The 144,179-nt window shown below is 40.6% G+C and overlaps 1 protein-coding gene across 1 annotated transcript; it reads left to right on the top strand.

Annotated features, from left to right (window-relative positions):
* The first annotated feature begins 45,636 nt into the window (after nucleotides 1–45,636).
* Nucleotides 45,637–137,700, top strand: LOC127582420 (short transient receptor potential channel 3-like). The gene is made up of 13 exons (XM_052037645.1): nucleotides 45,637–45,906; nucleotides 70,434–71,211; nucleotides 81,466–81,519; nucleotides 84,488–84,676; nucleotides 86,704–86,868; nucleotides 96,177–96,393; nucleotides 96,490–96,723; nucleotides 112,324–112,588; nucleotides 118,047–118,242; nucleotides 120,998–121,219; nucleotides 125,450–125,533; nucleotides 126,750–126,825; nucleotides 136,851–137,700. Exons 1-13 carry the CDS (start codon nucleotides 45,749–45,751, stop codon nucleotides 136,997–136,999), a joined length of 2,787 nt encoding a protein of 928 aa, XP_051893605.1. The 5' UTR covers nucleotides 45,637–45,748; the 3' UTR covers nucleotides 137,000–137,700.
* The last annotated feature ends 6,479 nt before the right edge of the window (nucleotides 137,701–144,179 follow it).

Genomic DNA, 144,179 nt, shown 5'->3' with positions numbered 1-144,179 from the left:
GGCTCTGGGCCTGTACTCACTGGAGTTTAGAAGGCTGAGGGGGAATCTCATTGAAACCTATCGAATAGTGAAAGGCCTGGATAGAGTGGATGTGGAGAGGATGTTTCCAGTAGTGGGAGAATCTTGGACTAGATGGCACAGCCTCAGAACAGAATGACATCCCTTTAGAACAGAGGTGAGAAGGAATTTCTTTAGTCAGACGGTGGTGAATCTGTGGAATTCATTGCCACAGACGGCTGTGGTGGCCAAGTCATTGGGTATATTTAAAGTGGAGGTTGATAGGTTCTTGATTAGTAAGGGTGTCAAAGGTTACGGGGAGAAGGCAGGAGAATGTGGTTGAGAGGGAGAAATAAATCAGCCTTGAGTGAATGGCAGAGCAGATTCGATGAGCCAAATGACCTAACTCCGCTCCTATGTCTTATGGTCTTGTGTTCATGTCATTGATCGTTTTATGGCAGTTGCTTTAAGTGGCTGCAAGTCTTATGGTTACCCCAACCCCATCACCCAGTTTCATTCCCCTCTCCCAGCTGGTTCCTTCTGCCCATTATCCCTCCCTTATCTGGTTCCACTTATCAATTTCCTTTCCACTTATCACCTTGCAGTATGTCTCTACCTCCACCCTCCCCTCTCCCCACCTGGCTCCATCTGCCCCTTTATTTTCCTCTTTCTTTATCTGTTTCTACCTATCACAGCAACTATCTCCTGATTCCAATCATTCCCCTCCCCACCTGGCTCCATCTACCCATCATCTCCCTCCTCACCTGGTTCCACCTAATCCCTGCCAGCCTCTGAATCACTCCTCCCTCTCTATACTGGCTATCTCCCCTATACACTCTTAGTCTTGATGCAGGGTCTCAACCTGAAACATCTGTTATTCCTTTGCCTGCATAGATGTTGCTTGACCCCCTGAGTTCCTCCAGCAGTTTGTTTTTTGCTCCAGGTTTCAGCATCTGCAACTCCTTGTGTCTGCTAGTTTTATGAAGTTGCTTGCTTGTCTACATGTTTGCTGCATTCCACAAAGGGAATGGGGATGTTTTCCCAGGTTGCAATGGCATAGATCTGAATTCCATATGCTTCTCAGCATTTGCTCTGATGCTATTTTTCATGGCTTTGTCTGGCTTGTATAGATGTTTATCATCTATCTGGTGAGGTTTCTCTGGCAATCAATGTGAGCAGGTGGCTTGGTGCTTGGATTGTTACACAGACTAACTAATGACTTATTGTCAATCACAATTTCAAAGCTGTTATTATACAGAAACAGATAGAGATATAAAATGCCCTAAGCAAGAGTGCTACCTGTTCTACCTCTAACACTGTTCCGTGGGAATTTGGGATCTACTTGGCATTATGACAACTGACATTTGACTGGTCTTTGCAAGAATAGCACAAAGTTGAACTGGGTTTATGTATACAATGGGCTGAGAAGCTTTCTCTGGGTCATAGTGAATACTTGCTTGGGTAGCATTCAACAGCTGTTTAATCAAGTAAACTGCAGATTTCTGAGTTTGTCTATTCCCATTTTGATTATTCTTTGGTTACATGCCACAGGGATGGTGACAACAATACTATATAAGGAAAGCAAGCTTCCTCCACACTGGTCGGATCAGCCACACCACACATGCAAACATGTTGGTAATAGCTTGAACTTTCTTCATATTTGAACAAAGATCATCTGTGATAGTTCTGAGTGCTGGCCCTCGATTCGGCCCCATTGATGGTGCCTTGTTGTGCAGCACATGGATTCCATGCACTACTAATCGCATTAATGACACACACCTGAGCCCAATCAGGAGACCAGCATAAGAACCCTGGTTTCACTAGCACTAGTTGTCAGAGTATTGGTCCACCTCAGGGTATCCTTTGTCTCCTGACTGCTTGGAGCTTTCAACTCTAGAGCAGTCCTGGTTTCGCTGTGTCTCCTTGAAAATCTTGTTTCTGTGTCGGGACTCAGTCTCAGAGCCCTGAGGCAAGATTCCTTCTGGTTGCTGCCTGCATTCAGTTCCAAGGAAGCATCCCAACTCCAGTCTCGTACTGGGGTTCCGCATTTGGGTTCTGTGCGATCTCATGTGACATTGTGATAGAATACTCTGGCCACTATGAACCCAGCGGACATGAATCCCCTGCATGAAGCCCTCACTAGCCAGGGCTCACTTCTGGGCTGGCATGACCAGCAGTTCTGGGAGGTTAGGGCAGTCTGCTGTACCCTAGCAGTGAATGTTGGGCAGGTCAGTGAACAGATCAGCTGAGTCTCCGCTCTTCTTACCTCCTCCACTCCGAGAACTCCATCTGACCAGCCCGGACAATCCATAGGAGCATCACCCTGTGGTTCGACGACCTGACCGCCCAAGGAACTGCACGTACCTGACCCAGAACCCTTCACTGGGGATCTGGGAAAGTGCCGGTCCTTCCTGCTACAATGCTCATTAGCGTTTGAGCAGGATCCCTCTGTGTACACCACCGATAGATCCAAGATAGCATTTATCGTGGGGCTGTTCCAAGGAAGTGCACTAGAATGGGCCACCGCCATCTAGGACAATCAGCCAGAGACCTCTTCATTTCACACCTTCGTCGCAGAAATGAGGAGGGTCTTCAACCATCCTGTCAGGGGTAAAGGGGCAGCCAAGTGACTACTCACGTTCCAGTGTCGCTAAGTACTCCATGGAGTTCCGGATGTTAGCGGCCGACTCGGGGTGGAATGATGAGGCTCTCCAGGGAGTTTTTTTGGCAAGGCTTCGGCAACAGGATAAAGGACGAGTTGGCGGCAAGGGATGAGGCAACCAGCCTGGATGCGTTGATCTCCCTAGCCACCAGGCTGGACAACCGACTTCGGAAACGGCAGAGAGAGAGGATGGTTCGTCCAACACCTCCGTTTACCCCACGGGTCACTTTCCCAGCCTCTCCTAGCCCGAGCCTCTCTGCTCCTTCAGCTCCTAGAGGCGCTCCCGAACCGGCCGATTGTACCACCCCAGGGGAGCAACCAATGCAACTGGGACAGAACCGCCTTTCTCCGAACGACGTTGGAGATCAAGAGCTGGGAATTGCCTCTATTGCGGCCAGCCTGGCCATTTTCTTGCCACGTGTTCACTTCAGCCAAAGGGAGAGGGCTCACCGGTAGAAAGGGGGGTCCTAGTGAGCCAGGCAACTTTCCCTTCTGTCCCCCAGAACCAGATGCTGATCCCAGCTACCATAAGACACCTCCAACAGTCCCTGTCCCTTTCTGCCTTGGTGGACTCCGGCGCTGAGGGAAATCTGTTGGACAAAGACATAGCTTCCCGGGCCAGGATCCCTTGGGAGCCACTGAGTACCCCTCTAGAAGTTCAGGCACTAGATGGCAGACTGTTGACCCGAGTCATGCACCATACACCTCCATTGTCATTGCCGATCTCTGGAAACCATCAGGAACAGGTCCAATTTCACTTGATAGCCTCCCCACAGACTCTGATGGTTCTTGGGTACCCCTGGTTGAGCCACCACAATGCCCACCTCGATTGGGCCATGGGCAGGATAGTCATTTGGAGTCTGTTCTGCCACTCCACTTGTCTCCAGTTGGCTCTTTCTCCAGTACAGGCTACCACTAGTTCGTCGGCCGCTGAAACCCCAGACGTCCAGGGTCCCAGTGGAGTATCACAACCTGGGGCAAGTATTTAGTAAACAACAGTCTCTTTTCCTGCCCCCACACCGGCCATACGATTGCGCAATCAACATTCTCCGTGGAGATCCGCTACCTACCAGTTGGCTATGTAACTTGTCCCGACCAAAGAGGGAAGCAATGGAGGAGTATATCAATGAATCTCTCTCGGTAGGCATTATTTGCCCCTCATCCTCCCTGGTAGGCGCAGGGTTCTTCTTTGTGGGGAAGAAGGACGGTTCACTGCGTCCGTGCATTGACTACCGGGGCCTAAATAACATAACTGTCAAAAACAAATACCCACTGCCTCTAATCAATTCGGCTTTTGAACTACTTTACGGGGCCACCGTATTCTCTAAACTGGATCTACGAAGCGCTTACCACCTAGTCAGGATAAGGGAGGGAGACGAGTGGAAAACAGCATTTAACACCCTTCTCAGCCACTTCGAATACCTAGTAATGCCATTCAGCCTGACCGTTGCTCCCACTGTTTTCCAAGCTCTGATCAATGATGTCCTATGAGACTTCATTAATCGCTTTGTGTTTGTCTATCTGGATGACATCCTGATCTTCTGCAGGAGCACACCCAGCATGTCCGTCAGGTCCTCCAGAGGCTTTGGGAAAACAAGCTCTTTGTCAAGGCTGAGAAATGTGAATTCCATGGCCCCTCCATCAGCTTCTTGGGATACATCATTGAGAGCGGACGAGTAAGGGCGGATCCCGAGAAGATCCGGGCGGTGACGGAGTGGCCTCGACCCACGACACGCAAACGACTCCAATGGTTTCTGGGGTTTGCGAATTTCTATCGCTGTTTCATTAGGGATTATAGTCGGATGGCGGCGCCCCTTACTCAACTCACTTCACCTGCAATCCCTTTTCATTGGAACCCCGAAGCTGATTCAGTGTTCTCGGACCTGAAGAAATGCTTCACGTCCTCCCCCATCCTGGTCCAACCAGATCCCTCCAGCCAATTCATTGTGGAGGTCGACGCCTCCGACTCCGGGGTGGGAGCAGTCCTCTCACAACGCTCAGGTTCAGATCAGAAACTGCACCCGTGCTTTTTTTTTCTCGCCGGTTGTTCCCCGCCGAATGTAATTATGATGTGGGGAACCGGAAGTTACTGGCAGTTAAGCTTGTGTTAGAGGAGTGGAGGCACTGGCTAGAAGGAGCGGAGTATCCGTTTATCGTTTGGATAGACCACAAGAACCTGGAATATGTCCAAACCACTAAAAGCCTAAATCCCCACCAAGCCCAGTGGGCATTATTCTTTGGCAGGTTCAGGTTTACGTTAACCTATCATCCTGGGTCCAAGAACGAGAAGCCCAATGCTCTCTCCCGGCAATATACTACCGAGGAGGACCATCCTAACCCCGAGACCATTCTTCCCCGGTCCTGTGTGGTGGCGACCCTCACCTGGGAGATTGAGGCCGTAGTCAAGAAAGCCCAACAGACCCAACCTGACCCAGGTAATGGACCACCCAACCACGTTTTTGTACCAGAGTCTGTGCAGTCTCAGGTTCTGCAGTGGGGACGCTCTTCTCGTTCCACTTGCCATCTGGGGATTGATAGGACTCTTTTCCTCTTGAAGAAACACTTCTGGTGGCCCTCCATGGATGCCGATACCCATTCCTTCGTTTCTGTCTGTGCCCATGGAAAATCCTCCCACCGACCACCTGCTGGACTGCTTCATCCCTTACCTGTACCTAGCTGTTCGTGGTCCCACTATCACCCTGGATTTTGTCACGGGACTGCCCCCTTCTCACAGGAACACTGCTGTCCTCACCATAGTGGACCGATTTTCCAAAGCAGTGCATTTTGTGGCCATTCCCAAACTCCCTACTGCTCGGGAGACAGCCGACCTGGTCGTCCAACACGTCTTCCGCCTCCATGGAATCTCTGCAGACATTGTCTCCGACCAGGGTCCCCAATTTGTTTCTGCAGTATGGAGGTCCTTTTGTCAGGCCCTCGGAATGTCCGTAAGCCTATCATCCAGGTTTCATCCACAGACGAACGGTGAAATGGAACAGGCAAATCAAGGTTTGGAAACAGCACTATGCTGCATAACGGCAAATGACCCGTCAACATGGAGCACCCACCTTGCTTGGGTTGAGTACGCCCACAACTCTCTGGTCTGTACTGCCACCGGAAGATCCCCCTTCGAATGCTCACTCGGTTACCAACCTCCTCTGTTCTCCATCCATGAAGGGGACATCGCTATGCCCTCAGTTCAGGACCATCTCCGCCATTGCCACAAGGTCTGGGGGGGACACGCGGCCCTGCTCCGTACCGCCGACTGCGACCAGAGAATTGCTGACCATCGGTGAGTTCCTGCACTGATGTACCAGCCTGGGCAGAAGGTTTGGCTCTTGGCTAAGGACATTCCCCTCAAAGACGAGCCCAAGAAACTCGCCCCTCGCTTCTTGGGACCTTTTGAGATTGAGCGGATTGTCAATCCCACGACGGTCTGGCTCAAATTGCCTACGGCTCTGAGGATACTTCCCACGTGTCCCAGGTGAAGCCAGTGGCTAGCAGCTCATTGTGTCCTCCGGCCAAGCCCCCCCCCCCCGTCCCAGATCGTTGACGACTACCCAGCGTGCACCTTCCGGTGTTTACTAGATGTGCATCGCCGGGGTAGGGGTCTGCAATACTTGGTCGACTGGGAGGGATACAGTCCGGAGGAACGTTCCTGGGTTCCTCGTTCCTTCATTTTGGACCCCTCCCTCATTCATGAATTCCGTCGGAACCACCTGGACAAGCCCGGTGGGTCGCCTGGAGGCTCCCATTGGGGGGGGGGGGGGGGGGGGGGGGGGAGGGGGGCAGGGAATACTGTCATAGTTCCGAGTGCTGGCCCTCGATTCGGCCCCATTGATGGTGCCTTGTTGTGCAGCACATGGATTCCATGCACTACTAATTGCATTATGACACACACCTGAGTCCCATCAGGAGACTAGCATAAGAACCCTGGTTTCACTAGCACTAGTTGTTAGAGTATTGGCCCACCTCAGGGTATCCTTTGTCTCCCAACTGCTTGGAGCTTTCAACTCTAGAGCAGTCCTGGTTTCGCTGTGTCTCCTTGAAAATCCTGTTTCCGTGTAGGGACTCTGTCTCAGAGCCCCAAGGCAAGATTCCTTCTGGTCTCTGCCTGCGTTCAGTTCCAAGGAAGCATCCCGACTCCAGGCTTATACCGGGGTTCCGCATTTGGGTTCTCCGCGATCTTGTGTGACAGTGTGATATCATCATCATTGAGACATGATCAGAGAATGTGAAGCTATGCTCATTGAGCAAACATTCCTTCTGTTCAGTGTGAGGTTGCAATCTCAAGATCAATACAAACATGCCTTTAAGTTGCATTTGAAGCTAATTTTCTATACAGCCATATAGGAGTACTTTATTGACAATATTCAGTATGCCTTCAGCTTCTTAGTGAACTGACTGTGGGGTTCTAAAACAATTCAGCTGCTGAGCTCAATCCAGTTGAGCCTCTTGTATTGGAAGCAATCCTATGTGTGCAGAGTGAGTTATTGGATATTGAGATTCTTACGTAAGATTGATCGAATCCTATCTAGTATTAAGGCCTAGATTTGAAGAAGGCTTAGAAGCATTAGTTTTCACAATAAGTTCATCAGTGGTTGGCATTACATGATGCTCATGTTTGAATGCTTGCACGTATTTCCACACAGATGCAAATCTGCTTTCTAATTTTAGGTTTATAAGTTGCATTAAAGAAATTCATGGAATTAGCTCAGCTCCTACTCTTTCAAAGATGTCTGAAGCAACCAGGCATTCAAGTAGTTTCTAACATGAAAAGGAATCCTCCAATATAGCTATAAGAACATAATAAATAGAAGCAGGTGTAGGCTATTAGGTCCCTTGTGCCTGCTCCATCATTCAGTTAAATAATGACTGAGCTCTTACCTTAGCACCACTTTCCTGCACTAAATCTATGTACCATGATTCATGTATCTAAAAATCTAACCAAGTTCATTTTGAATAAACTCAATGACTGAACTTCCACAGTCTTCTTGGACATAAGAATTCCAAAAATTTATTACCTTTTGGGTCAAGATATTCTTCTCATCTCAGTCCTGAATGGCTGATGCTTTATTTTGGGACAATGGCCCCTTATTCTGAACATCACCTCCAGGAAACTCATAATCAAGGCCCATATGAATGTTATATCTTTCAATAAAATTACCTAACATTCTTCTAAATTCAAGAGAATATAGGACCAATCTGCTTAATCTCTCCTCATTGTACCACACCCGCCATTATCATCCCAGGAATCTATCTAGTAGAGCTTCATTGCATTCTGTCTATTAGTCCAGGTGTGATCTCACCAGGGCACAACATAATTTTTTTTGCAGTTAGCTGTATTATGTAAATATGCTACTTGTACTTAACATATCTCAGCTTTCCAATGCCAGGAAAACAAATTGGTATAGATGTCAATGAATGTTGGCACTTCATAAGTGATCTCTATAATATGAAGAGAATGTTGACATTCTTCAATTTGATATAATTTCTGATGAGAACATTCCCAGAGTTTTTAAAATTTTCTTTATTTTTATTTATTTGTTCGTGGCATGTGGACAACACTAACATACAAGCATCTAGTCATAGATTTATACATCATAGAAACAGGCCCTTTTCCCAACTCATCCATGCCGACCAAGATACCTTCCTGAGCTAGTCCCATTGGCCTGCATTGGGCCTATATCCCTCTATAACTTTTTCCTATCCATGAACCTGTCAAAATGTCTTTAAACATTGTAATTGTACCCGCCTCTACCACTTCCACTGGCAGCTCATTCCATGTACCCACCACTCTCTGTGGAAAAACCTGCCCCTTAGGTCCATTTTAAATCTTTCCCCTCTCAGCTTAAACCTGTGCTCCCTAGCTTTAGACTCCCTACCCTGGGAAAAAGACTGTGTCCATCCAACTTATCTATGTCCCTCATGATTTTATAAACAATAAGGTCACTCCTCAGCCTCCTTCACTCCAGGCAAAACAGTCCCAGCCTGTCCAATCTCTCCTTATGACTCAAGCCATCCAGTACCGGCAACATCCTTGTGAATCTTTTAAAAATTTATTTTCTATCCCTGATTACCAAGGCCTGAGGAGGCAGTTAAGAGTCAACCAGCCCTGATGGACCCTGATGGGTACTCAGGTGGCTGCAAGCTAGCTTGACTTTTCGTCGGATACATGTAATGGTCTTTGTTTCAGTCCTATTCAGGCCACTTCCTCAATTCTTCTTCTGATAAATCAACAACTGCATTGGTGCTGCCATCTGCACTTGTACAGAGCTCAAAAACTTCATCACTTTTGCTGTCAATTTTCACACTGCTCTGACCTTCACACGGTACATCTCTGACTGTTCACTTTCTGGATTTCTCCATATTTTTCTGAGGAGATAGACAAGCCACAACACCCATTACAATTCCATAGCCTCCCACAGCTATATTGACTATACTTCCTCCCGCCCTGCCTCCTGCAAGGACTCCATTCCAATCTCCAAGTTTCTCTGTCATCATCACGTGTTACGGCTATGAGACTTTCTGCACAGGTGCCTCTGAAATGTCTTTCTTTAACATGATCCCTGGCTTCCCCTCTGCCTCACTAGACAGAGCCTTTGACTCCATCCCATCCATTTCCTGCACGTCTGTTTTCACTCCTTCCCCTCCTGGATATTGCAAGGACAGAGGTCCCCTTGTCCTCACCTTCCACTTCACTAGCCTTTGAATTCAATGGGTGGTCCTTCACAATTTTCTCCATCTCCAACAAGATTCCACCACCAGAGACATATTGCCCTTTTTAAAGCATCTCAAAGAGATCATTCCTTTCGCAACTCCCTGGTGCTTTCTTCCAAACCCACCAACCATTTTCCATCTTATGGTATTTTCCCATGCAACCACAGAAGGTGCAATGTCTGTCCTTTCAGTTCTTCCCTTTCCACCATCTATAGACCCAAACAGTCCAGGTGAAGCAGCCAATCTAGTGCACTGCATTCAGTGTTTACATGGATTGAGTGATTGCTTACTGGGCACCTTCATTCAGTTCACAGCTATGAGGCGCAACACAAGTATTAGAAACAACCCCTCATTTTCAGTCTGAGCATGTTGCAGCCTTCAGGACTCAGTATCAAATTCTCCAACTCTAGGTAGCCCACTCTTTCTTTCTTTCTTTCTTTCTGGTTGTTTCACAACTGGCTGCTTTTGCCAGTTGGTGATTTTGGCTTAGTTTTTCTCTCTCCATTAGTCTGGTCTGTTGTATGTTCCACAGCCCTGTTTTATTGCAACATATAATACACAGACAAAGAAGCATTTGTGCTTCTAACGGCCAGATTAACTCATTTGACCTCACCCTATTGGAGATATTCCCATTGTTCTACCCATTCCTCCTTCACCCACTACTGAAAAATGGCATATTTTCTCTCTTTCCTAGTTTTGGAAAGGGTCCCAAGCCTGAAATATTAACTCTTTTTCACTTTCCGTAGATGCTGCCTGACCTGCTGAGTGTTTCCAGCATTTTCTGTTTTTATCTCAGATGTCCAGCATCTGCATTATTTTGTGATTTTCAACCATCTGGAGTCGTAGATAGGTCAAACTGGTTAAAGGAAACAGACTGCTTTCCCTAAAGTACATGAGCGAACCATATGGGTTAAAAATCAAATTGTGGAACTGAGATCAGCTTTTTTTAATTGCTTTAGTTTAAATTTGCCCGCTGCCTTGGAAGGATTCACACTTGTGTCTGAATCTGCTGGTCCAATAACTATTGTAAGGAAACATCTTGATACTTCCTTGTTAGTTTAGAATTGGAAAACAGCAAAGATTTGTTCTCTCATGAAGTTAACAGGTGCAGCTCTCTCAACCAGTACATCGTTTTGTGAGTTGCAAATACTCATTTTGACCCATGGCTGAGTGCTCTGATGAGTGTGACTAATAATAAACCATCAGAATCGTCGTTGATCTTTACATGAGTTTTCATACTCACCACACATTTTGATAGAGTTCTGAGACTGAGCTTGCTGAACAACAAACTTCCATGAAATTGTAGAGTTTTTCACATAACTGTACTGCTTTCATTTAGTCGGGCATTTTGCTTGTGAAGGCAGTTGCCACCTCTATACTAGCCCTATTTTGACTTCTAATTATCTCACTGATGCTGGCTATTTTTCTCTGTTGATGGCTTTGAGCTAAATTTTCTGCCCTGGTGTTCATTTTCCCTCTGATTCTATTCATCATATCTTGTGGTCTTTGCACTTCAACTGCTCTAAACTCTGAATGTGACAATGATCTTGTAATTCAAGCTGGTCAGACAGTTTGATGTCCTTATCAAAGGCTTTCCATTGAATTTGCTTTGATATGCGCCCTTCACTGATCTGTGTTTTCAGCTCTTACTCGAGATCAGAAAATCGCCTTTTGCTGCAAGTTGTCCCAGACAGTACAGTAATGATCTTTTTTGCTTTGAGAGACAGAACACAATTGCCTCATATACTACATACTGCTTTGAAGTGAAATATGCAATTGGTGCCATTTTTGCTCCTTTGTAGTCATCAGTTTTAAATCATCAAGTTTCATAAACGTCTGTTATTCTTCATCAGCATAATACAACAGGCATGCTTTATTTCTGATGTGATCTGTATTTGCCAATCCTATAATTAACCCTTTAAATGTGCAGAGTCACTTTTCCCATTGGTTAAGGACTGACGATAGCTCAAAATGCACTTCGAATGGCATAAGGTTAGGCATGGATATTGCCATCTTTTCAGTGTGTGAATGCAGTGTTGTTAGTAATGAGCTTACTTAAACATGTATTTTAATATTAGTTAGCATGCACAGCTTCAGTTTAATTAGATTGGGTGTGAGAAGTTATTGTCTACATGAAAGCTGTAGGGTTAAATGATGGGCTGTCTCAGATTTGAAACATGAGAGCTGTAATGATGCTGAAGGAAATCCCACGTAATGAGTAAAAATGATAACATAAGCTAATTTTACTGATAAATTCACAAAATGCTCAAACTGACAGCACCTTTGTTTCCAATTGTTTATCCTCATTGTTAGTATAAACACAGACTGTTTTAATCTTTATACTTGCAGTTAGTTACACAAATATATTAAGGAGTGTGAGGTAAACATGGCTGCGTTTCTTTCTCCCTATACATAAGACACTGGGTATGCTCAGAATTGTACATAATGCCTTTAAAGAGGAAATAGACACACTATTCTTCAAAGGGAAATAAAATATAGTAGAACGACAATAATGTAACAACAAAATAACAACACTACATTGAGGATCTCGGGAAGATTTCAAGATAAATCATTCATCATTCTTACTTCACACATATACTAGGCTTTGTCATTGTTCTGGACGGCGATGATCATGGATCCTGTTCCTGTTTGTTATTCACTTGTCAACAGTAATGAATGACAAGGCAAGGCAGGACTAGAGGACCATAATCTGATTGTTTGGTTACAGAATTGCTTGGCTCTAAATATAGCCTGCCATTCCTTCTTCTTAGCATGTTGGTAAAGCATGCAGCTTTACCAGGTTGGCACATCATTTTTTAGGTACACATTGTACTGTTTCTGATGTGCAGTTCTGTGATTCTCTTTGAACCAGAGTTAATCCCCTGACCAATGAATGCTAACAGAAGGGTGAGGAATATACTGAGCTGTAAATTTTGAAAGCTCAAAATGATGTTGCTTAGGAGGCAACTATTCAGCACATTGAGCCTGGACAGCTCCATGGTATAACTATTCAATTGAACACATTCTCCTGCTCTTTCACCAAAGACCTGGACATTATTTTCTCTTTCTTAATTCAGTGAATTCAAATACAGTGCCACTTATTTGGCAGTGCTTGCAAATATGTTTGGAGGTAGAATTGTAAAATCCAAGAAGTATATATAATTTTTCCACTGGAGAGATATACACAGCTAAAATGTAAAACAGAACTTACTTCTTGTTCAATTCAGCTATCTTTAAAAAGATAAGCAGGTGCCAGCCAACATAAAAGTAATTATCGACCAATGCAACATATTTGGATATGTGGAGATTACAGATTCCTAATTCTTGGGAACTAATGGGTTAAAGAATCAAAACAGATATGTGCCAGATGGCAGAAAAACATATGCAGCCTCTCCTTTAAAATCACTGACATGTGTCCTATTTTTAGGCTGAGATTTTTAAAAGAAACATCTGGAATTTCTCCTTCATGTCTGCATGGCATGTCAATTTGAAAATTAAATGGTACTTGAAGCCCAAAGAGTCAAGAGCATATGAATTGAACTTACATGAGTTAACAGTTCAGGGAGTGTGAAGGAAATCAATTAAATACAGAAGGTTGAAAATGAGAGATGACCAAATGCAGGGGAAAGGACTGGGGATCAGAAAGGGGTGGTCTGGAAGATGGGCAACTGACAGAGATGTGGAGTGGTAGGGAGTGGGGCATTGCTTGGGATTTATGACCTGGATTGGGTGAGGCTGATCTGTGCTTTGGAATATTATGTCAGCTTGGAATAGAACTCAGTACTACGGCAAGATGCAGACCAAAGGGAAGCTTAAAGGAGACCTACCTGAGTCAGATTTTCAGGGCCTTGCTGGGACCGGCTTCTGAAAGGCCCACTTGAATGGTGCAGAAGCAGGCTAATCAGAAACTTACTTCAGCAGGAATTACCCATGGACATGGAGTGTGTGTAGTACAAGTTGTTTGATGCCAGTGCACCCATCCAGGGACCTCCATGTGTTACACAGTAGAACCTGGAATGTAAGTTATAGGGCCTTCACAATTCATGCTTTAAGTCTTAAACTTTCATTTATATTTTATGTTTCACTTAATTGAAATCTATATATCACAAAACAATGTGGCATCTAGCTATTTAAATTCTTAGCAATCTTTTCTCTGGTGACATTGGGAGTAAAAGTGATAAATAAACTGAAGAACATATCTGCTTTGTCCTGCATCCTCAATATTATTTTGTTGGGATTCCTTTTGGTTCATTGAATATTACTAAGAAGCTTCTTCTCACACCATCTCCACCACCACACTGGCAAAACAGCAATGGCAATGGAACAAGTGGGAGAAGCAGTAATATGAAAATCTACAGACCTTCAGCAGAATCATTACCTTCTCCTATTGATTGAAGCAATTCCTCTGAAGAATATATGTCATTCAGGAACTCATGTAGTTCAGTTAAGGTTTAATGGAGTGACCATTGCCATTGTTCATGGCAAAACCTCTGTGCTTACAAATTTCATACTCGCGGTATCAGTTTGCCCTAATTCCCAATTATTATTGGATTGTACATGCAAATGGAAAAATACTCCATATGAAGGTCTATCAGAACTAGAATCAGTGACATTCACAGCTATTGCATGCTGCACAAAACTTGGGGAACCGCCAGTTCTCTCCTCCTGACTGTTCAATTCATCGCTATTGAATCTCCATCTATCTATTGAAATGCAGAAATCAGAAACAAGCTTAAGGTGAGATGTTGCAATGTAGTTGTTCAAGTATGACTATGTCAGACTGCAATTTTATCAGTGCGGCAGCTCTCCCAGCTTTAGTGCAAGGAGTCCACAGATATTAGTGAGAAAATCTTTTTGTCAAAGTTGGTGCAGAAGCCAATGCTAAGTAGTCTGCTTTTATTCTTATTTTACTTCATGGTCATGGTTTTGTATAACTGAGAGGCTCTAATGGCAACTAAGAGTCAACCACAATGATGTAGGTCTGGAGTCACACATTGGTCAAACCACGTAAGGGAAGTTGATTTATTTTTTTAAAGACACGAGGAAATCAGATGATTATTATTTCCAATAATCAGGTAATTTTACATCACCATTTTATATATTATCGCCGGCTTTCAATTCCAAATTTATGTCTCTCTTATTTAGAAACCACATGAATTTCATCTGACATTTTTTTAAATTATATGAACTTCCTATCTGCAGCCACTGCAAAAAAGAACAATAATGCGTAGCTATTTATTATCAGGTCAATATATCGGACAATGGAGTGAGGAAAGCAAAAACTAAATTAAGCTGATGTATCTGTCTCTTTCCAACAGTTTCATTATCTTATACAGATGCAGTGGCACAAGAAGTTCAATGACTTCTTAGCATAATCAAGGTAAGTGAATGCATGTTAAAATGCCTTTTATTGTCAACTGCACTGCAAGCCTGAGACAGTGCTCTATGTACTAACCTCCCGTCACTCACCTACGATTTAATCGGCATTCATAATTAATATTCATACAGTACACCTCACAGTGACACATTTAGCACTGGTGCAAGCCTTGCACCTACGTATATCACAGTTTGCACACAAGCTATTCAACCAAGACAACCACATCACCCAAAGATATTACAAAACACCCACTGACATACTTCACTCTCTTCTACAGGACAAGCATACAACTAGAGATAGCAGGACCTGATGAAAGGGAACAGGCACTCCTGCTCATCCTTAGCCCCCTGGGCGAGGTAATGTTAGCCTTTATTAGGATAGCTAATGGCCTTGATTAGACTGAAACAATTAGAGTTGGTGGTATTGTCATCCTTAATGTCTCTTTCCATCACATTTTCCATTAAACAACACTTTCTTTTGATTTACCAGCTACAGATAGTGAAATCATGGACCTCTTTCTTTATCCTTGCCCTAGTCCCCTTTCTCTACCTTCCCTGCATTGTCTTGTTAACTTGATTTTATGCTCACCCAGACTACTGATGGCCATGGCCATATGGTGCAGAGATAGGGGTCCTGGAGCCCTCAACTGCTTGAGATTGTCCTCAAAGATCAATAATCTTCTCCTCTACTGAATATTAGGAGCCTTACACCAATTATGCTGCAGCCATATGTATTGCTGCTGTGCTGTGTATTGTGCTAAGGCACTTGGAAGATCAATTTTACATTTAATGCAATATGTCATAATTTTATTTATATTTTGTATGTTTTTGTGTTGGGTTCTAGTTTTGCATTCTATGTTGGTTAATGATAGAAAGGAGATATGAGAATATTGGTAAATTAGGGTTGTAATTACTGCTTTGTACAAATTCTGGTCCTGGCAGGAAAAACTGACTAAGCTGAATCATTCTTTCCACCTCCCACTCTTACGACTCCTCCTCCTCATATTCATGATTCTGAGCTCCTCTCAATATACCTTGCAGCTAGAGCTGTCCCCTCATGTTGGTGAGGTTATAACTGGTCACTACAAGTTTTGACACCTGCCTCACTGAGTACTGTATTATCCTCTAGTGTGGGGCAGACAGTGAAAGCATTGCTTTGGGACATCAATGGTCAGCTCTGTCAGATTTTATGGGGCAGCCTGGCTTTCATTGTATAAATGCTACACGTGTTTGTGTGGGTTATAAGTCATGTCATCAGGATATAGGGAAGAGGATTTAGTTAATATACGGTACCCAAAAAGCAATATGCATGCAGTCAATGGTACAATATACAGTGGGGAAGCCTTGGTAAACTTGGTAAATACATATGCTGTTTTTGCCCTAAAAAATAAAACAAAACTGTAGATGCCGTAAATCTGAAATAAACTCAGAAAATGCTGGAAAGACTGAGCATGTCAGGCAGCATTTGTGGAGAGAGAAAAACAGCTAATAATTTAGGTTAATGATCCTTTGTCAAAGGTCTGATTAAAGAGTTTTGGAAAACAAACAATGCTCTTATGTTTTTGTCTGAATGGCCTCTAGTGATACCTTTGGAGTTTAATGGTAAAATTTCATTAAAAGTAGTTAGCAGATCCTTTCTCTTCTTTCATTGATTTAAAATCATACAATGTCCATGTTATAAAGGGGACACCTCGGCCCATTGAGCCTGTGCTGCTCCAGGGATTTTCTGTTAGACACCGAGATTTGTGATTCTGTCCCACAATAAGCCCCGTCTGCATTTAACCTCACTGAAATATACTGTAGTGTTGAAAATGCTAGGGGAAGATGGAAGCTTTGCTTTATTAAATCTCTCTCTCTCTTCACAGATACTGCCTAACTTGCTCAGTATTTTCAATCTTAATTCCTCATTCAGCAACATATTCGGATTTCCAATTTTCATAGACTTCCTGCCACATAAAAAGGGCTGCAAGGCACTGCTTGTTGTTAAATTGCCATTGGAGAACAATATTTGGGGTTTTTATACATCAAAGAAGTACCCTGCCCAGAACACAGTTGGTATTATATGGTTTGAGTCAATGTCATAGAAATGGGATTGTATTCATCAGTACTATTCTTCAGGAAATGACACACATACTGAGGAAGATTTAGACCTGCAGTTTGTTGGGAAGGGAATTGGGACAGCAAAGCAGACCCTACACTTACCACTGTAAGCAGGATACATTTATTTGGTGGTGTGGCAGTGAGCTAGGTGGATCACAGTGGTGTACTAAATTATGCTCAGTTTGTCCAGGGAGTCTGCAAGTTATAACCCAAGCAGGGGTTGAAAAAGGTGCAACAGAGAAAGATATACAGAAAACTTTTACCACTGATTCCTTCCAAAGCGATGAGCCTGCAGGTTTTACAAGCAAAAACAAACTGCTAGAAGAACTCAACGGGTCGGGCAGTATCTGTGAAGGCAAAGGGATGGTCAATGTTTCAGGTCGAGACCCTGCATCAGGACTGAGTGTGTGGAGGGAAGATAGCCAGTCACAGAGTCATAGAGCAATATAGCACTGATACAGGCCCTTCAGTCCAACAAGTCCATGCCAACCACGGTGCCCACCCATCTAGTCCTAATTTCCTGAGTTCAGCTCACATCCCTCTAAGCCCCGCCCCTCCATGTACCTATCCAAGTGCTGCTTAAATGATACTATTGTACCTTCCTCAATCACTTCCTCTGGCAACTCCTTCCATATACTCACCACTCTCTGTGTGGAAAAAGTTGCCCCTCAAGTCCCTTTTAAATCTTTCCCCTCTCACCATGATTGAAGTTGGAATTGGTTTATTATTGTCAAGTACCAAGGTACGATGAAAAACTTGTCTTGCGTACTGTTCATACTGATCAATTCATTACACAGTGCATTGAGGTAATATAGGGTAAAACAATATAGAATGCAAAATAAAGTGTCACAGCTACAGAGAAAATACAGTGCAGATAGACAATAAGTTGCAAGCCCATAACAAGGTAGATTGTGAGGTCAAGAGTCCATCTTATCGTACTCAGGAACCATTCAATAGTCTTATAACAGTGGGATATAAGCTGTACTTGAGCCTGATGGTACATGCTTTTAGGCTTTTGTATCTTCTGCCTGATGGGAGTGTCCAGGGTGGGTGGGGGTCTTTGATTATTCTGGCTGCTTCACTGAGGCAACGAGAAGTATAGACAGAGTCCATGGAGGGGAGGCTGGTTTCCATGATGTATTGGGCTGTGTCCACAACTTTCTGCAGTTTCTTGCGTTGCCAGGCAGAGCAGTTGCCTTACGAAGCCATGATGCGTCCAGATAGGATACTTTCTAGGGTGCATTGATAAAAGTTAGCAAGTATCAAAGGGGACATACCAAATTTCTTTAGCCTCCTGAGGAAGTAGAGGCGCTGGTGAGCTTTCTTGGCCGTGGCATCTACGTGGCTAGACCAGGACAGGCTATTAGTGGTATTCACTCCTGGGAACTTGAAGCTCTCAACCCTCTCAACCTCAGCACTGTTGATGTAGACAGGAGCATGTACACCGCCCCGCCTTTCTGAAGTCAATGACCTGCTCTTTTGTTTTGCTGACATTGAGCGAAAAGTTGTTGTCATGACACCATGTCACTAAGCTCTCTATCTCGTTCCTGTACTCCGACTCATCATTACTTGAGATAGGGCCCACTATGGTGTTATCATCTGCAAACTTGTAGATGGAGTTAGAGCAGAATCTGGCCACATAGTCATGAGTGTATAGGGAGTAGAACAAAGGGCCGAGGATGCAGCCTTGTGGGGCACCACAAATAACTCTATGCCCCCTAGTTTTGGACTCCCCTACCCTCAGGAAAAGACTGCTACTATCCATCTTATGTATGCCCCTCATGATTTTATAAACCTCTAAGATCACCCCTCATTCTTCTACGCTCCAAGGAATGAAGACCTAGCCTGGCCAACCTCTCCCTTTAATTCAGACCTTCTAGTCCTGGCAACATCCTCATAAATCTTTTCTGTGCTCTTTCCAGTTTAACCACGTCTTTCCCATAAGAGGGTGTTCAAAACTGTACACAGTACTCCAAGTGCAGCCTCACCAATGACTTATCCGACTGCAACATAATGTCCCAACTCCTATACTTAATGCCCTTACTGATGAAGGCCAGCATGCTAAACGCTCTTTACACCACCCTGTCTACCTGTGACGCTGCTTTCAATGAACTATGCACTCGTACTCCTAGGTCCCTCTGTTCCATTATACTCCCTAGACCCCTGCCATTCATAGTATAAGTTCTACTGGTTTGACTTTCCAAAATGCATCACGAAGAATGACTAACAAGGGTCCCAACACCAACCCCTGCAGCACACCACTAGTCACCGGCCTCCATTCCAAGAAACAACCTTCAACCACCACCTTCTGCTTCCTACCCACGAGTCAACTTTAAATCCAATATATGAAAAAATAGAGAAGAATTGGTATATCTGGAAGTGAGAGGGAGGGGTGAGACAGAGGCTGGCAGATGATAGGTGGAACCAGATGTTGGGGGGGTGGATGAGCAGATGGAACCAGGTAGGGAGGGAATAGGAAGGGTGAACCAAGGGAGAAGAAACCTAGTAGATAGGTATGTGAGTGATAGGCAGATGGAACCAGGTAGGGGAGGGTGATGAGTCTTGGTAATGTCAGGGGTGGGATGGGAAAGGTGAACAAAGGGAGAGCAAACCTGGGTGGACGGTTGGGAGTGGGAAAGGAACACAGGGGGAGTGGGATACCTGAAATTGGAAAATTCGGTGTTCATACTGAGAAAAATAGAGGGCTATAGGTAAGCCTAGTAATTTCTAAGGTAGGGACATGTTCGGCACAGCTTTGTGGGCCGAAGGGCCTGAATTGTTCTGTAGGTTTTCTATGTTTCTATACCATTGGGCTCTGGGCTACCCAAGTGGAATATGAGGTGCTGTTCTTCCAGTTTGGGTTTGGTTTCCCCATCTTAGTGGAGAAGGCCAAGGACAGAGAGGTCATTGTGGGAATGGGAAGAGGAATTGAAATGACATTCAACAGAAAGCTCAAGATGGGCGTTGCAGACAGAGTGCAGGTGCTCTGCACAATGGTCACCTGGTCTACGTTTGGTCTCGCCAATGTAGAAGAGGTCACATTGCGAGCACCAAATGCACTAGACCAGGTTGGAGGAGGTGCATGTGAACTTCTGCCTCACCTGAAAGAGCTAATTAGATCCCTGGATGGTGGTGAGAGATGAAGTGAAGGGACGTCTTTCACCTTATATTGTTGCAGGGGAAGATTTTGGGGGGATGAGGGGAGTTGAGGGGGAAGGGGTGAGCAAACTAGGGAGTCATGGAGAGAGTGGTCCCTGAGGAAAGCAGAAAGGAGGGGAGAGGGAAAGATGTATCTGGTGGAAGGATCCTGTTGGAGCTGGTGGAAGTGGTAAAGGATGATATGCTAGATATGGAGGCTAGTGGGGTAAAAGGTGAGGACCAGAGGAACTACCTCTTTTCTGTCTGGGGAGAGTGGTCTGAGAACGGACGCATGGTAAATGGAGGACTCGTAAGTGTGTGAGGGCTCCATCAACTACGGCTGAAGGGAAGCTATGTTTCTTGAAGAAGGAGTGGAAAGCATCTTGAAAACAGATGTGGTGGAGACAGAGAAACAAAGAGAAAGGCATGACACACTTCCAGGAGAGAGGAGACATAGTCACGGTAGCTGTGGGAATCCGTAGGTTTATAGTAGATAACAGTGGATAGTTTGCCTCCTGAGATGGAGATGAGGTTTTGCAAACAGTTTTCCATGCAATCTGTGGGCTTTTGAACTCTGTGGGATTCACAGTCATGATAGTGAAGGTATTGAGGAATACATGATTATTAGATGTGAGCAGTCTGCCTAACATGTCTGGGACCTGTGTAGGGAAGGGTATGTGTGTGCCTAGATATTGAATTACATTCAAGTTATTGCAGCATAATGTACACACACATATTGAGGAGAGTTACTAGCAATCAACAAGTCTTCTTAGCTTATCAGACCTTCAGTGCTCTAACACCAATACCTTGCAATGGAATCACATGGAATACCATTGTTTAGCTTTATTGCATAATCATGCACAACAGTATATCATGCAACACAAATGAAGCCCCACAAGGTTAGGATAGGCAGTCTAATTTATAGGTGTGATTGAAAATGTTAAGCCCAGGAAAATTATCAATGGCAGACCTGAATCTATAACAGCTGCAGATGCTGCATGTTGTTTTTGCATTACTGCTTATTCACCACAACCTCTGTTCCAAGAATGCTGTTCTTAAGAAGGGTCATCAGTCTGAAACTTTAACTCCATTTTTCTCTCCACAGACGCTATCTAACCTGCTGAGTATCTCTGGCATTTTCTGCTGTGATTTCTAAATTTGTAACAACTTATTTGTTTTGTTGAGATTTTTTGATCACTATTTACTGCAGGGTATTTATCACTATAACATCTGCTATTTGTCAAATCTATTCCATCAGTTATTTAATGTTTACCACCAGAGTTATTTGGTATTCCAGCCACCTATTCACTTGAACAAAAATTGCAACTATGGTCATGAGATATGGAGTCAGGAACACCTGAATTACAACAATGGATTCACATTTGGGTAGTTACTTGCAATTTAACGGTCTAATCCTGTTATTTTTTTATCTTCATTTTAACTCATATGAAATATTCATCCTGTGTTAGATCTCTGTTTAAAATGTCAAATATATAAGAAGTGCTTATTTTTTGTATCTAGATATGAGATAAGATATTGTTATTAGTCACATGTACATCAAAGTGCACAGTGAAATGCACCTTTTTTGGGTAGAATGTTCTGAGGGCAGCTCAAACTCCTTACAGACAACGGCCGGAATTGAACCCCGGTCACTGGCGCTGTAATAGGGTTGCACCAACTATAACACTACCGTGCCTGCCCTATATATAAAAACACATTAAAACTGTCAAATCAACCATGAAGGATCGTAACTTTAAAGATAAGATATCTTTATTAGTCACGTGTACATCGAAACACACAGTGAAATGCATCTTTTGCACAGAGTGTTCTGGGGGCAGCTCACAAGTGTCACAATGCTTCCAGCGCCAACATAGCATGCCCACAACTTCCTAACCCGTATGTCTTTGGAATGTGGGAAGAAACCGGAGCACCCAGAAGAAACCCATGCAAACACAGGGAGAACGTACAAACTCCTTGCAGACAGCGGCTGGAATTGAACCTGGGTCACTTGCGCTGTAATAGCATTACGCTAACCGCTACACTACCGTGCCTGCCCGTTAGATATGTCTACATGACTGTAAAATTACCACATAATCTCTCAATAGCACTGATTCAACCAATAAATCAAGTCTTGGAATTTGCCAGATTTTGCTCATAGATGAGAAGAACATTTGTTTGGTAAACTAGAAATACCTCAGCTGGTGAGAACATTTCAATGTTTGATTTTCTGGTCAGTCTTTGAAATGTGTACTGCAACTTATTTTTATGGTGTTTGGTATATTTAAGGCAGTGATTATATCTAAATTTTGTTTTGACACATTAATAGGAAATCTGATTAGTTCATGATTGATTCAGCAGCACGAGAAGAACATTCGTTAACATTGGCCGTGGTAACTGTTGAATTCAAGGGATGTTCAATCATTGAGTTAAAAAAAACATATTTCATTGTTACAAATGATCTTCATTGCTTTATTTATTACCTGCTCGGATGATAACCTTGCTCTGGATTTCTAACCCAATGTATCACTTCCTGTCAATGCTCAAACCTGATTAATTTCAGGTGACTGTAGGAAAAACTACTGTGATTACAGGTTTATTGAGAAATACAGTACCCACCATTAAACAGTGAGTAATATGTCAAAATTGGTAAAAGGAGGGAAGGATGGAATAAAGCCTTCACGGGTATCATCCATTCATTTCACATCATTTTTTAAGTTGCTCTCAAGACTCTAGCAAAATGGACAAGATGATGCAATTGCCCTATCTAATTGCTTTGAGGAGGCAGTGGTTGACTTTCTGAAATAAAAACATAAAATGCCAGAAACACTCAACAGGTCAGACACCATATGTGAAGTAAGAAACAGAATTAACATTAACTTCAAAAATTAACTTTGTTTCTCTCTGCTTAGATGCTACCTGATCTTCTGAGTATTTCCAGCATTTTCTGATTTTATTTCAGTTCCCCATTATAAACTAAAAACTTTTTATAGCATATGTGGGCTTGCTCCTTAAACTACTGCGGTCTTTGTGGTGCTGGTGTTACCACAGTTGGGTTTGCTTGGAATGTTCAGTTGTCAGATGTGCTTAACATCACCATTTTATTTGTTACCCTGAGAAGAGTCTCTGCATTCTGATAGAGATTGTCTTTTAGAACTTCACAGAATTTGGAAGTCAGAGGCATGGCTGAAGTTTCACCACCAAGGTTAACCATCAATTCACAGCATTATACTTCTTAATTTCTTTTAAATGGAGAATTCTCTGGACCCTAATCTTAATCCTAAGACTTCCCTTGGTTAGCTTCCTGTTCAATCCATGTCAAAGAACAAGATGTTACCTGAAACATTGAATCATAGCAAGCTAAATCCATTGAATTCAGATGTACAATAATTTATTTCTTCCAGATTTCCAGGGTTTCAGAAATGGCCCCTGTGTGTAGTTTAGCTTTAAATCTTTGTCTGAGTTCCACAAAATTACTTTCATCTGAAACTAAAGTAATAATATCAAATGAGTGTAACATCAGCCAGAGAGTGTTATTTGTCCTGGTGCTGAAAGTCTTCTCCATAAAATTCAAATGCAAATTAACTGTTGCTAAAAACTATAATATTTAACAGTAAAAATGAGGTGGATTTGTTCTTAATTATTAAAACAGAATACTGTAATTTTTCTGACAAATTTTTTAAATGTTGTACGCCTATTTCTGTTTATTAACAAGAATGTGTTGGTTTGAAATAGACAGTGGCCTCTATTTTAACTGGATACATCCAGTGGAATTTGGTGAATGGGTGCTTAGAATTATGCAAATCAGTTCAGTAGGCTGTTCTTGCTGTGAATCCATCATTTTAACTGTGGCAGTGGAATATGCAAAGCAGCCGTTGGAAGTATGTGTAAATCGTGCTCCCTTGATGGCACTGAAACTTTGAAATATTTTAACAGTGTGAGACCATATTGGAATGGTCTCAGAACTTCATAGCAAATACTGTCACAAGAATTTGGAGCAATCTTATCAAATGGCAGAGAAGTATAGAGATTGTTGTGCTGCCAAGATTACTGCATTTTCAAGGGCTTAGTAAATCTGTGACATTAATTTTTTGGATCAGGCCTGCAGGAAGTGTACAGTGCTATGCTTCCAACTGGCAGCATGTCAGAATCCATGAGGAAGGACATTATCACCCTTATCTACAAGCAAAGAAGGGAGAGAAAAGAGATATTGGCAACCTGTCTTACTGCTTAATTAAGATGAGTCCAAAGTCATCTCCAATTGACACAAGTCTGCTCTGGGACTGGTGATTCACCCAGATCACGTCTGCACGGTACCCATCAGGAAGACCTCTGAAAGCCTTCCTCTACTCAGGAATACAATTTTACACAGACAGAACAGGGAATGGAACCCTGCTTAGTCAGCTTGGACCAGGAGAAGGCCTTAACAGAACAGTGCACAAACACATGATGGATGTGCTAACCCAAATGGAGTTTAGGAAGGAAATCCATAACTGGATATGATTGCCCTGCACAGACATCAATAGTTCAAGCTTAATCAATGGATGGGAAAGGGAAACTTGTGAATAAGGCCAGGCTGCCTACTCTTACTACATTATTTTTGTGTTGCATCAAGTCCTTTGCCAAGTTCACTCGGCATAAGAAGGGTGATGATCCCAGGATCAAAGATCTGTGATCACACAGATCAAAGTCTACCTGTATGTGCACGATATCATTGCCTTCTGATTGAACAACTGTCAGTCTGCACAATTATGTGCATTTGCAACCACTCTGGACTCACAGCAAATGCAAATCCATATTGGTCACAGGTCCAACTGATCCTTTGTCCGCTAACAACCAGTGCTGGGAACATGGTTCAGAAGAGCTGGAGCATACACTAAAACTGCAGAAACACAATATACAAATCACCAGAGCAAGGGGAAGAGAAGTGTAGTCAGCATGGCCTTCATCTTGATGTGTACCTTTGTGCGTGGCTGCGTAAACTGTGGGCTTATGAACACCAATGTCACTTTGTGCCAAGGTGCTACTTGTCTGGGCCTTGTCATATTGCTGCAAACATATTTATTCAGCCTTCCTTCCTGTCCCTCTATCACAGGACACAGGACTCCACTCAACCAGCTATCTGCAGGGACACACACTGAGACAAGCATAAGCTGCTGCTAGAAGATTCTCAACTTAATACAAATTCCCTTCTGGTCTGCCCAACAGTGCAAGGGGACCGAATGCTGCAAACAAATACACCCTCAGCTTTTTGACATCATTAACCGTAACTAAGCACCTTCCACTTGTTTTGGTTGTCATGTTTTCTGGTTGGAGGGACATCTTAAGGAAGAACAGCTTTAGCCATCAAAACAAACACTAGGTAGGCCTGGTATGCATCTGGTAAATGAGAGCTTGGTGCCAAATTAGTTCCAGCATAAGAGTTATCTTTGGGCTCCTGGAGTGCACTGTGGAGTAGAGCATAATTCATTTAGACCAAGAACATGTTTATTGGGGCAGTCAGTACTGAACTGAACCTGAAGCAAGATGCAATGCTGAAAGCTAACAAAGGTTTCTGAAGCTACTAGTGATCCTGCCAACCTTAACACAACTCTTGCACTTCACATTAATATGCTACAGAATGCCTTAAGGAAAAATTGTTAGAACACTTCATGACTTTATATTTCCTGATTACATTGTAAAAGGCCCCATAAAAAAGGATAGATAAACATGGCAACAAAACTGTGTCCCGAATGACTGGGAGGTCATTTGAACACCTACATATATTAAGTTTGCAAAAGCATATTATTGATGAGCTACTGCTCTGCTCTAAAACATAACTTAAAACTGGACTGAATTCAGAATGAAAAGGAATGCAGCTCCATTTTGACTGCTCCAATGTCATCCTTTATTTCCTGCCATGGTGCCTTGCCTGGAATCTTTATAACTGCTTGCTAGCTGTAAGGCTTATGCCCATGTTGGGGACAGCTTATGAAACAGACAACTGATGTGAACAACCATGAGCATAAAATTGCATTACAGTGTTTATTCCAAGGTAAATATTTGGACTCGGAAATTCTGCAGTGGGGGTGCACATGAAGGTAAACGGGTAGCTTACAGGTCCAGTTCAAGGGTTGTGGCTGTGCTACAGAGAAATCTGAGGGAGAGATTCAGCCTATCAGGACCTTGCAGATTGGATTGAGCCAGGAAGGAGGGTATGAGTGTGACTGTCGCTGGAGAGATGTGGGATTGTTGGAATCTTGATCAAGGTTAGGGGATGGGGTTTGCCTTGATTTCATGTCCTGGAACCTTCTCATGCAAGTCTACTTTCAATTACGGTGATGCAAACTTCCCATGTGGCATTTGTCAGCCACATATACATGCATGCTTAGATACTGCCACTGATGTCTGAGTGCCTCCATGCATTAGACACTTGAAGGTTATGGAAGGAAAATCATGCACTTAAGTTTTCTTGTGTGGCATTCAGAAACAAATCAAAAAAAATGTTTTAAAATCCATTTGTCTCAAAATTTTTCTGTACCCAAATGTGTGTGTGATACTGGTTTTGCAAATGGGTGCCAGTGATTGTTTTTGGCATAATGGAACTGTTGCATGCTTTGGAAATGTGCCACTTTAAGAATTAGAACTGAGACCAGGTTGGAGGGAAAGGTTGATGTTGGGGGAGGGGGAATGTTGGAAGAGGGTCAGCAGCCAGTGGGCCAATCATGTTTGGGGACAACATCAGTGGGATAGTAATGATGGTGAGGGAATAGTGGTTTGTGCATAGAACATAAGGACATAAGAAAAAGGAGCACGAGTAGACGACGTGGCTCCTCTGCCACTCAATAAGATCATGGATGATCTTTTATCTCAGTGCCACTTTTTCACGTTAACCCCATTTCCCTTTATTCATTTAATATGTCAAAATCTATTAATCTCTAGAATATATTCAGTGACTGAGCATCCATAGCCTTGTTGAGTAGAGAAGTACAGAGATTTATTACCCACTGGGTGAAAAAAAATTTTCTCATCCTGTGCTGAATGGCCAGCCCTAATTTTGAGACTGTAACCCTTGGTTTTAGACACCTCAGTCAAGGGAAACATCATTCCTGCATCTACCTTGTCAGGCCCTGTAAGAATTTTGCATCTTTCAATGAGATCACCTCTCATTCTTCTAAGCTCAAGAGAGTTTGCACCCAGTCTGCTTAATCTCCCCTCATAGGCATACCATCCTAGGAATCAATCAAGTAAAACTTCAAAGCATTTCCACTATCACAAGCATTAGTGAGACCAGAATTACACACACAATATTCCAGATGTAATCTCACCAGGTTGCATATAATTGGAGCTAGGAGATTCTAATCTAGTACCCAAATCCTCTTGCGATAAATGCCAGCATATGGTTTGCCTTCTTAATTGCTTACTGAATCTGTGTAACATATTCCAGTGATTTGTGCATTGGCTCTCTTTTGCACCCTGATCCCTCTGAATGCCAGTCTCTTTCAATCCCTCACCATTTAAAAGATACAGTATTCTGCATTTTGATCTAACAAGGTGAATGACTTCATGTGTTATATTATATCCCTTGTCCATTCATTTAATCTGTCTACATGCCCTGAAGAGTCTCTTCATTCTCCTCATAGTCTATATTGTCAGCCAGCTCTGTATAATCAACAAGTTTTTTGCACATGATCATTTCATTCAAGTCATTGGTATTGCTGGAGCCCTGCCACCAGTCCCTGTGGCGTCCCATTGGTCACAGCTTCTCAACCTGGAAATGACCCAGTAATTCCAAAAATTCTTTTCTGTCCGTTAATCATTCCACGTCCCAGAATACCACGCATTCCAATTCTGTTAAATAATCTCTTGTGTAGCACTTACCGAAAGCCTTCTGAAAATCCAAACCCCATGTCATCTGGTTTTACCTACTCAACCCTGCTTGTTATAAGCTCAAAAAACTCTAATGGATTTGGCAAACATGATTTGCCTTTCACAAATCAATGCTGATTCTGCCTAATCTTATTATATTTTCAGAGTCCCGTTACCACTTCCGTGACAATGGATATGGCAATTTCCAATTACTGATGTCAAGCAAACTGGTCTCTAATTCCCTGTTTTCTCCCTCCCTTTCTTAAATAGCAGGGTTACATTTGCTACATTCAAATCTTATAGAAACCATGCTGAAATCTATGGAATTCTGGAAAATGACAACCAGTGCATCCGTGATCTCCACAGCCACTTTCTTTAAACCTCTTGGATGCAGGTCATCAGCTTCTGGAGATTTATTAGCTTTCAGCCCCATTAATTTCTATCAACTAATTTTTTGCTCATGTTAATTTCTTGAGCTCCTCATTCTCTCCAAACACAGTCCTCTACCATTTCCAGGAAATGTTTGTGTCTTCTGTGAAAACAGGCATAAAATATTTGTTTAATTTCTCTGCTGTAGCCTTATTCCCAAAAATGATTTCTCCTGTCTCAGTCTGTAAGGCATTCTATTAACTTCTGCTATTTGTTTTCTTTTTTACATATTTATTGAACATTCTACAGTTTGTTTCTATGCTTCTTGCTGGGCTACTCTTGTATTCTACTTTCCCTTATCAATGCCTTAGCCCTCCTTTGCTGTGCAGTGTCGTAGGTTTCTGGAAAGCTGAAAATAGAGTAAGGGACTTCCAATCTGGCACCATGGAGTGCAGATTCAGTTTTCCCAGCATCATCAATGATGTTTACTCTTGGGACACATTGGGCACTGCACAGGGAATGACATCATCCTGTATGTCACTGCCATGAAAATCATGTTAAGCACACAAGGGTGACTCAGGCCAATAAGTACCTGGCTAAATTAATGGAGTGACACAAAATAGTTATTATCATGTTTTACTTTAGAAAATTAGCTATTTTCAATTGCAAAAAGCTAAAAGAAACAATATTGTTAAATTACATTTTAAGCAATTGTGTTTTCAAATAATTATCTTCTGTTATTACAATTTAAATTTACATAAAATTAGTTTATTAATATCAGAATTTTCAAACCAGTATTTATGACTTTCTACATCATTAAAATTTATTTACATCTCATGCCTTTCCTATGGACACCTGTATACTAAAGTCCAACAGAAAACTCATCACCTAAAGAACAGATGGTGTGTGGAAAAAGCACAGGAGGCCCAACAACTCACTGATAACCATGACACTTCAGATTCTTCAGTGAGGTTATGATCATCTACACCTCAAACACCCAAGATCTCACTCTGTTGAGAGCCAAGAACGGGGGATAGCGAGGTAGACCTGCTGAAAGGAGCACATTAAAGAACTCTGCATCTGTGAGTCTGCCTTTGATCCATGTGCATCACTCCAATCCATGGCAAATGCCCTTTCAGGCCTCACCACCACCCCAGACTGGCAAGAAGTTGAAAACACCACCTGCTAACTGAAAGACAACAACTTAAAGATGAAGTATGAAAAGGAGAACTTTGGACACAAATTCTCAGCCTCATCTCCCAGGACCTGGGAAGAGGAGGACCAGTGAACCTCAGCATCCCCATAAATTCAAGATAGGAGACGTAAATTATGGTAACTACAAGTGGTTTTCCTGCAATCTCCTACCGGAAAGGTCATTACAAACATCCTTCTTAACCACCTCCACCCAGTGGCCAAAGAATGGCTCCCCAAATTTCAGTGTGGACTTTGTCCATCTGTATTCACAATAGGCATGATCTTCTTAATATGTTGACTCCAGAAGAAATGTATGGATCAGTATTAAGCATTATATGTGGCCTTTTCTCACACAAAGCCTTTATTTTGTTAATCAAGTGGGGCATCCTTCTCAAATTTGCCTGTCCTCAGAAGTTCATTTCCATTGTAATTTTATTACAGAATCACATACCAGCTGTGATTTTAACCAATGGGACCACAGTTTACCTAAAATCCATGCTGACTGCTGTTAAGCAAGGAATCTTCATTGCCCCAGCACTTTTCTCAATCTTTCTTGGCTAATTACTGCACTCCCTTCAACAAGCTTCCTGCTGGAATGAAGGTAATCTACAGGACAAATTGAAACTATTCAACCTACCACACCTCCACTCCAGAATTAAGATCATTCCAGCCTCAGTCATTTACTTATGTGCACGTACAGAAGCCAGCTTCCAAGTCACCGTGAACTTGTTCAGTGAAGAGTACAACAGAATGGACTTCATTCTAAGCATCTGCAACCAAAGGCCCCCTACATTTTTCTGTTATGTTTTTGTACTTTAAAAGGTTTCTTTTTTGCAAATCATATTTTTTAAGTACTAGCCAATGCCTGTCCATTGTCATATATTTTAATGCAGCTTTCTAATCAACCACAATCCACTTGCCCCTCTTAACTTTATAGTTTTCTCTGATTAGATTCAATGCCTTAATTTTGGATTGATCTATATCACTTCCAAATGCAATGTAAAATTCTGTCATGTTAAAGTCACTCTTCCCTAAATGCCCTTTAACAACAAGATTAACACTAATTCATTGCACAATACAAGATCTAAAATAGTTTTCTCCCCAGTAGGTTCCTCAACATATTGATCTAAAAACCATCCTGTATATATTCCAAGAACTCATCATCCACCTTATTACTGCTAATTTGATTTATCCAGTCTATATGTTTGATGACAATGTTCTTTCATCACAATTGCAAAATCTGTGACATTATTGTAATCTATAATCACTTTGCAGTATATGAATTTTATACAATTCATTGACTTTGTAACCAACATTAACTCTTCACATGATCAGGCTCAGTTATAATAAGCACTTGAATGTTACAACTTGCTTGTATCAGCTATTGATCATTTGTCCTTTGAGTCTGAAGATGGCAATAACTCACTGGTTTGGTTTCTGTGAGCATGTGTGCGGTGTATTGGTAGTTATGTCATGTGGCCAGAGGACAAATAGTGATGTCTTCTATTGTATGTAAACACTACTTGTAATGGGTTTCTTACTGTTTGAGTAGAATAAGATAAACACCGTTGCTTGAAGCTCCTGTAAACTGCAACTGCTTTTGTAAATAGAACTCCCCAGCACTCCAGTAATATTAAAGGTAAATCCTAACATACATTACCATTAATGCCAAGAATTTGATAAAACAAAACAAATAGAAATAAATCAGACTGTGCCTTTTGGAGAGACATTCATACCTTGAACACTCTGTGAAAACTCAGTAGCTACACGCAAAACAGCAAAATGCAGTAGAAAATAGGCCCTGAATGTTCAATCAGCCAGCTGCAGGCTCAGTAAGTGTACATTGATGAGTCTTGTGAATCAGATCAAAGACAAGCAGGGAGAGCTCCAGACAGTTGCTTTTGACTGTGGAGAAATCATTCTTAAAGCCACACCAACTGATTGTTAGAGAAAATTTAAAGCAAAGAGAATGTAAGCCTGCAAATAGTGAAATAAGCTGGGAGTAATAGTGCCAAACACAGACTTCAGTAGTCTAAAACTTTTTTGGCAGAAGGAAGAAAATTGTGGTTCATGATCAGCTTGAAGGTACAGCCAGTCTGCAATTACAGATTAGAATTACCAGTTAAGAATGTTTACAATGGGCACATTGAGTAGTCATTTCAGATATTTTCAGGAAAAGGACTGTAGATGAACTATATGCTTCACACGCTGGAATTGTCAATATGAAGGTTATTGCTAAGAGTTGTTATATTGGATGGACATAGCTGGAGTTGTGGGAAGTTCTGTTCTGTGTAGCTTGCCAACAATGCAGATCAATTGCAACCATGGAAATGGCCAGCTTGACCATTCCATTGAGTTCATGCTGATTGTTTATGATTATTTCCTGGTACTCAACATTGCTAACTCAAAATAGTTTGAAGTTATACATGTAGATATTGGTATGACAGTAGAAAATAGAATTCAAGATTTGAGATAGATCTTTGCTACACACACAATACTAGCAGAATTAGTATCTGCCAATGGACCGCAGTTCATTTCATGTTGTGATGCATCAAACACCTATTGATTCCTTGATAGACTATTGAATGGACCTCACAATCTACCTTGTCATGGCCCTGCTCCTTATCATCTGCCTGCACTGCACTGCACTTTCTCTGTAACTGCAACACTATATTCTACATTATGTTATTGCTTTTCCCTTGTACTACCCCGATGTACTGATGTGATGAAATGATATTCATCAATGGCATGCAAAACAAAGTTTTTCACTGTACCTTGGTACATGTAACAATAATAAAGCAATGACCAATTACCAATTAATATTATCCTTCTTTCAATGGGGTAGCATGGAGTTTGGTAGACTAGCTAAGAAATCTTTGAAGAAGCAAGTATCCCAAGGCTGCTTCAGCTTTATGAAGGATTGTCAATTAGCTGGCAGAACTGTTAATGCATCATTGTCTTTGCACTTGATTGAGCTTGGGTACAGCCTAGCTTATTGAGGAGAGCAGAGAGGTTGAAGTGTGAGAATTAAGTGAAGAAGTTGGAGTCATCAGACCAGTGAGCTCAGCAATAGGACCTGAGTGAAGTTGTCCAAATCTACATTGCTGGCTTTTTTGTTCACACATGTACTTAGTTTTGTGTATATAATCGTGTCAAAAATGCACACAATCACAGCAAGAGTCATGCTTGTAGACACTGAAGTAGTCTGTTTCTCTCTCTATAGTTGTGGCCTAATCTGATGAGCATTTCTAACATTCTCTGCCTTTTTCTTAGACTTCCAGAATCTGTAGTTTTTTTGTTGCTTTTCAATCCTGGTGACAAAGCCTGTCCATCTCATCTGTGACCTCATCAGCAGAGTATGGATTCAATGTCAATGTCAGCAATGAGTTCAATGTCAGCATGTTTGGGGTTCTCATATAAATAGCAGATTAAGGTGGCAAATAATTTTTTTGGTTCATGGGAAGAACCTAGGCCCTTGTCTTTTTTTATCTAATATTCTTTAATTCACACACGTTTATTCTGTATTAATTTATTATATTCTGGTTTTCCCTAGAACTATATAAATCACTGCTCAAACAGTATATTTTATCACTGAATTATCTAAATTTCTTTCAATTAATTCACTGATTAGCAACTAGGATGGAACTGGAATATGTAAACCTGCAGCTATTGACTTGTGGAACTGATAATTTGCAGGAGTAGTGAAAGTACATTAATATTCACGAAGCATTCAACACCCATGTGAGTCAGAGACCTTAACAAGAAATGACCAATAATCTGTAAGACCAGGGTAATGGATAGTGTCCATTTTAAGTTGGTTTTCCCTGTCTATTTTTGATGATCTGTTGTGTGGCAAATTAGTAAAAGTGCAAGCTTGCATCAGCTTATTAAGGGAAACTGGGCATCTGGAACATAAATGTACCAGACAAGAAAATATCCCCTTAATCAGTCAGACTGAAGGATTCAGAAATGGACATTGTGAGTTTAGTATATGAAAATTAGAGTGGCTACATTTAAATGCTAAATCAAGAAGGAGATTATATTTGGACACATAAAAACTGATTATGGGTATTGTAAAAGAGGTGAAAGAAAAATGAAAAATAAATCTTATTAATTTTTTGATTAACAGTTTTAACATATCTAGCATTTAAATGAGGCTCTTTATTCGTGCTAAGAATATTTTAGTACCAGAGAGGTCAATTGCTAGTAATGAACACTAAGCACATTGTTCAAGATTAATTATGTCTGTGCAGAATTTAAATATCTTCAAAACAGACTCCTTAGTGTTAACTCAGCCCCAGTGCTAACCTTTCTTGGCAATTTTTGTGTTATAGAGTCATAGCGCAGAAACAGGCCCATCAGCCCACAATGTAAAAGCCCACCTTCAAATACCTACCTATACTAATCTCATTTACCGGTACTTACTTAGTCTGTAGTTTTCTATATGTTGGCAATTCGAATACTTGTCTGGATACTTATAATATGTTGTGTGAGTATCTGCTTCCAGCATCCACTCAGGCAGTCTGTTCCAGATTCCAACCATCTTCTGGGTTTAAAAGTTTCTTTTCAGATCCCCTCCAAAGCTACTATCTACCCTATCTTGACCCATCATAATTTTATGTATCTCTATATCAGTGCACCCTTTAGTTTCCTCCTCTCCAAAGAAAACAAACACAGCTTATCCAGTCTCACCTTATAACATAGTACTCCATCCCAGGCAACACCCTGGTGAATCTCTTCTGCATCCTTTCCAGTGTAATTACATTTTACCTATGCTCTGGCTACTAGAACTGCACACAATATTACATCTGTGGCCCAACTTCCCTGCTCTTCTATTCCATGTCCCAGCTAACGAAGGTAAGAATTTCACCACCTCACCTACATGTGCTGCCACCAGAGGAATCCTTGGCCTTGAGCACTGAGGCCCCTCTGTTCCTCAGTACTCCCTAAGGCCCTATCATTCATTGCATGCGTCCTACCTTTATGAGTTTTCCCAAAATGCATCACCTTGCACTTATCAGGATTAAATTCCTTCTGCCATTGCTCTATTTATCTTACCAACTGGATCAATACATCTTGTAGTCTATGACTATCCTCGTCACTAACAACAACTCTACCGACTTTCATTTTATCTGCAAACTTGCTAATCATACCTCCTACATTCATATTCTAAATTGTCAAGATATGTAACAAATATTGGGTGCCAGCACTGATCCTGGCTTCCAATCACAAAAACAACCCCGCAGCATTACCCTCTGCCTCCTACTGCCAAGTCAATTTTGGATCCAATTTGTCACCTTGTCCTGGATCCCATGGCTCTAACCTTTTGAACCAGCCTCCCATGTGGGACCTTGTCAAAGGCCTTACTGAAATTCATGTAGACTACATCAACTGCCCTGCCCTCAACAATGCATTTTGTAACTTAGTTCATATTTTGCTCATATTCACCACAGAAATTCAGCAATTTCACTCAATGCATTTGAATGGTGAGCCAATCAGTGGGGTGTTATCTTCATGAAGCTCACAGCAGAATGGTGCATCCCCGTGAGCAACTTCTGGATTTCCATGTTTAATTGCACATCTGTCCTTATATACATTTGCTTTGGCATTTGAGCATTAAAAAAGAGTACTGGCTTATTCTTGCCATTACTTTGACAGCAAATTATAAATTATTATGACAATCATTAAAATATTGTTATTGTACCTGCCTACAGCTGCGAACTTTAATTCCTCCCAAGATACTGGTAAAATGCCCTGGGCAAGGGAAATGGCACCTCATTTAAATACACAAAAAATATTAAATCACTTTCTGCATTTATGATGGACCAAACTGCAGGGAATATTAGGTTAGAAAATATCTTTTTATATCCTTGCTGTGCCATATGATGTACTACAGCTCTGAGGCTACAGACACCAAATAAAATGGTTATCCATTGATCATAGTTAACATTATATGAAAAAAATAAAACCACTTTCACTTACATTTTGAACAAAGTAATATACAACATTTAACATTCAACTGTAATATATGTTATAAAATGGCTTAAAGGCAGCTATACATTTGTATGCATAATATAGTTAAATCACATATTCCCTCTCACCTATCACTTCTAATGAAAGACTTTTTTAAGAAATCTCACTTACTTCCATTCATTGTTCTTAAGTTTGATCTCCTCACTTTTTCATAAGTAATTCACTCTTATGCTTCACTTGTGACTGTTCTCAGCCCCTCCACTTCAACCACTTTCCTTGTCCTCACCATCTCATTTTCACCATGAACGTTCAAATCCTCTATATCTCAGCCTCCACCAGAACAGACTGAATGCTCTACACTTTTTATTTGAAAGGAGGCCCAACCAGTCTCCATCCACCATTAACCAACTCTGCCTCATCCTTACAATGAACAACCTTTTTCAGTCCACTCACTTATTAAAAAAAAAGACATTGCTGAATAGTCCGTAATCACCCAAGTCCTCTCCCTCACCTCTTTATATGTTTCATTGAAAACTATATTGGTGCCTTTCCTGCTCTTGCCCCAAACTGGACCAGGAAATGTGATCAACTTTTGCAATCTTCCATCCTTCACCTGACACATTCCCACCTCTTTACTATCTTCCATTCTAGGGAATAGGCTTTTGACCAATATCCTCTATAATTGTACTGAGTTCCACAGCTGTCTTGGCTTCACTTACTCTCACTTTGCTTTTTGGCTTTTGAAGGGAATCAATACATTCTCCAAGTTTCTCCAAGCTCATTGTATCTGTTCTGATGTGTCCTCAGCCCCCTGCTCTACTCTCTATACACTCGTGACTGCATGGCCAGATTCTGCTCTAACTCTATCTACAAGTTTGCAGATGATACCACCATAGTGGGCCACATCTCAAATAACGATGACTCAGAGTACAGGAAGGAGATAGAGAGCCTAGTGACATGGTGTTATGACAACAACCTTTCCCTTAATGTCAGTAAAATAAAAGAGCTGGTCATTGACTTCAGGAGGGAGGGCAGTGTACATGCTCCTGTTTATATCGATGGTGCTGAGGTCAAGAGAGTTGAGAGCTTCAAATTGCTAGGAGTGAATATCACCAATAGCCTGTCCTGGTTCCAGGCACATATTGCTTTAAACCTGGGGCCCCATTTTATCCAAAGCATTGAAAGAGACAGGAAGGGTTAACAAAGCAGTCTTGTGTTCCTTTTATGATTCCTGATCGCATGAATGGCCCCAATGTATTTAAATTGTCTAACATGAAATCATTTTATAAGCATTACATTCCAATGAGATACATATCCATTGTAAGAAACATTAAGGCACATATTTTCATTAATAAATACTATGTTGGTAGGAGCTCATTGCACAATGTGCCCTAATATAAATAATGATGTAATGGGAGAAAGCATTGTGAGACACTAAGTCCCAAACCACATATTTGTCAGTGCATTCGTAAGTACCCATCTTTCCCTGTGCAAGATGATATTGATGTGAACCCTGTTGTGAAAGACGTTAGGTGCTTCATCAAAGGCAAAGAGAGAAAATTAGAAGAAATCCATCTGGTCCGTTTCAGTATAACACAGAATGGAGATATCAATAAAATTACTCTGGGTACTGTACACTTCCTAAAATTAAAATACACCTTACCAGCAAAAAAAACAATCAGGGATCATGACTATGAGTAGTCATCTAGATCTGTCATCATTAACAGATATTTCAAGGACCTGAAGACACAAGACTAAAAATAAGGGCTAAAGACACGAAAGAAATGAGGAAAAACCTTATTTATGCAGAGAGTGAATCTGTTATGCAGAGAGTGAATCTGGAACTCATTGCTTGTAGGGGAAGTTGAAATATAGTCAATGATGTGTTTCAAAAGGAAATTGGATTGGCATGAGGGAAAATAATTTACTGGACTCTTTGGGAAGGGTGGAGCTGGGGTGGGACTAAGTATATTGTTCTACAGGGGACTAACATGATGTTGATAAGCTTCTTCTGTGATGTAACAATGCTATGATTCTATAATTTCTATGATTCAATGAAAATATGATATATCAAAAACCATTATTGTAGTTCTTTCTTGAAAATGATTTTTTCGAAGATGTGGATTGATAAACAACGCATGTACTTCTAGAGTACTTTCAATACAATATATAATGTTCTTTAAAGAGTCTTATCAAAAAGCCATGTGAGGAGATAAGAGGAAGGATGATAAGCTTAGTCAAAGAGAAAAGTTTTAAGGAGATAAAAGATGAAGACATAGAGAAGCAGAGAGATTTGAGGGTGGGATTTGGGGGACTTGTAGCAGTTAGCAAACAGAATAGCAAAGGGTGAATTTTATAAAGTGCATCATCCTATGTTATGATAATGTTATATTCTAAGTAATAAAAGTCCTTTTAAGGACATAAGGTATAATGTTCTCCTCTTGCATGTTTCCACTCTCCCTTCCTTGTGTATTTCCTCTCAAATTTTTGTTTATTAACATGCAGTGGTTCCATGTCAAATCTTGAAGTGCTAAGTAGATGACTAAGACTTCAAATTGGCATTTAGCAAGTATGGTGCATGTCCTTTTGGTGAAGGCAACAAATATGCTTCAAGAACACTCACCTGAGAAAGGCATTAAGCCTGTGAAACCCAGATTCTTGTTGGTTTCCAAAGGTGAGGTGTTTAGTCTCCCCATTGTTTAATTTCAGCCATTTACAGTTCATTCAAGCCAAAGGAATGCTCAATCAATTTGACAACAGAAAGGGACAAGCAAGGTTGTGAAGAAGTAGACAAGAGTCACCATCAAACAGAAAGCTATCCAAACCCATCATAAAGCTCTACACAGGCAAAGGGTGGTTAACATGGTCAGTTCCAGAATGAAGCACTCAAGATCTGGATACACTGTCATAAAAAAGTTTAATGACCTTACACATGGACAAAATCACTGGAGACAAAGAGAAATGCTTTTTCCAGCAACACCACCAGTAGATTCACACATTATTCCATAATATACTTACCCATCACTTCGCTAACTGCAATATTTATCAATCATGACACATGTAATTTTTATATGACCTATCAAACCATTGCATTCTAACTAGTAATCAATTTCTTACAAAGTTGTATGTTTTCCCAGCTATTCAACCACAGTAGACATATCACCCAAAGAAACTGCAACACACTCATTTACGCAATTTCCTTTTCTCTCAACACAAGGTCACCACCAGCAACATCAGTGTTGGAAAACAATTGCATGTCCATTGGACAGGCTTGGACAGAAGAGAGTGGTGACTGTAATTGGAGTGGCCACCCCACGCCCAAGGCTAGTGGATCAACAGCATGGTGATACCTAATCCACCTTTTTCGCAGTCACTGCCCCTTGTCCCACAGTCTCTTCTGACTTTCAAGGCGCAGATGATTTAAGTCTGAATCGCTTAGTGCTTTCCTGGTAGCAAAGGCTGATGGACTTAGGTAGGATACCTTGTCAGTAGCTGTATATGGTAACTGATGAAGGGAAAGCTAGGCTATCCAGGCCTACAGATGCGTGAAGTCACCATCCACAACCATCTCTAACTATCTTCACCAGAAGAAAGCAGTCACAGTATTGAATAGAACATAGAACAGTACAGCACAGGAACAGGTCCTTCAGCTCATGCTGTTGTGCCAAACTAATTAAAATTCTACTACTGGAATGTACTGGACTTGATTTAAACATATAAGGTTCTGAGGGGCCTTGACAGGGTGGATGTGGAGAGTATGTTTTCTCTTGTGGGAGAATCTACAGCGAGGGGTCACTGTTTAAATATATTGGGTCACCCATTTAAGGTGAAGATGAAGTGAATATCTTTTCTCTGTGAGGATCAACAAGCTTTGGAACTCTTCCTCAGAAGGCAGTGGAAGGAGTGTCTGAATATTCTTAAGGCAAGGGTAGAACAATTCTTCATAAGCAATGGGGTGAAAGGTTACTATGGACTGATAGAAATGCAGAGATGAGGTACAGATCAGATCAGATCAGCCTTGATCTTATTAAATTGTAGACCAGACCAAAGGTGCTGCATGACCTATTCCTGCTCTTAATTCACAAGTTTGTATTTTCTTTTTGTCTATCCTTCCTAAATGTTGAATGTTCTGGAATATTTAGTTCATAGTGTTGGTCAATCTGCAGCCACATATCTGTAATAGCAATTAGATCATATGGATATATATCATACCCATTTATTAGTATTGTTGCCTTTTATTCATTCACCTTGTTGTGGATGCCATGTGAATTTATATATATATTCTGACTTTAAGCTTAGCATTTTAACATTTTCCACACTGACCCTGGGGGATTTGAGTACAAGAATCATGATATTTTATTACAATTATATAGGCCTTCACCTTTATTGAAAGCCCCTTTGGTCCTCTCTGAGGACTGTGCGCTCAAAGGAACACAAGGCTCAAACCAAGGCTTTGTACAAAAGCAAAAGAACTCAGATGCTGGAACTTGACATAAAAACAGAAAATGCTGTAAGTACTCAGTGGATCAAACAACATTCATGGAGAGAAAGACAAGGTTAGCATTTCAGGATGAGATCTTTTCATCACATGGGGAAAGTGACAAGGGCCCTGTGGTGCATGTCAACTTTCCTCTCTCGGGGTGGTGGCATTTGTGATTCACAGCTGTTACTCTGCTAATTTATTTTTATATTTATTGGATGTGGATATTGCTGAAAATGCTGTCATTCATTGCTCCTCCATAAATCCCCTGAACTAAGGAGGAAATTAAGGGTCAACAGCGCATTTAAGAACCAAGCACAAAGGGGTGCTCTAGACACTACTGAGAAAATGGGGACAATAAAGAGTTCACATTAAGTGGCACATATCCACTTAAGACTGTTATTGAGCTGAAAACGGAGATGAGTATACACACTGTTGCAGAACATTTACTCATGGGAAGAAACACTTAACAGTTAAAAGTTTAGCGGGATGCCATTTATTGACAGCAATATAGTGTCCTGCACATACTCAGGTAAGATATTGAAGACATTGGAACAAATAACGTGCACTACTTTGCATAATTAGCAAGACACTGAATTGCTGATCATGTATACTGACTTGCACGTGTATATTGATTTTGCTGAGCAGAGGATGGATAACAGTAAGAAACCCTGACTGGAACCAAATATTAACTTTTCATGTGGTTCCCCTCCAGCCAATTCCTCGGAACCAAGGATTCCACTCCAGTTCCATGGGTTCTGAAGTTGGTGAGGCCAAAGTGGGATCCACAGAATCAAAAACTGGTGGGTCAGGAGGTGCTTCACTGTGCAAGACAGTAGAAATTGTGAGATTTATTGCACATCTTCCACCATTCACACAGGGTTTCTGTGTGCTCCCAACCAAGGGACTCAGGGTTTTCCTGCCAAACCTGAATGTTCCTGCTCCACTTTGACCCTTTTTGGGCCAAGGATTCCCACATGTCAGTGGGATTATTACATTTTTCAGGGACGTTTTTAAAACATCTTTGAATCATTTCCTCTGTCCCCCTGGTAATCTCTTACTGCACAGAGGGACCTAGGAGTAAAAGTACAGGGTTCCCTGAAAGTGGTGTCACAGGTTGAGAGGGTGGTGAAGAAGATGTTTGGCACACTGGCTTTCATTAGTCAGAGCACTGAGACAGGAGTTGGGACGTTATGTTGCAGTTGTACAAGACATTGGTGAGGCTGCTCCTGGAGTATTGTGTTTAGTTTTGGTTGCCCTGTTATAGGAAAGACATCACTAAGCTGGAAAGAGTACAAGGAAGATTTACGAGAATGTTGTTAGGACTCAAGGGCCTGAGTTATAGGGAGAGGTTGAGCAGGCTAGGACTTTATTCCTTGGAGTGCAGTAGACTGAGTGGTGATCTTATAGAGGTGTATAAGATCATGAGGGGCATGGACAAGGTGAACTCATGTCATCTTTTTTCCAAGGGAAGAGGAGCTAAAATAGGTTTGAGATGAGAGGTGAAAGATTTAAAAGGGACCTAAGGGGCAACTTCTTCATGCAGAGGGTGGTGCATTTATGGAATGAGCTACCAGACAAAGTGGTTAAGACAGGTACAATAAGAACATTCAAACATTTGGATAAGTACATGGATAGGAGGGCTGTAGAGAGATATGAGCCAAATGTGGGCAAATGGGACTAGCTTGGTGGGCATCATGGCCGGCATGGACAGTTGGGACAAAGGGCCTGTTTCCATGCTGTATTACTCTATGACTCCATGACCCAAGTTCATGAAGTAACAAGGTGGTTGCAGCACCTGAAGATCTTAGGGCAGAAGGATAGCAGCATCAGTAAGGACACAGCTCCACCTGCTTGCATCATCTTTCAAGAAAATGATTATGCCATGGATGAGGTGGATGATGATGCCTTTGGTTGTCTTTTGAACATTCGATGCCATTTAAGTGTTTGACAGCAAACCTGAAGTTCATGCTAAACTTGAACAAAGGCTATTATTACATTAAAAGACAGAAAAATAGGGAAATGGAAGGACCAGTCAAGAAGAAACTTTAGAGGAAGGGGCAATAGAGACCCCGAGAGAAATTCTACTGAATCCAAAGAGAACAGTCAGATGACATCCAAAGAGAATGGGAGAATTTAGTCACATCACAGGTCCAAGAGCATGAAGAACAGTGATTATATAATGTCCCTTATTTTTAAAAAATGGGGAGCAATGTGGTAGAGTTATTAAAGGTTGTGAAAAGGTGACTGTTGCTTTAAGGCTGCTACCTCATTAAATAAATATTATGTGACCCACTGCTTTCTTGGTTGTAATAATCGTCTGTGAAGATTTGCTTAACCTGGAGACCTTCTTGGAATAAACAGTAGCTTGGTTGAGCTACTGGTTTGTGAGTTCCTCACCCACAGATTACACAAGGAACCCAGACATCACAGACTGCCATTCAAACGACTGTCTAAAATTCAAGATGCTAATCTATCATTGCAATATACTACAGTAAATAGCTAGCAAAAAAAAGCACCTGGAAATTACACATTTTGAAACTATTACCACCATGATTCCAATATAGATGGTGAGCTTCAGAGTGTCAATATTGTTATAGATATATAAGAAAAATAAAATTCAGAATGAAAAGATAATTTAAAAGAAGTAGGATAATATTTCTTTTTGGTCATGGTTTAAGAATGCATGAACCAATCTTACATTTGGATATTTTAAAATATGAATGGTCAAAACTACAAAACCAGTTAATGTTAACTTATTAATGTGATATATTTTTTCCATAAATTCTAATTATTTATTATTGCTTAGAAGCTATCAGTAAAAAGTATAAACAGGTTCTAATTGAGGAATCTCCTAATTCTGCAACCTTGTTCTATCTCACAGCTGCAAGTATTATCACGATTGTGATTTATGATCACAGTGATTTGGATTGCGTTTGATCCCTGACATGAACTATTTGTTGACCTGGTAATTATTCTTCTCAATATTGCATGCAGGAATGTGCACTCTGCTGCATGTATATCCCCCTACGATGAAGACACAAACACATATAAAATAATGATTGGTCCCTTGATACCTAGGTAAGTCTTCTAACTGTTTCTCTGCATCAACTAAAGATATATTAATATTTTATGCCTTTCTCCTTCAAAAGCACAGTGATCATAGAATAAAGGAACATTTAGTGGTCTGTAGTGGTTTATTTCTATGCATCCTCTTCATGCACTCTACCTAAACTGATCCATCTACAAATTTTTAATTGCAGTTTCACTGTCACAAAAAAAATTACACAGGTATTATCCACTTCTGGTGCTTAATCAAACTTCTCATAACCTTTTCCTGTGATTGATTGCCCACTGATGGCTATTGTCTGTTTTTATGTCCTTTCCCATGAATTGAGACATTTTTCCACACATCATGTTTGCTTTCCTGTTTCTCTGAGGTTTCTCTCTTTCTGCTATAATGAGTAGTTTCCATAATCCATAGTTTACAGTTCTTTAATGACAATGATTTTGCTTCTGTGAAAAGCCTGCTCAAGACTGCTGTATTCCTGACCTACAGGGCTAAATTTTAATTCTCTGTTGCACTGGAGCCAGGAAAGACTGTCAGTGGGCATGAAATCCAAAATTTTTGGCAGTGATTCTGTTAGGGAAGCCTGAACTCAGGCATGGCATTAACATACTGAGGTATCTGAACAATGCTGCACACTTTGAAAGCACCGAATTCAGCAGATTCTGGAGCAGAGGAGGAGGTGAAGGCAGTCTCAGTATTCAGTGAATCATTGCTTAATGTCATACTAGGAGCTGTAAGGAGCTGAAGGGCAACTGCTTTCCCATCCAACCGGAAGCCAGCATGACTTGCCATAGGAGTCAGTGGTAGGAATGTGCTCCCCTACTCCTGAATTCAGTGCCATAGGCAGTTTAATAACCTCATCAAATCAGGGCAGGTGAGTACAGTAACTCATACACCCATGTTTGATATGTATATTCATCCTATTGCCCCTTGCCCATAGCTATAACCTCGAGTTACAAGATAAGGGGACAGTCATTTAAAACTGAAATGCAAAGAAACCTCTTCTCACAGAGGGTGGTGAACCTCTGGAATTCTCTTCCCCAGAGGATTGTAGAAGCTGGATCATTGGAGGTACTTAAAGTGGAGGTGGATAATTTTTGGAAAGATTGAGGATTTGAGGGCTATGGGGAACTAGCAGAGAAGAGGAGGTGAAGCCTGGGTAGGTCAAGGTCAGCATTGATCATATTGAATGGTGAGGGGCTGAGAGGGCTACTTCTGCCCCTATTTTCTTATGTTCTTCTTCATTACACTCTCTATACTCCAGCTCATCACTATTTAGTTATTTCACAGCCATCCTCCTGTCCATACACTTTCTCACATCCCCATCTGTTCAGCCAGCACAGATGTTTAACCACATCTTTGCGCAATGTTATTCCTCCTACTCATAGGCATGATCAACAGCTATCTAGTCAAAACGGCTTCTGCTCCCATATATGTTTCTTCTTGCATATCACCAGTGGAGAATCATTTGAGATTAATGAATATTCCTGGGTGACTTGGAATGCCTGGAGAACAGAACATATCCTGAACCTGTGCAATGTCGGCTGGAACAACAACCCCAGGCAATGCTTATTTTGACTGGCTTCGTCAATGGCAATACTGCTGGAACTGCCAGCACTTGAAAAGAAGGCAGCTGCCACATGCCTGATGCACTTATGAGCAGCTGATTGCAGTAATGTCTCCAGCAGAGCCCTGCTGGGATCTCAGGGAGGAGGGTTGAGGGCCGTAGTCATTTTCACAGCCACCGGTAGAGCATGTTAATGAAGTCCAGCAGGGAGTAAGTCTTCCAAGAGGCTGCAAAGATCTGCCACTGAATAGCCTTGATACCCCGAGCCTCTTTAGACACTAGTCATGTGCAATATCAGAAAACTAATGCTCTACCTGTAAACCCAATGTGCAGTATGATCATCTGGGACGGGTACGTTTCTCATTATCCCTTCCCTTGTCCACTTCTGAGGAGCAGCCTGCCACTGTTCCCGAGGCCCTTGTAATCATGCAGCGAGCTTCTCCCCGGGCCTGTACAATGATTTCACGAGCAGCACCTATGGGAGAGCTGCAAATTGCATTGTGAATTGATCCGAAGTGTTGGAACATTCGCCAAGTTAGCACAATTTCTTCGAAAACGTTGACTAAATTTCTCCGAGTGCTACTGCAGAAAGCAGCCGTGAGGCTGGAATGTTTATCTACTTGTCAACTCCAGACCAACAGGTCTTCCCCCATCCCACTCCACTGGGGCCCTGCCCTGTCCCCGGTTTCACTGGTGAGCTCGAAGAAACTTGGGAATCTCGCCTGTTCCAATTTCAGAACTCTGTTAATAATTGATGAACATATTTGTATTAATAACCTGGACTTTTTGCGAGGAAATTACCCAGCCGAGCACGCTCGGGATAAATCGAAGGGTCGGCGGGCTTGCGCTGAGATTTCAATGCGTTATCGATTTTCGTGGCTTTTGACCCGACCCACTTCCAGTCCCAGCTGCTCGGGTGCTTTAACTTTTCACCTGAGAGAAGCGAGTTCCTGTGTCGACTGACTGCGTTTGGGTGACACGATGTTAAACCGGTGACCATATGGTTCTGCTGCATCACTGTCTCCCACACGAAGCTCCTGGTGTCAGAGGAGTTGGGGGGAGGGGGTGGGGGTTGATAAGAACTGTGGGAGGTTGGCCAGTGTCACTCTTCCCTGGTGAATCTGCGCCAGTCCCACCGGCAGCTCATCCAGCTCTAGGAGAAATCCCACTGCAGCGGGGTACAATGAGCTGCGGCGGCCCACTGAAACGTGATTAATTCTACTTTCTATATATACCGGTGTGAACTACTATTCCGCCTGAATGTCAGAAGAAGATAGAAGGTGCCAGGTTCAGACAACGGTGTCCTTCCATGAAGAAGAAAACAGACGGGACTGGAAAGAGGAGAACGGAGACCTGGGTTCGCATCATTACAACCCAAAAGCACGGGACAAGAGTCTATATGGATACCAGAAAACCATGTAAGTACTTTTCATTCTCTTCACTCACTTAGTCGAATCATTATTTTTTTTAACTGAAAGTCGAATTCATCAAATTCTAGTGAAGACGGTAAAAACTATAGGAAATCTTGAGCTATTTTCAATGAATTCTCCCGTGGTGGCCTCTCTCTTTAATTTAAAAGCAATACAACTTTTGCAGACCGTTTGAAATGAATAAAATGGAGAATGCTAACAGTTCATGTAGCCTGAGCACCTACCATAAGCTCAAAGGTATTGTCTCAACTTTAACTCCATTCAGGGAAAGATGACATTGTAACCATAACATCGAATGGAACTAGACTGATACATTTGATTATTTACCTCGACCCTTATTTAACTGTTAAGCTCTCAGTTATTATGTACACGGAGGGCTTTGCAAACACGCATCAAAATCCTAATCACTTTGTTTAAATTATTATTTATAAGTATCTCTGAAGTGGGTGACTGCTTAATTCTTGAGGTTCCAGTCTGAACGTACCGCTTAAACTGAAGGTTATCTCAACATCTCAATCATATCTATTCAGAAAATAGGGTTTCATGAGTTAAAATTAGGATTTAGGTGTTTTCCCTAACTGGAAAATTAGCGCCACCAAGCGAGCTAGCAGGTAAGTCATTGAGTTCCGACCATTATCTGTGTATTTGTCTCAACAGCATCGCGACAATAACAAATATAAACGCAGGTAGACAGATGGGCAATGGCAAGATTCACTGTTGCTTAGTTCAAGAGCTGATCGAGATTCCTTGCAACCGGTACCAGAGCGGCACCCAGCTATGAAATTCTGAATCCACTGGACAGGTGAGTTAGCAGATGAGGAGTGAACAGATGAGTTCGGGGTTAACACATTACTATTCCCGTTGTCTTCGCTCTCTGCATACGCCAACTGACCAACTGAGTTTATCTGAAGCATTTAACAAATTTCGTTTATATTTACTAAAGGCATTATAGTCATGTGTCTACCAGCTAATATGAACTATTAAGACCAAACCACCTTCCAGCTCTTGGTCAGTAACCCTCTGAGTTACTGCACTTCAAGTGCTCATCCAAGTACCTTATAAATGTGTTGAGAATTTCTACTTCCACCACCTTTCCAGCCAGTGAATTCCAGACCCACACCACTCTCTGGACGTTTTAATAGTCCTTAGCTCCCCTCTGTTTTGTCTATCTTTTACTTTAAATCTATGACCCCTAGTTATTGGATTCCCTGCTGAAGGAGTAAATCCTTCCCATTCTCCTATCTTTACCCCTCATCATTTTGTGCACATCAATTAACTCTCCCCTCAGCCTTTCTATTTCAAAGAAAACAACCCCAGCCCAGCTACTCTTTCCTCTGCTGAACATCTCCAGTCTTGGTAACACCATGGTAAATCTCCTCTGTACACTCTCTAGTGCGATCACCCTTCCTTCAAAGTAATAACCACAACTATACACATTAATCTAGGTATAGTCAAACTAGTGTTTTATTCAGTTCAGGCATGACTGCCTGTACCCTTATTCTGTGGCTTGTCCAATAGAGCATAGTAGTGCATATATCTTCTTAACCCTTTTAACTGCTCTACTAACTTCAGGGATCTGTTGATAAAAGCAGCTGTGTTACTCAACACTTTTCACTATCCTACTATTCTTATTCAGAATCAGATTTACTATCACTGACATTTTATTATTGAATGTTGCATTACTTTGTTTGCATCTCTTCAAAGTGAGCACCTCACTGTACTTCAGAATGAATTCAATATATTGCTTTCCTGCCCATCTGAACAGCCCATTGATAATCTCCTGAACTCTACAAACTTGTTTCTTGCTTTTGACCATACAGCCAATTTTTTACCTCATCTGTAAACTTCTTAATCATGTCCCCTACATTTATTTCAGAATCATTTGATATATACCTTGAAAATCAGGAGACCTGTCATGAGCGTTCATGTTTCTGATCAGTCAGGGGCATTGGGCATTAGGAACTGTCTTGTTACATCCAAAGCACCATTCTCAATGACCCTCCAAACTACTAACTCAAAAAATTCAGTGTGATATGACCTCTCTTTAACTGCTTTTGATTAATCTGAGCATTTCCAAACAATGATTTATACTGTCCCTCAGAATTCTTTCCAGAATTTGGCTGAATGACCTGTGATTACTCAGTCCAACCTTTTCTTTATTATTAAACAAAGGAATTATGTCATCAAATTCCAGTCCTCAGGCATCACACCCTTTCCTCCCTTGCTTTTCTCAACAGCTCAGATATATTTTATCTAGCTTGTTAATTTATTCATTTTTAAAGATTCTTAACCCCATGATATTTTCTAGCTCTCTATTTATATCAGGTTTATTAGTTTGCACCATTCCTCCATCACTATAACATCTGCATCATCTCCCTCTTCTGGGAAGACACGTACAAAATGTATCCATTTATAGCTATCCCCATTCAAGTCACCACATTTTTGGAAGGATGTGAAGGTCCTAGAGAGGACAGTGAAACAATTTACAAGAATAGTTCTGTGGATGATGCACTTCAGCAATGAGGATAGACTAGAGTATCTGGGACAGTTCTCCTGGGGTCAGAGAAGGTTGAGAGGAGAACTGTTAAAGACATGCAAGATCATGATGGGCTTAGAGAGGGTAGGTAGGGAGAAATGACCCATAAATAGAAATGGATTTAAAGCAACTGGCAAAAGATCCAGGGAAAATATGAGGAAAAAATAATTTTATGTAGTGAGTGGTTATGATTTGAAAGTATGGTGGGTCCAGATTCAATTGTTTTTTGCAAAAATGAATTGGATAGGTAATAGAAGATGAGCAAAGTGCAGAGCTGGTGAGGAAAGAGCGGGTGCCTGGGTTGCTTTTTTAAGAACTGACACAGACTTGATGAGCCAAATTGCATCCTGCTGCATTGTAACAATTCCATGCTTTTATGTCTCTTTGTCTGATTTTATGTTTTTTGCCTCCACAAAGGATACCTTTTGCTATATAAGAAACCCTGCTATTCTTTCATTTAGTGGGAACAGAAAGTACTGGAAATTCTCAGCAGATCATTCAGCCTCTGTAGACAGAGAAACAGCTAATCTTCCAGGCTGATGGCCTTCCATCAGTTGCTGTTTATACATTGATTCTTCTTGTCTTCCTAATTTACTCTTTTCGTTTCAATCCTGCGCTCTCTACACTCCAGTATATTTTTATATGTTGTAATATCCAGCTCTTTGTATTTCACATTGGCTTTGCTTTCGCATTACCCTACTTGTATGCTCCCAGGTATCCAGGAAGTGAGGGCTGAGGGGAATGCTTCATTTGAAAGTCCCACACTTTCCTTAGGGGAATATGTGTGATATGAGTCATCACTATCCCTTCTACTCACTTCTGTGGTGAGAACTTCTATCAACATTTGCTCTCGTTAGGCTTCATTTGATACAATACCAGAAGTTGTGTTGTCAAAGCTGACTTATCAGCTAATCATATTAGAAAATTATTACAGATGGTAAACTAGGAAGAAGAAAGCCAGATCTTTAATTTTTTTTCAATGATGTATTTAGTGCTAAATGAAGACATGCTTTTTTTCTTCCACGGTTTACAAAGTGTGGATATCATTCACAAAGTTAGCATTTATGGCCCATCACTAATCACTCTTGAGAAGCTGTTGGTACAATCCCTTTTTAAATGACTGTTGTCCTTCTGGGTAATTCTGCAATCACCAAGTCAGAACTGTGTGAATTGGGAGGAAACTTGTGGGTGGTTTGATCCCATCCATCCATAGCCCTTGTTCTTCCTGGGTGGAAGAAGTTCTGGGTTTGTGAGGTGATGTCAGAGTAACCTTGGCAAGTAATTGCACTACATTTTTTAGACAGTACACGCTGCAGTCATGGTGCACAGATGGCAGCAGGAATGAATGTTTAGGAGCTGGATGGGACACCAGTAATGTGGGCTGCTTTTCCCTGCATAGTTGAGACTGATGGAGTTTCATATTTCTAGAAATGTGCAGAGTGTTCCTAACTTCTGACTTTAGATGGTGGAAAGGCTTTGGAAAGGCAGGAGGTAAGTTACTGACTCTGGAATATCCAGTTTCTGACCTCTTACTGCCACAGTATTTATAATTTGGGCCAGGTAAGATTATGTTTAGTGGTGGACTGCCCCATCCCGCCCAACTCCAACGAGATATTATCATAGAATCATAGACTTGTAGAGTACAGAAATGGGCCCTTTTCAGCCCACATGATCCATGCTGACCATGATGGCTACCTAAGCTAATCCTATTTGCCTATATTGGGTCCATTTACCTCTATGCATTTCCCATCTAAGTACCTGTCCAAATACCTTTTAAATGCTGTAATTGTATTTACCTCCACCACCTCCTCTGGCAGCTCATTCCAGATAACCACCACCCTCTATGTCACGAACTTACCCCTCAGGTATCCCTTTAAATTCCTCCCCTCTCACCTTAAACCCGTGCCTTGTGGTTCTGGACTCACCTGCCCTGGGAAAAAGACTCTGACAGTCTACCCTATCTATGCCTCTCATAATTTTATAAACCTCCATAAGGTCACCCCTCAGCCTCCTATGTTCCAGGGAGAATAAACCCAGCCTATCCAATCTTCCCTATTAACTACAGCTCTCCATTCCAGGCAATATCCTGGTGAATCTCCTCTGTACTCTCTCCAGTGCAATCACATCCTTCCTATTACTGTGGTGTCCAGAACTGTACACAATACTCCAGATGAAGTCTAACCAAAGCTTTGTACAGCTGGAACACAACGTCCCAACTCTTATACTCAATACCTGTCCTATGAAGGCAAGCATACCAAATGCCTTCTTCATTACCCTATTCACCTGTGTCTCCACTGTCAGTGAGCTATGGACTTGAACCTCAAGGTCCCTCTGTACATCAACACTCCAAAGATCCCTGCCATTTACTCTACATGTCCCACCAGAATTTGACTTCCCAAAGTGCATTACCTCACAATTGTCTGGATTAAATTCCATCTGCCACTTCTCTGCCCAACTTTCAAGCTGATCCATGTCCTGCTGTATCCTTAGACAACCTCCTTCACTAATTATGACTCTACCAATTTTCATGTCACCTATAAGCTTACTAATCAGACCACCTACATTCTCATTAGATGCAACAAAAGTCCCAGCACTGATCCCTGCAGTATACCTGCGTTTTATAGAGACCAGTCCAGAAAAATGTCCATTCACCACTTTCCTCTGCCACCAGTCACCAAGGCAATTTTGAATCCAGTTTGCCTAAGATCCCTTGTGCCTTAACCTTCTGGATCAGTGTAGCATGCAGGATTCAGTAGTAGTTTTACTATTGAACATCAAGAGGAAGTGATTGAACTCATTTTTTGAGGTATGATCATTGTCTGGGAATTATAAGGCAAATATTACTTGCCACTTATTATTCAATGTCTGCATGATGTCTGGATCTTTCTGCATGGAAGCATGAATATTAATATTCTAAATACTTGCAAATAGAATGAAATGGTGCAATCTTCAGTAACATCTGCATTTCTGGCCTTATCATAGAGCAGCTGAAGATGACTGGGCCAAGATGATTGCCTTTGGGAACCATTGTACCAATGTCCTGGGGCTAAGATAATGAACCCCTAAAGATCACGATCCTCTTTACTAGCTATGACCCAAACAGTGGAAAGATTTTTGTTTGCTTGACACCAAGTTACTTCACTTGTACTGGGACTCCTTGATGCTGCTTTTGGTCACATGCTGCCTTGAAGTCAAGGGCAGTCACGCTCACCCCACTTTTGGAACCCATCTCTTGTATCCATGATTAGTCCAAGGCTGGAATGAGGCCAAGAGCCAAATGAAGACACAAGAGATGCAAATGCTGGAATCTGGAGCCAAAAAACAAGCTCAGCAGGTCAGGCAGCATCTGTGGAGGGAAATACACAGTCGACCTTTGAGGTTGAGACTCTTCATCTGGACTGAAGGAATCAAAGGAAGATAGCCAGTATAGAAAGTTGAGGCGGGGGGGGGGGGGGCAGAGGGGGGGTGCAAGAGCTGGTAAATAATAGGTGGATCCAGGTGAGGAGGGGTTGAATGGCAGATGGAGTCAGGTGGTGGAGGGAGAGGTGGAGATAGCGACAGAGACTAGGAGGCGATAGATGGTGGTAACAAAGGGCTGCAGATTATGGAATCTGATTAGAAAGGAAGGTGAAAAGGAACCAAATAAGCGAGGTATAGTGGGCAGATGGAAACAGTGGGGGGAGGAAACCAGTGAGATGAGCCAAGTGGTCCTGGCGAAAGCCCACTAGGTATTGTTGAGCACGTTGTTGGTGATTAAGTTAACATTATTGAACATAATTAGATAACATTATTGAAGACACTGTCCATCTCTTTGCTGATGACTGAGAATAATCTGATGGGGCAGTAATTGTTGGGATTGGATTTAACCTGCTCTTAAGTGGGAGGACATACTTGGCAATTTTCCACATTCTCAGATAGATGCCAGTGTTGTAGCTGTACTGGAAAAATATAGATAAAACAGTATCTACAGGAGGCACTGCCTCAAGAAAGCAACATCTATCATCCATGCCACCAGGTTCAAGAACAGCTACTTCCCTTCACCCATTCGGTTCTTGAACCAACTGGCAAAACCTTAGTCACTACAATTTAGCAACACTATGGCCACCTTCACCACTTTGCACTAAAATGGACTTTGCATTTTCTTCTAATTGTGTTTTCTTGTAAAAATTATGTATCATTTATGTTTAATTTATGTTTTTCTTGTGAATGCTGCATATATGATGCTATGTGCCTGTGATGCTGCTGTAAGTAAGATTTTCATTGCACCTGTACATACACGTAGTTGTGTATATGATAATAAGCTCGACTTTGAGTAATTTGGACTGCACATCTTCAGAGCCATAACCAGGATGTTGTCTGGCCTCATAGCCTGTGTCCAACAGCTTATAAAGTGAATCAAATTGGCTGATGGCTGGACTCTGTGATGGTAGTAATGCTTGGAGGAGACTGGTCACAGATCATACAGTCTATACCTCTGGCTGAATATGGCAGCAAATGCTTCACCCTCATTGAGGATTGGAATGTCTTTGGAGCCTCATCCTCCTGGTAATTGTTTAATTGTCAACCACCAGTTATGACAGGTTGTGGCAGGGCCATATGGCTTTGAACTGATTTATTTGCTATGGAATTACGTAGTTCTGTCTTTTGCTGTTTAGCCCATGTAATCCTATGCTGCAGGTTCAAAAGGACAGCACCTCCGGTGCTACTCCTGGTATGCCTGTGTACACTTCTCATTGAAGCTGGATTGACCTCCTGGCTTGATAGTAATGGCAGAAGGAGTGACATGATGGGTCAAGGGGTTATAGATAGCGAAGGAATTAAATGCTGTTACTGCGTGTTGGTTCTGAAGATGATTTTCAGTTTAGGGTTCCTAAATCTTACCTAAATCATTCCTACTGAACAAAATGGTAATGCCACATAACATAGTGGAGAGTGTCCTCAGTGTGAAAACAGACTGTACATTGGTTGTCCCTACCAATCTTCTCATGGACAGATGGATCTGCAACAGATTTGGTGAGGATGTGGCTAGTAGATTCATCCCTGATGTTACTTCACCCACCACCTGCCAGAGACCCTGTCTGGCAGCCAGCTATTCCATCTTCTGTTCTATTAGAAACATTGTCATGTCTAAATCTGAAGCCTCAGCAGATGTCAAGTAGTTTGTCTGGTTTTATTCTTATATTGTGGCTTTGATACAATTTAATGGCTTGATAGGCCATTTAATTAAGAGCAATGGCTGAGGGTCAGAGTCACAGAGTAAAAAAACAATATATTTCCTTCCCTGAAGGACGTTGTACAACCAGATATGTTTTTATGAAAATCCAGTAGTTTCACAGTTGTTAGTACCACTTCAAAGAGGAGCGGGGGGAAATTTCCAAGCACCTTGGCCACTTTTTAACCCTTAGTGAACAAATTATCTGGTTACTATTGAGGTGGGTCCTTCTTGTGCATAAATCAGCTGCTGAGTTTCTTGCGTTGCCTTGCTGACTTCAGAACTAGTTCATGAGCAGTTAGGAGATATCCTGAGTTGTAAAAGTACAATAGAAATTCAATAAAAATGGAAACTGCTTGAAACATCAGCAGGTCAAGGAGTATCTGTTGAAAGAGAAACAGAATTAACATTTCAGGTTGAGGACCTTTTGATAGAACTGGGAAAGAGAGAAAACAAGTTAATTTTAAGTTGCAGAGAGGGTAGAGGTTGTAGAGGGTATAGGACAAAGGGGATATCTCCAACCAGCTGAGGCCAAGGTTGATGTTGGAGTAAGTTGTAAATTAAGTCATATGCTTGATAGGTTAAAGGGAGCAGCTAAAGAAAGAGAATACAGACAATGCAACATAAGAGCTGTCAAATGAGGGCAGTTAGAGAGAGGACACAAACAAAGGAACATAAAAGCAGCAAAATACAGAGCTGCCACAAAGCCTGGAAGTTTAAGCCATGTTAGTTGAGAGGGGAAAATTGAGCCTGTGTTACAGGTGAATTGCAGCAGAATTCTCCAGGAAATACAAATTTACCTGTTCTGTGGTTTTCTGATTTTCATCTTTTCTGATTCTACTTTTTGGTAATCATATGAATGGCATCTTTGTGCACCATTTATTCATTATTTAATCTAAATTCAACTACTTTTGGAAATGTAAGGGGAACTAAAAGAATGGGGGGGGGTTTATCAGAATAAAGACAGATTTTTATCATCTCCTATCTTCTCTTTAACTCACCATGAACGTCCCTTAGCAACAACAAAGCATGCATGAACTAGAAACTTGGAAGATACTGGTTTGCATGTGGCTGCACATACACAAATCATTTTACCATTCTACAACATCATTTAATGGTATTGGGGTAATATTAAAATATTCCTTGAAGATGCACCACATAAAACAATGTGCATTCACATTGTACAATTTGTACAGCACTCATAGTATGCTCATTTCAGCTGAGAATAGTTTGAAACAGAAGAATAAAAAGTTTTATTTATAGAAAATGTTACAACAAAGTAATGAAATCAATTACAGATATTATAGTTAGGTTATGCAGGCCTTTGTATGGACAAAATTGCCTCCCTGAAAGTATCTATTATGATTTAATTGCATCACTGAGAACAAAAATCTGACAACTATTCAGTATTAATTCACAGATATTAAGAGAGACCAATGAATGGTTGTGAAAGATATATTTTCAATACAGGCTATTGGATAACTATCTACCATAATCCTTTGTCTTGGAAAATAAATTAAATTCCAATATCACAGTTTATCTATAGAGTATTTGCAGCATTTGTATAAGTTATACTCAATTTAGTAAAAATACCTGAAAGCACATTCACATTGAGTCAGAGGACATGAGCATATAATCACATCTCACAATTCTTTGCAGTACTGATTTGCTGCATTGTCAGAAATGTCATCTTTTTGGAATGAAATATAAAATCATATTCCTATTCTGGTGGTTCAGGTGAACACAAAAGACCACACCGTATCACTAACGAATCCCAGTGCTCCAAAACCTTCCTTAAAACAATAACTTCAAAAGCTATCATGTTCCTAAATAATGGCAATGACTTGCTTCAAAAGTAATTGGTTTTGAATTTATTTGAGACTTCCTGAAGACTTAAAAAGGTATGAGATAAATGCAATGTTTTTTTATTAAAAAGGGATGGTAATTCCAACATTTAAGTTCAGGTGTGAAAAGAATGGTTATGGTAGAGGCAAGGTGCTATAGGCATCATCATAGATTTACTTCACTCAGTTTATTTCCCAAGGTTAGCTTCAAACTTTGCTCTCCAATGATAAATCAAACAAATTCTGACTACTAATCAATTTTGCATCTTCCATTATATGTCCTGGATCACTTGCCTTCCTTGATGTCACTGTTCTTTTCCCAGCTCTTCAGGATCTAACTATCGCACAAAACATCAATTATTTTTCATAGATAGTGACTGTCTCAATTTTAATACTTTAACTGAGAGCTTTTCTTCAAGATTGTGAAGCTCAGTATAATGTTCTATTTGTGATTTTGCCTTAAATAACCTGATTAATCTAATTCATATTTAAAAATATAGGTTGTTTTCTCAATATGCTAGTATCTCATTATAATTTTTACCTCTAACTCCTAGAATTATCTTTGCTTCTGTCTCCAATGAATAAATTTCCTTTTGCAAGTTAAGTATCCTAAAATCTCCCAATCTCTTGGAATTTTCATGGGGGTTCTTTGTTAACACTTTGGACTTCTGCTGATCTACCATTGAATTTACAGTAGAATGTGGAGGGAAATTAATAGAAATCTCTTGCATTGTCCCCAGTGTTGCAAAGAATGTCATGCCTGGATCCTACTCCATGGTGATAATACAATTCAAAATTGAAATAACAGCTCCATCTTCAATATTATAATTCCAAGCAAACTCATCACCAAACTCCGAGACCTGAGACTCAACACCTCCCGTTGCAACTGGATCCTCGACTTTCTGACCAACAGACCGCAATCAGTAAGGATAGGCAGCAACACCTCTGCCAGGATTCTCAACACTGGTGCCCCACAAGGCTGCGTCCTCAGTCCCCTACTCTACTCTCTATACACGCCCAACTGCGTGGCCACATTCTGCTCTAACTACATCTACAAGTTTGCAGATGACACCACCGTAGTGGGCCATATCTCAAATAACAATGAGTCGGAGTACAGGAAGGAGATAGAGAGCTTAGTGACATGATGTCAAGATAAAAGAGCTGGTCATTGACTTTAGGAAGGGGGGAGAGTGCACCTGCTCTTGTTTACATCAACAGTGCTAAGATCGACAGATTTGAGAGCTTCAAGTTCCCAGGAGTGAACGTCACCAATAGCCTGTTCTAGTCTAACCACATTGATTCCACGGCCAAGGAAGCTCACTAGGGCCTCAGCTTCCTCACGAGGCTAAAGAAATTTGGCATGTTCCCTTTGACATTCAGCAGTTTTTATTGATGCACCATAGAAGGCATCCTATCTGGATGCATCATGGATTGCTATGGCAACTGCTCTGCCTGGGACCACAAGAAACTTCAGAGAGTTGTGGACACAGCTCAGCACATCACGGAAACCAGCCTCCCCTCCTTGGACTCTGTCTATACTTTTTGCTGCCTCGATAAAGCAGCCAGCATAATCAAAGATCCCACCCACCCCAAACATTCTCTCTTCTCCCCTGTCCCATCAGGCAGAAGATACAAAAGCCTGAAAGCACGTATCACCAGGCTCAAGGACAGGTTCTGTCCCGCTGTTATAAGACTATTGAATAGTTCCCTAGTATGATAAGGTGGGCTCTTGACCTCACAATCTACCTCGTTATGACCTTGTCTCCCTGCACTGCACTTTCTCTGTAACTGTAACACTTTATTCTGTATTCTCTTATTGTTTTACCTTGTACCTTAATGCACTGTTGTAATGAATTGATCTGTATGACCACTATGCAAGACAAGCTTTTCACTGTACCTCGGTACATGTGACAATACTAAACCAATTTACCAATTTTTTTAGTACTTCATTGGCTAAGAAATATATGGAACAACTTTAAGGAGCACAAAACATCATATGAGTATGAGCTTATTTTATTCCCATTTTTACAAGGTTGAAGCTGCTAGCCTTTATGGCATCACCTGAATACCTTGGTATGAAATCATCATTTTATACTCTCCTTATTGTTGTTGTGCACTATGTATATTATGTACTATGGAGAGGTGAATAGTAGATGAAAGTGAAATTGTAATTGAAGTCCAACATATTTGAAAAGTGCTGCAAATTATTGGCATATTTTTTAAAAAAGGGCAAGACATTCAAGAGCATGTCATGCACAAATTACTGACTCATATTACGTAGTTTTTTTCCTGTTAAAATAAATAGAAAAGAAACATAAACTGTGTAACTGTGATTTCCTGCTATCGAATTCCTGTGAAAAATAATCATATGGTAATGTGTGAACATAAGATCAGCCCTAATATTTGTGCTGAAGATATGAATATACCTATTTTCTGTGTACTGTAATCCAACACATATTCACCTCTGTCATGTTTCATGTGTCATGTTCAAATTATATTTGAGAAAGCATTTGGCAAAAGTGGACCAGAAATAGAAACTTGGAGGTAAGTTAGCGTCAGAGCAGTATGAGGTATGCAAAGAGACCAGATATACAGTATTCCCAATAAGTGAAAAGCTGGGACTTCCAAATCTGGATCCCTCCAAGATGTTTCAGTGCAGGTAGGGCAGGATAGGGCAAAAAAAAGGAAGCTTCTGACAGATACTGAGGGCTCAACACTGCAGAAAGCCTAGAACTTGAAAGTGCAATGGTAAGATTAAAGAAACTAGGAAGACAAAATGGGTGAAAATTAAAAAAGACTGCAGATGCTAAAAATCTGAAATAAAAACAGAAAGTGTTGGAAATACTCAGCAGGTCAGGCGACATCTGTGGGAAGAGATACAGAGAGGCAAAGAGGATGCATGTAATAATAGTAGTGGGTAAAATCAGGAAAAAAAACCCAAAGAGGTTTTATGAAAACATAAAGAGAAAGAGGATAACAAGGGAAGGAAAAGGACCAATTAATGACCATAAAAAACTGCTTGTGGAGGGAGAAGACATGGGTCTGATACTGAACCAATAGTCTGCACCTGTCTTCACAGAAGATTGGGGGAATGAGTGTGATACAAAGATTGAGCTTAAGGAGGAAGAGTGTGAAATATTAGTTACAATAAATATGAAGAGAGAGGAATCTTTTAAACTGAATAAGTGACCAGGTCAAGATAAACAGGATCCAAGGCTTTTAAAATGAGCATAGGAGGAAATGTAAGAAAGATAACATGGATTTGTTAAGGGAAATTCATGACTGATTAATTTGATTGAAAGTTTTGAGGAGGTGACAAGGTGAGTTAATGAGGGCAGTGCATTTGACACAGCTTACCTGGGGATATTAGCAAGAAAATAAAAGTTATGGGATCTGAGGAAAATAGTAAGTTGAAACCAGAAGTAACTCAGGAACAAAGGTTTTGGGGAAACTTGATTGACTGGCAGGCTGTTGGCAGTGATGAGTACCAGGTCTCTTGCTTTCCGTGACATTCATCAATGTTTTAATCTCAAATATATGCTTTCTCCAAGACAATCCCTTGGAATCTAGGATGGCTTGCTTTCACTCCAGTTCTGTGGGTTCTGAGGTGGCTGATATGGCCGATGTGGAGCCTTGAGTACAATAAAATTCTGCAGCAGGAGTCACACATATGAAACATTCATTAGCCCCTGCCCATCACTGTCTTACCTTGCCTTCCTGGAACAGAACAACTCAAGGGGTGATGGCTTCATTTTAATTACTCTGCATAACATGTCACTAACATTTCAAAGGTAATGCCATAAGCGATCCAATGGTGATATATTAAAATGGTAACTCTGTGTTTGCAGACTCACCATGAGAGAATAATTCCATGTTTTCCCTTTTAACTCTCCTGTCCTTATAAAACAATGTCGCTTCTGAATTAATGAGGCCCTTTGAGATAATTTCTAAATGTATTCTAATTTTGAAATGTTGGTAAACTAACAGCAATATGCTGCAGTTTAAACAGTTTTTTGTCTGATTTGGAATTAAAAGGGGTCATGGTTCAGGCATTTAGTTTCCACAGTGATGTCCATAGGTCCAGGATCTGTCACATTCACAAACTAATGAAGGCAAGAATATTCAATTAGGAATAAATAAGGGCCAATCAGTTAGCACAAGGTGAAAGTGCTACACATTTGAAGAATCCTGTTGGAAAGTGTAATAGAGTATTTGTTTTCCTTTGCTGCCAACGGTTCCGATTGTTGTGGAATTTTATAGGACATGGTGATCACAACATTTAGTTTGCTTTGCTAATCTGGCTACGTTGAATTGCATGGATAACATGTACACTAGAAAAATGCTGAAGAGGCAGTAGTGACTCCAATCCCCATGTTATGCTGACTCAATGCCTGTCCTGCCAAATTGGGCAATGTATAAATACCCAGCACACAGTATGAGTCACATACAGGGTTCAAGATCTGAACAACATGATAACTCAACCTTCTCTTCACCTCCTTACTAATGACTGTGCTTGTTTGTCCTAAATAAAGTGGAATCTGTGCTTTTTAAAAGGATCCTTACTTGCTTGCAGGTCTATCATGCATTATGTAGGAAGTAGGCTCCATGTATTTAAGGACATTTTCTGGAAGACTTGGAGTGACTCTTGCTGAGTACAAAGATGAAGGTTGCCTTTTAATACTGAAATATATGAGACCAAGTGTCATAGGAGATAGTCTTGGGATAAAATTGCCATCAGCTAGGAAAGTCTACAGGTTAACTAAGTTCTGGCTTTTTCCCACTGGCAGTCAATAACATAACCATTGCCCAGTACCCATCCTCTGGACCTGGGGCTTGAGTAAGAACTGACCTAAGTCAGACTGTGGCTACAAAAGCACATGACAGACACAAGAGACTGCATTTGCTGTAATCTTGAGCAAGGAAGGAACTCAGCAGGTCAGGCAGCATCTATGGATGGAGATGGAAAAGCACAAGTGAGACTGCATAGTCTATCACAAGGATTCAACTCTAACTTTGCAAAGATTTTCATCCTTTAAGATACACAAATTAGGGTCGCAAAGGGTTTTTTTTACTGGCCTCACTGAGTGCAATACAAAGTACATCAAAGAAATTTGTCTTTATATTGGACAAACAAGCTCACTTGATTGTTGCTTCTATTGACCATCCTGATCATTTACTGCTGTTGGCCAGCAATATGCTATGGAATGGTAGCCTGCAGGTCATTGTCCTAACCTGGGAGTGTATTTCTCCATAGCTGTGTGATTGCTGGATCACAGTCCAAAGTGGCCCATCTAATGATGACTTCTTAACACACGTACTGGAGTGAGTCATGGAAGCAGCTGCTTACCACATTCAACTACAGTTAGGAATTATATATACATGCTAACATCTCATATTTGGTTCAGTAAAGAAGAACCCAACCCCGATTGCAACAGAGCTGCAGTATTACAAACACATTGTACCTAATCATCTCAGAGTCTGCTTCAGCCCAGATCCTGAAAGGAAGAGTCAACCAAAGCAGCATGTCAGTGACTTTAAAACATCCAGTCAATGATAAAGCCATTAAATCATATCAAGTCAGACCAGGGCAGGTCTGCCACTGTTACAGATGAGATGAGATGAGGCTGCTTGTAGCTGTCAGTGCTGTGAACTGGCTCACGGGAAATTGCCCAGCAACCAAGGGCCAAGGGGAAATCTAGGTGCGGAACCTGTCTATATCTACAGAGGCTGAAGTGTTACTGAAAGGCAGATGCCATTGCAGGGTGGACTAGCTCCAGCTTTGGTTGGCAACAGCTCAACACCATCCAGGACAAAGCAGTCCACCTGATTGGTATGCCATCTGCCTCCCAAATCATTCACTCCATCCATCACTGGCACACAGTGGCTGCAGGGTGCAGTTACTTGTCCAAAATAGGTGCATGAATTAAAAACCTTCTTTGTACCTTCATCTCCATCAGCTAAATTGTCTCCAAATGCTTTGGCTTAAGTCTTCCCTTTGGGATTAACTAGCTAAACTGAAAGGAGAGTTTTGATATGGGCAACTCAAGGGTGCCAACTGAATGAAGAGATAGCTCCATCATTGCAATTTGCATGGGTACAGCACGGAAGTATGTAGTCTCAGACTATAAGATCAATCCAATTTGTGTAGAGCTCCATGGTTACCTTCATTGATGAAGTGAATCATTTGCATTCTATTGGTCACTTACCTGCTCACCACCGACCCTAAGATGGGCAGCCTCTAACCAATGAGTACTGATCCAGCATAGTCAGCCTACCACATCTGTGGGAAGGAGTGCTGGGAGCAGGGCAGCATGGTAGCGTAGCAGTTAGCACAATGCTATTACAGCGCCAGCGACCGGGGTTCAGTTCCCGTCGCTGTCTGTAAGGAGTTTGTACGTTCTCCCGTGTCTGCGTGGGTTTCCTCTGGGTGCTCCGGTTTCCTCCCACATTCCAAAGACGTACAGGTAGGTTAATTTGGGTTTAAAATGGGTGGCGCGGACTCGTTGGGCCGGAAGGTCCTGTTACCACGCTGTAAATAAAAATTTAAAAATGTTTAAAAAATTTAAATAAAAAGTAAGAAAATTGATCAAATCAAGCACTAGGTAACAGTGGCATTGCCAAATGCCCCACCATCAACATCTTGGGGATCACCATCGACCAGAACCTTAACTGAACCAGCCACAGAAACAAGATCAGGTCAGGAGCTTGGTGCGCTGTGACTCTCTGACACCCTAAGCCCTTTCCACATCTATATGGCATAAGTTAGGAGTGTAAATGGAATACCGTCCACCTTCCCTGGGACGAGTACAGCTCTAACAGCTCTCAAGAAGCTCAACACCATCCAGGACGAAGCAGCCCACCTGACTGGTATGCCATCTGCCTCCCAAATCATTCACTCCCTCCACCACTGGCACACAGTGGCTGCAGGGTGCAGTTACTTGTCTATGCTACCCTGCCCAGAATCTCCCAAACCTGTAACTTCTACCATTGAGAAGAACAAGGACAACAGTCATAATGGAATGTCACTACCTACAGGTCAACCTCCAAGTTTTACACTATCCTGATTTAGAAATATAAATATGACATTGCTGGGTCTAAATCTTGGAATTCATTCCACAATACACTGTTGGAGTACACTCTCAGGAAGGACTTTGGACATGCTGACCTTCATAAGTCAGGGCAATGAGTATAAAAGTTGGGAGCTCATTGTGTGGTTGTACAGGATTCTGGTGAGGCTGCACTTGGAGTATTGTGTTCAGTTTTGGTCATCCTGCCATAGGAAGGATGTTATCAAACTGGAAAGAGTACAGAGAAGATTTAAAAGGATGTTGCCAGGAATTGAGGGACTGAGTTATAGGTAGAGGTTGGACAGGATAGGACTTTATTCCTTACGGCGCAGGAGACTGAGGGGTTATCTTATAAAGGTGTATAAAATCATGAGGGGCATTGATAGGGTGAATGCACTCAGTCTTTTTCCCAGGGTTGGGAAATCAACTGGAGGGCATAGGTTTAAGGTGAGAGGGGAAAGATTTAAGAGAAACTTGAGAGGTAACTATTTTACACAAAGGGTGGTATCTATGTGGAACAAGCTGCCAGAGGAAATGGTTGAGGCAGGTACAATAACAACTTTTAAATGGCAGTTGGACAGGTACATGAATCGGAAAGGTTTGGAAGGTTATGGGCCAAATGCTGGCAAATGGGACTAGTTTGGATGGGCATCTTGGTTGGCATGGACCAGTTGGGCTGAAGGGCCTGTCTCTGTGCTATATAACTCTGTGACTCGATATGACTGCAAAGGTTCAAGAAGGCAGCGCATAACCTCCTTCCCAAGGGCAATTAGGCATAGCCAATAAATGCTGGCCTTGCCAGTGTTGCCCAGTTCCAGAAAAAAAATAATTAATTAAAACAAGACTGAGCAGTGATCCTCAAACGAGAGGCTTCTTTGTTTAGGGGATGACAGTACTTGAATACACAGTGATGAATGGGAATGATTGGGTATGAGCTTATCAGAACAAGAAAATGTACATCAAAAGTTCAGATACTTAGAGAAGAACTTCATGATATGGTTCAAACTGAAACATTAGTGCTTCCATTAACCTAACAACTTAAATAAAGAAACAGAAAGGTCTTGTTGGAGGAAAAATCTGTAACAATGCCAAGCACGGATTTTGTGACACTAATTTGCCAATAACCTTTTCACTATTCACTGAAATATTTCAATGAGCTTTTCGAAGCCAAAGTCCAGTCAATCTGTCTCTGTTAGTTGAATTGTGGAACTATCTCTGGAAAAGTATTCATTATTTTGTTGCACTCTTAATTGATTTCTGACATGTTCTTTTGAAAGAAGGAAAAGTCTGGTTAGCAAAATTATAAAAGTTGATTGAAAATTTGGCTATGTTTGAAACCCCCTGCTGTCTATGTTACTAAAGGAGTTACTGAGGTATGCACCCTGGTCCTAACTATTTTTGGTTATTGTCAACAGCCTTCCCTACAATGCAGGGACAGTCAGGACTGGATGTAGTTGTTGATAATTAAATTTATTTTCATTTGCACCTCCACTGTAATTTAGCTGTACAGCCTGTAGTTAGATTTAATAAATTCCAGTCTTGGACTGTCAAATTGAAGATAATGTTCATGTCACATCTGGAGCAAGAAAAAGCCCACACACCTCCGCCTAGTCTCTAACAAACACTGTTGTAGAATAAATCACCAAGAGTGGCTTGGAAATTACCACTAAGTGGAGCTTGTCTGGGTTTCTAACTGGATGGGTTCCACAAATCCATAATCCACATAATAGCAGTAATTTTAATCAACATGGTGATTTATTGTAAATACTTCTAAAACCTACATTCGACTGTTGGGTGTTTCTTCAGTCAATAACCAATTCAGTGGAAGTCATTGAGATGTAACATTGACTCTGTTTCTGTCTGTAAAGCCTGACCTGCCGAGTATTTCTAGCATTTTCTCTTTTTGTTACAGTTTTCCAGGATCTGTGCTATTGTGCAATTGTATCAATCACGGGTCCTTTATCAAGGCTAGAGTTACCAAAAGCAATTTTGTTATCTCTTATCAGTTAAGATGCTGTCTGACTGGAAATCTTTTTATTAACTGAACATTGCTAATGGACACTTAAAAGTTAAAGCTTAGTATAGAAATTCTATCAGGCTGGTGCAACAATTTAAGCAGACCTTTTTAGCATAATCTTTAAAAAAATATTAAAAAACTTTTTATATCCCAACTGCAGTGAAAGGGCAAGTTCTGACACAGGTATAGCCTTCGAAAGCAGCTACTATGGAGCATTTTTAATTAAGGTCCAGGCAGCGGAGACACAAGATGGGGAACTTGCTGATTCAGGGATGTGTAAGTGGGAACTTGAGCAGCACAGGTAGAAGGCACAATGAAAGCCCCCAAGACACAGCATAAACCTTGAATGGGAGCAGGATTCCCAATGTGGATGCAATGATGAAGACACAATATAGAGGGCTAAAGCCAAAGGAAGGCTTGGATGGGAATCTGAACAGCAGCAGCTGGAAAAAGAAGACAAGTTCATGGAAAACCACAAGCCATGGGACAGATCAGTCTAAAACCAACATGGATTCCAGGAATAGTGGCAGTACAGGCTACAGAAAGGGGGACTCAGGACTAGAAAGGAGTTTATGTTCTGAAGCCAGGTTGCAAAAGAAGTTGATGACAAATACTGGTTGAAACAAGAACCAAATAATAAGAAAAGGAAGGAAGATAGAAGAGAACATGGACGGTGACTCCCATTATTTGAGTCACAGAGTGTTGCTCAGAGAATTTCAGACTGAGAATAAAATCAGAAAAAAGCTGGGAGCACTCATCAGGTCAGGCAGCATTTGTGAAAAGAGAAACAATTAATGTTTCAGGTCCAAACCCTTCATCAGAACTGAGAAAGAGAGAAAACAAGTTTGTTTTATGATCTTCAGATTGAGAATTCACAGTATGTAGAACACTTAGAAGAAGTAATAAGTGAAATTGAGCCTTAGCAGTTTCATTCTCAACCTGGGCAATGGAAGATGAAACCCCACACTACCAATGGGTTATGGATCATCTCAATGAGTTGTGACTCCAGCTGTAGATGGAGTGTTCAGGGGGATGCAGAGCCCAAGCTACTCACCTCATAAAGGAAAACAGCGGGTTCATAACAAAGGTCAAAAAAGTAGAGAAGTGGAGAAACACAGTTTAGGAATTGGAAAAGAAGAAGGAAGGTCAACATGCAAGACAGCAAGTAAACAGAAAGTACTAAAAGGCAACCTAGGGACTGTTACCATTGAGTTCATGATATTTAGTTATGTGCCATATGTATTAATTAGAATTATTTCTGCTGGTGTTAAGGTTTATGCATGTATACTGCACCCTGTTCAAAGTTATGAAGATATTACGTTAATACAACAACAATAGAGAAGGATGCCAGACCAAATGTGTATGAGTCATGGTTATACAGGTGATTTACCGGAAACACTAATGCCTGAAATACACACTTCAGAGATATTAAATGCCACTTAGAGTGAAGAGTTTTTCAGACAAAAAGACTAAGAAACAGAATAAGTTTGTGTTAAGTTAAATTTAAGATATGTACAGATATCTCTGTAAATAATTGGTTCATTGTGCTATTTTGTTAAAGAAACTCAGGGATGCTACGTTACCATGGGGTGGGGAGAGGATGTGGGGGTGTGGATCTGTAAGTGTGCCAGTTATCCACAGTGATACTGCTTCCTTCCCGGCATGACCCCAGATTATCCTGCTCGTTGGATTAAGTGAGCAGGGCACTGGCAGGTAGGAGGCAGGTTCGATCTTAATTAAACAGATTGGGTCCAATAGTGGAAGGACTGAGAGGTGAGGCAGTGTCAGCGCCACTGCCTGACGGTACATTCAGGGAATTAAATCTTGGGCTAGGAGAAGCTGCAAAGGTAAGGTTGAAGTTTAAATATTTAAGTTTTTTTTTGTGTGCTAGGAGGAGAAGATGTGCTCCTCTGGACTTAAGAAGAAAACCCTGGACCACCCTTGATCCTTTTCCTCCACACCTGACCCTTTCTGCCCCCACCACTCTGACTCCCGCATTGTTACCTACCTAAGATGGTTAGCCTAAAAGTGGCAGATGTACTTAATGCAGACATATGTGTGCTGCAAGACACTGAAATACCAGTAAATACCCTATGAATTATGTTGAAATAGCTAAGACTGAAATGAAAGAATCAGGGTTCAGTTGATTTAAAACTTAGTGTGAACTTTCCCATTGAGCAACTTCCAGCAGCTGATATGTGATGATTGCAGCAGAAATCCTAGTCCATTTCAAGAAAGAACGAGAATGGACAATGTAATTATATATAGACAGTATGGCATTACTGCAATTCTATTCATCACGATTAAAATCACATTTATTGCTTTACCACTTGCAATCATCAGCAGTAAAGCCCTTCACAAAAGAAGAAATTGATAAAAGGGTTGTTTTCGAACAGGAATGTAATGTGACAGAGAGCCTAGTCTACTCGTTACAAATCAGTCCCCAGGGGCTGACAAGGCTAAAGATTTCACATTACAATTTTGGGGGTAATTGCTAATTTCTGATTTATGGAAAATTCAGTTTAGGTACAGTTCTCAGGAATGGAACCCCTACATAATCTGGGGACAACCCCCACCATGTTAAGTTCTAGGGCCAGATCACTCACTGGTTAATCATGATGTCCAGGATATTGGTAGTGTAGGAATGGACCATGGCAATGCCATTGAATTTCAAGGGAGAATGGTGAGATTTCCTATTAAGTAGATCATTGTCAATAACATGGGAACTCACCACCTATTATTCATGAGTGAATAGTGGCAAGGCCTTATTATGTGTGGACATGGAGGGGCTCCTGCTGTTTTAGATCTGAGCTAGTGAAGCGAGGTGCTCCTATGAACCCCAGGGCTATAGGACATGCCCTGATGGCACCACATTCAGAGATGACTTTCTCTTCATCCTCTTCCACTTCCCCGATCACCACCATCATCATTCCAAGCAGCTGTCATGTCTCTCAAAATGTGGTGTATATTTGGTAAGATAGAAATGCATGCTACACTCATTTATTGGAATTGATGTATTATTGTCACTTGTACTGAGTTGGAGTGAAAAACTTGAGAAACAAAGGACTGCAGATGCTGGAATCTAGATGAAAAACATTATGATGCTGGAGGAACTCAGCAGGCCAGGCAGCATCTGTGGAGAAAAGCAAGCGGTCAATGTTTTGGGTCAGGATCTTTCTGCAGGACTGAAGATAGGAAAAGGAGAAGCCCAATATAAAATGTGTCTCTGAGAAACAAAATAAATACTCTAAAGATCTTGGCCTTTAGAAGTACGGTGTACAATTTGCAGGTACTAAATGAGGTACAAAGCCTTTAATATAATCAGCAGAAAATAGCTGCTCCCAAATAATTGATATCACCACGGACTTAAATACAGTCCAGACCCATTCCATGTATTAAGTCCAATGGCCCACTCCAAGACTGCATGTCCCACTCTACTCAGGAAAACCAAATCAAAATGCGGCCTAGCAGGGTGGAGGAAATAAAACAAATGTCTTTTAGGGTGCAACAACAATGTAAGAAGTGGGGTATCTAAATGGGGTGTCAGGAAGGGCAATTGCTACCAGCAAACCAGCTACTCGACATTCCGACCCCACTGATCATTCCCTCCCCAGCTCCCACTTGCCATACGACCTCTTGACCTAATCAATGCCATTGCATCACTGGCAAATTTCCTGTCAATTACTTCAACTTGCCACCTCAGTGGTACCTTCTATCAGAAGGTTATCTGGTGCGAATCAGATAGGGGACAACTCCTATGTCTGAATTTCAAGGCATGTGACTGAATGAGTGAGTGTAAAATTTTATGGTTTGACATCCATTGTAAGCACACTTGGGAACTTCTGCATGTCGCTATCCCCAAAATCCTTTGGCCACATCTTCCAGACAGGCACATGCATAGATGCACTATCAGGTCTGCATGCACAACCCTTGGGGTTGTGGTGGGGCTTTGGTTAGGTCTCCAGACAAGGGTGTATTTGCAGAAAGATTCCAGTGTTACATCCCGGCAGGTTCCCCGGCCCTAGGAGTGGAGCATGCCCATTAGTGTTGAAGCTGAATCCTTCCATGAGAGGAAAATCAGGCAACTTTCACAATTGCTTGAAGTCAGACCCACACACACCCAAAACAACTTCTCCCATAAGCAGTCAGAATTTGCCACATGACATAATTCCTACTTGCTAATTCATCATCAAGTGTTCAGATCCACAAACTTCTGTAAATTAACTGAGAATCCATGGCTATTCTAGTGTGATCCAAAGACATGGAAGTCCCTACACTTTCTTTACAAAAAAGAGCTCAGTCCATTTCATCTTGTCTTACCCAAGAGAATCAGGAAGAGTGAGCACACAGCTTTGTGAGGATGCAGTGCACCACTGACCTTGCCTCAAAGGCATCACATGCTGACCCAGAGATGGGACGCTACCTGAAGGGGTTCCATTCCCTCTAGATCCAGCTGGTATGTGACCACACGCAACACATCTCGCAGGTCAGCACCTGGCATCCTGCCAATAGTAGTGATGACCTCATTCAGATGCAATCCACTATGACTCCTGGATTTGTGCCACCACAATTGTGCATCAAGGACTATTCACTGATGACTCTTGGCTCTGTGCATAACCCATGGGTAACATAGGAAAACAAAGGCCATCCTACCATGGTTAATATGGTGGAGCAGACTATGACATGCGCAAACAATGGTTGCACTGCCTGGACCTCTGCAGTACTCAGTTCTTGTCTACAAAAGACTGCATTACCTGGCCTTTATGAGGGCTTCTTCCTTGCTCCCTATAAGGGAGCAGGTGCCAAACAGGAGGAGAAGGAGAAGGAGAAGGAGTACTTGGTGGAGGAAGGGTGGAGGTGGTCTAGGTGTTGGCACCAGAAGCGTGGCGACACTTGCGGGCTGCCCCCAGAACACTCTACGCAAAAGATGCATTTCACTGTGTGTTTTGACGTACATGTAATCTTTTTATGGCTGGGTCATCTGTAAACAACTTATCCAACTGGGATAGTAATAAGTAAGCCCATCTTCATCCCTGTACCATCTTGTTCTGCAAACAGAAGGGAAGTATATTAATGAGTATCAGTCACATTGGGTGATGTGCTTGACCTTGTTGAATCACTGGAGTGATAGAAACTCTGAAACATGGATGTGAGGTTGACAGCAGTGTTGAGTGAATGTTGTTGGGAGCTGGGATTGAGTAATATTTTCACAGACTTTGTGTGTGAAGCTTTCAGACATCTTGCAATACAAAGTCCATATCCTCAGTGTGTGATTCCTCATATTGACCACTGCCAGTTGACTATGTGTCTAGAGGGTTTCCTAGCCTTCATGAGAAGAAAGCCTCTCTCCTCCTCACCGTAGAGTCACTTTGGAAAATCAGGGTGCCCAGTCTTGCCTGCATTCTGTCATCACGTCCAGCTTAGACCATAATAATGTTTTATACCTCTGGTTACAGTCAGAAACTACCACCTTTTAAGAAGAATGGTTTTAATTATTGCCAGCCAGCTTCAACAAGTTAACAACCCATGGTTAAGCACTAAGGCCAGCGACAGTGCTGGCTCATATCTGGAATTACTGTAAACTGAACTCTGTGTGCCTGCGATCCAGCACATCTCCCAGCTCTATTCAATTTCACTCAGTTTCATTTATTTGATTAATTGCTTAAGAAAACCAAAGTAACCACAAGAATTCAAATTAAGGTTGCATTAGGTTGGCTTCGGGAAAAGTTAAATGTTATGTAAGTGATTTCATTTTAAAAATGCGGTTCTGAATTTAGCGGCATTGATCGCAGAAATGCTTCACATACTACTTTAGTTTATTGTTCTCTCCCTTTCCTAGGCAAAGTGTCAGTAACCCATCAGTAATGCAGCGGAGAATGACGGTGCTCAGGGAGAAAGGAAGGAGACAGGCTGTGCGGGGCCCAGCATTCATGTTCAATGACAGGGGAACGAGTTTAACCCCAGAAGAGGAACGTTTTTTGGATGCAGCCGAATATGGGAACATCCCTGTTGTCCGGAGAATGCTGGAGGAGAACAAGTCACTGAATGTTAATTGTGTTGATTACATGGGACAAAATGCCCTCCAACTAGCAGTTGGAAATGAACATTTGGAAGTAACAGAGCTTCTTCTGAAGAGGGATAACCTGGCTCGAATTGGAGATGCATTATTACTTGCTATCAGTAAGGGTTACATACGAATTGTGGAAGCAATTTTGAATCACTCTGGATTTGAGCCCAGTAACCGTCTGACCCTTAGCCCATGTGAACAAGAATCGCAGGATGATGATTTTTACGCCTATGATGAAGATGGCACCAGATTTTCTCCAGACATCACCCCAATCATATTGGCAGCTCACTGCCAGAAATATGAAGTGGTGCACATGTTGCTGATGAAGGGAGCACGGATTGAGAAACCCCATGACTATTTCTGCAAATGTAATGAATGTGTGGAGAAGCAAAAGCATGATTCCTTTAGCCACTCCAGATCCAGGATCAATGCATACAAAGGATTAGCAAGCCCTGCCTATTTGTCATTGTCTAGTGAAGATCCAGTACATACTGCACTGGAGCTTAGTAATGAATTAGCTAAGTTGGCAAATATTGAAAAAGAATTTAAGGTAAGACTTATGAGTTCTTAAATATACATCTAAACAGACATATTCTGTTTTAATTTTCTAAAATCTGAACTGGCTAAATAAACGAATTGAAACAGTGAGATAATTAACTCTTCGACTGTCAGGGTGGGGGTGGAGTGGGAATTAGTTCCCCTGGAGCAGTTTCTCTGATCCATCATCTCATGCATTGTGATACTGAAACAAACTGCAGCATACTATCATTGCCAAGGTTAATGCAAAATGTTTTGTACATGAGTCAATGTGAATGTTGTGTAATTTGGTTGTCATGTCCTGATCTAAACAGTGCCACATGGAAAAATCATCCAGTGGTATAATGCTTCAAAATGAGGTCAACTTATAACCTTGTATTACCTGCTGCCCAGTGTCAAGCTACATTTGAAAAATGGCCACATAATTATTAGACAGCTTGAGAACTTAAAATATATACATATGTGGGGGGTGGTGGGGGGGGGGTCATATATTAAACCAGGACAAATGCTTTGAAATCTGCCCTCTATGAATTTTACGACAAGATTCCAGGTAAACATTTCAACAGTAATGGTGGTTAAACCATACCTTACCCAATCAGTTTAACAGCCCAAAATATCTATAGTTTCTGTAGCCTCAGACATATAGTAAAGCTGAATCATTACAACAAGCTTCTATATTAAGGTTATTGTTTATTATGAACTTAATATGCACTAATTTGCAATAACAAGCAATAAAAATGTATAGAATATATGGAAATAAAATACTCCCATGCCACACTCTCCCCACATTGAAATGAGCAGTATGTAGAAAAAGATACTTGTACATAGTCCAAGTCCTTATACTTGAACTCCATTGTAGCTAATTTTATTACAACCGGGAGGCATGACACACAGTCTGTAGATTGTTTGCATTAATGTGAGCAGAAGATAGTGAATGGCCAGCATATTTTACTTTAATTTAAAAGAAGCTACATAAGAGGTAAGTAAGAAATTAATATATACTGTAAGCCACAGAACCCCAAAGCTATCTTGCCTACACCATTATGCTTCGTGTAATCACTCCATTCCATCTTCCCAGATTGTCTGTTTCTATAATATCTGTTCTGAAGATGACACTTCCTTCATCAGCATTTCTGAGATGTCTTTGTTTCTCCTTAACCGTGGCTGTCCCTGCACCATAGTCGACAGTTTTCATAACTGTTTCTGTTGCACTTCGTGTACTTCTGCTTTCAACCACTCTCCTCTCACTCAGAGAAAGGATAGGATTCTAGGACAGGATAGGAAAGGATAGGAAAGCATAGGACTCCCCTTCTACCCTACCCATACTTAGTGGATTATTCTCTGTAGCTGCTGCTTTATATGAGATACCACCAACTGACACATCTTTCCCTCCCTTTCAGCTCTCAAATAGGACTGTTTCCTATGTGATTTGCTGGTCCATTCTTCCATCTCCAGCAACAGCCGTTTCTCTTCTCAAGGCACTTGTCCATGCCTCCTACACCATTCCAGCAAATCTCAATGTAAACTCAAGGAACAGTGTCTTATCTTCTGATTAGGCACATTACAGCTCTTGGGATTCAACACTAAGAACCAGTTTTTCCAGTTTGTGTCAGAACTGGCCAGTTCAGATGTTAGGTCAATAATCTCTAACATTAACTCAGTCTTTCTCTCTCCACAAATGCTGCCTGACTGGGTACTTCCAGTATTCACTTTTATTTTAGATTTCAAGTAACTGCTGTGTTCTGCATCTCCATGTTGTTTTTGTTACTGTTTTTCGCTCTCCTCTGCTTTTATTTATTTTCTTCTATTTACACTGCCCCAGGCAGTTCTGCTGCAATTCAGAGGAGAGTTAATGGGCATGTGAGAGAGAACAGGCTATAAAGAAGTAAACTAGGAAATGGGATTGCTCTGTGAGCCAGCATGAATTCAGTGGGCTGAATAGCCTCCATCTATGTTGTGAGAAGTATGGAAAGTAGCTATCTCCACCTTTTCGTAGCTGGTGCCAACGTGATCAGTGTCATTCGGTTTCTCGAACCGCCACCCTTTCAGACATTCCCTTTCCTCTGAATGTGTGAATTCCAAATGAAGCTATGCTTTTTTTTAGATGGCAGCTGAACTCAAAGTCCACATTTGGGCTCAATCAAATGGTTTAAATGCTGAGGTATTGAAAAGAAAGTATGAACTTCCTAAAGCAGGAAGGCTGCCAACAAAACATTAATCTCTTTGGTGATTCCTAGAACCCAGTTAAAGAGGTTCTGTGCAGAATATCAGTGAAACATAAACTGGTGACATCTGAGGGACAATTTTCTATATTTAAAACTCCCAAACCAGTCCTAAAGCTCTACCTTTTCAGAGGATTCAAATAAACAATACGAAAGAAAAACAAATGCCACAAATTAAAAGGAAACATAAGGTGGATAGAAAGTATAGGGAAAGACATTAACATGAAAGGAAGATGGAGAAAAGTAATTTTGTTGCTATGCCAAGCTGAGCCACCTACTTGGCAAACTTCCATTCATCAAGTAAATGACAGATAAGGACACAAAGTCATAGAGTCATAGAGCTGTACAGTATAGAAACAGGTCCTTCAGCCCACCACATCCATGCCGACCTTTTTGCCCATCGACGCTAGTCCCACTTACCCACATGAGGTCCCTATCCTTCTATGCCTTGCCTAATTAACTGGCTGTCTAAGTGCCTCTCAAACGTAGTAATTATATCTTATTCCACCACCTCCTCTAGCAGCACATTCCAGATATCAACCACTCTCTGTGTAAAAAAACTTACCCCTAATATCCCCTTTCAACCTCCTACCTCTTACCTTAAAACTATGCCCTCTTGTTTTTGATAGCCCAACCATGGGAAAAAGATTTTGACTGTCTACCCTATCTATTCCTGTCATAACTTGTATATTTCTATCAGGTCACCTCTTATCCACCTTCCTACGCTCCAGAGAAAACAAGCCCAGCCTATACGTCTCCAATAACTGAAGTTCTCCAATCCAGGCAACATCCTGGTGAACCTCCTCTGCACTCTCTCCAGCACAATCACATCCTTCCTATAGTATGGCAACTGGAACTGCACAATACTCCAAGTGTGGCCTAATCAGTTTTGTGAAATTTTGCAACATAATGTCCCAGCTCTTATATTCTATGCCCCAACCCATGAAGGCAAGCATGCTACCTGCCTTCTTCACCACCGTATCCATTTATGTTGCTGCTTTCAGAGAACTATGCACTTGGACCTCTAGGTCTCCCTATTCATCAACATTCCTTAGTGCTCTACCATTTACCGTACATGTCCCAACCTTAATTGACTTCCCAAAATACATCACATAGCACGTGTTGGGATTAAATTCCATCTGTGAGCGGGCTGCCCAACTTTCCAACTGATCTATATCCTGCTATAGCCTTAGAGAGAGGTATAGGAAAAATTATATTACCCAATACTTAGGCTGAGGAACCATTTTTCAACCATCACAAGTCCTGACAAGTTTACCTATGTCTTGTCTGCGGATTTCCCACTTACATATGACAGCATTAATATTAATGGAGCAGTGGAAGGAACAAGGGATCACAGTAGTTGTGGGGAAAATCCAGAAATACTGGGAACATATGGCCCACACTGAATCTAACATCAAGACCTCATTAACGTCCTTTCACTCCTTTCCTGGCTGATGGCCTGCAGTGCATTGACTGGGAGGTCAAGTATAGAACCAGCAATCAGGAAAGAGAGTAAACAGGGAAAAGTTGGAAGTCTGACAGTGGCCGGAGTTGGGAGGAGAATGGAGAAATTTAAACACTTTGCATGAGTATCTGGGTTTATTCTGTGTTATATGCTTCAACTGATTTCATTATTGATCAAGTTATCATTTTATTTCATGGCATACTGTTATTGTCCAGTTGAAAATATACAACAAAACAGAACTGGTCCTTTGAGTCTATTCCACCATTCATTAAGCCCATGGCTGAACTAATCTTTCTTTTTCAATCTTTTTATTAGTTTTCAGTAAATGAATATAATATAAAAGAAAGGAAAGAAAATGATTTATTATATAAATTTTAAAAAAACCTAAATCAATAAAAAAAATTATAAACAATATAAACTAAACAAAAAAAACTTTTTAAAAAAAACAAAACAAAAAAAAGAAAAAAAACTGGGCTAAAATTTCTCAGTAGAAACAAAGCAATATTATGTCGTCAAGTCCATTCCTCCAAGTTGGAAAGTATTGAAAGGGGATCTACATCATGTGAAAATATTGAATAAATGGACTCCAAACATCTTCAAATTTAAGCGAAGGATCAACAGTACCACTCCTAATTTTTTCCAAGTTTAAACATGATATAGTTTGAGAAAACCATTGAAAAGTAGTAGGGGGTACTGGATCCTTCTATTTAAGCAGAATGGATCGTTTGGCCATTAATGTAATAAAAGCAATCATACGGTTAGCGGAAGGAGATAAATGGCCAGACTCTATCCTTGGTAAGGCTGAACTAATCTTGGCTTTAACTCACTTTCCTGGCTAGCCCCCTTAACCCTTGACTCCCCAGTTATTTCAACATTGAATATATTAAATAAATCATTCTCCACAGCTCTCTGAGGTAGAGAATTCCAAATGTTCTCTTTTCCCTTCCTATATTTCCTCACATTTACTAAACGTTTACCACTCATTTAACCTAACCATACTATTTTGCAGACTCTTTGTGTCCTTTCCGCATATGTTTGCCACCAATCCTACTTATCTTTGTATTGCCGGTGAAGTTGACTAAAATATGCTTGGTCCCTTCATCATAATGTAGATGTAACTCATTGAGACCCCAAATTATAACTGTGCACCCCACTAATTGTAGCTTGCTGATCTGCTTTATGTGAGTTTGTCAATCATTCACCCATATTAATATATTATCCCCAATTCCTTCAGCTCTCAATATGTTCAGTGACCTTTATGTGGCCATTTGGAGTTCCACTGGAAATATAATAAATCTACTGGTGCTCCATTATCCACCATGCTCATTACATCCTCAATACACTCTAATATACTTGCCATACATAATCTCCCTTCCATAGAGCCATGTTGACCTTACTAGATGATTTACTAAATGCCCTCTATCGATTTCCATAATATTAGATTCCATAATTTCCCCAATAACAAATGTTGAGGTAGTTGGCTTATCATTTTCTGCTTCCTGTCTCCATTCTTGCTTGAATTGGAGTGTTCCATTTGTGATGTTGCAATCTGTTGGGACATTTCCAGAATGAAAGGAATTTTGGAAAATCACAACTGATTCATCGATTTGCTCTGCAGCCACTTCTCTTAAATGCCTGGAATGCAGACTAAATCCAGGGTACTTGTCAGTCTTTAATCCCAGTAGGTTATCTAGCACTTTTTCTATTAGTTAGTGTCTATTTTAAGTTCTTCCCTCCCTTTTGCTCTCTGACCTTCTATTAACATTGCAATGCTTTTTGTTTATTCTGCCATGAAAACAGATGCAAAATATTAGTTGGAAGTGGCAATTCAACAAAACAATACTTTTCAGTCACGCATATATACAAATTAAAAGGGCTGAATCAGAACATTTTCATAGGGAAAGGAGTCCACATAAAGTATGGTATATTGTACACTGTGTTTTGCATATTTGTATGTAACATAGAGTATAGTATATATTTATACTCACATTATTCACCAAACACAAGGTCAAGTAGGAGGGTATTATTCTCCTCAATAGGCAAAAGCTCAATGGAAAATGGCAGTTTATCAAAGAATTCAGACTCCAGCAATTATTAGTTAAAGTAAAGCACGATCTCACTGCTCTTTTATTTAAAATTATTCCATTCAACATTCATCAGAGATTTTATCACCACATCCAAAACACCGGTAAGTTATTGGCATTGGTTTAAGGAGAACCTTGGATATTACATTAAAATGAGTTTGCTCATGAGTATCATATTGTTCCCAAGGCATCTATATATCAGAGCTGAAACAATCACTCAAGAGTATTGACAATGGATGAAAAGAAATTTGAAATAAAGTCAAAGCAAAATGTTGCAGATATAAAGCATTGATGCCAGTGTGGGAGTGAATTCATCACCAGAACTTTCTCATGAATATTATTGGTTTTTTTTGAGTCTAGTAATCTGTAATCTGAGAAGCAGTTTGCTGTACAATGGAACAAAAAAATGTTGACTAATGCAAACAAGCAGATGGTTCTGCCCCTACATTGATATGCCCAATTGTATAAAAATTGGTATATTATAAAAATTAAACTTTAAATCCAAAGCTGAAAATGATTCTTAAATATTACATAAAATAGAAAATTGGGAAGTGTGTTAAACAGAATGCTAATACCCTACTACTCCTGTGCAAGGTGAATTTCATCCTTGTAAGATAGAGAAATAGAGATGTACTACTGAATCCACATAAAATCTTTGCAAGACTGGACTGTCTTGGAATAGTCTTGGAATCCATATTGTAGGAAGTATGTAAGTAGAAGGTGAACCAATACAGAACAAAATGCACAGTTTCTCTATAACTGATGCTGCCTGCTGTGAGAAATTAAGTACAAAGAAAGACCTGAAAAACTCAGAAGGGATTACTGGGTGATTAAAGTTATTTCAAATTATGAAGGGTTAGAGTGAAGTAGTAATCAGTTCCAGTGGCTTAACAGTCTAGAATTAGGGTACATCCGATTTAGAATTAAATGTAAAGGGTGTAGGACAAACAGTAAGTTAAAAAATACATAGAGTGTTCTGAAGCTAGAGAATGAACTAGTGGAGTGAGTTTTTGACAGAACAACTTTGAAAGCTTATTTGAATACTTAAGAAAGAATAGGGTGGTGGCACTAAGATAATTAAAGTAAGTAATTTTTAGATCATGATTGTAATGCAACTCAAATGTGCCACACTTCCAGATTTAGCAGAGGTGAGTTTGGATATTTATGATAAATTTATTTGCCTTTGTTAGGACTTCAATCTGGTGGTGCATAGTTATCACAATTGATGGCCTTATGATAGATTATTGAGATCCTATTAAACTGAATTATGCTTACTTTTAAATATAATACCTTCAAAATTTGGTTGTAGCAAATATTTTAATACATCATCTATGCCCAAATGTGCACAAAATTGATCACAATTAGAGCTTGATAGATGCCTAATATATACTGAAGGTTGAGTGAAAGATTTGATGTGAATCATACACCTTTGCTTGAAGGACATGGAGAATGCAGGTGTTATGTCAATCATTATGCAATGCGCATTTGGTATCTGTCCCGTTAAGTTAGTGTATGCCGCTAATGCACTGTTTCAGCCAAGGAAATGAGATCTGAACAGTGGGAAGCAGCCATATATCTGTGCTATTTAAAGGCATCATCGATTATGTGCAGGTTTGTTGGGGATCAAGTTGGTGGAAAGCTCTGTGAAGCTGCAATGATTGAACAGATTGCTTTTCACAATATTGAGACAAGTCTTTTTTCCAAGCTATTTTGGCCTGGCACAACCGGTAGCAAGAGGAGAACAACTGAAGGCAAGGCTTCTTTCAATAAGAAGGGCATAGGAGTAATTGAGGGAAGGACTTTGGTGCAGAGGATGTAGCCTTCAAGCGTTATATGGAAGCTCTCTCCACTTCTCTAAAGAGCAATGTTTCCAGAGGATGGTTTTCAAAGGCAATGATATCACCAACCATTCACCTGTTGGTCTAGACTGCTCTACCTTTAAGAGTAGGTCACAGTTACCCTGTGGTCTTCAGATGTCTCCAGGTAGCTGCAGCTGTTGCACACTATGTCTTGCAGCCTGCAACAATGTTGCATTCCAGCAATGTGGTGAAGTCTCTTCACTTGCTTGCATTGCCTGATACTCATTACTGAGGATAAAATTTATCTCTCCATAAGCAGAAGTTCTGCTACTTTATACCAATCCAGCAGTGTGCTGTAAACAACACAATGTGTTTTATAGCAGTGTCACCACCTGGAATAAACTGGTCTTCTGCTGCAGTCAACAGCCGTGTGTCAATTTCCCTTCTACAAGGAGCTCAGAGTAAGCATCAGAGAAGGAGGGTTGGTTGAGGTCAACAATAACATTCCTTTAAGCAATGCTGGCATGATGTTAATTTGTGCAGGTTGTTTTCTGCTGGTGCATGAAAAGACTGAAATTATTCGTAGTTGTATGTGCACTAATACAAAAAACCATGGTTGTTACCTACATTACATGTACCTTGTGGAACATCTTGTGCACAACACCAGGACAGGTCTTCATGGGTCCCAATGCATTACCATCTTAATTCATGTTTCTTGTGTAGTTGAATTCCTACTTCAATGTCTTCAGCACAGGTTTCCTGGGGCTCAGAAATCCTGCTCAAGACAAGGGAAATTGTCCAGGAATGAGCCAAATCCACGGGGTTGGGGGAGAGAGAAGGATAATGGTAGGAGGTCTTCCCGGAGATCCGTAGTCAATGAGGTGGGAGTGGAATCAGTGGATCCGGGTGGAAGTGTGGGGCTTATCAGGGATTGGAGAGTCAGAACCACTGATGTGGGCAGTGATCAAAGGATTAGGACTGGCGCAGGTGTGATTGGAGATTGAGAACACCCTAACATCATGAAATCAGGCCCATCAGGCCCTCGGGAAATGGGGCTATTGAAGGATCAGTGCCACAGTGGATCAGGACTACCAGGAGCCAAGAGGATTAAATGCAAAAGAGAAGACAGAAATTACTCGCAGCTACATGTGCACTAATCCAAGAGAAACGTGCTTGGTGCCTGCAGTATATGCACACAAACCTTGTGTGAACATCTTGTGCACAATGCTACGACATAGAGGGTTGTGAGGCTAGAGAATGAACTAGTGGAGTGAGTTTTTGATAGACCGACTTTGAAGGCTTGTTTGAACCTCAAGAAAGAATGGGGTGGTGGCAATGAGATAATTACAAAAAATAACATTTAGATCATGATCACAACACAACTCAAACATGCCGCACTTCCAGATTTAGTAAAAGTGGATTTGGATATTTGTGATAAATTAATTTGCCTTTGTTAGGACTTTAATTTATGCAAGCTGGTGTACAGTTATCACAACAATTGATGGCCTTATGATAGATTATTGAGATCTTTTGAACTGAATTATGCTTACTTTTAGATGTAATACCTTTGAAATTTGGTTGTAGCAAATATTTTTTAATACATCATCCGTGCCCAAATGTGCACAAAATTTATCACAATTAGTGGTTGATAGATTATACATGCCTTGTGCATATTGAAGGTTGAGTGAAAGATTTGATGTGGATCATAAATGTTTGCTTGAAGGACACGGAGAATGTAAGTGTTATGTCAATTGTCGTGCATTAGATATCTGACCTACTGGGGGTGTCAGGGGTTAAGATCACTGGGTTGGGAAGTAGTTCTGTTCCATAGGGAGATCCTGAAGGATAAAATTTAAGTATGGAGCTTCCTGGCACCATGCAATGAAAACCCTGTTGTCTTGCGTGTGGTCAATGCTGGTTCTCCCAAGACAATGTTGACTATTTCCTCAGTAATGCTCCACAAAGAACATATGCAGAGGAAATTACATCACTTAAAGCATATCTGATGCTGGGAAGAGTGCAATAGAACTCCTGAGTGATGCAAAACAACCCACAAATGGTTGTTATCATCTATCACTTCATCCAAATGTGTTTTTAATCACCCAGTTCTGAAATAAACAGTGTTATGTGATCGAATTTCAAGGTAGTTGGCTTTTGCAATCTGCCTGGAGGTTAATGACTGGTAGGTTTTCCTTTCTGTTTAATTTAAGCAAAGTGGCAAAGTTAACAGAGCAAATAAGTATCTAAAAACTCACCCTGTCAACACAGCGTGACAGACATGTTGCACTTTTTATTCTTTGAGGTGTGATTTATGTTTCCCACAAAATACAGACAAAAGTAGATGAGTCACTTTCATTTATCTATTAATGTTATGAGTTTGAAGCCAGTCTTTACAAAGCAACATTCCAATTTTAAGTCTGCGCAGACTTTCTTTTTCAGCTTTTCTTGGTGATACCTAATGTGAGAAGTGATCAAAATGTTTAAATTTATTTTATTGTTGTTTTACCAGTTTCATGTGAGAGTAATCATGTTCTCAAATTCTTTTGGAAGGATCAAGGAGACAATTCAATTGCATAATATATTGAATGACAAAAATAATGATAAAATTATACCAACTATTAACTTTGTAACCTCACCTATTCAGTGCCATTAGGCTGCCATTAGGATCTTAAAGCCTCTCCATTATCTTTTTTCTAGCTTAAAAACAAGAAAATTGAATTGGTAAAGGGTCCACACAAGGTGACATCATCGGTGAGCGTTAACCTTTTCTTGTAGTTATATTTTTCTCCATTCTCTCTTTTTAGGTTACTCTATGCCATAATCCATAATTTATGTGAAAGGTTAGACAGATGATATAGTCCCAGATTCCTGACCAACTGAATACCAGAAAATAAGTTCACTTACTACATCACAGTTCTATATTAGTCTAGATTTTGTTTGTCTGTTCTCCTCTTCCTTTCTGGCCTTCTCAAGCCACATTGCACTGCTGGTCAATAGGAAATTGAAACGACCAGCTCCAATACTTTTGCTTGCCTTGAACTGGATAATGAATGAAAATGATGTTCACACTCTTGGATATTTCCTCTTTCCCAGTGAAGGAGTGCTGGGTTCCCAGCCACTAGCATGCTTACAATTACAGGGATATAAAAGCAGTATATACCACATCAAGACAATTATTTATTAGTGCAGTCTTCTTCTTCTGTGTCATCCCAATTACATACATACAGGTTTTTTTTAGGCTTTTCAAATTCCTGCTTATGTTTCTCTAAAGCAAATGGTTATCTTTGTCTTTCATGTTTATTTTTGCAGTTAGAATATTTTCGTTTTGTCTTTTAAAAGGATACCATTAGCAATGGAAAAGTCCAGGAATGCATTCCATGTGCCTGCCAGTTCTGACATGATAATGTAATTTTATCTGATTTAAGTGACACTGCTGCATGATTCAATTACGCTCTTATGTATCATTCTCCTTCCCAAAATATATATGATAACTACAAGTAATACCATCAAATAGAGGATAGCTTCATTGCCCTACTTCATCTGTACCAAATGGGAAAATGCTGAAATGAAACAAAATCAAAAAAGTATCACGTGGCCATTGAGCTCAACATGTTACCATGTGTAAATACACTCTTACAGTCTTATTTGTGGATCTTAAAAAATACCATCAAACTGATCTCTAAAGCAGAAAGAAAACACAAAATAATGTCCACCCCAGGCTTAGTCATTGTGAAGTCATTGAATATTTTATCAATTTAATGGTCTCCAGTTAGCTCAAAACATTGAGTTGAGAGGCTTGTTCTGCAGTACCCTTTTTGTTTCTTGTGAAGTATTCTTGGATTATCAAGAGTGGTCTGACCAAATATGGATGTCAAAATAATGGATTGGATTAAAAAAAATGAATTTGAATTCATGTTGAGTTCACAGATAGTATTTATGGTTAAAAGTTCTAAATATCTCTGCTCCTCATGATTCTCTTTCCTGGAGTGTTGAACATGCAATCAGCTAACAGAATTCAGCCCCTTATATCTAGAGAAATGGAACACAAAAGAGTAGAAGTTAGGCTGCAGCTATTAATAACGAGGTTAAACTGCACCTAGAGTATTCTGCACACTGCATCGGAAGGATAGATCGACCATGCAGGGAGTGAAGTGAAGATTTATCAGAATGATATCTGAGCTCCAAGAGTTAAAGTACAAGGAGAAATTACATGACAATATTCCTTGTAATTTAGAAGGGAAGGTTAAGGAATGATTTGATTGAAATGTACTAGATATTAAGGGGAACTGATAGAGCGATTATTGAAGTCAATCATCCCAGCCCCAGGACATCACTGTAGGTGAAAAACACAATGATGCTGGAGGAACTCAGCAGGTCAGGCAGCATCTGTGGAGAAAAGCAGGCAGTCAATGTTTCGGGTCAGGACCCTTCTTCAGCACATCACTGCAGGTGTTCGTCAGGACAGCGTCCAAAGATTAATGACCGTCATCTGCTCATCCAAGGCTGCAGATGTTTCATTGATAATTGCACAATGTTCAGTTTTACTTGCAACTTCTCAGCAAATGAACCTATCCATGTCTGCATGTAGCAAAACTTAGACAATATTCTGGCATGTGCTGAAGAGAGGTGGACACTGTGTACACCACAAGTGTCAGGCCAACACTGTCTCCAGCAAGAGAAAATCTAACTACCTTGACAGTGCCTTGACATTCATTGGGTTTGCTATCATAAAGTCGTGGTAGTGTGGCCACAAAAGCAGGTCAGATGTTTGATGTTCTGCAATGAGTGACTTATCTTCTGACACCCCAGACCATTTCCTCTGTCTATAAGCCACAGGTCAGTTTTTATGGTGGAATAATCTCTACTTTCCTGGATGAGTACTGGTCAGACAATGCTCCAGAATGAAGCAAACTGCTTTGACCAGCAATCCATCCACTGCACTAAACGTTCACTCCTTGTGCTATCATCTTGTGCTGTGACCATCTATAAAATGTACTGCAGTTACTTGCCTAGCTATACCAACTGAACTTCAAAATCCATTCCTTTACCACCAATAAGGATAAAGGCAGTATGACTATAGGAACACCACTACCTGCAGGTTCTCTTCTCACTTGCACACCATCCTGACTTGGAAATATATCATGGTTCCTTCACCATTGCTCGATGTAAATCCTGGAACTCCCTACCACACAGTGTGGCAGTAGCTTTATCACAAAGACTGTTATGGTTCAAGGAAGTAACTCTGTACCACCCTGTCAAGAGCAAATACAGATGGGCAAAAAGATTGCCAGCAACGCCAGCATCCCATAATGAATAAATAAATACTCTACGGTGAACTAATGGATGCTTCCCCTTGTTGATAGAACTGCAATCTGATACCTCTATCTTAGCATCTTGTATATTGCCCATTTCAGCTTGATTTTTATAGAAATGTTTTGAAAAGATATAAAATATTTCCCTGAAAGCTTAAGCATAAATTTTTGAATGAGTTAACACATGAGCATTCAGTTCTTCCAATTTTGAGGCTGCCTTTCTCTCTTCACAACTTGCTTGGGGATTGTGGCATGGAGGAAACAAAAGAGCGAAGAATTATTTTTCAAAATAAGAGAGAAAATATAACTTTTAAACAAATTTACCTTTTTGCACTCCATAGACAGAATACCCACATGATATACGAAACCAATTTCTTGAGCAGTATCTTTTTATTGTTTTTATATAGAATGACTACCGCAAGCTATCTATGCAATGCAAGGACTTTGTCGTTGGTGTTCTTGACCTGTGCCGAGACAGTGAGGAAGTTGAAGCTATTTTGAATGGTGATGTGGAAGCTGATCAAGATGAAGGACACCACGGTCAAAGAGCGGGTTTGACCCGTGTCAAACTGGCCATTAAATATGAAGTCAAAAAGGTACACTTTCCTTTAGAGTTTTACCATATAGTTACAATTATAATTACAACTAACAATGTCCACTAAGAACTTATATCCAGTATTTTTTTTTTGTTCCAGATTAAGTAGACATGGATTTCAATTAAATTGACTGCTGTGTGCTGACTCACTAGTGCCAAGCATAGAAATGACAGAGGCTGGCGAAGGACAGGGATAGGTGTCCTTGGCTCCCTTCTGACTTCTAAGTAATTGGCAGGAGTGAAGATCTCAGAAGGGTCTCACGTGAAGGAAATGGAAAGTCTGGGTTTTGAGAGGCTGCATTTTTCTCTGTGAGAATCATTCTGGTTTCACAAAAGAAAGTTTTAGGTTTCCCTGAATATCTTCTTATGCATGAAGACTATCAGCAAAGACAGTTCCTACTGGAGGGAAAGCTGTTGCAATAGCTCATTCAGGCCCTGGTTAAAACTGCATTGGGGTCTTTTTGACAAGATGCTCCTAATTTGTACAGATACTTGAAACTTCCACCAGCCTTAGCAGCCAGTCTTATCTACCTGGAAAACTCTAAAGGGTAATATTGCAATCAAGATCGAAGGGGGTATGTAGCCTGATGATTTTAACCTTCCCATATTGACCTTCGCCTGGACTGATAGATATAAAATCAACCACACAGTCTATGGAATAGTGATAGACGTTGAGTGTCTATCTGAAATTCTTGTGTCCACTATTTTGACAGCAGTGATTAAAAGAAATAAATATCAGATAATCTATAAAGGAACTTCAGCTTTAATGCTCCCTCTTAGAGCAGTTTCAAGGCTGCAATGTTTAAATAACTAAAAAGTTTGAAAAGCATCCTCTGCCTGATACTAAATGTTAACTTCTTTGCCATCTTTCTCTGAGCCTTTGATGCCAGTGTTTAAAGAGGTCTAAGACCTGTCACCATATTCCATCAATCTGTCCTCCAAGAGATCGCTTGCATTGGTATGTGAGGCATCATTCTAGGGCTCTGGTATTTGCTCCATTGAACATGAACTTTCTATCCTTTCTGAGAATGCCACTACTTGTATGTATAGATGTTTGAAAAACAGTAGAAGGGTGGGATAGTCCTACCAAAGAGCAACCATGGATATAATTAGCCAAATGAGCATTTCCTTATTGTCTCATTCCATGTTTCTCATGAGAGGAGTATCAACTCCTGTGCATTCACTTCTCATCTGAGTAAGAAAAGGTAACGCCTTAGGGTTTTTTTTTAATAATCTTTATGTTTACCTCATATGGCAGCAGCTTGGAGCAATAGCTCCCTCACTCCCATCCTCGACAAATCCTGACAGCCAAGAATTTCTGTTAAAAAGCTGACAGTTTCCAACTACCTGAAACTGGCAATCCATAATCCTTCTGATATCATGTCTATGTTGTGTAGAAGTTGAAAATCCCTTCATTTTTTAACTAAATTTCAGTAAGCCTTTAAAAAACAGCCTCTGAATACTCCCTCTTTCTCTGCCTGGCCTTTACATTTACCCTCTGTGGTAGGACAGCTAAGAGACAAGGTGGTAAAAGTTAACTGTCAGGGAGGATCTGAGAGGACATTCTATTACACAGAGAGAACATTCTGTTCTTCCAGTGTAAAACCATTTTGAAGGTTACCATGCTGCCAGTGAATCCACTCTTTTGTTATCTATTACTATTTTTACAGCAGCTGATGGGGAGCTGGTGTAAGCATCTGGTTTTATGGACTCTACAGCGCTTTTATCAAAGGGGATTCACCACTGGCTGAATATATTCTGCTGGATGCCAACCCAAATCTTCACTTCCCAGTCCTGTCTGGAGCAGGATTTAGACCCTGAACCTTTTGACTCAGAGGAAAGAATAGTAAAGCAAAGCCTCAGTCACATTGACAATTGTTCTGGTTACTTGTTTTCTACAAAAGCATTCACATAAATAAAATGTATGAGAACAGAAGAGTATTGGAATAAGAAGAGGTTATTTTACCTGTCCACCTATACTGTATGTTGGAGGTATTGTTTTAACCAATAATTATGTCTTCCTTACAGTTTGTAGCCCACCCAAATTGCCAGCAGCAGCTACTCACAATATGGTATGAAAACCTCTCAGGATTACGGGAGCAACCCATCACCATGAAATGCCTTGTGGTGCTCATTATTGCAATTGGACTCCCATTTCTTGCAATTGGCTATTGGATTGCACCATGTAGCAAGGTATGCAGTGTTGTCTTTGTGAAAGAAATTTCAAAAAGCCTTGAAATCACTGTGGTGTGCTGGCATACAAATCCTTAACCCAGCTGTCCCATATTTCTTTTTCCAATATCTTATCCATGCAATAAATCAGTTTATTTTAAATGAATTCCAGATTAATGCATTCAGCTCAATATAACATGACTAATAACCCACAATGTATTTTCAAAGCCTGGTTCGTTATGAAAATAATGATAAATGTACATTGTTTGCATCATTTCACAATTTAAATGCAAACATAATGCCACAGGTTATGGAAGACATAAATTAAAGGTTTCAATTTGTGAGCAGCAACTTAATCTGCACATGTGGTGTATTTGTTTGGATGTCATTGTTACTGTAAATGGCATTACTACTTCAAGAGTTGTCATTTTTCATTCTATTTTCCTCAGAAGTAGCTGTAGAAACATGTACCTTGAAATTCAACTCTTTACATTTTAAATTTTAGCCTAAGGCTTGCCCTTGTCTTCTTATTTCATCAGAGACTTTATCTTGCTCAGTTTAAAGCCGTTATTAAAGGGATAAAAATTTAATTTAAAATTACTAAGGCTTAGAAATGTTGTCCACAATGGACATGAATTAAAAACACACATAGAAGGATCCAAATACATGTACAGGCATCAAAAGGCATTTAATGCTCATATTGATGCCATTTCTATCAAATTCATTTGGACATTCATAACCTACAAGAAGCTTTGGCACAACTTAATGAAGATCAGCTTAACCTGGCCCAAGACCATGAAGTTAGCTGCATAGATGCTCCTAAAGGTTGGTCCCCATCTACATTTTCTGCTCACCACATGCTCCAACCACAATCCACCCACAAAATGCAGGTCTCAGGCTGTCCCACCACCAGACCCCAGCCCAATCATGTCCCAGCCCCTATTCCCCAAAGCCCTGCTGCTCCAAACCCAACCTTCAGTTCCTGTCCCCGTCTGAGGCTCCAACTCTTCCTACCTTCCCAGGTCTCTCTTAAATGTGACCCTGATCTGTGGCATGCTGGAGTTACTCTGTGATGGTGAAGCTAGAAGATGAAAAACTGTGCAGAGCTGATTCAATTCTTAGTGATGGCTTCAGTTTCAGCGGCAGCAAAGGCTGCGTACACAGGACATACATTAACTTACTGCACATCAACAGCTTAGCACACATTTTGAGGTTTGGAACAGCTTCAAGGCTAAAGTTTTTGTATATTTATATTTTAAAAAACCCTTTTAAGACATCGGTACCTTTACTATGTCACTGGTCTATCCTAATAACTTGTTTCTTGTACAGTGATGTAAATATATTTTAAAAGAAGTTTTCCTCTGGCACATATGCTTAAAAAAATCATGGATGTCTTCAATAGAGCTCTTACATAAAATTCTAATCATAAAAATCTATTGAAAAGTGATCCGTACCGTTGCGATATATAACTATAATTGTTGATATAATGCATTGTAAGACGAAGGTGAAAAAATAGTTTGAATTGCAGCAGGAACAATCAAGAATCTCACATATTAATGCATGTCATGGATTTACAGGGTCATGATTTAATGTTACTGGGTTGACTTGAAACATTTTTCATGCGACATATTTGAACCTTGTAAGATGCAGTAGTAACTGAAAATAAGGAAACTAAAGCAGATGAAGATAGAGAAACAGTCTTCAGGAGTACCAAATTAATTCTTTACTCCAATATGATATGTTGTTTGTAGGTGGACTAGGAAAACTTACACTCTTGTTATGATTGGTATTTTGAACTTCAGCTGAAGAATAGACTAGTCAGAGAAAACAATTGTCATTATCTGTTTCATAATCTGCTCCTATGGTGCTTCCAGTATAATCATCATAGTTTACAGTAATTCGGGGATGTTATACTTTACTTGAGGAAGTGAATTTTGTTGAACTGTTTTTGTTTCTATTTTAGTAATATCTATGTTTCTGACAAAAAATCTCTGCTATTGTACATTATACAGAGAGTAGGTCTCAAACTAATGGAGTAAATGATTTCTTTCAATTCTTTTGTTTTTCTTAAATTAAGGAATAACCATGCCAATTTTTTATTTAGCAAAATCTTGTATTTCTAATATATTTTTTATTTCTGATGTTAGCAGTCAATCTCTGACCCTAATGTTATCTAGATCGCCATCAAAATTATCTTTTTTCCTAATGAAACACCTGGAGACCAGAGATGTATTTTAACTCCAAACACATGGATCTGATTTTACTGACACCACCACGATGTCCAACATATCTTTGATCAAATGCACACTGGTAACTAGATATCTATTGTTTTAAACACTGGAAACCCCACATATTTATTTATATTACTGAATAAATATAAGAGATAATTTTTACTTTCGAAGCTGTTGATATAACATGTATGCATGTGTGATCACCCTACATTAATTAATCATATTGCTCTTTTAAAAAATTATCTTTTTGAAATAATGAGAACAGCACAACTCCCAATGATAAATCATACAGATGAGTCAGATGGTGAATATTCTTGGAGGTCATGAATATTGTGGCCTGCCTTATATCTTGAAAGGCCCACCAGAATGGTTGGAGACAAAAAAACACACATGCAATGAAGTTAGATAAAATGGCTGTCCTCAGAATTCTACCAACATGAAATTGAGTACTGTACAATTCCTGAATTTCTCTTAATATGCAGCAAGAGTTTTAGTGGAAAAGAAGGAAATGCCAATGCCACCACCTCATACCTATGAATTGTGACTTTTATGTGTAAAGCACCATGGAAGTATATTATGAAGCTGTAGTAATGGAAAGTTGTTTTGCATGTCCAGGCGTTTCTTCAACTAAGATTTAAAATGTCAATCTCGATAAGAGTGCAGCTTGGTAAATTATTCAAGTCCACTTAAAACAATTTTTCATATTGGTGCAGAAATTATTGCTGTGCTCCTGAACCTTGTTTGTCTGTCTTCATCTGCTTTAATATCATCTGCTTTATTACGGGCATGTACTAATCACACATTTAATACTATTAAATGTGTGATTAGTACATGCCCGTAATAAAACATAAGTTCACAGGTTCTGCACAGATGGAGGGGTAAAGTGATCTTGAGAGGGGATAAGCATTACTCGTGTTGCTGGAAAATTATGTGGACATTGATTTGGATGGATCCTTAGTTGACTCGTGCACCCCAGTGCTTTCTGATGGCCTGTTAGACCAGTGTAATGTCCAACACTTCACTAAAATAATCAATTCCTATTTTAAGTTGCATTTAGTTATCCTCCATGCAATTTCCTTTTATTAAAATTCACTTGTTTCACAAACAGAAAGGCTTTTAACGAGGCAGTATCATTTTTCTCAGCTTCTGGTCTGGTTTTAAGCCTAGATTCAGTTCTGTTTTTATTTGATCAGAACATGCAACAAATTTTAATATTAGCACAGAAGCAGTTGAGACACGTCTACAAAATTGTTGGAATGTTGGCTATAAACAAAGAATTTACAACCATTCAGTGGAACAGTTTGCCCAGAAATTCATTCAGTACCATTACACACCTATATATCGACTTCATTGGAACTGAATTTTTGGGGGAAGTACAATGAGCTGATCTCACAACGTAGCAGGATTGGAGTGGGAATGAACTTCTAGACATATTTTCTTTAAAAAGGAAAGTTCAAAGAATACTACCTTTCTTATTCAGTGAGCAAGAGGGCATCTAACTTAATTTTTTCAGAATCCATTGCCTTTTGAGAAATCACTCTAAAATTATTGATCCTTGGTCATTTCTGATATGAGAGATGATGAAAGAGATCATTGCAAGAAGATTAGCTGGCATTATCCTCAGAGGACCAAATCCATCATTCAATCTTCAGCAGGCTATACAGGCCTTAGCATATTTTAGCAAAGCAATCGTAGTGCTGAGGCGTTTACTGTATGGAGGCTCCCGACAATGATGACACCACTAATTGTGATCAGAGTCACCATCACCTTTAATTTTGCTGCCCTAACTCCTCTTGGGTAGCATAATGGTAAACTGTCCTAATAACTAATTTGTTGCCTGCAGACATCACAGAAAAAGTGATTAGTGCACCCACCAGTTCAGGAGAAGGATACAGTGCCATTGTGCCTGACTCCACCAACTCTTCTTGGTCTCACTGCATTTACTCCTCCTTGATGCTATACACAGTGATTCACTGTGAATAACCTCTTGAGTTCATTAGCTACATTTTCCAAAAATCTGCTGGTGTTTGCAAATGTTATGCTTACGGTGTAAAAAGTCAATGATCTGAGCTTGTAGAACTAATGGCTCAATTTTTCATTGAGGAAACAAAGCAAAACAATGTAATTAATATGAATTTTTGATGTTGCAAAGAATTTTTCAAAACATTATTATGATTTGTACATATGCATAACAAAATATAAATTCACAGATTGCGTACTTCATTTATGAAAATGTTCTAGCTCAGAGCCAAGATATTCTTTGTGCTTCAGTTTTGGAAATTGACTACCAGGAGTCACAACAGACTTGCTGAAAATTCTTTCAAAGCCCTCTTCTTAAAAAGAAGATATATTCTTTGGTGACATATACATTAATACCATCCATAGATCGATAACGTAAATAGATTAAGGAACAAAACATCACATCATTTCCTAACGTTGGCTTATTTGTTAATTATGTTTATATCAGGGCCAGAGCTTTTACTTTGCTTCAGATTTAACTGTGATTGTTTTAGCAAATTGAGTTGCAGAAAGCAAATACATTGGCAAATAAAGATCTTCCTTCAGATTATGTCAACAGAATTATCTTCCATTCTAAATATACTTTATCAATAGTATGGTTATTATTCCCCAGTCTGATGTCCCTCTGCTATTCTACTCTATTGCTGATTGTGCAAACTTTGATCAGGGTACAATTTCCTCTGGTGTCAGCCTTTCAGTACATCATTTTGCAATTGTTGTATGTAGCTCAGTCCAATCCTGCTTTCATACAAATACACCTGGGTAACAACTGGAAAAGGAACCTTTGCTAATTTTGTTCATGGACATCAGTGTCAATCATTATACCTCAAATGCTGCCAATACATCCGGTGTTAAATGTGAAAATCTAGAAATTAAAGTCAGTTCTCCAGAAGCACAATTGTTAGAAGTCAATGTGCAGATGTAAACTCAGGTAACTGGTCTTGCTGTGAAATGCTCTGAAACGATTACATTTTGTTGCACTGTCTGCATGTGAGTTTTTAATAATGTGCTAAGCCATAATTACTACTTAATAAAATCTATGTCCCTGAATATTATACTTTTGTATGTGTAGATTGGATAAGTATTTGAATATATAATGGCCTAAAATTTGGTCAGATATCATATTATTTTTGAGCCTATTGCAATTGAATTTCAATGCTTTTATGTCTAAATCATGGAATCGCACTCATTTTCAGTGAATTATCTAGTTCTCAAAATTCCATCTTGCACGTCTGGGCATAGTATTTGCTTGTACATTAATGTATGGCCATAGACCACATCCAGCCTGTGAGATCTTTCTTTCCAGTCTTCCCCAGAGCTTCCAATGTGGCATTGAGCACCAGATAGACAGGCAGAGCTGTTGGTCAGCTCAGCTCCCTTCCATGTAGATGCCAAAGTTTTAACACATTAAGTACATAAGTTCTTTTATAGAATTCGACAATACTCTGCACAGTACTGGCTGGCACTTCGACATCAGCCTTCCCACATACGGCTCTCTAGCGTTGTCCTCATCCACCCCACAAGGCAGAATTGATGCTTAATCTCTACCTCCAGGGACCTGACACACTGATGTACCTTTTCCCATGGTCTCCCTGTAGATGGTGCTTGCCAGTTGTCTCTCCACATCAAATATAAGCCTCCATTCCAGCTTGTTCAGCCCTTAAGATGCTGGTACCTGAGCAGCGAGATGGTGGAGACAGACACAATGACATTATATCCTCCTCCTGAACTGCTGGGTGCTACGTCTGCATGCTGGGCTGAGGGGTGGCTGGATGGATGGTATCTCCTGTGACCTTACAATGATGAAGACAAGAAGTGGAGAAGGTAGATAGTCATTCTCCTGGGAAGGAAATGTCAAATACTAGAGGGCATAGGTATGAGATGAGAGAAGGAAACTTTAAAGGAGATGTGCAAGTTTTTTTTACACAGAGGATAATAGGTGCCAGGGGAAGTGGTGGAAGCAGATATGATAGTAACGTTTAACAGGTATTGAGACAGACACATGAACAGGCAGGAAATAGAGGAATATGGATCATGTGCAGGCAGGTGGAAATAACTTAGATTAGCATCATGGTCAGCACAGACAAGGTGGGCCAAAGAGCCTGTTCCTGTGCTGCACTGTTCTATGTTCTATGTTTTATATTCTATGGAGTGGTAATAGTTAATACATGACACTGTGAGGAGGCTTGCCCAGCAGACATGCAGATGACATGGACAGACTATTCATATCTTGAAGTTCCAGTTAGTTGTTTGTGGCTGTTTTTCTGACTGTCTTCCAATGCTGGACTCCTCTTGGAGTCTTGTGAGGGATTCCGAAGGTGCAGCAATTCCATATCATGTACAGAGAGGATTCTTTCCAATCGGCTGCACCTAGGTCTTGCCATGACTGATGGAGCATTCCTGGGGGATCTTCATAAAGTAAGCATGAACATTGTTTGGAGGTCAGTTGTGAGCAGGGGTGGGATATGCAGCAAACAAATGTGGAGGGTATGTGCTGTATTAAGCTTTACAGGACAGCCACTGAATTCTGAACCAAAAGATACTCCGGAACGGGAATGGGACTGGATATTCATGGATTGAGAGGGCAAAGGTTGATTGGGAGAGTCTGTTGGCAAGTAAGGGAATGTCAGGCATGTGAGAGGATTTTAAAAGTGAGATAGGGAGAGTTTGGGGCCAGTGTCTTCCTGTTGGAGTAAAGAACGAGGCCAGCTGACAAAGGATATTGAGGCTCTGGTCAGGAAAAAGGAGGAATATGTCAGGTATAGGAAACTGGGATCAAGCAAATGCTTTGAGGAGTATAAGAGATGTAGGAGTACACTTAAGGAGGAAATCAAGAGGGTAAAAAGGTGACATGAGATATCCTTGGCAGATTATATATAAAAGGGTAACTTGGGAGAGATGGGTCCCTTTCAGTGTGGTCATCTACGTGTGGAGCCATTGGAGAATGGAGAGGTCTTAAATGAATGCTTCTCATCTGTATTTCCTGTGGAGAAGGTCATGGATGTAGGGAAATCAGGGAAGAGAACAAGGAAGTCCTGAAACTTATAGCTATTACGAGGAGTTGTTGGACTTCCTGAGATGCATTGAGGTGGATAAATCCCAAGTGTATCCTCGGATGTTGTGGGAAGCAAGAAAAGAAACTGCTGGGGCCCTGGCAGAGATTTTTCTATCATCCTTAGCCACAGGTGAGGTACCGGAAAACTGGAGGATGGCTAATGTGCTTTTATTTAAGAAGGGTTGCAAGGACAAGCCAGGGAACTACACACCAGTGAGTTTAACATCAGTGATGGCTAAGTTACTGGAGGGGATTCTGAGAGCAGGATCTATCTGCATTTGGAAAGGCAAGGACTGATTAGGGATAGTCAGCATGGCTTTGTGCATGGGAATTGTGTCTCATGAATTTAATTGAGTCTTTTGAAGAGGTGGCCAACAGCCTTGATTGAGGGCAGGGCAGTACATGTTGTCTACATGATCTTTAGCAAGACAAGGTCCCGCATGGTAGACTGGTCTGGAAAGTGAGATCACATGGGATCCAGGATGAGCTAGCCAATTAGAAAAATAATTGGCTTGGTGGAAGGAGTCAGAGGACGGTAGTAAAGGGTTGTTTTTCAGTTGGAGATTTGGGCTGAAGTGCCTGTTTCTATGCTGTCTAACTCTATGTCTCTATGAGACTATCCCAACCAAATAAGGGTGATGGTCATCATACTCTTTCCTTGTTAGCCTTGGCTTTCTTCTTCGGGCCTTGACTGCTAGAATTAAAAATTATCGTTAACCTGACACAAGAAATTCTGCAAATGCTGGAATCTGAGCAATATACAAAAAGTGCGGAAGGAACTCAGCAGGTCAGGCAGCATCAATACTTTGACATTTTAATATTTAAGTAAAGATGAAAGTGAAATATTGGTTGATTTAAAATGGCTTGAACTGGTAATAGCTGATTTACTATCATACCAATTTGTCAAGGTATTTTCATGTTAAAATTTAATTAGCGGTTGGATTTATGCTCTGTTATACTCAAGCTTAGCTTAGCTCTATTCACAAGTGCATTATCCATTACCTTTTTTTATTGTTATTGAACATTGTAGCTGATGCTCTTTTCAGCTCTTTTTACAACAACTACGATTGATCCATCACAAGAGGAGCTTGAAAAACTGATTGTAAAAGCTCAAAAACTCATGTGCAGCTTTGTAAAGACTTTTATTGCCTTCTAACTTGTACAATGATTTAAGTTTGGAAAACAATACATTAATGCATTGCCATTAATTTATTTAGCAAATGTGCTGTTTAATGAGGATGTTGCCCAAACCAGAAAAACGTGCAGCTTTGCAAAGACTTTTGATGTCTCCTCACTTATACAATGATTTAAGATTGTAAAACAATACATTAATGCATTGTCCATTATTTAATTGGCAAATGTGCTGTCTAATGAGAATGTTGCAGCCACCAGGAAAATGTACAGCTTTATAAAGACTTTTTATTACCTTCTGGTTTCCACAACGATATAAGATTGTAAAACAATACACTAATGCAATGTCCATGAGTTAACTAGCAAATGGGCTATTTAACATTGATATAGAACAGGAAAGTTGCAGCTTCAGCTTCCAGCATGTACTATGCTCATCCAGCTCAGCACAATGGTAAAGAAGTTACCATTGACCATAATGTCAATAAGTTAGGGACTTGAACGCATAGTAACTAGTGTTCCTGTTCCTTGTTAACAAAATATGTGATTCCTGCTGGAAAAAGTTATGTGTGGTTATCAAGGGAGAGCAAGATTGAGGCTCCATTGCTCAAAGAGCTAATACACTCAGTCTTTGAACACAGACAGTTGGGAGTGGATGTCTCAGTTCAGTGGAACCACACCCCAGACGGTCAACTGCAGCAGGAGAATGAAAGGAGAAACTGGGTTATCAACTTCCAGTGGTAATGCTTAAATAGTTCCTCCAGTGTGAAATTCAGTATCAAAAAAGGGTACACCAGGTGGTTAACCAGGGCAAACAGTTTTTTTTCTGAGGTAAAAAGACTGATTATCAGCATGTATCTGGAAGATGGATGCATATTTTAATTTTTTTCTTCTAGCTGGGGAAGATTCTAAGAAGTCCCTTCATGAAGTTTGTGATGCATGCAGCATCCTTCATCATCTTTCTGTGTTTACTAGTATTTAATGCCTCTGATAGATTTGAAGGCATCAAAACCTTACCCAATGTCACAGTTTTGGATTATCCCGAACAAGTCTTCAGAATGAAAACCACCATGTTTACTTGGACGGAAATGCTAATTATGGTGTGGATACTAGGTAGGTAGTTACCTTCATGGGAAGGGTATGTAATAAAATCATACTTTTAGGGAAGAATCGAGTACAAACTAACTGTACAAAATAATCTACTTATAGGCATGATGTGGACAGAATGTAAGGAAATCTGGACAGAAGGGCCACGGGAGTACATTTTCCAAATGTGGAATCTTCTAGATTTTGGAATGCTATCAATTTTTATAGCTGCATTCACAGCAAGATTCCTGGCATTTCTGGAAGCTTCAAAAGCACAGCAGTTTGTAGATGAACTTGTTAAGGAAAATAACCTGTCGCTTGTGCCACTGCCACCAGAAGTGGAGTACTACACGTATGGTAAGGTAACATTCTCTAACTGTTTGGCTTGTGAGGATATAGTAAGGTCTGCTGGAACTCCAAAATCACTGGATTAATAATTTAGCTTGATGGAATTAGATGAAGTTGTTCTTCAGGTGTTGAACAGCTTGACAAATGGTGAAGACACAAGAGACCTCAGGTGCTCAAATCTGGAGCAACAAACAACCTGCTGGAGGAACTCAGTGGGTCAAGCAGCATCTGTGGAGGAGAAAGGAATTGTTGGCGTTTTGGGTTCAAACCCTGCACCTAGAGCTGATACAGGGTTTTGACCCGAAATGTCGACAATTTCTTCCCCCCTACAGATTGTTTGTTGACAAATGATGATGCTGTTTTTGAAACTGAGTTTCCTCATGATGCCTCTTGCTTTGCTGCTCTAACTTTGGTAGACATTTACAAAAAAACCTTCTCCCCTGCCGTTCGGCTTTTGAACATTAAACCAACATTACTCTGGATGTAAATTCAAAGGTGACTTTGGTTGCAGCTGTCCTTAGACACTCAGCTTTTTAAATAAGAAGAGAACTGCTAGAAATACTAAGCACCTGTGGAGATAAAAACACCATGTTCAGGTTGATGACCTTGCATCAGAGCAGCCTGGCTCTGTCACCACACTATATGAAGGACGTGGTTAAGCTAGAGAGAGGGTGTGGAAAAGATTTACGAGGTAGGAAGCCTTAAGGCAGGAAGGCTTAAGTTATCAGGAAAAATTGGATAGGTTGAGTCTGTTTTACCTGGAGCGAAGGCGACTGAGACTGAGAGAGGGCATGCATTTACGGTGAGAGGGGGTAGGTTCAGAACAGACATGAGGGGTACGTTTTTTACTGAGAGTGTGGTGGATGCCTGGAATGCATTGTCTGATAGGGTGGTGGAGGCAAATTCATTGGGGGCTTTTAAGAGGGGCTTGAATAGGCACATGAATGAGAGGAAAATAGAGGGATATGGGCATTCTGTAGGTAGGAGGGATTAGCTATGTCGGCACAACATTGTGGGCTGAAGGGCCTGTTCTGTGCTGTACTGCTCTATGTTCTATGACATAATAAAAGTATATAGAATTATGAGAGGCATAGACTGGGTAGACGGCCAGTGTCTGTTTCACATGGTAGGAATGTCTAAAACTAGAGGGCACAGGCTTAAGGTGAGAGGGAGGAGGTTTAAAGGAGATCAGAGGGGTAAATTTTTCACAAAAAGAATAGTTGATATCTGGAATTAGCTTCCAGAGGAGCTGATGGAGGCAGGAACTGTAACAACATTTAAGAGGCATCTTGACAGACACTTGATTGAGCAGGGCATAAAGGCATTTGGAATTAATGCAGGCAAGTAGGATTGGTATAGATGGGCATGATGGTTGGCATTAATGTGATGGGCAGAATGGCCTGTTTCTATACTTTACAACTCTATGACAAGCTGCAAAGCCTAGTTAGGTGAAATTGTTGAATTCAATGAAAAAAAACTGCAGATGCTGGAAATCTAAAATAAAAAACAGAAAATGTGAGAAAGCCTCAACAAGTCAGACAGCATTTGTGGAAAGAAAAACAGAGTTAACAATTCAGGCCTTCATTGGAACTAAGTGAAAGCTAGTTGTTTTTTAGTTGCAGGGAAGGTGAGTGGGGGTAGGAGGGGAGGTGATGGATAGGACAAAGGGAATAGCTGTGATAGGATGAGGCTGGGGTTGCCGTGGAGATATGTTGCAGAGATTATCTGTTTCATGTGTTAATGGGGGGAGCTAGAGAGTGAGAATACAAACAAAGAAACACAAAAAGTTGTTAAATGCAGGGCTGTAGAATATGTCATCATCTCAGGCTGTGCTATTGGCATAGTTTCTCTCTCCATTAGTTTGTGTGGTTGAAATATGTATTCCATGATAGTTTTGGATGAGTTATGGTCATTTTTATCGATGTTCTTTTCTACTAGCAGTCCAAACGAGCTAAACAATAAACAGGCACACAGGGCAACTGGAACATACATCTAGAAGGCGAGTAAGGCTTGTAGAGACAGGACTAGAATAAATTAGGTTGGTGATTATCCTTTGGCTACACCAGGCCCTGCTTAAACAATGCCTGGAGTATTGGAAGCATTTTCAGGCAACACATGCTAGGAAATTTACATTGGCAGAGGGATTGCATTGAAGACTTACTGGAATCGTATGTAAAATTCCAGGATAAAGTTTAAAAGAGAGATTACACAAAACTAGGTTTGACCCCTGTCATATCGAAGGAAAGGGGTGAAATGATCAAAGTGTCCAAGATATTAAATGGAAAAGGTAGAGAGAAGGAAATGATTTCTGTTGGCTAGGAAATCAAGGATTAGGAAACTTAGACTAAACATTTAATCTGGGCTCTTCAGCAGTGAAATTGGGAAACATTTCTACATGAAAAAAGATGATAGAAGTTTGGAACAATCTTCCACAAATTACAATAGGTGCCAGCTCAGTTGTTATATTTAAATTTAAGATTGATTTTTTTTATAACACGAATATCAAGGGATATGGTAAAGGTTTCTGATGGAAGGGCACAGAACAGCGATGAACTCATTGATTAGCAGAACATGCATGAGGAACTAAATGGCGCACTCCTATTCATACCTTCTGGTGCATATTTAAGTGCAGCTGGTTCAATTCCCATCCCAAAAAGGGAAGAAGGCAGCTATCAACTATCAGAGACAAGTGACAGTAAATGCTTTAAGAGGGTCACAGAAGAGGTTAAGTAAAATATTCTGGCTTCATAAGGTAAAGTATTACACTTTTCTTCAGTGGCCTGCTTATCTGTATTACCAGTGAACAAAAACTGATGAGAAGGCTGTGGCAGCTGTCTTTCTTAGGGAGCAGTCAACATGCATTTAGAGTTGCATGCTATAAGACTAATTTTCATGAACATTGAAAGCTCCTGCCTATTTGGGTTTAAAAGGTTTAAAACAACTTGTAAGAGTCCAATTCCAAGTGTTCCTTTTAAAATGATTTCTTCCAGTTGGATGGAACTAACTCCATGAAGCCCGTTTTCTTCATCAATTACCAAATCTACCTTTGTAAATTTAGGAAGTTTACAAAGACACAGTGGGTTCGCCAAAACTCCTGCATTCACCTTCCAATTGCCTGCCTGTCAGTTTCAGGATAACCAATCCAGAAAATAGTCTGCATACATTCCATCTGATTTCAGATTAGGAAATAAAAACAGCACATTTCAAGAATAAATTTCCTACACCTTTTGAAAAAAGTACAAATTTAGTAGGTGAGTCTGATAAATGTTCTCACAGTTACTTTATCAATGTGGATATAAATGTTCTGTTGAATACTGGCAGACCATTGCAAGGAAGAAAATTAATGGTGGTATTCTGCTTACAGTTCACCATGTCCTAAACAGGTTTTAGAAATTATTTCTAAAAGATGCATGACCTGCCTATTATACCTATTCTCTGTAATTGATCCTGCCACTGGGTGGTAAAATTATAATTTGCAAACCTCAGTAAAATAGTCCTAGGTCCTTGTAATGCAGAAAGGGGATGATTTTCTTTGAATTGTGTAATGATTTCGGGGAGTCCCTTCTGGCTTTGGTGAAAAGTAGAGAGCAAGCATGTTTATAAATTTAAAAGGCTAATGAAAATAATTGGTGCAATTACAAGCAATGAGAATCAGATTAAAGGTCTTCTATTGCAAGTGCTGTTTTCCACTGTAATCACTTCATGAAAAGGTCACAGCTCCCAACAGACACCCTTGCTTGAGAGGATTGTAAATTGGATAATTGACCTCGAAGGTCAGCAGTCCAATTCATGACCCATCTGATTTATCATTCATTAAAATTAATGACCAGAAAAATTAACAACCATGAATTGGACATGAGGCTTCAGAACATGAAAAGTTCAGCACCCAAGAGAATTAACAATATTTAACTCCATAGGATCTCTCTTGCAAATGTGGTGAAATGCACTATAGATTGTGTATCCATGATTTTGTTCAAATAACCTAAGCCAAATGTAAGTAAGAATCCTCACTAGAAAGTTTAAAATATAGCAGATCTATTGTCAAAACTCAGCTTTGTAGTCCATTCCTATCTGTTGTACATTGTTATGAACATCTGTCACATCAGTATTCACATATCAAATTACATGAAAATGTGGTCACGATTACCGATGCTGCAAATAAACACATAAAACAGCTGCATATATCATTCTTGATATGTAAACAGCCATCAGTTGAGGTAAATATTAAGGCTACTTTTAATTGCATATCACTGCATTTTGCTCTATATTGTCATATTCCTCATGACGTAGAAGGAGGCCATTTGGCCTATTGAGCCTGTGCTGGATCTCAGAGCAACCCCATCAGTCCCATTTCCCCCGCATACTTCCCTGTAACCTCTCCTCTCTCACATGTCCATCAACTCCACACTGATTCTCCTGCCACTCACCAATGCTAGGGCCAATTTATAGTGGTCATTTACCCTATGTACATCTTTGGGATGTGGGAGGAAACCAGAACACTCAGTGGAGACCCACACAGTCATAAGGAAAATGTATAAGCTCCACACAGACAACACCCAAGTCAGAATCAAGCTCTGCTTGCCATTATACTCTTTTATGTGTGACTAAATATCAATGATTTATTTCTAATTAGTGTTTAAAACTAGTGGTGTGCCGCAGGGGTCGGTGTTGGGGCCGCTCCTTTTTACCTTGTACATCAACGATTTGGATAATGGAATAAATGGTTTTGTGGCTAAGTTTGCAGATGACACCAAGATAGGTGGAGGAGTAGGGAGTATTGAGGAGATAGAAAGGTTGCAGAGGGACCTAGACAGTTTAGGAGAATGGGCAAGGAAATGGCAGATGAGATTCAATGTTGAGAAATGTGCAGTTGTACACTTTGGAAGCAGAAATAAGCGGGCAGATTATTATCTAGAAGGAGAGAAGATTCAAAGTACAGAAGTACAAAGGGACTTGGGGGTACTCATGCAGGATACCTTAAAGGTTAACCACCAGGTCGGATCGGTGGTAAAGAAAGCGAATGCTATGTTGGCATTCATTTCGAGAGGTATAGTGTATAAAAGTAAGGAAGTGTCGATGAGGCTCTATGGGGCACTAGTGAGGCCTCATTTGGAATATTGTACGCAGTTTTGGGCCCCACATCTTAGGAAGGATGTGCTGACGTTGGAGACGGTTCAGAGGAGATTTACGAGGATGATTCCAGGAATGAAAGGGCTTATGTATGATGAGCGTTTGTCGGCTCTTGGACTGTACTCACTGGAGTACAGAAGAATGAGAGGGGACCTCATAGCGACATTTAAAATGTTGATAGGAAAGGACAGAGTAGATGTGGCTAGGCTGTTTCCCTTGGTGGGTGAGTCCACGACCAGAGGGCACAATCTTAGAATTAGAGGGTACAGTTTCAAAACAGAGATGAGGAGAAATTTCTTTAGCCAGAGGGTGGTGAATTTGTGGAACTCCTTGCCATGTACAGCAGTGGAGGCCAGATCAGTGGGGGCGTTCAAGGAAGAGATAGATAGATATCTAAATAGTCAGGGTATCAAGGGATATGGGGATAAGGCTGGAAATTGGGATTAGAATAGTTTTTTTTCCCCATTCCCCATTTCTTTTTCCCTTTTCCTTGGAGCAGACTCGATGGGCCGAATGGCCTGCTTCTGCTCCCTTGTCTTGTGATCTTGTGAACCCAAGCATGCTGCTCCTGAGGCATCATGTGACATGTCCTTGTGCACACTGTATGTCACATCTGCACAGGTTTAGTTTCCTCCAACAGAGAAATGACCATCAAACATTATTTTAGCATACTAAAAATAATTTACTATCTTAATTCTGCAATTAGTTGCTGTCATTTTTCTCTACTTATCAATTAATTTGTTTTAAATCTCTTCTCTCATATTTAATTTAAAATCCTTATTTCACTTCAATTACAAATGCAATGGGTCCTGAAAATAGTACAAAATGGGCAAAAGCAAATCATTGGTCATATTAAGGTCCGCCAAATTTCTGCTGCATTAGTTAATACTAATCAGTATCAATTAGGGCATCCCCACTCCCAATCTCCACAGCCTCCTGCATCAGTGGAGGACATGCCTTCAGTGGCCTCGGCCCTGAGCTCAGGAATAAAAACAGAAAATGTTGCAAACGTTCAGCAGATCAGACAGCATGTGTGGAAAGAGAAACTGAGTTAATGTTTCAGGTCATAGACCTGTCGTCAGAACCTTTCTTTTTCCACAGATGCTGTTTCCAGCATTTTATGTTTTTATTTCAGATTTCCAACATTTGTAATTTTTTTGATTTTTATTTACCCTGAAGCTCAGAAATCTGTACCCTAACCTACAACTTTCTCCTCCTTTGAGGCACCCCTACCAACCCAACTCATTAACCAAGCTTTTGGTCATCTGTCCTAATTTCTATGTTACTCAAAGTCAAATTTCATCTGGTAATATTCAAAGTCAAAGTTGAGTTTATTGTCATATGCACAAATACATGTATGCACAGGTGCAATGAAAAACTTACTTGCTGCAGCAGCACAGTCACATAGCATCATATCATCAGCAGTCACAAGAAAAATGTAAATTAAATATAAATTAAGCACAGTTTTTACAAGAAAGAACACAACTAGGACAAAAAAAAGTCCATTTTAGTGCAAAGTGATCAAAGTGGTCTTAGTGTTACTAAACACTAGTGATTAGGGTTGTGCAGGTTGGTTCAAGAACCAAATGGTTGAAGGGAAGGAGCTGTTCTTGAACCTAGTGGTGTGGGACTTCAGGCCTCTGTATCTCCTGCTTGATGGTAGCTGCAAGAAGATGGCATGGCCTGGGTGGTGGGGATCTTTGATGATGGATGTTGCCTTCTTGAGGCAGCGCCTCCTGTAAATACCACTGATGGTGAAGGATGCTTTACTTTTTAAATACTCTATAAGTGCAAGCTGTTGTTGTTCCATCACTCTCATTATGAGGGCAGCTTGTGGAAGTTGTTACATAGTTGTTGGGAATAGATATCAGGATTTGGCTTAATGGCTTTGAAAATATAGTATTGTGGGCGAGGCTATACTTGGGGTGTGGGGGAATGGAAGAATTGCAAGTTACAACATTTAGATGCTAGGATGAATTAATATAGACGAAGTCTTGTGTTATTTTAATCTTATTTTTATATAACAGATTTTACTTTTCAATGCATATTTGGAGTAGGACAAGACTTGGGGTTAATTTATCATGGAAGCAGTATGTCAGGGTTTTATTAATGAAGCTTGATTGAGGGGAAAAGCCGAAAAAGAGGGAAAGACTTTCCATAAATATATCATGGTGAAGAATGTATAATAGAACTGAAGATAAAATAGAAAAATACCAGGGTAGAAGAACAAAAGTGACATCAGGGAGAACAGACTTAATGTACATGATAGACAAGATAAACTCTATTTTTAGAGATTAGACTGCAGCATTTTATATACTGATTAATGCTGCCTTTCACTGTTTACCTGTATTTGTATTTGCCAAAGTCCCATGCTGCTAGTTTATCTAATGGTATGGTTGTATAGCAGTCAAGTCATAAGACAAACACTAGACATGTGATCAACATGCTTAGCCTCATCTTTCCTGAATTCTCACTGAGAAATGCAGAGGGATAAACTGGATAGCATTGGAAAATGAACACAGGGATCACAATGAATGATTAACCCACACTCGTTTTATTACAGTTTAAGATGCGCAGATAATTCATGCTGCGACATTAATAACACTGACAAGTTAGTGCTAACCACGCTATATACTGCCTTAACACTTCATCACAGGGTTCAACCTCTTGATTGGATAGCATCATTTCAAGCCAGCTGTCGCTGATTAGAGTCAGCCTGTAATTCTTAAAGGAGAAGTGTTTTCTGTCTGGATCAAGTGGTGGAATTCATTCTTCAGATCGTTGGTGTAGCCAGAGGCCTTGGCCAATCACAGGACACTCAGATATTTCCATGTAGCACTGGAGGTCCTGGTGGGCCAGGTGAGTGGAGCAGAGATGCTCTTCAACCACAGTGGACTAGGAGGTTATAATGCAAATGCTAAAGCAGCCTTGGAAAGAGGTCAATGTTAGCAATCAAGACCAAGGACGTGGATGAAGTGCAGAAATATGTTCAATATCCACACACGTATGGTCACATGGCCAAGCTGGTGAATACACCTTCAAATTCCATCTCCCATAAGCTCCTCTGGTAACCTCACACACTGGTTAATGCAGTGCACCCACATCATTGTGTTACCAACCATGTCAGTCAGGACTCAAACCTTGTATTATGTGCCTCACCACACTTTCACACTTACCACTACTCCAAGCCACATACCCACACATCGCAGTATATGGACAATGCCAGCTGTTTAACCAATTCAGCCATACATGATCCCCAACACTCACTGGTACATTTCCTAGGTAAAAATGGAGCACAGCTAACATTAGTGGTGGAAACATATGGCTGTTATATCTCACCCCTTGGAGGGGAGAGTGTTGGTTCTCACAGAGACAGTGAAGAGACCATCGACAATGGTGGAATTATCATTCCCTTGTCATGTTCTTGTTCTTCTTTATCCCATAATCTCTGTTGATTACGTTGGACATTTTGTAAGTGTGCCCTTTTTATTTTTGCCCTTCCCTCATCATAACCTCATTACGTAGAACAGTACAGGACAGTACAGCACAGGAACAAGCCCTTCAGCCCACCATGTAGTGCCGAACTAATTAAGCTAATGACACCAAATTAAACTAATCCTTTCAGTTTGCACATGGTCCATACCCCTCTATTCTCTGCATATTTGTGTGCTTATCTAAAAGCCTCTTATCCTCTATCATTTCTGCCTCCACTACCACCCCTGGCAGCGCATTCCAGCCACTCACCGCTCTGTGTAAAAAGCTTAACCCGCACATCACATCTGAACTTTCCCCCTGTCACCTTAAATGCATTATTTCCCATGCATGATAGTGGCAGGTCAGCTGCAAGTGACCAATGATGATCACACCATCTGACACTTGCAATAAGCAGCATAGATACTGACATCTTGCAGACTGTAACGGCTGGTTTAGAACCAGGGTCTGCATATGTTGAGTCATGAAACATGATCTGCCTGCAGCCAGGGTGAGGGAAAAGGTGGTTCAGCTGCCCGCTCCCCGAGTTGTACACAAGTTCTAATGATTCGTCTGGGAACCTTGATGAGTCAGCCTACAGAAAAAGGCTGATAGTTATGTGCAATGAATTGCTTGATACATTGGCAGATCTGCAGAAATAATATATATAATGTCAAAAAGCATGGTGGAGTCTAGATCCAATTTTTCAGAGGGCTTAACAAGGAGCCAGGAGTCCATTGCCTCTGGCAAGGAAGAGGCGGCCAGCTCAATTTCAAATGAATGGTCCCAATCATCACCCAACATCTGATGGTCAAGGTCTCAGCTTCCATTGGTAGAGAAGCAGAAACTGACTGGCATCTAAGCTGTAATGGCTTTGGATGCCAATGTTTAAAGAGACTTTGAGGTTGTCACATCACTCCAACAAATTCCAAGGACTGATGAAGTTCTGCAGTGGACATTTGGCAGTAATGTTGTAGATCATGTCCCCTTGCAGGGTGACAGCTTTCCTGCTCCCACCCCTGCCTCTCCCCTAGTGCCTTTGCCATAGGACGTCAGTCAGATAGCCCACATACAGCCACTCATGCTGAGATGCTGCAATACAAGGCTGGGCCTCCTTGACCTGAACCTGCTTGTGCAGGGCCTCCTTGACCTGAACCTGCTTGTGCAAGGCCTCCTGTACCTCATCGTCCTCCACTGCAAGTATTCCTCCAGCTGTGCCACAGCCAAAATGAGAGCTCTACATAGGAGCATTAAGGCAGAATGTAGCACACAGAAGACAGACATGAAGGATGGGTAAGGGTGATGTTTTCATAGCTTTGGATGTAAAAATATAGTTTGGAATCATGAGTTAGTGTTTTTAATTCTGTTTGATGTAAAATAAAAGTGCTATGACTGCTTCCCAGGCATCTGGTAGGGATCACCTTGAGGATCTGGATGTGCCTGCAACCCAGTCATATGCTTAATGAGTGAAATCTCCTGTAGTTGTAGAAGATTGATGGTGTCCTCAGTGCAATGTGCCTTCAAGCCAATGGCGTACTGTGCATGAAGGTGTCTGTGGGTCTTGAGACTCTATCTGCTCTTTGTGGCTGCTGCTGTCTCTCAAGGACATGAATTCCGTTCTTGAGGAGAGAATGTCTGTGATTCTGTCCCCTGCTCCCAATGTAGCAGGTTTGGAATGTGTGGCAGGTATGTCCTGTACCAGCCTGCAAAGACCCAGAGCCATTGAAACTGATGGGTACCATGACCTTCACTGGTGTTGGTGGCACCATTCTGCACCTGCTCTGTAGCTGCAGTTGGTACTTTGGGATGTGGTGCTTATCTCTGAAAACACTTCCTTTGGGAAGTGAAATCACTTCAAAATGTACTCTTTACAGAAAGTCCTTTGTGCAGAGTGTTGCTGGCTTTGTCAGGTTTCCTTGCTCTGTGGACCCTCTCCTCATTCTCTCTATCGTGCTGAGGATCGAGCAAACCAAAGCCCTGACATTTGGGATCAAGAGGTCACAGTGAGCTAAAGGAGTGCAGGAACCAGTGCCCCAGTGAAGATAAGAAGCATAGTTGGCAGAATTCCAGTGAAACAGAGCCCCAGTGAATTGAAAATGTGCACAGACAGCAGATCCCAAATGAGTTTGAACAAACATTTGGTTGAACAGAGTTAGGGATTTAACTAAGTTTGTTTTAATAAGCAAGGTCACAAGGAATTTAATAGGAATAGTCTTTTATGTATATCCTTTATCTGTTAATTGACTTAATTTAATAAACGTGAGTAATCTGGAATACCACAAAGTAGTGGAAAGCTCATCCTGTACTACATAGAAACTCCAAGTGTGCCCTGGTTAACCACAAGTGCAAATAGTGTTGGTAACCAGAGGGTTTGAACTGTAAGTTTTGGAACTTGAACAACAACTGACATCACCATTATCCATTCATGAGTCTGACTGTTTGGTGAATAGCATGTTTCAAGAGGTGGTCATTTCACAGTTTAAGAGAGTACAGGCAGAGTGAGAATGCATGACTACCTGACTGACAAAAATGAACAGGCAGATAATTCAATCTTGACCTCTAGCCTGTATTCACTCTGAGTACTGAGGAGAGGTTTCCTCTGGAGATTGCAGCCATTGCCAAAACACACAGCACCGTGGATTACTAAGCAATATAGGTGAAACTAGAAAGGTCATGATCAATAAGGTAAGGTGGTTGATAAGAGCAAAAGGTCAATAATTATAGAAGACTCTTTAGTAATGGAGCAGATAGATATTTCTGAGGTTGAAGAACAGATTTGAAGATGGTATGTTTCTTCCCTAGTGCTAAGGGTTAAGAATATCAATGGAGGTTAGAGAAAGTTCTGGAGGGGAGGGGAGAGTAACCAGTTGAAGTCACACTCTGTATCATTGCCAATGATATAGATGGAAAAGCGGATGTGGCCTTGTAGGCAGATTATAAAGAAATAGGGAAGGGATTAAGAAGCAAGGCTTCAGAGGTGGTAATCTCTGGATTGTCTCATGCCGTGTGCCAGTGAGTATAAAGTAGAAGAATGAAGCAGATTAATGCATGGCTGAAGAGAGGGTGCAGGAGGGAGGACATTAGATTCTGGGGTATTGGGACCGGTTCTCGTGCAGTCAGGACCCTGTTCATGCCAAAGAGATTGCACTTCATCAGAACTAGGACCATGTCCCTTTGGAGGAGATTCACTAATGGTGTGGAGGGAGGTTTAAACAAATTTGGTGGGGGCAGGGGGTTGAGCACAGGAAGAGAGCATTCAAACAGGAGACAAAGAGTGCTAAAGGGATTGGTGCAGATAAATAGCACCAGAACAAGAACTTTTTAGTTAGGACCAGACTAAGAAGGAGCACAAGAAGTTCTAAAATAGATTTACAGTTTAGTTATATAAACAAAAAACCTGTTAACCAAGGTTGTTGACTAGCAGGCAGGGTTCTAAGCATTAAGACATACAGGATGTGCAAAAAAGGATGTGCAAGAGAACAGTTCACAAGTTGAAAGTGCGGCTGTGCCCAGCAATATATTTAAATAAAGTCATAAGTAAACCAAGGACAACATGTAGATAAACCAGAGTATTTAACTCAACTTTTCAGATTTCTCTGCAAGATGCAATGTTATTACTGCGAACCAAGTTCCCACATTGCAGAAGATGGCTGCAGCCCCGCAGCAGCCAGCAAATCCATCCCCCTGGTCTCCCAAACTCTTGTCCTCATGTACGGACTGTACTTAAGTCAGGCATTCATAATGTGGGGAGGACCTGTAAGGAAAATAGTGATGTGCCGGAGAGAGAATGTCCTGGAATAATTTTAGTCAAGAAACAATAGAGGTGCAATTACACTACTGGGGTTATCCTTTAGACTGCCAACTAGGATGCATATCAGGTAGCAACTTTGCAGGGAAATTACAGAGATGTGTAAGACCCATAGAGTAGTGATAATGGGGATTTCAACTGTTCATCCATTGACAGGGATAGTAATAACATAAGGGACAAAGTTTCAAAAGGATGTTAAGAAGCATTTTCTTAATTAGAATGCTTCTGACTCAAACAGGAACTTGGCATTGCTGGATTTGCTTCTAAGAAATGAAGCAGGCCAAATGGAGCAAGTGTCAGGTGGTAGAATATCCAAGAAACAGCAATTATAGTGTCATTAGGTTTAGAAGAGCTATGAAGAAAGATGTAAAGGACTTCCTGTGTAATCCCGCTCTGAAGCTGATTGTTGTGTTGCAAGTTCTCACAGTTTTCTCCATTTAGCCAAACAGGTGTGATCTTTGCAGCCAACTCTTAAAAGATACAATAAAACACAATTAACACTCTTCTAGCTGTGGAGAGTGTTGCTACTTAATGGATACTCACAAGGAATCAGAGGGGCCTGGACAGAATAATGAAGAACATTGCATGCAGGAGATACGTTCTTCCACCATGGGGCTGCTCATGAGGTCTCCACAGGAACATGAGCAACCCTATGCTGGAAGTGACCTCCATAATGCAGTAGCAGCAGCTTGAAATGATCCTGAGGCTGGGAAGCTGAGAGTGATTATGATCTTGAATTCCATGAGCAAAGCAGTCCAGGGACATGTGGGGACTTGTATTGAAAGTTACTGGAGGTTATATATCTCAGCAAAACCAAAAGAAACAGTCAAAATATTGGACCTTCACAGCACAGTTAGGGGAAACAGGGCTAGTAACATCTAATTGTTGGGTAAGTAGAAAAAAAACAGTTGTTTACAGTGAGATTGAAAGCACATTTTTCTGCTACTGGAAAGTGGCTTAGCCCAGACTACAGCAACTCTGGGCACCCTTTTTCTGTTGTTAACCCGACCCTAACAAATGTCAACAGTAGTTCAGTCTACAGTTGTCATCAGTGGGGGAGGATTATGTCAGAATGAAGGTGTATGGCAGGATTTTCATTTTTCCTAAAAAAAAATGAGAAGATGCATTTCCTGACAGGTGCTTAGGCATGTAGAAATTTTCGTAAAATTGTTCCATCTCCAGTTGAGCTGATATTCAACAGCAGAGTATTTGTTTTTGCAGATTTCCATGAACTAATTTCTAGCCCAGTATTTTTAACCAGCTCAGGATTTCCCAAAATACTTTTCAGCCAATAAAGTCCTTTTAAAGTAAAATCACTGCTGATGGGAGAAGGACCTATACCAGCCATTATCCCATGGATAATTGGGAGAAAACAACCAGGTGATCCATTTAGTGTTGTTAATTGAGGTGATAAGTTACCATTGTCAGGAACACAGGAGCAGACCACCTTACTCTTCTGTGAAGTGGTTCAGGGAACTATTTACATTGACATGATCAGGCAGAGCACCCTCAATATATTACCTCAACTGAAGGACAGAATTCCAAATGTGAGCCTTGACTTGGGACTCAAGTCTCTAGATACAACCTGAACCTATAACCTTTGGATTCAGGAGGATGAGTGTGAACGTTCAGCTACTCTGAGCCCCAAAGATAGTAGATGTCATGTTCATTAGTTAGAAGAAATTGGTCATTATAGTTGTCTCTTACCCTTTCAGTTCACTTTGATGGCACTCCTGATGAAGTCCTTGGACTTGGCAAAAGTTAGAGCTACATATTCCAATCCTCAAGATCCTTTAATAATCTTTGCCTCTCCCTCTTCTAGAGCTGCAGTCGTAGTGCTACCATTTAGTTCCTCTAGCTTGCCAGCAAGAATCCTTTTGCAAGCCTAATTTGAATAATTCATTACCTGTAACTGTGGCAATTCATAAAGTGATTCATTAAGGCTGAAACAGCCCTAAGTTTAGAGATATACTTCAGTTTAATATGAAAATATCTGTTGAATATTCTCATTGATCTCATTCTACTCATCAGTGTGTAGCTGGCAATATTAACTTGTAAATTTTCAAGTCATGGGTTATGGTTATGGGCATAGGTGACTTCAGCTGCTGATAGCTAATTATGAAAGATACTGTTTTTAATATCCTTTATTCCAATTTATTGCACGAGAAGCACCTTTCATATTTTAACATTTCAAGAATAATATTAATCCTTGTAATTACTATAAGCAAGTATATGTTTAAAGCACTATGTATTGTTCATTTACCTGTTGAATGTTAAATAATTCTATTGGGTTACAGCTGAAGTTAGTCTGACAGCCTCCCAAACTTGAGGAGAATGGGGTAAGCACATGATATATTACAGTAAACTGGAGTACATTGGCACTGGATTATTAATTCAATCCTTGATTTTCACTGGATTTACTGGGATATTGAGTTAATGATTGTATTTGAGTTCACAGGGAACAAGAGATCTATTTTCAGGAGTACATGGTGACACTGAATCCAAAGAAAATAATTGACCATACAGAATATCTAATTATCATGGATTTACTGGGATATTGAGTTAATAATTGTATTTGAGTTCACAGGGAACAAGAGATCTATTTTCAGGAGTACATGGTGACACTGAATCCAAAGAAAATAATTGACCATACAGAATATCTAATTATCATGTCATTCTGTATATGTTCTCACACACCACCTCCCTCCCTCACTCCCTTGCCTATCCATCATTCTACAAGCCTCTCGGATTAGAGTCATTAACTCATCTGATTCTTTGTGAGCTTGTCTGTCATATCCGTTATTATTCCATGTAAAGCAAAGTACTGCTGATGCTGCATTTCTGAACTGACACTCAGCCAGTGAGACGGCATCTTTGGATAGAGAAATGTAGGCTTAGTTTTTCACATCAAAACTGTACCAGTTCTGAAGAAAAGTTGTCAAACCTTGCATTTATCTCCATAGGTGCTACCTGACATTGAGTATTTCAAGCCTTTTCTGTTTATTTTTTCTTCACGAAATTACAATAAAACTGTCGAGAAATGTGTATTCTTACTGCAAAGATTCTTAAAAAGAAACATAACTATTTTACGATATAATTCAGAAGTGCTTCTGATTTCATGAATGATATGGAGTCTGCTATAATTTCAAATTGGACCATAACAATAATGCTTCTGATAACTTTTTATCTTGTCTTTTTAGCCAGAGATAGATGGGTTCCCTCTGATCCTCAGATCATTTCTGAAGGCCTCTATGCAATAGCTGTTGTCCTTAGTTTTTCACGAATCGCTTATATCCTACCTGCAAATGAAAGTTTTGGTCCATTACAAATTTCCCTTGGAAGGACTGTGAAAGATATATTCAAATTCATGGTCATTTTTATAATGGTGTTTCTTGCTTTCATGATTGGGATGTTTATCCTATATTCCTACTACCTTGGTGCAAAAGTGAATCCAGCTTTCACAACGTAAGTACAAGTTTTTTTTTCCAATGTATTTTATATAAGGTAATGACACTTCATCCGGATATCTTCTCTTCTCTGGTTTTCCCAGGTAACTGCATCTGAGAAGGCAGACTCAAGACATGTTTTCTGCCCTCCACTAATGCCCACTCTAAATCAATTGCTACAAAGTGCACAAGGGTAAAAGGGGAAGAGGATGAATTTCCTTCTGATTTCCCAGTGCATTGCACCAAGCATCTGTTTGCCACATATCAATAGGATTGTGAACATAAGTGAAAAGTTACCCAAGTGGGAAGTTGAGTGTACTTCTCACTGTTTAGTGCTGCAGAATGTAGGCATTAGATTTTTTTCAACACTGCCAAATCATTGATATTCTGATAATCCGATTACTTAAAGGAGAGGTTTTAGCAACAGGATTCTTTAAACAATATAATTTCCTTGACTCTGCAAAATAGTTGAATACTTCCACCTTTGTCAGCCGGTGTCAGGGTTTCAAGGATGTGTGTAGAACAAGATAGGTGTAGAGTTTAAGTTATGCCCGGCATGTTTCATGCAAGTATGAAAAACACAAACAGTTAAAAGCAATGTGATGCATCAACACTGGCCAATCCTGGCATGATACAATTCAATATGATCACTCCTCTCTCTTTCCTCTATCTCTCACCTCCCCAAAACTGCCCCTAAACACCCCTTTCACCGCTTGTCACCTGTAGTAACATAGGTTCCTGGAAGAGTAGGAAAAAAGAGAAAAGTACTTAGGACGAAGAAGGGTCTAGAGAATTCCTCTCTGATTCCTAAATGTGATTAGGAGGTTGCAGGAGTGACTGGAAAACTCCCCTCCTGATGTTCTACCTATTTTTGAATGCTGTGATGTCGGCCATAGTTTGGAACTTCTCCAGGTTTCTTTTCAATCCTTGCATGCACTGAATGACCCGACAATGTGTTCCAGTGTTCCTCCCTCCCCCACTTAAACTATTGTTCCTTGACATCTAACCAAATTCCACACTCACTGTAATTTATTCTCAAATCCCTCAATCTCCCTAATAGCTGTCTATCCACAAATTGGGAAGGCATCATACCTCAGTTATTTCAGAAAGACCAGCAATTTGAGCATTAAAGTTTGCCCCAGTTTCAGAGGTACATTCAACCAGAAACTGGAAATTCAGCCCCTCAAATCTGTTCCACAGTTCAGTTAATTTAAGCCTTATTTGCATCTCAACTTTATTTACTGTCTTTGTCCATACTGTTTATACCCTAAACCAACAAAAACCTTGCTGATTTTTTCCGTATTTGCTTATGACATAGAAGGAAGCCATTTGGCCCATCAAATCTATGCTGGTTTGCAGAGCAATCCCATTCCCCTGTTACTTTTCCCTGTGACCTATTTTCTCCAAATTTTCAACTCCCTCCAGATTCTACCACTCACCTGCACACTTAGGGCAATTTACGGTACCCAGTTTACTTACTGCCCACACATCCTTGTCCTGTGTAAGGAAAACAGGGCACCCGGAGGAAATCCACACAGTCACAAGGAGAGTGTGCAAACTACACACAGACAGCACTGATGGTCAGGATCGAACCTGGATCAATGGAGCTATGGCACAACAGCTCTAGCAGCTGTGCCACTGGTCTCGTCATACCACTTCATTTTCAACTCCCCCCCCCCCCATCAGTGGAAAAAGCATCTTTGTAACTAACCAACTCAATTGATTTTTATTATAGATACCTGGGTTAGATTATGACTAAGCTCAAGACAACACAAGTCAACTTCATGCATCTTCACAATTTACCTCTTAGCCCTGTTGTCAATATGATGAATCCACATTGTATTCCTTCTGAGGTCAGGTTATCCATCCTGACATTGGGTGCCCAAAACCAAATGCAGTATGTATAGTGTCTGATCAGCATTGTGTGAGTGATGTATACCATTCTGCCCCTACACTTCAAACTTCTTGAAACAAAGGCCAACATTCTATAAGCTCTTTTTAAATTAATTTTTACACAGACACACTAGTGTGTATATATTTGTGTTGATGAAAGCTTTGCATTAAGGAAAAGTACAGTGATACCATTGGAATCTTACCATCCAAAATGAATGGATATTTAATTAATTAGATTCCTTATGTTGAACTCTTCCATATTTGGGTTTATCATCATTATGTGATGGCATTGGGTAGAAATCACATAAAGAGGAGAAACAATAATTAAATTATCCAGGGGTATTCTTGTGCCTCTCCCACTTAATCATTATACAATTACATTGATGGAGGCTTGAGAAACAATCTTCAGTCTGTCCTCACAGTGGAAGATGGAGAACCTGGAGAGAAGATAAGAAAATGCCTGATTCACATGCATAGGAAGCAAGGAGGGCAAAGCAAAACAATTCATAGTTAAGAATAACTGATAAGGGGGGAATGAGGATATTAAAGATGAACTGAAATTGTGCTATATAAATGCAGGGATATTAGGAATGAAACAGAAGATGTAGATCATTGATGCAATGGATGTTATTGAAGTAACTGAGATGTTTTTATGAGCGATGGAGAGATCAGATTCAAGTCTGATACTGATCCTGGGGACTTTAGACTTTCTCATGTTGAGTTGTGCACATAATACTAGTCTACCTTGCAGATCAAATTTGTTGAAAGTAGAACATAGAACAGTACAGCGCAACATGGCCCTTCGGCTCACTATGTTGTGCTGACCCATATAAAGCTTATCTCCATTCAATCTATCCCCCTCTCCACCTCCCATTTCCCTCTATTTTTCTTTTGTCCATGTGCCTATTTAATAGTGTCTTAAATGACCCTATCATATCAGCCCCTACCACCACCCCCGGCAGTGCATTCCAGGCACCCACCACTCTCTGTCTATAAAACCTACATTTGACATCTCCTCTGAACTTTCCTCCACGCACCTTAAATGGGTGACCTCTAGTATTGGCCATTGCCACCCTGGGGAAAAGATGCTGGCTGTCCACTCTATCTATGCCTCTCATAATCTTATATACCTCTATCAAATCTCCCCTCGTCCTCCGTCACTCCAAAGAGAAAAGCCCTAACTCGCTCAACCTCTCCTCATAAGAAATGCTCTCCAACCCAGGTAGCATCCTTATAAATCTCCTCTGCATTTCTGCGGTGCATTTACCAGAGAACATCTGTTCCCAGTTTACGCTCCCAAGTTCTTGCCCAATACCATTCTAATCTGCCCTCCCCCAATTAAATACTTTCCTATAATGCCTGGTCCTATCTTTGTCCATGGCTATGCTAAAGGTCAGGGAGATGTGGTCATTATCCCCAAAATGCTCGCCCACCAAGAGGTCTTTCACCTGACCAGGTTCATTGTCTAATACCAGATCCAACATGGCCTCTCCTCTAGTCAGCCTGTCCACATACTGTGTCAGGAATCCTTCCTGTACACACTTAACAAATTCTGCCCCATCTAAGGCTTTGGCACTTAAGGAGGTGCCAATCAATATTAGGGAAGTTGAAGTCGCCCATGACAACAACCCTGTTATTTTTGCGCCTTCCCAAAATCTGCCTACTTATCTGCTCCTCAGTGTCCCAATGGCTATTTGGGGGCCTATAGAATACTTCCAATAGGGTGATTGCTCCCTTCCTGTTTCTGACTTCTGCCCACACTGACTCAATAGACAATCCTTCTATGATGTCCTACAGCTGTGAAACTATCCCTGATTAGCAATGCCACCCCTCCACCCCTTCTACCCCGTTCCCTGTCCCTTTTGAAACATCTAAACCCCGGAACCTCAAGCAGCTACTCCTGCCCTTGTGACAGCCAAGTCTCTGTAATGGCCACATCGTAATTCCATGTACTGATCCGTGCTCTAAGTTCATCACCCTTATTCTTAACACTTCTCACATTAAAGTAAACACATTTCAACCCATCTAACTGATTGCATTTATGCTCCATCCCCTGCCTATCCTTCCTCACCTTCTCTGTACACATAGTATCTACTTCTACGCTAATTGATCCATCTTCTAATCTAACACTCTGGTTCCTATCACCCTGCCAACCTAGTTCAAACCCAACAGCTCTAGCAAACTTGCCCACAGGACATTGGTCCCTCTCCAGTTCAGGTGTAACCCATCCCTTTTGTACAGGTCATACCTTCCCCAGAAGAGATGCCAATGATCCACAAATCTGAAGCCCTGCCCCCTGCACCAACTCTTCAGCCACTCATTAGCTGCCATATCTTCCTAGTCTTTCCCTCCCTGGTGTGTGACACGGGCAGCAATCCAGAGATCACTACCCTTTAGGTCCTGCTTTTTAGCTTCCTTCCTGATTCCCAATACTCGCTCTTTAGGACCTCATCCCTTACCTTACCTATGTTGTTGATGCCAATGTGCACCATAACTTCTGACTCTTCCCCCTTAAGAATGCTGTGCACTCAATCTGAGATGTCCTTGACCCTGGCACCTGGGAGGCAATGTACGTACCATCTGGAAGTCTCGTTCTTGTCCTCAGAATCTCCTGTCTGTCCCCCTAACCAACGAATCCCCTATCATGATCACACTCCTCTTCCCCCCCCTCCCTTCTGAGTCACAGAGCCAGACTCCACACCAGAGACCCAGCTGCTGTGGCTCTCCACCGGTGATTCATCCCCCCCAACAGCATCCAAAATGATATACCTGTTATCAAGGGAAACGGTCACCAGGGAATCCTGTACCGACTGCCTATTCCTTTTCCCTCCCCTAACAGTCACCCAACCACCTACATCCCACACCTCAGATGCAACTGCCTCCTGGTAACTCCCATCTAACATCTCCTCAGCTTCCCGAATGATCTGGAGTTCATCCAGCTGCTGCTCCAGCTCCCTAACGCGTTCTGTCAGGAGCTGCAGCTGGACACACTTCCTGTAGATGTAGTCATCAGGGACACTGGAGGTCTCCCTGATTTCCCACATCCTACAGGAGGTGCAGACTTCTGCCCCGACTGCCATTCCCACTGTTCTATACAAAGAAAATTACAAACAACAAAGAAAGAAAGAGAACCTACCAGAAGCCTCCGCTCACCTACTCTGCCTCTTCACGCCGAAACCTCTTGAGCCAAATCCTCAGCTCTCCACTCTAACACTGGCCCACTCACACAATGGCCAATTGTTGAACTTGTGAATAACTCATTTCTAAGGGCATATCATATTGGGTAATACAATACTAAATTTAACTTTAACTCATGAGGAGTGACCAATAAGCAAACCAAAACTGAGGGAACATGGGAACACTTAAAATTTGGTCATTTGGAGTTAACATAAGGAAAGAAAATGAAAGGAAGCTAATTAAAAGGCTAAAGTTTAAACAAGGTTTTCCAGAAAAAAAAATTGGAGATTTCTATGCCCCGTATGTTGTTTAACAATTTGTTCTTAACTTTTCAAACATATTTTTAATTATCAATAAAGTGTAATTATCTATAGAACCAATTAATTTAAATCTGCTATCTTCCTCAGAGTTGAAGAAAGTTTCAAGACGCTATTCTGGTCAATCTTTGGCTTGTCTGAAGTTTCTTCTGTTGTCCTCAAATATGACCACAAGTTCATTGAGAACATTGGATATGTCTTATATGGAATATACAATGTCACTATGGTAGTGGTTTTGCTCAACATGCTGATTGCCATGATCAATAGCTCATATCAGGAAATTGAGGTAAGACATAACATCTGCTTTAAATGCTTATTATAAAAATATTGGTCTTTATTTTAAACACCCCATTATGGACAAGCAAGGTGGATGCGAGTGATGGAGAGGATGGAGGAGCAGAGGGTTTAGGGAACTTGATATCCTTACCACTCCTCTTCTTCCAGTTTCTCTGTCACGTCTGCTCTGATGAAAAGACTTTTCACACCAATGCCTTTAAGATGACTTCATTTTCCCTTAACTCTGGCTTCCCCTCTAGTTGCAGGACCAACTGTTGAAGGACCCCAGACCTGAAACATTGGTTCTATTTCTCTCCCCAGTGTTGCTAGCTGACCTGCTGAGCACTTCCAGCATTCAGTGTTAACTAGGTGAGGGGTCCAAGAGCTTTGTGTAACCCAGTGACTGATCCAAAGGGTGGAGGTATGGAAGGAGCTGCTGGCTCCATCCTTGTTAATTCAATCTTTTGTCACATCTTTTGAACCCAGACCATTACAAGTATTCTTCCAGACCCTCTGGTGAAGTTTTTGGCCATCTCCTAAATCTCCATATTCTTCCGGAACTCCTGCCCAATGCCCACCCCAGCCTCCATCCTTCCCTATTTCTGACGCTTCCTTCCTGGTTGCTGGTTTGAGGTCTTCTGTCACTTTCAGTCTCTCCTCCCTGCTGACCAGGTTCTCCATTTGCTGTCTCCTGGGAAAGATTCAGCCCTACGATATGTTACTTTTTTAAAAACTTCACGGTAACAGGCCCTTCCGGCCCAACGAGTCCGCGCCGCCCATTTAAACCCATGTTAACCTACCCGTTCATCTTTGGAATGTGGGAGAAACCGGAACACCCGGAGGAAACCCACGCAGACATGGGGAGAACGTTCAAACTCCTTACAGACAGTGGCAGAAATTGAACCACAATCGCTGGCGCTGTAATAGCGTCACGTTAACCGCTACACTACCGTGCCGCCCCAGGTCACATGTCCTCCCTTTAGAATAGTAGGGCCTCCATTTCCCTGATCTTGCTAGGTTCTCAGGCAGATTTGAGCTTAAACTACTCCCTCCCTATTTCTCTGTAAGTATTCTTAGCCTCACTCCTGAAGCCAATATTTTTAATAGCATATCCAAAGCTTAGTGGACAAATACTTCTTGTATTTTACAATGTTTTCCTCATGTTCTCCACATCGATAGGCACTGCAATCTAGCTTCACTCAACAGTATTTGTTTTCAGCTTCAGAAGAACACCTTCAAATGCACAAGTATAATCTGGTTTCATTTCTACCATTGTTCATGGGCTATCTTTGTGAAATTGCACTTTTGTGCCACATTGCATTAAATTGTTTTCCTGGATACACCCTAAGAACCGTACCACGTATTCTGATCTTACCCATATGCAATTCATTTACAGCCATTTTGGGTAACAGCTATAGGTCTGTCAATTTTGAACAAGTAAAGGGATGCTGTGTAAATTTGCTGTATAATTTTCTAGGTGGAAGCAATTGGGGAATAACAGGCAACATCAATAAATGAAACCGGCTCAACAATCATGTGCTTCCAAGCTACCACAATATGATGCAAATCAACCAAAAGAAAAGAGGTCCATAGGATTAGAGTGGGAGAAAAATCAAAGGGCCAGTGTCAATTAGGCAGAATTTGTCATTATGAGATGATCAGAGGGAATGGACTAGTAGTGGTGGAAAGGCCCATGATGGTCACGAAGAGTTGGGGCAATTAGGGAATGTTGCGGTGCCAATCAGTAGATTGGATCAACAATGACCAAGAGCACATAGTGGTGGCAAGTGGGGAAAATGGAGTGGTTATGGTGGCAGCAGCTGTGACGATCAGGGACAGGTGGGAGTGGGTTTGGGGTGTACAGATGGCCGATTGAAGGGATCAAATTATTTGTGAGGTGCTGAGTGGTGCAAATCAGTGGGGTAAAATTCCAATGGGGAGGACTAATGTGGAGCATTGGTGATTAGGCTGTGGTGACTTGGAGAGGGTGGGCACAGAGTGATAGGTGAACAATGACACTCAGACAGGTGATCAGGTTGGAGATGTGGCAAGGATGAAGGGAAGAGGGGCAGTGATTGGGAGTGAAGACAGTCAGGGGAGGGAAGCCAGATGAAAAGGTTTTCACTGAGGGAGGATTGATGGAGATTCAACAGGACCAAGTGCAATATCGGGAAGGGTGACGATCAAGGGGGAGGGTGAGATGGTAGTTTCCATGGTGGGAAGGGTGATGGTGATAAGGGAACATAAATGCAAATGGAAAAGCAGTAGTTGGGGGGAACGAGCTGTAACCGGGGGATAGCACAATGATGTTTGGGACTGTAGCGCTGGTGGAGGGCATGGAGCAGTAGTGATCGGAGAAGAAACAGTAGGAAGAGTGGTGCTGGACTGGGGAGCAATGCTGGTTAGGGGAGCGGTTCTGGCAACTGGAGGCATAGGTGGTGATTGGACAGCATGGTGCTGATTGGGTGGGAAGCTGTGACATTTGGGAGGAATGGTGATGATTAGGTAGGCACATATGAGATGGCATTTGTGTGGGGAACAGTGGTGAGCAGCTATGTTAATTAGGTAGGGATGGAGATACACTAATGTTTGGAATGGGGCATCATTCAAAACAACACCAACAATTTTACTTACAAATCATAAATGAAGATTTATTTATTTCCAAAGGCCGTCTGAATTTAAGAAATTAATTTTTGCTGTGCCTGTCTTGGCATTCTTGTTATTATGGTGAACTAGTTCATGCTATTTATTCATCTCACCCTTAGGATGATGCAGATGTGGAATGGAAATTTGCCCGTTCAAAGCTGTGGATGTTCTATTTTGACCACGGGAAAACACTGCCCCCTCCATTCAGTCTTGTGCCTACTCCAAAGTCATGCATCAGTTTGATAGTAAGAATCAAAAACTGTCTCCTTGGCCTGTTCAAATGCAGAAGGAAAAGACTTAAGAAAGACGTAGAAATTGGAATGATGAATTCAAAGTCCAGGGTATGTGTTTAAAAGGTTATAAAGACTTTTTTTTATATTGGCATTGGTATTGGTATTGGTATAGTACCTATCGCTGTCTCAGGACTTTCCCTTTACGGCCAATAAAGTGCTTTCGAAACACAACAAAACTCATGAACAGCATTGAGATAATGGTCATGTCATCTGCTCTTTAGTTATTGATTGGAGGTTTAAATATTAGTCAGGGTAATAGACAACACAACAGTCCCTTCCTGCGATCTTTTACATCCATCCAATAGGGCATTTGCGGTCGTGGTTTAACGGCTTATCTGTCAATGTAGCACTGTCTCAGTGTTGCCTGCTGCACCATGAGTCTGCATTCAATGATAGCATCTTCATGGGACTTGAACTTACAATTGCCTGATTCAGAGGTGAGAGTGCTACCACAAATCAGTTTCATAATGACAATTACAGAACAGAAAGCTCTAGTAACATAGTTAATTTAGGAATGACCTCAAAGAGTCGAAACCTGCAGTAAACAATATAGAAACAATCACGAGTTCTTGACAATCCTAAAAGGGGTTGCAGATTATTTTGTTTAAAAATATAATTATTTAGTGCTTGGAATAATGCACCAGCATCTCTTCATTAAGTTGCCCCTTATCTCAAAGGTGAATGCCAAAGATTCCCTGCAGTGGGAAGGGGAGGAACCTGCACTCTGCTACTCCTGTGCACCTCCTTGCATCTGCAGTGACATAAGCCTTGAACAGAGCGCCAGCTCTTCTGACCTTGTGCACTGACAAGAAAAAGAGAGAGAATGAGAGAGAAGTCTGATGATGATATATGACAGAAAATTATTTTGGAGACCTTGATTATTTATGGTGTTGTGATATAAATTAATAATCTAGAGTCACAAAAGGCAAAGTCCTGATTTTATTTTGTATTCAAGGCTAGAAAAACTGGAAGAGACAAAAAGTTGGAGAAAGACATATTTCAGTTTCAGTTTCTACTTTGAACATTTTAAAATTCTTAATACAAAATGCAGTTATAGACATGGAAGGTGTCACAAGTTTCATGGGGCTACTGTTCTACTCCATGACATACCAATGGAAGCCAAGAGAAGCCCTATGCTGACTGGTGTTTGGAAGAAGGAAAAGGGATCTCACTGAGACATAAGATTCTGGGAGGGATTAACAGGGCAGATGCCAAGAAGTGTTTCCTCAGACTGGAGAATCTCAAACTAATGGGCTAAGTTTCAGGATAAGAAGTTGGCTATTTAGGACTGAGCTGAATAATTTCTGTATCCAGAGGCTTGTAAATATTTCTTATTTTCTACTTAAGGTTGTGGTTTCTCAGTTATTGAGTATATTCAAGAAGATGGCTAGATCTTTTGATACTAAGGGAATTAGGAGATATGTAGATTTAGGCAGGAAAGCGAATGAGATACAGGATCTGCTATGATCTGATTGGATGGTAGAGCAGGCTGAAGAAGCCATTTAGCCTACCCCTACTTCATTTTATGTTCTTAGGCCTAGTGTAGTGCTTGTGTGAATTTGGCTATTTGGTATTTTTCTCAACGGTAGTTCCCTTGCAACAGCAAGTTTTTCACTTTTGACAAGTGTTCTCAAATTAATGATTGCAGATTTGAATCTAATGAAGTTGCATAAACACCCATTCATCACTTCAACTATAAGGGAAAATAATATGCATCAAAGTAACAAATGGGGTGTACAAGACAAGAACTCCCTAGGGACACATACCACGTGGCCTTAGTACGCCCCAACACTAATTCATTTGTAACATAATAGATTTGCAAATCTAAAGACAACAACCAATATGCAGAACGAGATTTGTGCAGTATGCTACGCGTCTGTGGCTAGTTTTCTGCTGATGGCTGGTATGTAGCTTTTTCATTTTGCTTATTAATATCTTGCAGACATTCTATAATCAAAAACTATGACAACATATTTGTCTTTAATAATTCAGTGCGCTACACAGCTTTATCAACCTTTGTAGTAAAATGCAGGGCTTCTTTCAAATGACGCAAGCACATGAAGCTTTGCATTGGCACCTAGTCACCCATTTATTATCTTATTCTCTGCTGCAATAAAAACTTGTGTAGAGATGGCATTGAACAGTATGACACCACATATGTCATATCACCAAGGAGATTCCTTTGTTTGGATGGGCTACGGAAGTTGAGATTGTTTTCCTTGTGGCAGATAAAGGTGAAAATTAATAAAGGTGTTCAAATTATCAGAAACTTTAATCATGACTAAATAGAAACTATTTGGACTAGCAAGAGGATTGGAAACCAGAGAGTGCAGATTTAAGATCAGTAGCAGGGAAGAATAACTTGGTGATGGGGGGGGGGGGGGGAATGGAAAATTTTATCCAAGAAATTGATCTCAAATGCACCGCAGAAAGAGTGCTGAAAGCAGAGTCAATAATTATCCTCAAACGTGAACTAGATTTATTTTCATTCATTTTTCAGGATGGGTATCTCTGGTATTTATTGCCCATCCCTGATTGCCGTTGAGAAGGTAGTAGTGAGCCGTTTCCTTCAAATGCTGTAATCCTTCTGGTGAAGGTTATCCCAACGTGTTGTTGGGGAGGGTTGCAGCGACCATAACGGAACAGTGATGCATTTCTGACTCAGAATGGTGTGTGACTTGGGGGCAAATCTACTGGTGGTAAGTCCAGCTTGATAACATTGTTGATGTCACCATCCATCACTCTGCTGATAGTTGAAAGTAAACTTGTTGGGTGGTAACTGAGAATTTGTCCTGCTTCTTGTGGACAGGGCACACCTAGATAAGATAAGATAAGATATCTTTATTAGTCACATGTACATCGAAACACACAGTGAAATATATCTTTTGCATGGAGTGTTCTGGGGGCAGCCCGCAAGTGTCGCCATGCTACTGGTGCCAACGTAGCATGCCCAGAACTTCCTAACCCGTACATCTTTGGACTGTGGGAGGAAACTGGAGCACCCAGAGGAAACCCATGCAGACACGGGGAAAATGTACAAACTCCTTACAGACAGTGGCTGGATTTGAACCCGTGTCGCTGGTGCTGTAAAGCGTTATGCTAACCACTACACTATATTGCCTCGTGGTTGCCATTTTTGTACCTGCACTGGAACAGCTTGGCTGGGGGCTCAGCTGGTTCTCTAGCACCAGTCTTCTGTACAACATCTGGAATGTAGCCTGGTCCAATGCTCTTAATTGTTCATTATTATCACACAGAATGAATTGAGTTGCCTGAAGACTGGGTTCTGTGATGGTAGGAATCTTAGAAGGTTGATTGTCTACTCAACATTTCTGCCTGAAAATGGTTCTGCCTTATCTTTGACACTCACAACCTAGATTCCACTATCAATGGTTCTGGGTGTGTTCTTAGAGCTTTCTCCTCCCATTAGTCATTTAATTGTTCACCACACTCGTGATAAGATTGCGAAACATTGATCTCTTCCATTGGTTGAGATATTACTTAGCTCTGTCTGATACATAGTGGCATTATTGCTTAGCACGTATGCAGTCCTGTGTTGCAGCTTTGCCAGATTTGTATCTCACTTTTAAGAATGCCTAATGCCATGTACACCAAGATCTGCTACCTTCTTCAATGAACCATGGTGTTCCCCTGGCTTGTTTGCAATGAAATATACATGAGATTACAGATTGCTCTGGAATGTACTTCCACTGCCATTGATGGTCCACAGTTTTGAGCTGCCATACTTTTTCTGTGTCTATCCTATTGAACACAATGGTAGTGCCACACAGCATGATTGCAGATGACTTTGGAATGAAGATGGGACTCTGACAAGGACCATGAGTCTGGTCACTCCGACCAACATTGTGATGGACAAATGCATTGGCAGTTGGTAGACTGGTGAGGAGGAGTTTGGGCTGGTTCATCCCTGGTGTTGGTTTGCACATTGGTTGGCAGTATCTCAATCTGGCAGCTATGTTATCAAGCCACTTTTGGTGATGGATAGTGAAGTCCCTGTCCAAAGTATGTTTTGTGCCCTTGCTACTTTCAGTGCTTTTTCCAAGTGTTATTCAACATGGTGAAGCACTCATCCATCAGCTGAGGTAGGGCGGTAGGTGGTAGTCTGTATTTTGCATTTGAAAGGGAAATTTGAGTGGCATGGAGGTACCAGTTGCTAAGCTGTGCTAAAAGGCTCCACAGTTGCAATGGGATGAAAGGATTCATTTTGTGCTGTATGATTCTGTGATTCTGAGGATTTTTAAATTTTGCTTTTCTCAGCTAAATCTGTTTGCACAGTCTAATCTAAGGATTTCAGAAACTCAAAGTTTCAACAGCATTATAAACCAACCAACTAGATATCAGGTAAGTGCTATTTGTGAATATTTTTGACTTGCCAAATCAATTGAAAGGATGTCAACTGTTAGTGTCACAGTCAATTTATTTCTTATAAAACCTATGCTTTATTGCATTCACTTTGCCACCTTTGAGAAAGATGTCTCATCATCTCTAATAAGACTGAAAACATACAGAAATAAGAACATTTTCACCACTGTGTTCAAAATTTCTTCAAGTGAAAAAAATTATGAACAACATTTTCATCAGAAAGTGGTTCAGTTAAATTGAATGGATCTTGCTAGACAACAGGAATTGGTCAAATATGTTTATCACACTGCAACATGCTAACCAAGGGTTGCATCACCTCATTGATCTGCAGACCTATAAACCTAACAGATTACCAGGAACTTGACAACCAAGAAAAAAATACATCCCTGTTCCTCCTTAATAGACTACAAGAGATCAAGAGGGCCTGGCGCTCTTACCAAGTTGTACACAATAATCACTGCTCTACTAAATTACAATTTCACCATGACAATCAAATTTCTATGCATAGAATTAAAACAAAATGAAAGGTCTCTATAGTGCACAGATTCACAATATACATGCCCATGGTTGCAAGTGTCAGAGTGAGTCTTCTCCTTCTCGTTGATGTTTTCACTAACATTGACCAGGCATATGGGTCATTAAACCCTTCCTGCCACTGCTTCTAGATCCTGGGAACTTCACTCCTGGTGTGGACCTCATTAACAATGTTCTACCATAGAACTGTACCTCTGTGTACAGAGGATTTCACTCTCTGACATCAACTAATTTGTTGAGAATATACCTGAAAATCAAGGTGTCCACTCTTGTCCCTCGTGTTGCTTGGCTTGATGCAATCTTCTCAAAGATTGTGCAAGGGCTTCTAGTGGTTGAAAGCAATGATCATCATTCCTTGAAGAGGTGCAGGCATGGCTTCAATTGGTGCAGGTTAGATTCAGGTCCTCGAATTATACTCGACTTACCTACTTGGTGGTGCTGAATGGTAGGTGAAATCATGTGAATGGAGTATGTGCATGAATTTCGGGTCAGACTGGCCAATATGAATTACTATTTCATCATAATCCAGTTTCTTCCTTGTGTTCTACAACACCAGATTCAGCATAATCATTATACATAATGATTTTCATTTTAAACAGTCGTTTCTTTTCAAAAATATTCTTTGATACTCTTCTTTTAATAATTTATTTGTCTTTCATAGCAAATAATGAAGCGACTGATTAAACGGTATGTCTTGAAAGCACAAGTTGATAAAGAAAACGATGAGGTTAATGAAGGTAAGCACCAGCAACATTCAGAAAGATTATTGAACAAAATATAACTGGGATCCAATTTCCTTTTCAAAGGGCTTATCATGTTCCAGTAAAGTCCATCTTAATTTGAAATTTGTTTCTGGAGTACAAGTGTTGCTGTAAAATTCCCCTCTCTTTCTGTCCTATTGCTCAGACAAAGCAGTGTCAAGACCTGTGCATTGACACCCTCAGCATGCTCAACCATCTGGGCATCTGGGTACTTTCTAGAAGCCTTTTTGCATTAGGTAAAGCAATGGTGAGTTAATGATACATTACGTTATTAACGCACCAATCATTCAGCAAGTTCATGAGAAGAAGAAATACAAAATAAGTTGCAAATGTTCATAATTTGCTGATCAATTTGCTCTGCTATTTTTCTTAAACAAACTGTAGCATCCTGTTATTATTAATTTGTTGGATCTTCCCAATAATTGCCCATTAAATTCTCCAAATAAACTTAAGGTTCCTACAACAGCCTAACTACTCTTTTAACAACTTCATATTTTTTATTACAATACTAGGAAAAGGAAAGGAACTATTTAAATTGTTGAGTCACATAGCCATATGTAGTACATCCTTAGTGAGATTTCTAAACTTCTGTAATTTTTCCTTTACTAATCCATCTCTATTCTTCTAAGTCCCTTAATTCAGTCTTTCCCTTGCTCATTTTATTCCACCTAATTTGTCACAACTTCTTTCTCCATCTGTTTCCTTTTCAATTTTTAATTATCATTGGTTAAGGAGATAAAGTACTCACCAAAATTCAGAAGTCAGTTCCTACTTCCAGTAAATTAAGATGCATTTGAAGAAAAAGATGCAGGAAATTGTCTACTTAATGGCATTTACAGTAAGATTTACCCCATTTTGTGGTGCTTTAGTAAGGCTATGGACCTGAGGTGTGCTGAGTTAGACTTTAAGTTCATGCTGCAGTAGTTGCTCTGAGATGAAGTGAAAAAAACAGCAGAAGTAACTTAGACCAACAACTCAGTCTGACAGTCAAAGATGTCAAACATTTTCATATTGTTTCTGACACATATAAGTCATAGGCTCATACAGTGCAGAAACAGGCAACCCACACAGTCACAGGGAGCACATGTAAACTCCACGCAGAAGCACCCAAGCTTAGGGGTGAACTCAGCCTCTGGAGCTGTGAAGCAGCAGCATTAACTGTTGTGTCCCTGTGCCACTCAGTGTTCAAACACTATTAAAAATTAGTCAAAGTGTTAAACATTAAAAAAATACTTTTGAAGAAATAAGAATCTTAAATAAATTCATTTTTCTAAAAATGTTCAGAATACTGCTACATCTGAATTCCCAGCTGCCATTCTACTCCATTGAAATTTATAAAGAAGTGGTTTACTCTAGGTCAGATCTGATCTGGAGCAGGGTGCACATTACTCCCTCGGTGATTGGTGACTGCAATTCCAATAGTGCTCCCACACTGTACTCAGTGAGGTGACCAATATAAGACACATTCAGTGAAACATACTGCAAGCAGCTGACAACAGCTTCAGGACTTCCCTGTATTTGTGGAAATCCTGAAGTTGCAGTCAGCTTGGTAGTGAAATGTCAGAAGTTACATAGGTAATTGCCAATATTGCATTGTAAAACTCAGGCAATATTTGTGCACAACAAGCTGGACACATGAGGAATTAAAGTCAATAACTAGGCTCTCACTTTCAATCACTGGACTGCAACTGCAAAGCACGCTTGTGCCATCATGTTTGAGTTTGACTCAACATTAGTAGGTTGAAGAACTTTCCAACACTACATGTAAAGGCTACATCATAAACCATTACTTAAGGACACTCACTGAATTACAGTTAGCTTGTTATTACTTTGAGAGGAAAAATATAAATGAGAACATTGAAAGAAAGGGGTTAAAATACACTTACCGTAAGTACCAAGGCTGAGGGGTTCTAATTATGTGATGAGCTGGAAGAGTGAAACTCCAAGGATAAGCATTGACAGAGATAGGCTCCAATGAAATGAATGGACTCCTTTGGCTTTTTATTCATTTTGTATCACATGTGATGCTAACTTTGTTCTCATTCTACAATCAAGAGCCATTCTAAATGCAAGGATGCTGGATAGTGATCAAGAGTAGGAACCATGGCATGTCTTCTGCTTACTGCACGTTAGCTGAGAAGTGCTGGAGCCCTGCCCCTGCCTGTCTGATATCACTTGATTCTGCACAGAATTGGGATGTGCCGGGTCTGAACATCTCAACTCCTCACAGCTTTGACAAGCTAAACTAAGTGCAGGGACTGCTGTCATGATCCTATACATAAAGTTAAAAGTTTCAATTTGGGACAAGTCTGTGACATAATCCTTATAAGGAGGTCAGTATCTTAAAATAGAACCCAGCTTAGCTGGATTTAAAATAAATCATTCCAGGGCATCCAGGGAGTATCTGAATGAGTTTCCAGCTACCTATGGAGTTCTGCCCAATCTAACTTGCCCTCAGTAAGCGTGGTTAAACTTACGCCTGGTGAGAGCAGATGTAGAGCACAATCTAGCCCAATTAAAGATTTGGGTATCTTAAAAGAGAAGAGTAATTGACTTCAGAGGCATCAGCTACTAAGGTAGGAAAGGTATGGTCAAAAGGATTATGGGTTAGTTGTTTCTGTTACCCTCTTATCACAGCCTCTGGACACCGCCTTGTACAAAGTACCATTTCAGCTACTGTCTCCTGTCCACATGGATAGTTTCTGATCAATTGAAAACTTTCAAGATTTTTGCTTACAGGATCATTATCTGTAGATTCTCAAACTTTCATGACAACAGATGTTAAGCCAAATGGTCTATGAAGTCCTGTTTCCCATATCTTGCCTTTCTTTAAGTAATGGTGTTACATGCCAATATTCCAGTCCAAAAGAATTCTTCCCATAATGAGAGAACTTTGGAAAATTATAGTTAGGGCATCTATAATAAACTACTTTGTTAAAACCCTTAAATAGGAACCAGCTGATCCTGAGGACTTCAATGCTTTTTTTTAATTTATCACTCTTGTAATGCCAATGTTGGTTTTCACAGGTCCCAGTTTCTGATTTAATGTTAGTTTTCTTATGATGCCTGGGATACCATGCTCTCCTGTAACAACTCATTAAACGTCTCTGCCATTCTCTAACTTTCTACAAACTGTTATGATTATCCAGTTTAATGGATCAACATTTCTGCTGGCTACTCTTTTTTCCTAATCTGATTATAATAAAATTTTGCAATTATTTTGTGATGCCATGCAAGTTTCCTACTCCTTTTGGTAGTTTTTATTCAGGTTTGCCACCATTTTCACTCCTTTGTACCTCTCTCAGTCACCAGTAGATGCATTGGTTTTTGCTTTTATTTAAACTTTTAGCTTTATGTTGGCTCTTACCTACCTAGTTTTTCATATCTGATTATTTTTGGAGACCAGTGACCACAAACGAAGGAATATAAGCCAACATGCCTGATCTACCTCAGTTTAGACTCTGTCTTATCTCATGGAAGACAGCCTTACCTAAATCTAGAATCTAATAGCTGTTGTTTGTTTCTCCCTTTATAAAGCTGCATTAATTCATTCAAATTATAATTGCAGTTACCATAACATTATGGCATCAGAACCAGAACAGCTTTGAGGAAATTTCTATCCAATTACTCTTAATTAATGCTTAGGTTACATTCAAACCGGATTTGACTTTACATCAGTGCAAATCATAGTGTAGCACAATTAAATCTTGCCCTGGTTCAAGGGTTTAACCACCAACACACAAAGTAGACTTCAGAAAAAACAGATGGAGTCACTGCCACTCAGGCAATAATATTGTGACACAACAACCTGTTTTAAAACAATCCCATCTGTGTATCTGAAGCCGTCAGTTGGTGTGTGTTATTAAAGTGTGCAGATAGATGTAGTGAGCCATGCATCTTAGAAATTTAATTTCCTCCAAAGCTCAGCAACAGTGCAGACCTGCTGGGATGAGCCTGCAATACTCAATGCTGGGTGTTTTTCCCAGCTTTTTTTTAAGGTTTGGTTGAAGCTGGAGCATGTGATTTGAAAATGTAACCTTTTTATTATGTGATGCTATATTACTTAAACAAGACAAAGTTAATATTGATAAAAGGCATTTTAAGGTGCCTTCAAATATTTATTAAGCATTACAGCAGTGTTTATATTTTGGAATGGTAACTTCTATTTCCATATAAATCACTGAAATAAAATAAAAGCCAAAAACATCTTAATGTGTTAATGCTGACAGGGTTATGGATTAAAGATAAAGGTACAATGTTTGTTTTAGATTAGAAGACAGGTATTTGTGAGCATGTTTTTCTTATTCATTCATTAAAGGGAGAGAGAAACCAATGCACGGACATGGTGTATTATTCTTTTCTAATTGCCCTTAAATTGGCAGTAAACTGCCTTCTTGAACTGCTGCCAACCTTGCTGTAAAAGCACTTCTGCAGTGTTCTAAATTGACAGTCCCAGGATTTTGACTTTGCAATGACAAAGAGATGCTGGTAAATTTCCAGGGGAGGTGTTCCCATGCACATGCTGTCTTTGTCCTTCGAGATGGTGTAGATCAAAGTTTGGGAATGGCTGCTGAAGAAGCCTTGGCTGCTAAATCCTAGTGAAATGAGGTGTCTTATCTAGAAGTTAGAAACATAAATTCATTATATGGTGGCTTTCTGTCTTCACTACTGGGATGCAGGAATTATAATGCAAGTCAGGCATCTGGTTCATCAGCACAGGTCACACAGAATCGGAGCTAAAGAAGAAGCAACTTAAAGACAATACTAATATGTCATGGGTTTTATCCAAGTGGCAAAAGTGATGTATGGACGAGGAATATATACCTCTATGTTTGAAACACTTGCCATAAAAAGAACATTGGTGGAAAACTAGATTCTGTAACACGTGTATTTTAAGAGCTTTATGTGCTATTCAATTCCAAATTCAGTGAACATTCGTACATTTGTGATATGGAATGTGCCTGACATCTTACTTGGGAAGACATTAAAACATGGGCAACCAACAGCAAACAGTATTAAACCGAGTGGGGACATTGTAATGTCGATTAGTCTGCAATATAGGTCTGACACCAGCTTACCATTTAGGAGCCCAACAATACCTCTCTTAACCTCACACCCATTTTGATTGTGCCACATTCATCCATGTGTCTGCTCCAAGATCATGAACTGTTCGATATTGGAATGTTTGATCTTCAACCATTAGCACAACAAAGATGAAGGAAGGAGTTTATTTTATCAGCATTCTCAGGGTTGTTAATGAGTTTTTCCCCCGATGTTTACACTAACAAATGCATCTTGAGGACAGACCTAACCATGCTGGAATGGTGGAGCAATCTTGTTCTCCATGCAATGATTTTCAACCTTGGTAAAGTTGTCACATAGCAGGGTTCCAGAAGAAAATTTTATGTTTGTACAAACAAATACTTAAAAATTTTTATTAAGCCTGCTGCCTACTTGAAAAATTCAGGACTGACACTGGGTCCCGCACAGTGGGATAGCAATTTTGGTTCACCATAAATTATCCGCTCTTGTTGAAGATATGACTAAATACTCGAGGCCAGATGTTTCGATTCCATGGAAGTAGTTGGTAATTGGAAATTGGTTTATTATTGTCATGCGTAACTGCATGCCTTCCATACAGATCATTTCAAAACATAAGTACATTGAGGTAGTACAAAGGGAAAAGCAATAATAGAATGCAGAATATAGTGTTGCAGTTACAGAGGAAGTGCAGTGCAGGTAGACAGTAAGATGCAAGGGCCATGATGAGGTTGATTGAGAGATCAAGGGCAGTTGGTGAGAACAAGTTGGTGAGAACATTACAAAAATTTTCCAAATTTCACTTGATTTGGAAAATATTCCTTTGGATTGAAAATTTGTTCATGTCACTCTGCTTTTTAAGGAAAGATGAAAAGGGCAAATCAGGGAATTACAGATCAGTTAACCTAACATCTGTGGCTGGGAAATTACTATAGTTAACAGAGTGACTGAACGGCTGGAAATTTTTTAGCAGGTCTGGTAGACCCAATATGGATTTGTACTGGGACGATCCTGAAATATTGAATGATTTTTTTGAAGAAGTAGTGGATAAAGGAATGACTATGAAATGCTTACTGAGTTTATCTATAGGGGCTCCTAGACAACTATACATTTGTTCTCCTCTCCTTTCTACCTGCACCAAGGGCTGAAGTGCAGCTTTGGAAAATCTTAAGACCAACTCTCTCATTTTTTCCACATTAGAACAAGTTCCACAATAATTTCCTCCACCTCCTGCAATAACAATATACATCCCCTTTCAGAGATAAAGCCTGGCTTTAGGTTGTGCAGGCTAACTTTACATGATGATAGCAGCTCATAATATTTTCTTCCAGCTAAGGCATGCAGCCACTCAACATGTAAATTAATGCTGGTCGCATTGCTGCAGTCATGGCAATTGGTGAACAGCAGAGAGTTAGCATATTCCCTGTGTTAGAAGCAATGGGCAACCCCATTCCCCAGCCACACTGTGAGGTGCTATCACACTTTTCTCCCCTTTCATGCCTAACAACCTCAGGACATCCTAATGCACTTCATGGTCAATGAACTATTTTTGAAATGCCGCAATGTGGAGAAATGCAACAATGGATATGTCTACGGGAAGTTCCACAGATAGTAATGAAACATATGATGAATTAAACTGCGATTGAGGGATTGACTGAGAGATAAATATTCCAAGGACACCAGCTCTTGTTGACTTCTTGTCAGCTGAAGTGTCCATTTAGTTTATAATCTGAAGACTGCAGAGTAGGGTTGATTTGTGACCTTTTGACTCAACACTATCACTGAAACAAAGCCCACTCCTTGGTTTAAGATAAAAGCAGTCTTGGAACAAGTGTATCAGACACCAATATCATGATTGAATGTCCAAATTCTAGATAATAACTCATCTTTCCAAGTTTGTTTTTTTTCAATCTCTTGTATTTTGTGATGTGTTGGTGTCATGTGTTTCAATACCAACACAGTGATTTTGAATGACATGGGCATCTGCTGATAACTGGCTTGCAAGATAATGTCACAGATTAGGAAATTAAAGATTCATTAAGCAAGTTACTCTTTTACTCCTAGTTTTAAATATTCTCCTTCTGTGAGTGCAGTGGAAGACGTTCAAGGAGGAGATAGTGAGGGTTCAGTGCAAGCATGTTCCCATTCAGAAAATGGGCATGGAATAAGAAAAGGCCAAAAAGGGAAGTTAACAAAAGATACAGAGAACTCATGTTGCCAACAACTTAGAAGAGTATACAAACTTCAGGGAAGAAATTAAACCGGAAAATGGGAAGGAAAAGAGAAAGCATGAAAAAGTATTGATAAGTAAAATCGAGGAAAATCAAATGCAATAAATAAACTGTAATGGGATAACTAAGGAAAGCACTGGGCCCAATATGCATGGAGGTAAAAGATAAGTGTATGAGGAGCAGGACCGTGAAATATTGGATGTGGTAAGGAAATATCAAGTAGCTTAACATCTTTGTAAAGTCATGCCAGTATGAAATAAATATTTCTGGCTTCTCAGAAGGAAGGTGATAAGGGAAATTCTGCACACCATTCACCAATCCTTTCTGGCTACAGGGTAGATTGGAACACCACAAAAATGCTACTGTTGTTTATTAATAAAGAAAGGGATAGATTGATTCTTTGCGTGCCAGGTTGTGGTGGGAAAATCTTCATTTAAAAAGGCACAGATTAACCGAGGGTGGTCAGAACAGGTTTGTTAATGCGAGCTTGCGTCTGACTAATATAAGACCATAAGATCACAAGACAGAGGAGCAGAATTAGGCCATTCAGCCCATTGCACCAGCTCCACCATTCGATCATGGCTGATTTATTTTTCCTTCTCAACCCCATTCTCCTGCCTTCTCCCTGTAACCTTTGACACCCTTACTAATCAAGAACCTATCAACCTCCACTTTAAATATACCCAATGACTTCCACAGCCGCCTGTGGCAATGAATTCCACAGATTCACCACCCTCTGGCTAAAGAAATTCCTCATCATCTCTGTTCTAAAGGGACGTCCTTCTATTCTGAAGCTGTGCCCTCTGATCCTAGACTCTCCCACTACTGGAAACATCCTCTCCATGTCCACTCTATCCAGGCCTTTCAATATTCAGTAGGTTTCAATGAGATCCCCCCTCATCCTTCTAAATCCCACAGAATACAGGCCCAGAGCCATCAAACGCTCCTCATACATTAATCTTTTCATTCCCGAGATCATTCTTATCGACCTCCTCTGGACCCTCTCCAATGCCAGCACATACCTCCTAAGATATGGGGCCCAAAACTGCTCACAATACCCCAGATGTAGTCTGACCAACGCCTTATAAAGCCTCAGCATTACATCCTTGCTTTTATATTCTAGTCCTCTTGAAATGAATGCTAACATTGCATTTGCCTTCCTTACTACTGACTCAACCTGCAAGTTAACCTATAGGGAATCCTGCACTAGGACTCCCAAGTCCCTTTGTACCCCCGATCTCTGAATTCACTCCCTGTTTAGAAAATAGTCTGTGCCTTTATTCCTTCTATTAAAGTGCATGACTGTACACTTCTCTACACTGTATTCCATCTACCACTTCTTTGTCCATTCTCCCAACCTGTCCAAGTCCTTCTACAGACTCCCTGCTTCCTCAACACTACCTGGCCCTCCACCTATCTTTATATCATCCACAAACTTGGCCACAAAGCCATCAATTCTGTCATCCAGATCATTAATAACGTGAAAAGTAGCAGAGCCAACACCGACCCCTGCGGAACACCACTAGTCACTGGCAGCCAACCAGAAAAGGCCCCCTTTATTCCCACTCTCTGCCTTTTGCCAGTCAGCCAATCTTCTATCCATGCTAGTACCTTTCCTGTAATACACAGGCTCCTATCTTGTTTAGCAGCCTCGTGTGTGGCACCTTGTCAAAGGCCTTCTGAAAATCCAAGTAAACAACATCCACTGACTCTCGTTTGTCTGTCCTGCCTATTACTTCCTTAAAGAATTCCAACAGATTTGTCTTTCGGCTTTTGTCAATTGAACTTTTGGAAGAGGTGATAAAAGGTCAATGAGAATAGGGCATTTAATGTATTCTTTGTGGATTTTAGCAAATCTTTTGACAAATTCCACCAAGGCAAAATAGTCAGAAAACTAAAAAGTAACAGGGCAGATCTAAAATTGAGTCAGTTCTAGGAAGCAATGTATATCATTTGATGAGTATTTTAGTGTCTATAATGCTGTTAGTATGGTTTATAACTAAGTCTTTGGATTTCCTGGTATACATCAATGATTTAGACAAATGGATGAGCCATGATTAAGAAGTTTGCAGAGAATATAGCAGCAAAATAGTCAAAGTCATGAACTAATGATTAAGAGGCATGAGTTTAGATCCACCATGGCAAATCGGGAATTAAATTTAATTAATTAAATAATCTGGAATTAAAAATAAACCTAATATCAATAGTCTATCAAATTTACAAATCACATACCATACTGAGTTGGAAATGTTTCACTGTTCACTGTTCTTTCTTAACAGTGATGCCCACATCTCATTAAAAAAATGTCAACCTGATCTCATCTAGCCTCTCTGTGATTCCAGACTTAATCATTCCCTGGCCTGGAAATAGCCTACCAAACCAGGCAATAAATGCAATAAATAAAACCTTGACAAAGTCCACCTTCCATGAATGAGTTAAAAAGTAAAAAGTGGAATTTAACACATGGGAGTAGGCAATATGGTAGGAGTAAAAGTAAGGAATGTGGAAGTAGATGAAAGATAAAGAATCCATCTTTGGCAACAGGGTAAATAGCATTATATTTGCCTGTAACAGGATAACTTGTGTTTCAATTTATATTTAGTGTTTCCGACTACATTGCATTGTATATTTTTTCTAATGTTCTTTTTCATATCTCATTTCTTTAAATCAATATCTATTTTACAGTTTGCTCCCTAGTGTCCTTGCTAACATTGCAATCTTATTTCCCAGGTGAACTGAAAGAAATCAAACAGGATATCTCAAGCCTTCGATATGAACTTCTAGAAGACAAGTCTCAAGCAACTGAGGAGCTGGCTTTCCTCATTCAAAAGCTTGGTGAAAAGCTTAATACCTGTCTGTCAAAACAAAAACATCAGTGATTAAGTCGGAATATTGAAAACTGATCAATATTTGGGAATATGAAACAGCACAACTTACGGCAATAATGTTTATGAATAAAAAAAATTGGGAGTTAGCATATTGTGTACTTAGCATCTCTAGAGTATAATAGTTAATGAATATATTATTAATAAACACAATTCATGTAGTTCAGTGAGAAATACTTTGTCCTTACAATTACCTAAAGTTCATATAGTTGCTGTCATTACTGAAGGATTATAATGCAGAATGAACAGTGTTCTCATTTATAGCTTTCTGAAAGACTTATGAACTGTTTTGTAAGAATATCGGAAATTGTCAGCTACGTTACTTATACCAATATTGCAAAATTAATTTAGCCAGGTATGAGTTACACATAGCTTATCCAATCTTTTATTATATTTATTGGTCTTTGATACCAATAGAGTGATACTTTACGCAGAATATCAGTGTCTGCTATTTACTGTTAGATATAAGACAGATTAAATTAATTTACCATTCATTGACAGCCACTTTTAATAATAATTCAAGTCAATTACATATAATATCCAGGTTATTTGAAACTTCCATCTGGCATAGAAGTGGGAGCATTTGGCCCATCATGCCTCTTTGAAAGAGTTATTCAATTAGTGCCACTCCTCTGCTCTTATAGCTGCAGAGTCTTTTTTCAAATATATATCAAAACCTTTTATAATCTGTATGAAATTTCCCATTATTTTCTCTGTACTATCAATAACAATCTCAGCTTCACTAGTGACATTTCAAGTAGCTTATCTTTGGTATACTTCAAGTAAATCTCTTCTTCTTCTTCTTCTCTGAGGCCTTGATGTCCATGCAATAGTGCAGTGTCCAGAAATGTACACCTACACTGAGGCCAAATGTGTAATTTATAAGGGGCCAATCAGTCAAAGGCCCTTCCAGTGAAAACACAATGAGGGTTTTGCTGGTTACAAGAAATGTGCAATATAGAAAGTGGATCTGTACCCTAGAAACCTAGCATGCAAAGCTCCAAAGTGTAACATTCCCCTCAGTCATTGGATCATCAACATTATTTTTGAAGTATGAAGCTATACATTTCAGTACATGAGGATAGCAAAGCTGCGTCATCACTGGTCAGTGAACACTTAGGTTTATTTGTAGGAAGAAGAGAAAAAGTGAGGTATTGCTTATGCACATTTGTGAGAGTAATTTTCATATAATTTTAAGAACTTCCTCATTCTTCTTTGAGGCCTTGACATCCATGCTAAAGTGTTGTTCCTAGAACTAAATACAGACTTTCCTCATAATCCTGAAAATAGGCAAGTAGTTGTTGACATTGTTCAGGTTGCTGGGACTCTTTCCTCAGCAAGTCTTTTTATTAGAGGCTTAGAATGAATGGGGATTAGCCTCCAAGAAACTATCCACTCTTCCCTGATGTTTCCACAGCCTTAAGTGCACTGATTTATGCTGGAAGTGGTTCCCTGCAAGAAAACCCACAGCTTGTGCATTTTTAATTAGAAAGGTCCCTGAGAGTTTTCTAACAATACCTGATAGTCACTATAAGATTCTTTCACACACAGCTTGCAGAAAGTAAGTGACATTGAGAATAAGGTTTTCAGTAATTGAAAAATGAATGGAAACTATTTTTAAAAATTTAATTTTGCAATTTGACTGAAGAGACCTGCATTTAATTTTCAGAAGGCAAGAAGCAGTAGTGTACTGGTCATATACTGTAACTAAGGGAGTAATCCAGAGGCCTGAACTAACAATCCCGAATGATCGCCATGGTAGCTGTTTGGTTTAAATTCGGTTAATAAAATAATCTAGAATTTTTTTAAAAGTAGTATTGGGAATGGTGTCCTAAAAACTATCAGATTGTCATCAAAAACCTATCGGGATCCTTAAGAGAAGGAAATATGCTGCCGGGAACTAGTTCCCAATTATTCAAGAGGTGCCGTTTGCAAGGTGTACCCAGTCTGGCCTACTTGTGACTCTGGTGACCCTGAAGTGGCCCAGCTGGTCATTTGAGATTATCAGATAAATTAAACCAAATAAGAAGAAAATTGGACTGATCACTTAAATTGATCTAAACACAGGATTAGGACACAGTAAATTACTTCCAGATCAGTTAACCTTGCAAACAGCACCCCCTGAATAATTGGAAACTGGTGTCTAAATTGGAAGAGCTGACCCACAGATTAGTCAAGCAACATTAAGTTGTAGATTTACTCCCAAAATCAACCAGCTGAAGTCCTGAACTCTGCCCTCACAATCCCTGGATACACTTTGTCCCACCTTAGTTGGCACCACAGTTCTACAGCTAGGAGTGTCCTTAACACTGATGTAATCAGATAGCATCAAACGCAGGCAAGGAAACTCCTGCTGATTACCATTTATTATTTGACCTCAGCTGATAATTTGATACTTCTCCACATTGAACAACATTTTAAAGAAACACTGAAGTACCAAGGGCACAGATTGTGCTCTGTTTGGAGGATTTCAATGTTTTATCTCAGCATGACCACTGACCAAGCTGGCTAGGTTCTGGAGGACATGGCTGCCAGATTAAGTTGACAACAGGTGCTAAGTAAACTGACACTGGGCATTATTCCTAGTCCTCTTTGTTTTACCTGTTGCAAATGCATCTGTCCACGTTAATTATTGTAGGAGTGACCACTTCACTGTGGCATGTAAGTCCCAGCTTCATCCAGAGCAACCTCCACTGTGTTCTGTGGCATAGATTCAGGAAATATCTGGCAGGTCAGAACTGGCATTAAAGAAGAGCTGTGGACCAATAGCAGCAGATTTCTATTCCATCTCAATGTGAGGTCTCATGGCCTGGCTTATTCCTCATTCCACCAGTATTTTCAGGTCAGGGCATTAAGGAGTTCAGAAGGTCACATCAGGAAGTCACCAGGTGTCCATAAATATGAAGTGACAACCTGCAATTGAAACAATGAAAGAGCCATGCAATAGACAAAGGTAAAAAGCTCCCACAACCAATGGAATGGATGAAAACTCCCCACGGTCCTGCACATCCAGTGTTTAAATGAGGACAACTAAACATTTAGCTACGCGTAACAAAATGGGTGTCATATAAAGCAAGATGGCATTGGTTGCTCTAAGTCAATCATCTCAACCCCATGAGTTCATTGCTGCAGGAATTCCTCAGGGAATGTCCAAGGCCCAATCATATTCAGTCGCTGTTTCATTCACTTTCCTTCCATCATGTCAGAAGTGGGATGTTCACCGATGATTGTACAATGTTCAATTCCATTTGTATCTTTTCAGAAAATAAAGCAGTACATACATGGATCAAGATCTAGACAACATTCAGGCATGGGCTGTTAAGTAGCAAGTAACATTCACGTCATACAAGTGCTAGACAATGATTATCTCCAACTAGAGAATGTATATTCAATGGCATTGTATGCTCCACAATAACATTTTTGAGGTCACCTTTGACCTGGGACAACTAGATCAGCCACGGAAATTCTACAAGGCAAATTTCAGGAGCATAACAGGATCCTTTTCATTTTCAGGATGAACACAGCTCCAGAAACAACCCATCCCCATCCAGGACAAGACACTCTCCTAATTTGTACTCATTTACTATCCTGAACATTCATTCACACCACCAGCAGCGCGCCATGGTTGCAGCATATATCGCCTACAGAATATGCTGTATTTAATTATCAACACTACTTAGAAAGCACCTTGCAAACCCATAACATCTACCACTTAGAATTCAAGAGCAGCTGGCAACTGGGATCACCACCTCCCGTAAGTTCCTCTCTAAGTCTCAAGTCATCGTCACTTCTAAATTTATTACTGGGCCTCAATTGTGGAACTTCGTACCCAGTCAAACTATGCAAGTACCTTCACTAGAAGGACTGTGGCAGCTCAAGAATCCAGTGCCTCACCACTGCCTTCTCAAGGGCAATTAGGGATCAGCAATAAATGCTGGCTTTGCCAGGAATGGTCACATCCTATTAATGAAAAACAGTATGTCATTTTCTATTCATGCCATTCATTATTTTTCGTGGATACCACCTTATGGTCAGGATTGCTGGTGACTGAGTTATTATGAAACATAGAATGTCATAAAACTGATGCAGGCCTTTTGGCATCAGGCCTATACTGGGTACTACCTAGCAGAGCTTGGTCTTTCCCCCCACTTCGCCAGATGCTCTGACGGAACCACTTGAGTGCTGGATACTATACTGTTGACCTATAGCAATGATGCTGGGTAGCTTTATTTTTTATCATCCTCTTCCTCTTATGCCATCCATGGCTGTGGTACATTTACAGGACTGAGAGGTAGAAATTAAGAATGGGTAAATATGACTCACCTTAAATTCAGGGTACAGAGAAAAGGGTGAGGGTTGGTAACTGGTACTGACAGTGCAGCTTCTAAGTCAGCAACCTGGCACTGGAAAGGTTCCAGTGTCTCCTACAGAAAGAGTTTGTAATAGAAGAACAAGAGTTCAAAAAGGATGCCATTCCTGCTATTTCTGTGCATAATGTAACAATTCTATTTTGAAAAAATATAGGAACAGTTTGGCATTTAAGAACCATATGAAGTAGGAGAAATTGTGGGAGTTGGAGGAGAGTTTGAAATTCTAGCCTTGTGGCATAGCATTGGCATCCAAAGGTAATAAAACAAGTGCAATGAGAAATGAGACATACTTCAATAAATTTTAGCTCATCTACCTTATCAAATTGTATCAAATTCATGACTCAGTGGGATATCTAAGATGAAAGCATAGGTTGACGTAGGACAACTATTTCAGATGTAGCGAGCTGGACAATGTTGGGCTGTGAGTAGAATGTTTACCCCAGAAAGCAGGAAGTATTCCTGTATAGCTGGGACAGATTGTTTTATCAACCTCTTCCTCTTATTTTGAAAACATCCTCAGAAACCTTTTTGTTTGTCTGCCTGGTAGTTTCTAACTGTGACAGAGCTTGGATAGAGCATCTGTTCAAGGAGTCTGGTGTCAGGCATGTGAACATTTTGACCTACCTAATGGAGTCAGCAGTCTAATGATAGCCTCAATGCTGGAGAAGTTAGGTGGAGAGAAGATACCATCATTGGTTCATTTATTCTGCAAGTGAATTTGGGGATTTTGCAGAGACAGCAATGGTGGTGTCTTTCCAGTGCCTTTAAGTGCTTGCTGTAGATTTCCTAAGTCTCAGAAGCATATAGAAAGACAGGAATCACTGCTGCCTGATAGACCATAGGTTTTATGCCAGGTCTGAGGTCTTAACCTTCAAATGCTCTTTTCCTCAATCAGTCAAAGATTGTGCTAACATGTTGAAGACAGCAGTGAATTTCGTCATCAATATCTGCCTATTACTGCAAAGTGGCTCACAAAATTTGGGAAGTGGTGCATATTTTCCAGCTTTTTGCTGTGAATCTTTACTGTCAGAGGGTAGTGTTGGGGATTGTGGGCAGGTTGGGAGAGCAATACAGTTACGTGCACTAACAAGCCATGACGTGTGTGTGTGTGTGTGTGTGTGTGTGTGTGTGTGTGTGTGTGTGTGTGTGTGTGTGTGTGTGTGTGTGTGTGTGTGTGTGTGTGTATGTGTTTCTTTGTTGTGTTTGTGTGTGTATGTTAGTCACTGGGATCATGGGCAGAGCTTTAAACTGCACCAACTAGCAGTTCCACACCTTGGAAGAATTAAAGTTGCACGGTTTCAAAATCTTTCAGATTCTTAGGATGGGTGTGGCATGCTCAGCTCTAAGTAGGACAGCCTCTTGTTAGGAGATGGACAAGATGGCAAAGAAGGTTAGAAAACTGCAGAAGTTGAGTACTGAACAGTAAACTTACACTTAAGGTAAAAATAAAACCTAAATTTTACGTTCCCTTTCAAAATATCCAACAATACATAACAGCCAATTCAGTGTCCATTAAGAGTGTTGTTGGGAAACGCAACTGCAAAAATATTAATGAAGAATAACTGTTGACCAGAGATGTTCCCCTGGATCCAAACTAGTAAAATAATAATAACCTATGCTGAAAGAACAGAGGCCTAAGTTTTGAACAATTATGCCAAACACTTTTACAATATAATCCCAGGTGCAACTGATTATGAGGAGGGTAAAGGTAAGGCAAAAACCAAGAAGGCCAGGGATGCAAAAATCCTCCGTAACACATTTTAGCTCCATTTCTCACCAGGCAGCTGGTCTCCTGGGCAACAGCTAACAGCCAATTGCACTGAATGAACTCAGTTTTAATAAATTATAAAGTGTCCTGTCTCTCTACATCACATCACTCAGACACCAGGCTATCAGCCACCATGGAAATGGCAGCATATGTTGCAGGGTTGGGATTGCATTCCAATCTTTAACCCTTCACCACTGCTACCTGATCATATCAAAGCCAGCAAGCATTCTTGGAAAAAAAGTTAAAAATTATCATATCAACTTCCTGCAAATTGAAAGCAAACCATAACGAAACCAATACGAAAGGAAAATTGGGCAGACTGATCTAGTACCTTCCATTTTCCAAATAAAGGTTAAAAATCACGGCTTGGTAAGGCAACTGCTCTGCCCGGGACTGCAAGAAACTGCAGAGAGTTGTGGACACAGCCCAGCGTGTCATGGAAACCAGCCTCCCCTCCATGGACACTGCCTATACCTCTTGCAGCCTTGGTGAAGCAGCCAGCATAATCAAAGACCCCACCCACCCAGGTCATTCTCTCTTCTCTCCTCTCCCATCAGGCAGTAGATACAGGAGTCTGAGGGCACATACCACCAGGCTCAAGGACTGCTTCTATCCCACTGTGATAAGACTATTGAATGGTTCCCTTATATGACGAGATGGACTCTTGACCTCACAATCTACCTTGTTATGACCTTGCACCTTATTGTCTACCTGCAATGCACTTCCCTGTAGCTGTGACACTTTACTCTGTATTCTGTTGTTGTTTTTACCCCGTACTACCTCACTGCACTGTGTAATGAATTGATCTGTATGATCGGTATGCAAGACAAGTTTTTTATTGTACCTCGGTGAAAGTGACAATAATAAACCAATACCAATACAAATACATAATCTATTTAACTGTAAATTTGTTTTCTCATTTTGGAAAACGGCAACAGAATAAACCAAAAAACATCTGAGGTGACAGTGGATGCAATAATTTTTTTCATAAGGTAGATATTATGGCACAATAGCATGAAATATAGTAGCACAATAT

This window comes from Pristis pectinata, chromosome 2 (assembly GCF_009764475.1).
Source record: "Pristis pectinata isolate sPriPec2 chromosome 2, sPriPec2.1.pri, whole genome shotgun sequence".
Lineage (NCBI taxonomy): Eukaryota > Metazoa > Chordata > Chondrichthyes > Rhinopristiformes > Pristidae > Pristis > Pristis pectinata.
The sequence above is the reverse complement of the archived record's forward strand: the minus strand, read 5'-3'. Positions and strand labels throughout refer to the sequence as shown.

Coding starts and splice junctions, on each gene's coding strand:
- LOC127582420 (XM_052037645.1), top strand. CDS start 45,749: ATGTCAGAAGAAGATAGAAGGTGCCAGGTTCAGACAACGGTGTCCTTC. Junction 112,589..118,046: donor GTGAATCCAGCTTTCACAAC/GTAAGTACAAGT, acceptor TATCTTCCTCAG/AGTTGAAGAAAGTTTCAAGA. Junction 125,534..126,749: donor ACCAACCAACTAGATATCAG/GTAAGTGCTATT, acceptor TGTCTTTCATAG/CAAATAATGAAGCGACTGAT.